At 40.3% G+C, this 144,179-nt stretch overlaps 5 protein-coding genes and 2 long non-coding RNA genes across 9 annotated transcripts in view; 3 read left to right on the top strand and 4 right to left on the bottom strand.

Moving 5' to 3' along the window:
* Window positions 1-31,554, top strand: part of LOC121905150 — a 142,813-nt gene extending 111,259 nt beyond the window's left edge. For both annotated transcript variants that reach the window (XR_006098363.1, XR_006098362.1), the window contains one exon: window positions 28,148-31,554. This is a non-coding gene — a long non-coding RNA (uncharacterized LOC121905150). The remainder of the gene's footprint in view (window positions 1-28,147) is intronic.
* A 21,064-nt stretch (window positions 31,555-52,618) lies between these two features.
* On the top strand, window positions 52,619-55,961 carry LOC121905151. Its single transcript, XR_006098367.1, has 3 exons — window positions 52,619-52,850; window positions 54,815-54,819; window positions 55,759-55,961. It is a non-coding gene; the product is annotated as an uncharacterized LOC121905151 (long non-coding RNA).
* Window positions 55,962-62,982: 7,021 nt separating this feature from the next.
* Window positions 62,983-67,852, bottom strand: ino80c (INO80 complex subunit C). Its single transcript, XM_042422679.1, has 5 exons — window positions 67,534-67,852; window positions 64,735-64,869; window positions 64,539-64,650; window positions 63,938-64,005; window positions 62,983-63,825 (listed from the first exon to the last, which is right to left on the bottom strand). Exons 1-5 carry the CDS (start codon window positions 67,705-67,707, stop codon window positions 63,694-63,696), a joined length of 621 nt encoding a protein of 206 aa, XP_042278613.1. The 5' UTR covers window positions 67,708-67,852; the 3' UTR covers window positions 62,983-63,693.
* A 2,133-nt stretch (window positions 67,853-69,985) lies between these two features.
* On the bottom strand, window positions 69,986-72,626 carry LOC121906055 (SUN domain-containing protein 1-like). The gene is made up of 9 exons (XM_042424726.1): window positions 72,396-72,626; window positions 71,817-71,907; window positions 71,528-71,703; window positions 71,270-71,358; window positions 70,963-71,098; window positions 70,764-70,879; window positions 70,463-70,636; window positions 70,280-70,369; window positions 69,986-70,105 (listed from the first exon to the last, which is right to left on the bottom strand). The coding sequence occupies exons 2-9, from the start codon at window positions 71,903-71,905 to the stop codon at window positions 69,995-69,997; spliced, it is 981 nt and encodes a 326-aa protein (XP_042280660.1). The 5' UTR covers window positions 71,906-71,907; window positions 72,396-72,626; the 3' UTR covers window positions 69,986-69,994.
* A 5,794-nt stretch (window positions 72,627-78,420) lies between these two features.
* On the top strand, window positions 78,421-123,081 carry galnt1 (UDP-N-acetyl-alpha-D-galactosamine:polypeptide N-acetylgalactosaminyltransferase 1). Of its 2 annotated transcripts, XM_042424435.1 has the most exons (15): window positions 79,458-79,525; window positions 80,046-80,135; window positions 96,959-97,071; window positions 106,820-106,959; window positions 107,050-107,218; window positions 112,531-112,697; window positions 113,354-113,481; window positions 113,593-113,672; window positions 114,084-114,254; window positions 116,713-116,830; window positions 117,843-118,023; window positions 120,718-120,857; window positions 121,080-121,178; window positions 121,432-121,566; window positions 122,356-123,081. In XM_042424435.1, exons 4-15 carry the CDS (start codon window positions 106,821-106,823, stop codon window positions 122,500-122,502), a joined length of 1,674 nt encoding a protein of 557 aa, XP_042280369.1. In that variant the 5' UTR covers window positions 79,458-79,525; window positions 80,046-80,135; window positions 96,959-97,071; window position 106,820; the 3' UTR covers window positions 122,503-123,081. The 2 variants fall into 2 exon arrangements, with proteins under 2 accessions (XP_042280368.1, XP_042280369.1); XM_042424434.1 differs by lacking the exons at window positions 79,458-79,525; window positions 80,046-80,135 and adding an exon at window positions 78,421-78,860.
* A 5,764-nt stretch (window positions 123,082-128,845) lies between these two features.
* tmem245 (transmembrane protein 245) lies at window positions 128,846-142,651 on the bottom strand. The gene is made up of 17 exons (XM_042424883.1): window positions 141,939-142,651; window positions 140,094-140,211; window positions 139,055-139,150; window positions 138,782-138,889; window positions 138,271-138,480; window positions 138,013-138,182; window positions 134,671-134,775; window positions 134,488-134,570; window positions 134,282-134,372; window positions 134,067-134,165; window positions 133,847-133,975; window positions 133,534-133,656; window positions 131,999-132,144; window positions 131,775-131,875; window positions 131,494-131,668; window positions 130,428-130,622; window positions 128,846-130,328 (listed from the first exon to the last, which is right to left on the bottom strand). The coding sequence occupies exons 1-17, from the start codon at window positions 142,536-142,538 to the stop codon at window positions 130,280-130,282; spliced, it is 2,598 nt and encodes an 865-aa protein (XP_042280817.1). The 5' UTR covers window positions 142,539-142,651; the 3' UTR covers window positions 128,846-130,279.
* Window positions 142,652-144,017: 1,366 nt separating this feature from the next.
* The window catches only part of LOC121905848 (DOMON domain-containing protein FRRS1L), a 5,255-nt gene continuing 5,093 nt past the window's right edge, over window positions 144,018-144,179 (bottom strand). Inside the window, exon 5 of the mRNA XM_042424395.1 lies at window positions 144,018-144,179. This exon is cut by the window's right edge and continues 600 nt beyond it. The gene's annotated coding sequence lies outside the window, so the exon portion shown is untranslated.

Here is a 144,179-nt window from a genome sequence, read left to right as displayed (position 1 = left end):
TGTGTGTGTGTGGTAGTTTCAGTGTGTGTGAGGCGAGGCGCCATGTTTTAGGGAGATAAGAATGGAAATTATTGTTATAGGTTTTTTTTTTTCTAGCACTCATCGATTTGATTCAGCAATCACAGCGTGTAACATGAATTTTAAATATTGTCCCATTCTAGTGCATATACTTTTTTTTTGGTTTCCTTCTTCTTTTATCACCTGCTAAGCTCTTCTATCTTTTTTGCTTTTTTTTCCTCCTGATGACATGGATTTTATGGAATATTAACTAGCATGCTGAGAGCCTCGTAATTATCATTAATGTGGCCCCGAAGGCAAATGGATGTAGACCAAATGGAGTGTTTTACAGTGACTGCCGCATTAATATGGGAGTGGAGTAATATCTGCTCCAGGGTCACACCGGGTTCACTGACAAGTTTTACTGCAAAATCGAGGATTGTCGCTGCTCTGTGTCTATTATGTAACAACGACAAAGATAATTTGAGAGATTAATGAATCATTTGTTGTGTACACGTTTGTCTTTTTAGCCTCAGTCTCCTTTTCTGTCCCAAAATATCAGTGAAATAATTTCAGATGAATGTAAACAAAGAGAAAAAATATGCTTCTGATGTATCTTTCTTTGCAACAAGGTTTATTGATTAGCACGTTTCAGTTTTAAAAGTCATCCAAAAGTGTCAAGTTTGATCTTTCATTTACATGATTTAGACCAAAAAGTTAAATGCTGGCAGTATTTAAGTGGTGCATAAGGTCAGTGACCACACACACACACACACACACACACACACACACACAGAATAACACTATATGAATATGTTTTCATTAGTCCCAGTGTGTAAAAGTACACATTACTGAGTTGGTGTCCCTACAGGTTAAAAGAAACTATGTTTTAATGAGGCAGGTAGGACTCACTGACTCAGATTTGTGGGCTGAGAAAAGTTGCTGAACATCTGTTAAAGGTTACAGAAAGCTCAGTGGGTGACTTTGATCTACAGAGAAACCACTTAAAGATCAAGTATTTGCAGTAATTTGAAGGTTTTCAGGACAAACTCTGGCATCAGAGTTTATTCTGGTCAAATCTGGTCTCACATCACCTCAGTGAGTTGTTGACTTGATACTTGAGACTTTGACTCAGGTAAACCTGTGACAAATTAGAAAATAAGGGGAAATTACAAAGGAAAAATTAAACATATTGATAATGAATTCAACAAATGCATGTATTTTTGAATATGTTGATGTAAATATACACATTTGTACTGTATATTTAGCATTTAATCCCCATTCATTTATCAACTCTATCCATCAAGGATAGAACAGTTCAAGTTTACAGTGTTGCAAAGAAATGTTATTACAAGATTGTCAGTGTCTGGTTGTGTGTTTGTATGTGTTTGTGAGTCAGTGATCATGACTTTTGCAACCCTGTGTAAAATTATTCAGAAATAGGTTAAGGATAAGTTCACAATTTTTCCAAGTCTGTCTTGCAATAGTCAGGTGCCCAAACAATAGTCAGGTGCCCAAATGAACACTTAAGCACGTTTTGCTTGTGGCTGAAGCTTCATATTATCTCCAAGAAAACATATACATATATTTTTACATGCAAGGACGGCTGTGGATTTCCTCGTCCTCACTTGAATTGAAAGTAGATCATCATCTTAATGGCCAGTATGAACAGGAGGAATGATTACGGCAGGGAAAACATGTGTCAGTGTTAATTTGGGCACCTGACTGTTGTTTTAGGACAGACTTTAAGAATTGTGAACCTATCCTTTAAAGTTTTAAAATATTTACTGTCATTGTCAAATATGACTCATTTTGCAATGTCAGTGCTAGTTCTGTTGTTTTTTTTAGTTTCGCTGGGTCTTCTTGGTTAAATGAATGAATTGAATGAATTTAGAATCTCCGTCAGTCAAACAGATTGAGAAGGACAGTGAAGATGTCATGTTAGAGAGGCAGCTTTATTAAGATTTGGAGAATGATTATGAGACAAGTGGTGCTTATGAAGAGGCATCTGGGTCATTTGAGCTCAATGAATGAGTATCTAGGAGAAAAAAAAGTCAGTATGTACAGTAATAAGTTTGTTGAAGTTCAAGTAAAGTTCATATGACTGATATGTTTCCACTCTATGTATTTAGTATTGATTACAGGCCACATGATTTGTACTGTGTGTGTGTGTGTGTGTGTGTGTGTGTGTGTGTCTGTGTGTGTCGTGTGTGTGTGTGTGAGTGTGTGTCTGTGTGCGTGTGTGTGTGTGTGTGTGTGTGTGTGTGTGTGTGTGTGTGTGTGTGTGTTGCTACCAGTCCATCTGTTGTCCTTAATCAGGGGAAGAGCAGATGAGTTCCATCACCTGGAGACTAGCTCAGGGAGGTCCAATTAAACACACACACACACAACTGGCCTAACACACACACACACTCACACACCATACAACCACCTCTACAACAACTGTTAGTCTTCTGAAATACCCTACAACATTAACAACACATTTCATCATCATTAGAGGCCATGTGGACACACACACACACACACATCGACAGCTTGACACATATGGACAGAAACAAACATTATACACACATAGACTTGACACATAACCAGCACATGCATACACATGTAGATATTCAGCTTGCCGTATCCATCAATGTGTTATTCACACAATATTTCATGTCTGATTTTGACTTAACAAGGTCATTAAAATGTTTTCTCATCACTGACATCTGGCATTTTCAAAATGAGATCCACTGTATATCCAACAATCAAAGACTAAGTGCCAAAATGACGGCGAGTCATTCATCGTGTCTGTTTCAGATTGTCGGGGATGTGAGAGTAATTTCTAAGGATGGAAGGGACAATATTTCACCGCAGCGCACATGAGTGTGAATTGCAGCCAAAAGTGGAAAGCTCTGGGTGTTCTGTGGTTGGTGTCATCCTCACACTTCTCTAACAGCACCTTGCTTTATTTTTGGGAGAAATGGGAGGGTTTTTTCATTTTGTCGGGAGGCCTCGTGAGCACACTGGTATTATTTAATTCAGTTGATATGTAGATGTTTGATTTGGATAATAAAGGTATCTTATTTAAATTTCTGATATAGTACATGTAAGTTACTGCAATTCTTGCACAAATAATAACTTCTTAAGTATTTTTTTATCATTGTAGTTCGTATATTAGAAACTGACTTGAAGCAAATGGAGTAGTGATATTGTGACTCCTACTTTTTCATAGTAAGAAATGTTTTTCAGTGTCTGAATTAGAAATTTAGACAAGAATTGATAAAATTTGTTTTTGTGTGTGTAATCCAAAGTCCATAATGTAAGATGTGTGTTTGTTTACAGTAATACCAAAAGACTTTTTAACAGCCTCAGTTAAGGATGTAAGATCCTCCTCTCAGGATGTTTTATTTTGCTTGAAATGAGTTTAACCATGACTCATTAGGCAAAAGACATCGCAGAACTTTTTAAAAAATGTTTTATTTAACTAAAGATAGGAGAAAGTGAGGGGAGAGAGCTCATATATTGTTAATGTAACATTACACTCATGATTAGGAAGAAGGATGTTTTAGTTCCTCCTTGTGTGTGTGTGTGTGTGTGTGTGTCAGATACTGCTCTGAGGTTAGCTGTGATAGATGTTCTCTTTGGTTTAATTGATGCTATGCCACGTCGAAGGCCGACACATGTTGTACACCAAACTCAGAGCCGCTGCCCAGCTGGTCTGTGTACACGTGTGTGCATGTGTGTGTAGGTGGATGTGGGTGTGTATTTGATGCACGGTGCGTGTGACAGGCAAGCAGCAGCTGCTGCAAGCCGTCTTGTCCAATACCCCGCTATAAACACATGCACATATACACAAATGTCTAATGATCCACTGGAATGACACACAATGCTTTTAGAGTCCCAGATTCATTTTCACACATCAACCCTGACCCTAACACACACACACATATTGTCTGCAGTATTTGAGCATTTTTAATGCAAAAAAGTCTGAATTAATATCTAATACAGATATGTAAGTATTGAAAATTGTTTTATTTGTTGTTTCTGGACAATTTAAGGTCACATTAAGGGTGTGCTCTTCTTTCTCATCTCTTTCTGTGTGAAGAAATGTATTTTTACTGACTGGCACTGAGTTTTCCCCTTTGAATAAAATGTTTCTATCAAGGAGCATGAAAAGTCAAAATATATTTCTGTCTCTGTCCCTCTCTCTGCCTCTCCTTTTTTTTTCTTTTTTTTTTTGTCTTTTCTGAAGGTGAGCCTCGTTCTGTTCTGTCCTAAAGCTGTTCTGTCGCAGTAACGCTAAATATTGCTGAGCAGCTCTTCTCATCAGGCACACACACCCACACAAAGACACATGCACACATACACTCACACACACACACACACACACACACACACACAGACATGCACACTTGCAGACACACGCAGAAGTGCTGGGCTAGGGGAGAAATGTGGCCTGTTTCTTTGCAGTTTTTGATGACTCCCGCTGTACTGGTGAAACAGAATGCAGCGTACATTAGCACAGGATAGAGTGTCCCAAAACAGAGGAGAGGAGAGGAGAGGAGAGGAGAGGAGAGGAGAGGAGAGGAGAGGAGAGGAGAAAACATACCAAATACATACTGCAGAAAAATATAATTTTGATATTGTGTGTCTAAAAAGTTTTTCTTACACACTTATTCACTTGTTATGGAGCTTTTGAGTATATTATACAGTGTTTATCTGTGATTTTTGAGTGGAGATTGCTTTTTCAGCTGCTATTTTTTGCATATTATTTCATTATCACGTTATTATTATTATTATGTTCATTTCCAGGTTTGTGTTTTTATTCTGGGGCTCTACTGGAATATCTTTGCTTGATTTACAGTTCAGAAAACTCTGTGTTTATCTTATACTGGCTTTTTATGCAGCCCCTCAGTTCAGCCTCTGTCTGAAACAGGTCGTTCTAGCTCCTGTCTCTTTAAGGCCCCCCTCCCCACTCTGTGATTGGTTAGCTCCATGAAGCTGCATCTCGGCCAACATACAGCAGTTACAGAGGCTACATAAACAAACAATAGTAGTCAGATTTTATTTTTCTTTGTTCTTTACTGGAAATGGAAACTTCTCAAACAATCCTTAGCAACAACCTTAGCAACAAAGACGATTAAAACGGATGGCTATTTGTGGGCATGTATGAACAATTTGATGTCATCACAAGATGAAGTAGAGGTAACTTTGCAAACACAGCAGGCTGAAGCCCTGGCTTTTCTCTTGCAAGGAGCATTTTTACATACGTAGACTTCAACTTTTGACCTTTGACCATTTGACATCATAACAGTATAAATATAACAAAAAATAAATATATCACAAAAAGCACAGTATGTCCACTTTAAAGGTAAAGAATGAACTGGCCACCTCAATCAGAAACCATGTTTATGTATGTTCATAAAAAAAATTAAAATAAAATTGAATGATAACTGTGAACAAATTTTACACCATCTTGTCTTATCGACCACTCAAAGTGCTTTATAATGCATGCCAACATTCACCCATTCACACACACATTCATACACTGATGACAGAGGCTGACATGCAGGGTGCCAACCTTCTCATCAGGAGTGATACAGCGCTTTCTATCCAATGTTTCTATGCTCACCCATTCACACACAAACTCACACAAGCAATTTGGGGTTCAGTATCTTGCCCAAGGACACTTCCACATGAGGACTGGAGGAGCTGAGGGTCGAACCACCGACCTTCTGATTAGTGGACGACCTGCTCTACTTTCTGAGCCACAGCTGCCCACGAACAGTTTTCAAACAAATTAATATGTCTGTCCTCCACATGGTGAAAATTGTAATTGCTGTTACTGGTTGACCGAGAGGACACGCTGCATTATTCACTCTGTGATATACACACGTGTTGTTGTTGTTGTTTTTTTCAGTCTTTGCAGCCTGATCTACAAAACCAATGTAATGCTTCATTAGCTAAATGAATCTGTAAGAAATATAAGATTAATGAGCTCTTTAGGAAGTGATTGGCTCCAGTTAAGAATGTATAATCTAAATGTATAATGTTCATAATGAATCCTAAACAGAAGATTTCACAGTCTGCAAAGTGCAGATTAATGGGTCTGACATTTATTTGTGTTGTACGAGACGTACAGTACAACACACATACTCATACAATCCAAACAAACAACCCTTATGCACATATAGAAACTGCCGGCCCCTTATGGGAAAGCACTGAAGTAGCCTTTCTCTCTTTTTCTCTGTGTATTTCCCTAAACTCTCTCTGACCCACAATGCTGTTGCTGGAGATATTTCTCTTCCTCTCTCTATCTTGGGGTAATTGTGTGAATCAGGAGAGATTGCATTTACCCAGACAGCTGAGTGGCGAGCTGGCAGGGTAATAAATGGCCTGATAACCAGCACTACTCTGATCCCTCTCAACGCAGAAATAAGAACAAAAAAATCATTACCTGCCTCAGACAGGCCTATCCTGTGATGTCACATGTGATAAAGAGAGACATATTTCGGAAACACAGAGAGGGGAAGGGGTTGGAAGGAAGGAAGGAAGGAAGGAAAGAAGGAAGGAAGGAAGGAAGGAAAGAAAAATGAAAGAAGGGATGAGAGAAGTAGAAGAGTTATAGAAACGTTCCAGGCAACATTTTTATTTGTTTTACAGATTGCTCCATTTATTCAAAGTTTTTGGAGCACAGAGCAAAGAGATGGGAGATAAAATCGGATAAAAGAATGAATTGGAGTACTATCAGTGAAGTAGGGGCTATGGCTCCATCCTCAATCTCCAACACTTCAACCATGATTTAGGAGCGCAAAAGGTTTAGACTGGTCAGAAACAATCGATTTTACTCGAATTTAATTCAAATTCTTTTTGTTTTCCATCTACTCTGACTCTGTATATACCTTTTAAATGGCAAGATCAAGCATATCAAGCAAATAATCAAATATTTGGAAGCAAATTATAGCAGCACACACACACACACACAAGTCTCAGCAGTGTGTGAAAGTGCCAGATTTGGCTTTGAAACTGACATTACTTATTTAGCTTGCATTCATGTACAAAGGCAGTCACTGCAGCAGCATCAGGTTGATGTTTCTAGGTTTCGTTTGTTCCAGGACTGTATCACATGACTATGAGGCATGAGTGAGTTTGTGCTGCAGCCAACAATTCATGTCAAATCAGGGGAGGAGATCTGCCATGTAGCTCAGGATTAATCAGGAATAAAAATAGGTTTCAAATGGAACACATGCTGCTTTAATTTTTTTATATTGATCATATGACTATTGTATGTGTAAGGGTTGCTTGTATTGATGAACCCATAGAGAATTATCACCCAACTCCTTAGCCAACCCTGTCTCCTAGAAACTACATTCATATAAAACTACATTTCCCCCCCTATTACACTGCTTTGGCAAATTTAATTGCTGCCTGGATTATGTTCACAGGCACTACATTCAAATATCAGGCTAATGTTGGCAGGAGGAGAACAGCATGGATGGAGCAGGCCTCTGGCACCAGAGACCAGGGTTCACATCCTGAGTCCCACATGTGGTTAGGATGTGTTATGCTTCAAGTCATTGTAGACTTTTTCCTGTTTTAAACCAAGACCATCTTCCCCTAACCTTAACCAAGTGGTGGAGAAAAAAAGAAGTATGTTGTCACTGAATATTCCACTCTCACTCCGTATCAACATTTTTGCTACTTATCAAATGCGCTAATTAACATTTTCTCATTATGTTGAAAGAAAGTGTACTTCAGCCAGCATTACGTTTCTGGCAAAGCCAAGCGGGCAGCTCCTGGTCTGAAAAGTGAAGCCAATGAGGAAGTGACTTAAACCTGCATTCTCTCTGATGGCCATCAGGGGGTGACTCCACTGGCTTCAAACAGGAGTCTATGAGAATTCTATGAGAAAATGACCCTACCCTTGATATATTATCTCAGTAAACAGTTTCTAATGAGTCTATGGTCTCAATTGCTAGTTTCAAGTCTTCTTCAATACAGCATGATGTTTATTTTGTAAATTATGGTCCCATTTAATTTAAATTTGATGATAAAACAGGGTATGCTTTAGGGCATGGCTACATTGCGATTGGCCAGTCGCTACTACAGCAACAACTCGGTTAGGTAATGTAACCATGGCGTAACCCCAGATTCACAGAGTATAGGCGTAGCCTTAGCCATTGTTATTTCAGTGTGTTTTCAGTTTATGAAAATTAAATGTAACATTTTGGTCGCCTAAAAAATCTTGTTTAGCGTTTGGTTGTACTAAAAGACCCTCTAAGGAGTCGGATGTTCAGTTTTTACGGTAAATACATTTTGTTTTAATGGTTTTAAGCCTAACATGAGCATTATCACAGTTAACCATCGACTGTAAATGCACTGTGCTAACCTAGCTAGCAGCTAGCAGCTAGCATTATGGTCAGCTCCACCCTCTTGTCCAAATATGGTCACTTTCTCATCACTTCTGGCTCCAAAAATCCAAGATGGTGTTGAAGAAAATCACTCAAGTCCTTGTTCAAAGTTTGCTGTGGTGGAAGTGGTTTAATAGCATTCTGGAAATGCGGTGAGCTTACTGACACAGAGCTGGTCTGATACAGTAGACTGACCTAGAGCAGAAGAAATGGAACGATTTTATACAGTAAGGATCAAAGCAGTGATCAACAAAAGGTGAACAGAAGATAGGAAGGAAGGGCATTTGCATACAAGATCAAGGCAAATTAAGGGGGCGAAAACAGGAGGGGTCAAATCAGCAGGGGTCAGGAGGCAGGAAAGAAGGTTGTCCCAGACGTCACTCAATTATCAAGTCTCTACCGAAATGTGTATTCTTCTTCAATGGCCACAGTCAAAATGGCAAACTTGAGGCTTCAAAACGGGAGTCCATAAACCAATGGGTGACATCACAGCGGCTATGTCCTTTTTTTTTTCTTTTTTTTTTACAGTCTATGGGTAAAACGTTTTTGTTCTTGCAATTTATTGTAGCTGTATATAAACATTACTTCTAGGAGACTGGTTTGGCAGCCCTATGGAGCATCTTTCAGCTCATTGTTTTGGTTTTTTGGCCCACACTGTTTACTGATTCAGTTCAGCTTCACCACTCTCAACGGTGTTGTTTCCAGACGCGGCAGGCAGTAGCAATAAAAACTCAATGTGCACTACCTGCTCAGCACTAGATGACAGACAGACATAGTAACATAGACATGATACAATATATAAGCAGCATCTGAGAAAACACCTTCACCTGTCCCTTGTCATGCACACACATACTTACAAATCCTACATCCAAAATGTCATAGACAACTAAACAAATAGACAACTGTTTGCTAACAAGGTGGAAGAATTGTGTCCCACAATCTGTTTAAATATTTTTAATGTCTTCATCTCAATGCTCTAAACATATTAAAGTCTTCACCACCCTCAGTGCTGTTACAAGATATGTTTTTCTCTTAACAATCGGCAAAAGAAGCCAGTATTTTACAGAGAACTCCTCAGTGCATACACAGGCTTCAGTGCTCTTCTTCCCCTCTCTCCTCCTCCTCCTCATCTCCGAGTGTTTCCAGTATTATCTGAGATTTCATTCTTTTATTCCATCCACACCACTATTGCTTCTTAGATTTTTTTTTTCATCTCACACACAAGCAATCTGTCTCTCAGACACACACAGTCACTCATACACACACATGAGCATGCTCACATGATTACAGATACACATAACCACCCAGCAGGGGCACACGCATTACACCAATTCATGTTCACTCACACATACACACACACATCGTATATGTATGTATCCCTGAGGCAGTGCTGTAGCATCAGTGGTGGCCTTATATTCCATCAGCAGGACAACACATTACTATTCTAACACTCGACTGTTGAAATGTTCTAATGTTTTGTCAATACTGCTAAATCAACTTTATTTGCCCCCGGAGGGAAAACAGTTTACAAACACACTTTTGTTATGAAGAAATGAAATGAACTTTGAATGAACCCATTATATGACCATATTTCTTTAAAAGAAGTGTTAGGCCTCTTCTCATTTTCAAAGATTCTTTTTATATTGTCTCTGCTGTATAGTACAGTAAAGTCAGACACTAGATCCCTCTGAGGCACCACAAGCCTCTGTTGTCGTTTTTATCTCGACTGTAGATTTGATGTGAAGTTTCACAACACAAAAACAAGATGTACAGTCATAAACTACACACAATCTCAGGAATGACGCGAAAATAATCTTTGACAGTGAGGAAATGTGTGAAGGAGAAAAAAAAAAATTACACAAATGAGGTGGGGAAAGCGTTTGAGAAGGTGAACTGTAAAGGTGAGTGTTGAGTGAGGACTTGACTGTTTCTAATTCTGGGACACAGGCGGCGAGGTTTGTCTCCAGGGTCCTCCCCCAGTGTTTGGAGAGTGTTATGTGAAAATGTCGCCGCTGTAGTACGTTTTGTGTGGCAGTGACCTTTTATAGATCACAAGGATGGAGGAGCCTCATGGCGCAAAGGAGCACCAGTCCTGCAAGTAAATTATGTTTAGGTTTATGCAGTGAAAAATACAAAGTATGCGGTGCAGGGTGTTTCACATTGTTCCTCAGGAGGTCAGCGGGAAAAATGATGTTTGTATCACTGAAAGGCATGTTGCCTCTATCCCAATGTCGGCTTTCATGCCATTCTCTAATGGTTTAAAGAAAAAAACAAATAAAACAAAACAAAAAATGTGGATTATGACTATTATGTAACAAGACTACTGCTACTAGAGTGATAAACTATCAGAATTTATATAGATGGCTCCTTAAAAGAGTTCAGTGTTGGTTTAGTAGCCAAAGTGTCTTTGAGACAACTTGATTCACTCGGGTACTATCATGACTGAAACAGAAGACTTTAATCTCTCTAAAAGGGATATTTATTGTGATGCTGATGGTAACATCTGGGAATATCTTGTTGGTAAAATGTAGTTTCTTACAGGGAATTTGATATAGTAGCTGTAGCTGTTACTCCCACATGTACTCTACGATGTATCATAAATGGCAGTTTGGTGTCCAGTGCATTGATTGTACATTCAGTACCACCATCTTTAGTTTTTCATGTTTATGTAAAACTGATATGTGCTCCATCTCCTCTACACTATCTATACTACTGCCTGAACTTCTTAACCTCAGACCTGGAGCAATTGCCATTTTTTCTTCAGTTTTCTTGTTACTCAGAATCAGAATCATCATTATTGTCCAAGTATGTTTACGTATACAAGGAATGAGACTGGAAGATATACATGGACATTTATATAAATATACTCTGACAAATGTTAAAATAACTAAGATGACATTATGTAATATGTTTTGATAATAAAAAGAATGAAGGATAAACTATACTCCAAACAACAGGGATCACAATTGGGTTCATATTGCAAAATCTATAACTCGTTGACATAAAATTTGTTAATTACATTTTATTGCCACGTAAACACACAACCAGCCCTCAGTCTCAGTGGTAATGGGATGAGCTTTTCTTGTTCAAACATTAACTCAACAGTAGTTGGTAATAAAATATTTGTTGCAGATACAGTAAAAGTGTTTTAGTAGATACAAGAGCTGAGGACAGTCACACAGTAATGCATTGAGCAGAAGTTACCAGGTGGGTTGGACTACATACTTTATGACAAATTAACCAATTAATACGGTGTCTGAAAACTCTGAGAATGATTAGTGAGTGATTAGAACCAGGTCCCGAGAGGAAACTGTCATTCATCTGTATTATTGTGTAAATTGAATCAATTCACTTTCTTTAAAAAAGTTTGAATTAACCACCGCTTTGCTCTTCTCTTGTTTTATGCAAGTCTGTGCTCTATTTTAAAATAGTGCTAATTATAAAATGAACATATGATCATCCATATGGCACATTCTAATTGCATCTCTTCTCATCAGTCATTACACACTGATAACAAGCCACAGCTCTCCCTGTGTGTTTTTATACCTGTTCTCTTTCAGTCCACTGTGTACTCTCAAACCTCTGAGTTAATGGAAGAATGTGAAAAACAAATAAAAATATCACCTGGACTTGTTCCATCATCCTTTCCCTGTCTCATTCCTTATCATACATTTGCCAACTTCTTTTCATTACCTATTTTTAGGCTTGTTTGTTTGTTTACTTCTTTCTCTCTTTCTGCTCCTTTTCTCTGAAGATGCAGTAGGTTGTCTGCTAAGACATCCGTGTCCTCCATAACATCACCGTGAATGGATGCCAGAAACCTGCAGAGATAAATTAAAGTGTTTTATTTACTTGTGGCCATCAGTGTCAGGGCTAACACTGCACTGCACAGTGTATTGTCTGAAATTATTTTGAAGAAACATTTTGGGAAACATGTTCACTTTCTTTCCAAGGGTTAGATGAGAGGATAGGAGCTAGTGCCAGGAAGTAATTAGCTTAGCTTAGCATAAAGACTGGAAGCACGGGTAACAGCTAGCCTGAGTCTGTCCAAAGTTCAGAAATATACCTACCAACACCTCTAAAGCTCATTAATTAACTTATTGTATCATGTTTAATCTGTATCTACACAGGAATGTTGAAAGAGTTTTGTACTGCAGCTATTTTTTTGGTAACAAACGCCAGGTGCAGTGACTTCCTGGAGTCTTGTCATCACTGTGAGGTTGCCAGGCAACCAGCAATGACGCAACATAAATAAACTGTTGTTCATCAAGAAATAGTTACAGCACATAACATGTGTATGGATTAAACAAAGAAAATACATTATGTGAGCTTTAATGGTGCTGGTAGGCAGATTATTGGCTTTTGGAGAGAACCAGCCTGGCTCTTTCCCCTTGCTTCCAGTTTTTATGTTAAACTAGTTTAAAGGGGATGTTTTATATTATATATTATGCACATTTCCATGTCTATATTTTTAATCTGGGATGCTTGTGCATGATTTACAGTTCAATCATTTATCTTATACTGACCCTTTACACAGCCCCTCAGTTCATTTTCTTTTTGAAACAGGCCGTTTTAGTTCCTGTCTCTTTAATGCCATGGACACACTACACAACTTTCAAAGTTGTCAGATCACTGTACTGTCCACACTACACAACTTTCTGTCTTGTAATTGGGAGTCTTGAAATCGTTGTGGTTTGCACACTGCATGACTTATCGGCGACAGGGGGTCACACATTACAAGATCTTTCACCAGGAGGAATCCCCCACGAGTCTGTCTGGTCTCCAAGCTACATTTTGTCATGAAAACACATGTCAACACAAGAAGTGTGCTGATTTGCGGCAAAAAATAGGGAAGAAAAAGAAAAGAATATGGGTGAGAGAATTGATTGGGATACGCGGGCAGCAAGGATTGTCTGATCTGCAGAGAGAGTTAGAGGTAAATAAATATTGCAGATGACAGCAGAGGAGTCTTGCCCAATGTCGTGTGCTCATTGGCTGTAGCCTGCTTGATATATTTTAGATGTCTGCAAAGCATCTGCAAGCTCTCAGATGGCAATCAAGTGCCGATCCAATGCCGATTTGCCTCCGATCTGGGGGCTTTTGTTGGTGATCTCCAAAACTCCTGATGAGCACACTCTGTTCTGATTGGTTAGCTTCCAGTACCTGCATTATGGCAGACTTCCGGCCACTCGGGAGGCTACATCAACAAACATGATGCAAACTAGTCAGATTTCACTACTTATTCTCATTCTTTACCCGAAATGCACATTTCTACATATGTTAACCTTAAGTTTTGGAACTTGCATGTTCATCAGAGATATCTGACATCATTAACAGGCTATAAATAACAGAAAACCAGGAAAAAAAACTTGATACGTCCTCTTTAAACTACTTCCTGGATAGAGTTTTGTACTTACTCCATACTGTACTACTCCTACACACAGACATGAAAGTGCCATCTATCCTCATCTAACTCTTGGCAAGAAAACTAAGCATATTTCTCAAAATGTCAAACTATGGCTTTAGATCACCAGCTCTTCAAGATAAAAGAAAAGTCAAGTGCATCAAGTGTATTTGAGTAGCTACCAACATCACCATTCATTACATCACTACTTACGTCCCTGGATTTTATCTGGCTCTTTGGCTCAAACTCCATACTGGTGAAGAGCAGAAGCACATAAAATGTCTTGTTCAGATCTTTGAAACATTTTAAAGAGAGCTAACCCTACATTTTTAGGAGCACTTTATTTTCAAGTCAAATCAATTTATATATATATACATATATATATATATATATATATATATACCATATACCACAGTACTGTGCAAAGGTTTTAGGCACCCTAGATGTTTAGATTCTTATCCATTATGCAATACCATCAGGGAGGTGACTGATCGGTCCCAAATTTATTCATGACATGACAATGACCCCAAGCATACAGCTAGAGTCATAAAGAACTATTTTCAGCAACAAGAAGAATGATGAGTCCTGCAACAGATGGTATGGTATGGCCCCCACAGAGCCCTGATCTCAACATCATGGAGTCAATCTGGGATTACATGAAGAAGCACCTGAGATGGCCTAAATAATAAGTCCACTGAAGAACATTCTTTCTCCAGGATGCTTACAACAACCTACCCACAAGTTACCATGAAAAACTGTGTTAAAGTGAACCGAGGAGAACTGCTGCTGTAAATATTGATTTAATTTAGGTTTTTGCTGTTTACTCAACTTTGTAAGAAGTTAATTGATAAATTTAAACAATTTATAGCAATATTTTTGTAAGCATTCTCACTTTACTTTTAGTGCCTAAAACTTTTGCACAGTACTGTTTATATATATAAGACCCGATATTTTGTGATATGTTATAAACAGGGAGTCCAGAGAAGCAACAATATTTTTTTGTTATATGGTCATCCTGCAAATTTGATATTATGTCAGTTATTTCAAAAGATGCCACATAAACTATACTTATGCTTAAAAATCTGCAAATGCAGTTTGTCACACTCACTTATTACATTATAATAATGATTATGAGGCACTCACAATGTGCTAATAATGTACACATTAGATTAGCTTTATGAGCACCACTTCAAATACAGCTGTGGCAGTCGAATAAAACAGGAGGAGTGCCGAATTAATGCCAGACAGAAGCTCGGTGGGCAGTTGGTTTAGCGCTACAACATTAGCATTAGCAGTAAAATAACTGCCTGGGAATAAAAAACACAACCTATTTATGTATTTATTTAGCTGCAGCCTCAGGCAACAGTAAACTGGTGCCGTGTCAGCTACATCAACCAGCGGAAAAGCCCTCTGCATGTGTATGTGTGCATGCATATGTCTGAATGTTTAAGACAGAAGCACAGCTAATGCAGAGCAGAGCAATGATAATTCTCCTCTACATACCTCTCTTTACACTCTAACTTTGTCCCTCTCTCTCTCTCTCTATCTCTGTCTCTGCTGCCTTTCCCCTCTCACTCTCACTCCCCATCTGTCGCCCTCTCTCTCCCTCTCTTCCCTCCTCTCTCTGCGCTCAGTCGGTGAAGATGGATCACTCTGTGTCTGTCAGCAGTAGTATCACAGAATGAGAATGTATTGTCTGCTGTCTCAGATAATAAATGCTGCTATCTACGCTACTGTTCCCGGTCATAATAGATGGCCCATATCTACACAGCTTCTGTTTATGAGATTATCACAGCCCTCTGCCGTCCCCCAAAGCCCCCCGACAGGAGAGATGGAGAAATTACTTTATCGCTAGGGGGCCCGAAAGTTATCATTTGTGAGGAATTTGTCGAGTGGGAGCTTTGTGAATTGGCAGTTACTGCCACTTCTACTGACTGCGGTGTCACACGCGCCGAGCATCTGAACACAGAAGCAGGAGAGGTTAAATTGTTCTGTGATTGCTCTTTTATGCTGCTTGAATCTGTGATGTGTTATTGAGAGAGAGGCCACCTGAAGGAGGGAGAAAAAGATTAGCATCACGCCGAACTCTCTCTCCCCCTCGTCCTCATGGTGCATCACCATTTATCATTTTTTATCTTGTTTTGATTTCTGTGAGCATGTACTTAGTTCATGCAAGTAATCACATCTCATACTGTGGGGTTTTATACGCTCACAAAGAGCCTACTGCTGAGCACAGTATTAAGATGTTCGGAGCTTGTTCCAGCCGGTGTACAGGCTTTTCTAGCCGCTCATTCAAATCAGCGCAGTTCATGTGATAAATAAGGTCTGGGCAGCGGAGAGAATCAGTCACAGTCACTGGTCACTGTTGGACAGGGTTGGCAGTCGTTAGAGGGGGTGTGTGTGTGTGTTCATGTGTGTGTGTGACATTTATTACTGCTGGTCACTGAGGGAGTCTGTTGACATTTGACCTCAGGCTTGACCACCCGACCTCGGCCTGACCTCTGTGTCTGGCTCAGACTGCAGAGCAGAGGGTCTTATTGGCTCAAGCTGCTGACTGATGGTTCTCCTCTCCTCTCTTGGCTAAAAGCCTTGACCTGTGCCTGTCCACAACAGGACCCAGCAGCCAGAGCCAACACAAGCAGCCCAACATACAGCATACAGCTCATTTGCTTGTTTCTATTTATGCCTATAGCGTTATAAAATTAAGTAATTTTGTTGGTAGTGTCCTACAGTGTTAGACAGTATAAATAAACAATACCATGACACAATAATAAATGTATTAGGGCTGCAACTGATAACTATTTTCATTTTTGTTTTGTCTACAAAATGTCGGAAAATAGTGAAAAACAGCCATTATCATTTCCATTATTCAATGGTGAGGTCGTCTAATGTCTTGTTTTGTCCAATAAACAGTCCAAAATCCAAAGAAATTCAGTTCACTATCATTTGTGACACAGAAAAGATTCGAATCCTCACATCTGAGAAGCTGCAAGCAGCAAATGTTTGGCATTTTTGCTTAACAAAATGAGTAAAACAATTATTCAATTATCAATACAATTGTAGATTAACTTTCTGTCAACTTACTAATTGATTAATCAACTAAATGTTGCAGCTCTAAAATATACTTGATTTAGTGGCACTGTAAAAAGCATGTTCTGAGTTGTGAGCAGGTGAACAGTGTTTTCAGCACTTAACGCAGTTGCAAAATTTAAGTGCAAGAATCATCTGTTTTTAGAGCAGAAGACAAAAAAATCATGCTGATTCACTGATATGAATAATAAACAAGAAGCAATGTTGAGTATTGTATTGGAAAACTGGAGTTTTTGGCTAAAAGCGCTGACCGATACTTCATACAGTCCTCTGACCAATGGCTCTAATTGGCCCAAGACCTGAACAAGGGCTTTAATTGGCTGTTGGCCTCATGCGTATGAGCAGAAGGGACAGTTGGCTCTAAGCCGTGCCGCCTGCTCTGCTGCACATGGCTAATATGAACTACTGCAGAGTTTTGCTTGAATTTCATCTTCACACAGAGCAAAAAGTCCAATTTTAAAAAAAGAATTTGCACATATTACTTCAGCAAACTTGGTGCAATACATATCTGATAACATGACTAATTTTACTCCAAAGCAAGAAGACAGCGGAGCCAAGACCTTTACTAATTATGTCATCATGGGAAAATGGCAACTGACTTTTGATTTTTGATGCCAATTATTGCCAAAAAGCTTAAAGTTTAACTCATAAAGGTCATCTGTGCTGCATCTGGCTTCCTGCCATGCGACTCTAAGAAGAAAGGGTTCTCATCTACAGTCGATAGCAGAGCCAGAGAGATGAAATTTAAAGGAAATAAAACTTTGAAAGTGTTATGTTTAATCTTTTAATCCCTATAAACATGATTTCATTTAATTGAGATGATTCATAGAATATAAACAAACAAAACTATTACTGAGACACTGTATTTTATAATATGTCCAACTAGAAATCTGCTGGATTTCTTAATGTCAAAAATGACATGAAGGCTGCTCTTACAGAGGTACTGTGAATTCAATATTTCATGCAATGCTTGACAGTGCAGGAATCACTGCTCCTCTCAGTAAAGTGAAAGTCTTTGTGGAAAGAAATATCCTCGTCTTAACTCAACAAGAGAGGCCTTGTGCTTGAGAAACGACTGCACGTACACAAGTGACAACATCAACTGACCTTGTACATGGATACATATAAAAATTCAGGAGGAGCAAATTTTTGTAGCAGCAGCGTATCGAGGTAAAGAAAAGCAAATTAGATGCATATACATCAAATCTACAAATTCTTTACAGTATTTCTATATAGGTGATATACAGTAAAAGAGTAGAGTCAAACAATATGTGATGTTACCACACACAGAGTGAGAAAATACAGTGAAATATTGTGATAGTTTTGACAATAATAGTTTTACAGAAGGGTACCCATTGAAACTGTCAAAGTAGGTAGACACACATTACAGAAAACTGCTGCATAAACATTGTCATGTGTATAGCAATTATAGGATGATTTGAATATCTGCATTACGAGCTGTCGCCCATATCACATTCTCCAGATGGAGACACCATATGTAGAAGGAATTATTTTTGGAGGAGAAGCTTATTCAGTAATTGTGATCTGTTGTCCAGTCAAAAGACTCAGTTTAGTGAAGTTAAGTTCCCCCATAAGATGCTTTGGATAAAATGCTCGTTTTCACTTGCACCCAATTTTCAGGCAAAACAAAGATAGTTTGCAGTGAAGAGATACTGTACTGTTTAGCTATTTGTTTACATTTGGTGGGTAGATATCAAACTTAAATGTGAAGGTCTCTCCATTTTTGCCTTTGAAGGAATCCTTTTCCTGCTTTTTACCCCCCCTTTTTTAAAGTTATCTTCACTTTTTTACAGCTCAAACAGTCCTGAAAGGTCAAAGTCTACAGTTATGAGGTTGAGTCAGGATTTCCAGAAGTTATTCAGCTCATGGTCTCAACAGGAGTCTGCTGATATGGCCCAAAAAATATAGTTCCCCATTTTCTCATCTCCTGCTCTCAGTAAAAAAAAAAAAAAAAGAAAAAGAAAAGCCTCATCCAGATCTTAATGATTTGCAGACCTTGAAGAATGTCAGCTCAGGTCAGGTCCAGAGCAGACAGTTCACCATGTACAGTACAGCAGAGGATTTGTACATGTTGTGACACACGGTCAGCTCTGTTCAGCCGTCGAATGTTTTGACTGCGTGTGTAGTAATCAGCTGCTGTTTGAGAGGAACATCCATCTAACTGTCACACTAGAGTCCATAGGGAGAGACAGGCTGGGACTACACACACACACACACACACACACACACACACACACACACACACACACATATCCACACACACCTTATCTTTGTCTGGCAGACCATTGGTTACTCATTAGATACAGAGGGTAAAGAGACACACTGGAGACAAAGAGCAGCTATGCTAATGCTCTTTGATTTTTGTCCTCCCTTTCCTCTCTCAGCATTTGTGAAATCTATTCTTCTCCTTTATCTGTATCACTTCCTAATTTTTACACTCTTTACATTTGATTTTATAGTATTGAAACTTAGTACAAAATGTATTTCATGTATCAGACTCATGTATTTCACTGTCTTTGTCTTAACAGAGAGAAAATCTGGTTCCACTTTATGTTAAGTTTATATTTTTACCCCCAAATAAGAACTTTACATGACACTTCTGCTGCCGAGTCATTCGATATGCCTTCAGCAAGTGTTGACATAATGCAAATATTGTGTGGATCATTGCATTGACACAGTTACCTGTTATTTAACAGAGAATGAAATAATAAATTACAGTTGCAGCTGACATTGTAGATGAGAAAATATGCTTTGGAGTCAAAACCTGTCACTTATATTGTTCTAAAGTATAATATTAGTAAGTATAGTAATAGGTGAATTAAGAAATATACGGAAATGTGTTGATCAGTCTGATCAGCCACCTGTAGCAGGCAACACGGTGCAAATTTGTTTCACTGATGTAAGACTTACTGTATAACACGCAGTAATTGGTTGACCTTTCTGGTGCACCTGCTTTTATTAAAGCACTAATTAAGAGTCCTATTAGCATATGGAAGCTTGCCTATTAATAAACCTGAAAAACAAAGAAATAATTCTATGTATCTGTATTATATTGAGACTGTGATAAAAGGTAAAGTAGTACTTCTTTGAAAAATCATAGGTTTATGGTGTAATTACTAAAAATGCGGAGACAACTTTGAGCCCTGGACACTAACACAGGTCAAGTCAACATTTATTTAAAATGCATTATTAAATGAGAGTCTCAACACTGAAAACAATGAAAAGAACAGCAGAACTCACAAACAATACGTTTGACAGATTATTAAGAAGCATAAATTGAAATAGATAGAAACAAAACATTGAGAACACCAACAGGCTGCCAAAAGGTTAAAAACAAACACAGGTGTTGAACAAACCAGATGTTACAGTAAGTTATAAACTGTAGGACAGAAAAAAACAGGTGAGTTTAAAGCCTGGTATATGTTGTCCTCCCCTCTTTGTCACTGCTCAAGGGGAAGACAAAGAGAAAAGGACGACACGTGATTTTTAACTAAAGATTTAATTAATAAAATATAAATTAACCAATGGCAATATAAAGTATGTCAGTAATCAGTAATATCAGTAGTTTGTTGAGTGTTCGAATGAGTGTACAGTGAAGTATAGTGAACAAAGAAAATAAACACAAGGAGCCTACACCAAACAACAAATCATACAGCCAGAGAGAGAGAGAGAGAGACTTCACTCCTAAAAGGGAAGGACAGCCCAAACAGGAAGTCAAGAGGGTTGTGAGAATGATAAAATCAAATCAGAGAACTTTATACATCAGGGTGAGGACTTTAAAATCAGCATTAGTGTGTATTGGCAGCCAGTGGAGGGAGATCACAATTGGACTGGTATGATCAAACACAAGGACTCCCATTATTATACATTTTATATCAATCAGTTAAACAGTTTTTTGTATGGAATAAAGCCTACATGATACATTAAACCTGGGAACTTTGGGATCACAGACAGTGTGATGTTAATTTTTGTGATCCAGTCAGTCATGATATGTGAATTCATACTCTGCTACACACAGACCTGTATTGAGTCAACTAGTCAAAAAAACAGGATCAAAAAGCATGGATCATTTTAATTTTATCTTTTCATATTGAGACTCACCTTCAGCCAAGAATACCAAAAAAAAAAGAGTCTTAAGTTCAACTAACAGTTCAACTAACCAGATATTTTTTCAGCAATTTTCCTTTTTTGAATGACAAAACAAAACATATATCTTACATGCTACATGCTAACAGTCATTAGATCAAATTTTTGACCAAAAGGCTGCTAAAATTGGATCAGCATAATCATGCATCTCCATCATCACGTCACCACATCTGATCTGAGTAAGACTTTGTTTTTCTTTGACCCTGATGTCTCCTCTTTTTTTCACTTGCTGCAGTGCACCCGTCTGCTTGCCTCATAAATCCTACAACATGTCACCACACTCTGTTTCCAGTTTATAATCTTAGCTAGCCTTGAGGCAGACAGGCTAAACTGACATAGTGGGCGTTGAGGCTGTCCTATTTAATGTTTCCTTTAGCGACAAGATTTCTAATCAAAATGATAAACAAAAAAAACACACATCTCGTGTTTGATGTAGCCGGTTTACTTCCTGTATCATTAAGCTGAACATATGCTACAGTTGTGTGTCTTCACCTCTGAATTCAGTGGTTGTTTTGCTGAGCTTTACTTGAGCTGGATTGGATAAGCACTGCCCACCTAGCATCCATGAGTGAGGGAGTTGAGGGCTTTCTGATACTGAAGCTCTTGTTGGCAGTCTGCAGCATTGTTGGAAAAAGATATAAAGGATGGAAGACATCTTTGTTGAAGCTTCATGGAGTGAGGATGAATTTTTATCCTGATTCTGTCAAACTCGGTTTGTTGAACAGACTGAATTTGCTAGTTACTGTTGTAAATCACCACCTTTATTTCCTGCTCAGTCTGGGGAATTTCTTGTGATAACTGGTGAGAAAGTCTAGACTGAACACATAACTGGCTGCAATGTTTTAAACTGCACAGTCACAAAATATAGTGTTAGCTCATATAATGCCATGACATAGCTATTTACACTGATTATCATTACATTTCCATCACTAGTCAGGTACCTCAGCACCATTATTTGTTTATCTATATTTAAGCTCTTGGAGCACTTTTTTTTAGTTTTTTCTTTGAAGCTTTTCTTAAGGCCAATATAAATCTTACTTGACTTTGTCACCAGATGCACTTGGTTGCCAGTAAGTATCTTTTGTACAACATGGCCTTTTTATTTTTATTTAACTTTGATCAGAAAGGTCATGAATTGAAATGCACCCAATACGTTCTCTTTTTCGATGCCTGCCTGTGAACCAGTACCAGTATGGCTGAATTTTTGTTTTCTGTCAACATGACAAAATGTTGTTAATGAACGTATCTGGCAAGTCACTAAAATGTTGACACTAAACATAAATTGAATGTTCAGTGACAACAGCATTATTAGATTATGTTTAGGTACTGGCAGCGCTTGGTTAAGATTATGGACAAATTAACACAGAAAAAAGTCTGCAGTGACTTGAATCCCCACGACTTCAGTGCGATACATAAATGTAGCGTGTCATTCATTCCTAAAAAGACATTGCCTAATCATGGGTTGCACCAGAATAGGGGTATGTTTTTTATCTTACACATGGCAGGAACACACTTTAAAATCGATTTTGGGATTTGAAGATTTTTGCTGAATCTACTCTCTTCTACTAATATTTCTGATAACTTCTATAAGGTGTGAAATTTCATGCCATTATAATCATCCATACTTGACTAAGTATTAAGTATTTAGATTAACCAAAGAGCCCATTTGCAAATGTTTAGAAAAGTCAAGCAATCCTTGTATTCATGCATATTCCTCAGCATTCATGCCAATATGAAAATGAAAACCAAACTACAGTATTTTGGCTAAAATATTCACATACTAAGCAGAAAATGCTGTAAGGCAGTGCTGACAGTGAAATTCTGTAAGGATCCACACTAAAGCTTCTCTTTACACCACTATAACTATTGTGAATGAAAAAATATAACTAGAGACTTTATAAAAGATAAAGATTTGTAATACATGTCACCTACATTGTCTGACTTTTTTTTCTGACTGAAAAAAGAAATGTCTATATATCTAAATTATTATTATTATTATTTCTTTCTGTCACTTTCATTGTATTTAAATGAATGGCTCGTCTTCAGCAGGGTCACTGATATAATTGACAAACTACAGGGGGTCAAACACAATGGTGAGACATACATAGACCGTCTGCTCTGAACTACACACACACAAACACACAATCACCCCATGTGGAGCTATAAGCAGGTTTGCTGAATGGAATTGGTGGGATTAACATGTAAACAATAGTGTGGAAAAGGACTCACACACACATGTAGTGACACATTCACACATGAGAGTATGTACACAAACACACAAAAACGCACTCACTGGCAGACACACTGAAACCAATCTGTGTGCTTGTGTCTGTTTTCTTTTTTTTCTTTTTTTCAGAGGGAACAATGTGGTGCCCCTCTCATTTTCATGTAGATGATGAAAGAAACCCCCCTCACACACACACACACACACACACACACACACACACACACACACACACACACACACACGTTTGCAGTCCATCAATGCACATCAAAGGTGGTGATTGTGGTGGTAATTAAGGTCAAGTTCAGCATGTTTAAGAACTGATTACTTATGTTTCTTATTCATCTACACCTGATAAAATGCTGTCAAGTCGTTAAATGTATGTGTGTTTATTTCATTATTCACTTAATTTCAACACAAATTTTGTGTTTCTTCTAAATCTGGACAGGCTTTTATCACAAGTCATGTCACCAGTCATCATCTTTACAACATGTACAGTGAGCACATGTCTGAATGACATCTATTTCCCAGTATGACACGACTCTGGTCTTGTGAGGTTACAGTAGTTCCTTTGCTGTATTGACTTGAAGCGAAAAACACTCCAGCTGTGGCTCTTTCTTTTAAAACTGCTCGTGAACAAGTCTCTGGATTATAGTAATAACATTACTGAGCGTGTTCTCAGAGAAAACTGTACACGGGAGCTCCTGCCTCTGGGCTGTGAGTGCTACATCCTCCTGTGTTTCTCTGTGCGTCCTGAACGATGTTCTTTCAAACATAAATCACACTTCCAAGCAGTGATGAATTCTGAAGGGTTCCCATGATCAAGGTTATTGTCCTCGAGTGTGCACGCTGCCTCAGACTGCATCCTTCTATAAGCTAAGCCCTCCTTTGCCTTGGGACTTCACTAAATTAAAGGCATGCTGGCATCTCTTTCAAGACCTCAGATCTCTGTGAGTACCGCTGAGCAAACTTTTAGTGTCTGCACAGCTCCTGTGAATGTTAATGTTTTTAGGCTCCTGCACACAAGGCCAGACAGCCACTAACTTTGCTCTGTGAAGATACTGTTGTCAGAGGGCTCTCAAGTGCCAGATGAATGGCACATATATGATTTGATTCACATAGGCTGATTGATTTATTTTACAGCTTTGCTACTTTTAAAAGTAGACCAGCCGTCATCAGCCTACACGACAACTCAACACAGAGTTAGGGAGGAAGGAGGAAGCAGGGGTAGATGGCTGGGTGTACAGAGTGTCTGACCTTTGGAGACACAGGAGGTCACAGTTTGAATCCTGTCGCCTGCCAATGGACATCATTGAGGGCGACATTTATGTAACATTAACCTCATAGTTTTAGTTGTCTAACCTTTATCAAACATTACGTGGTAGATCAGAAGTCAGGAAAAATGTGTTGTTTTGAAAGGCACTGACAAACTATGTTGTACTGTCAAACGTATCGTGGCCCAAAACAGACAAAGCACTAGGGATGGAAATTGATAATATTTTATTAATACCAATGCCGTTATCAATTTGGCTTATTGGTCCAATTCTTTATCGATTCCCTTATCGATTCCTGATCAGTACTCTATGTGGAAAAAAAGTAGGCCTACACAATTTTCAATGTTAAAGCAACTGTTTATTATCTCCACTGTTTATCAATGACCTTGCATGCAGATGAATATATGAAACATGACTAGTAGATAAGATAAATGGTCCACAGCCAAATGTTAACTGCATTAACTAATGAATTAATTAATTTGAAAGCATCTTACAGTGTCCTGCCTGTATGAGAATTACAAAATGAGGGGGAGGAGGATTGCTCCACTGTGTTTAATGTTAATGTTATATCTCCAGCAGTGGAGCAGCATCTCTGCTGTACCATTGCTGCACTGTTAGATCAGGGGAAAGCCATTGTTGTATAAAATGCTGAGCGGATGCAGGGCTTTTGAGGTGAAACAGACTGAGCACCAAGTTATTTTCTTCTTATTTTTTATTCTCTTCTCTTTTTCTCACCTCAGAGTTGGTTTAAGTTGTTTAATGCTGCAGTGTGTGTTGGTCAGCTGGTCTCATCTCATTTGTTACTGCTGGAGTTCACTGCTGCGCTCCGCGGTGACGGCGTAGAAAGTACACAATATATGTCACGTTCGTCTTGCAAAGGTTATTATTATACAGTCGTTAAATCAAAACATTGATGATGAAACACTGAAATATGATTTTCTAGATTCAAGGAACAATAATCACATTTTAGTAGGAGTTTAAAAATAAAGCCCCATATGTTTTGAGCCCAGCCCCTGTAGCAGAACGGAACTTTAGGTGAAGTTTCAGTTATTATTGGGGGGCGCAATAAAGCGCTGCACAAGCATGACACCTGTAGGATAAAGGTGCCAGGTTAGAAAGAGATTAGTTTTTTGCATGCAAGGCCTAGTCACTGGATGTAATGTGTGTGATTTATACTAACATCAGCTTAGTGGTGTATCTATAAAATAACCATATCATGAACAGGACATCACAACTATTGAACTCAAAGAATAACATTGGATCAAATCAGTACAAATACAGTACACTGACATAATTAAGCACTTCTGTGCTTAGTCGTGCCATACTATAATCTAGGCTATGCTAGGCCCAGTTGTTGCAGTCTTTGGAGGGAGAGAGATGCCTTGCTGTTTCTTTGTTGAGCTGGCGATGTGTCAGTGGTGGGTGAGCGTGGCTGGGAAGAGCTGTGGCTCTGAGGCTGAATGGTGTAGGTTTTGCTGGACAGTCGGTAATCCAGTCGTAGATCGGAGGGAAACTGGACGCTTCTGTGGTCTGTAGAGTTAGCAGCAAGCTTGGCGCTAACTCAGCTTTGTGGCTCCAGTTGCTTGTGGGGTCTGCTGGCAGACTTGTTTCGTAGTTACTGGCAATAAACTTAAATCAGGCAGGCTCTGTGTCACTGCCATTAAGAAGAGAGAGTTCTGTGTGTCGTCTGCCTTGAGCAGGCCACACTCAGAGCAGAGGGAGACTAACAGCTCTCAGCTGCACGACCCTGCAGTGAGGAGAGTGTGCATCTAAATCTACTTCTAATATTAAAAAAACTTTATGCAGGCTGTTGTATCAGCTCTAACTGAAGTATCATGAATAGAGAGATGATCATGCACTGGAATAAATTCACTTTCGTTAACTCTGTCTATTTTGACAAAACAAAATCAAACTTAGATGGTAAAGTTCAATCATTTAGAATAAAAACAACGAGGATCAATGATTGGTCATTCACAGCTCATTCACAACTCTGTCTGGCTGATGATTGGTCCACTGAACATGCTGCTGCTCTGTCCCACCCACTGAACAGTCAATCAAGAGAGCCACATTAGCGCTCAATCACTGAGAAATACTGACAACTCCCTTCAAGGAGAGGAGTTAAGGTCTGTCCCAAAAAGTCACTAGATATGTTGCTAACCGCTTTTTTGAAAAAAGTCACTAAAGGGGTCTGAAAAGTCGTTAAATCTAGCAACAATGTCACTAAGTTGGCAACACCAGCAGTGAGGAGAAAAAAAAGAGCAGAGGCAGAGCTCTGGTTTTATTGACCTGGAGACATCATGAGTCACTTTGGGGAGGGTACATAGGGTTGAGTTCAGGTCTAGGTGTGAAAACCTGAGTATTCTGGGAAATTTAGTTGATTTATGGGCAAAGTTCAGTTTAAATCACACAAATGAACAAATTCGTCTTTGGACTTCCAGTGGTACCTACACGACGTTGAGTTGTTTTCAGTGTTACACAATGTTACTCATACTTGTTAGTAATGGCGAGTCAAACACCTTGACTTGATTGCTAAACCTTACTGGCTTCGTCCTTGTTCTTGTCTTATTTCTTCTAGATTAGTATATACTGTATATATGTGTGTATATGCTTGATAATTAAACTGTTATGACATTGTTCTTTTTGGTGCCTCGCTTGCAAGGTGTTTAATCAATTACGTGCGGAACACTGAGCAGCAGAAATTAGTTCCACCTCTAGGACTTCTATATATTATAGATAGGAACCACGTAATAGTACAGTGCCAAACTATAAACTTAACTGACAATGTGAAGCAGTTACAATTATGATTATCCTTACTCATCCTCTTTCTGATGGACAGGCTGTTCACTATATCTTTCTCTCTATGCACATACCTCCCTGACATACTTGGAAGTTGAAACTATTAACATCATTTTCCCTCATAAAATGGCGTGGAGAGCATCATGATAGAAATTAGAAATTAAGATTATTGGCTTGAACCATGATAAAAACACGACTGTTGGACACAAATGTTTGAGTCTGTTGCAAACTGTAATGTTGTGGTGTTTCTGTCAGTTTTGGCTCTTGTTTGTCATATTCTCATTATGTGTGTTTGCCCTACAATCTGGCAAAAGGCTATAGCTCATTGGGCTATGCCCATGGTTGTCATTTTATGATAATCATCTGCTATTTGATTACAGTCACCAGGTGTTTGCCACAAAGATGTCTGTGATTGAATACTATTAGTTGCTTAGTAATTCAATTAGCCTTGAGATTAAAATGAGATTCTTGTTGACATTTGCAAAAACAATTAAATTATCACTATTGTTGATACCAAAACACTAACATCTGTTCATATCTGTACCATGGAAAGTAATTTTATATTTGCAATTAGGCAGGTCAACAGTATGTTGTACATAAACTACTCACTGGGTCAACCTACTCTAAAAACTTTTGAATTGTTATGTTAGAGATGGAAAAGTGGATCAATCCAAATTGTAAATCACTGTATTGTCAGGTTTATGTGCTTATTAGACACAAAATATCAGAATCATCTGGTGCTTGAGGAATAAGTTGTTAAAACATTGTATTGTCCTTTACCTTTATTTCTGTATTACAGGTCAGGGAGAGCAGAGGAGTTAAACAAGGAGGGCCATGAGGCAGATGACTTACAGTAGGGACTACAGAAACAGGACCAAAACAAATAAACTTCAACCAATATCCACTCACCAGCTTTGGACTACAAAGAAGGTCCTTTCAGCAGAACTGGTTTGAGTCTTTTGAATGGTTGGATCACTCTGTTTGCACAAATACCACATTTTGCTACGCTTGCAGGCTCTGTGGGAAGCATCCCTCGTGAATCAACAAAGATTCTCTGATTAATAAAGTAGGCTTTTCAAATTGGAATCAAGCTTTGGAAAGTTTCAGTGAGCATGAAACAAGTTCAGGACACAAGGCCTCAATGCTTGCTTTGAAGAATTACAGAGCCAGTTCAATACAAGGCAATGTTATTGAGCAAATGAATGTGGCACATGTTAGTGAAATAATTGAAAGACAAGAATATTTGCACCGTATTGTTGCTGGAAGGCAAGGCATTTCTTTCTGTGGTCATAGGGGTCATTAGGGGAACTTTTTAGAATTGATGAAGCTCCTGGAGCAATTCGACCCCTTCCTCCAAAACTACAAAGTTCCCCTCTAATACAACCTATCTGTCTCCTTCATCTCAAAATGAGATTATAGAGTGTTGCACAGATGAAGTGACCTCAAGTATAGTTGAAGAGCTGAAGTAATCAAAAATGTATGCAGTGCTGGCTGATCAGGTAAGGGATGGTCATGTCGAGCAGCTTGACGTTTATGTGCGTTATGTCACAACTAACAGCACAATCAAAGAGCGCTTCATTGAGCTGTCCAACCTCAACGGTTTTAAATCAGAGTCAATCACAGATGCTATCAAACACCAGAATCAAAGGGTTTCAATAATCTTCTGTGTGTGGCTCAAACTTTATGGTGCATCTGTGATGAGTGGTGGAGTTAGAGGAGTTCAAGCTCACTTCCGTGAGAAACACCCTGAAGCAGTTTATGTTCATTGCTATGCACATGAACTGAATTTGCTACTCTGCGACACTTGCAGGGCTGTGGCCAGAAGCCAATGGCTTTTTTGAAACTTCGGGTAATGTTTTTTCCTTTTCCATTGTTTCAGTTGTGAATCATCAAACATTCCTTGACACACACAAACACTTGGGCTTGGAGAAGAGTGAATTTGTCCAGCTATCTAACACTAGATGGGCATGCCAGCTGCATTCAGTGAAAGTTGCGCTTGAAAATCTCACTGCTCTCTCAAGGTGCCTAGAAAGAATTGCAACACCCACCAGAGTCGGACTTCTGTCAAAACTCTCCACATTTTTTACAATGTGTACGTGCTTGTGATGTTCAGGAGTATACTGTGCTGTCCACCACAGAGGGGCCCCATGAGTATCTTCAGAAGGAGTCTGCGGACTTGGCACAAGGGACACTCTACAAAGATGCAGTGCTTGAAACACTGACATCAATGCGGAGTGATGAAATGGCAGCAAAGTTCTACAAGGAGGCAAAAGGCATTTGTGAGTCCAACAATATCTCAGAGACCCTATCAGGTCACCGGCGCAAGCAGAGGCAGATGGATGACTAGACAAGGCCTCCTTGTGGTACTGAAGACCAGCTGAGACAGAAAATTTCTATCCATATCCTGATTGCATGATAAGTAAGCTGAACAACAGATTTTCTGGTTTGGGGGTAGAGCTAATAGAGGATTCAAGCTTGCAACCCAGCAGCGGATGGCTTCCTCACTGGAGATTCTCTAAGCCTTATTGCAACACATTACAACATCACACTTGATGAAGAGGAGATGTGTTGTAGAAAAAAACTTCTTGGCAAAGAAAAGGAAAGAGGGTGACATCTCTGACAAGTGCAGTGTGAACAAGCTCCTTGACCCTGACATGTTCCCCTCCCTGAGCTTAGTTTTTCAAGCAGCGCTAATAATACCCGTTAGCAGTTCCAGTTGTGAGTGCTTATTTAGTGCACTGCGTCGTCTCCACTCATGGCTAAGGCGAACAATGGGCCAGGACAGACTCAATCATTCAGCAGTTTTGTCAATAGAGGAAGAGATTCTCAGTGGCATAGATTCTAAAATGATCATTGATCGGTTCGCTAAAGTCAAGTCAAGGAGGTACTCCTTAATGATTCTCTCACCCTCTAAGAAGTAAAGCAATGGGACAGTAAATGAGCAGACAAAAAAAGACAAGAAAAGTATCAGAAACAGACACAAAAACAAGGAAGAAGAAACAATCAGAAACATTAATTGCAGACAGAAAGGAAGAGAGGCAGAAAAAAGATCAAAAGAAAAATCTGGACAAGACAAAATGGAACAGTAAAGGAGGATGGACTGATAGCAAGAAGAGAGAACATGAAAAAGATGAGACAACAAAGACAGACAGTAGTAGAGTAGAGGAGGAAAGACCAGAATGGAGACTGACAAGATACATTAGCACCAACTGTAGAAAATAGGGGTGTGACAATATATTGTAATATCGAAATATCTCAGTATGAAAATTTGACAAAATGTATTGTTGACACGAAAAAATGTGTTGTGACATCAGCTCATCTATTACTTCTTAATTTTACCTCTAATGATACCAGCAAAACTGCCTTGAGAATGTCACTCAGCAAAACTTTTTATTGTCATTTATGACAAGATTATAAGGCTATAACATGTTACCATAATACAACATTTTGTTCACAATTTCATAAGAAATGGAAATACAGTGAAAACGGCATTGTTATGCATCCTTTAAGCCTTTAAAATAATAGAAAATCTTTTTTCAATCATACATTTTCTTTATTCAAGTTTTGTTCCAGGTATAGTGAGAATATCGAATCTTATATCTTGTGTCTTGTATCTTGTATCGTATCAAATCGTGTATCAAGTATATCGTCACACCCCTAGCTAGTAGAGAAGGGAAGCCAAACAACCCCCAGCTGCCCACAGACACCCCTACAAGGTCTGAGGTAAGCCCCAGATGTATTGGGCCAAGCCCCAGATGTTTTCAAGTCCTAGAAATGTCCCTGGTCTGAGCCCATGTGGTTCTGATAAAAATCAAGAATCAAGAAAATAGGTAACATTTCTGCCAAAAAAAGCAGTGGACTAATGGTCACAGCATCCCTGGTTCGATTCTGGTTCAAGATCTTTGTTGCATGACATCCGCCTTGCTCTCTCTCCACATTTCCTATCAGTCTCTCAACAGTCAAATAAAGACCAAAACAAACATTTATCAGTTATCAGTAATTTATCACTTGTGTCTTACAAAAAAATACTAACATGAGAGTATTTGTGGGATTCCTTTCTCACTCCTCACAAACAAACACAGACTCCCACCTCCAAGCATATAACAGAGACAGGAACACAGGTGTGAGATGTAGGCAGTGATTATGGTTAATATTGAACACATATATTTGTGTGTGTGTGTGTGTGTGTGTGTGTGTGTGTGTGTGTGTGTGTGTGTAATATGCGTTGCAGCTTGCGGGGGATGTTAGAATGTGTGTGTGTGTGTGTGTTTTCGGAGGACCCCCTCTGTGTCACAACATGCTCTCACACACACTCCTATACTCCAGATGGTGTAGGTGACTCTCTCTCACACATACACACACATGTATACACACACGTTAAAACTGCTAGACAGACATATAGTAAACAGCGGAGATGTAAATGATTACAGATTGGTGACAGGATTTGATTAATTACTCTTGATGGAGGGTGAGTGATCCACATTATAGGCAAAGACACACACAGTTCTGCTGATATGAAAATATCAAGCACATGAACCTGTGTGCTTTGTGACACTGGCTCATTATGTCTCTAGAGCGATGACTGGAAAGAAAGAGAAAAACAGAAAAGATTAACTAAATGTAAAGACAAAGATACTGGGAGGAGATGAGCAAGAACCCTGAGGCAGAGAAAGTGAGGATGGGAGACAATTAAAAAGAATAAAGGGTTTCATTTAATAATTTCTGAGATACCTTGACATTTGACTCCTACTGTACTTCAATAAGGAGTGTATAACAATATTTGTTGAGGTTAGCAACAGAGAAAGAGTTATTATTACTTTTCCATCTCTAACATAACATTACAATTATTATATTATATTTTATTAAGCTTATAGGACCTTATGAAGTTAGGAGATATAAGAGGATCCTCTAGAGTCGAAACACTGGCGGTGGAGTAAAGCCAGCAGAAACTCTCAGTTGAATCTCCCTGGACATCCAAAAGGTCATGACGGTGATCCAGGGACTGACTGGCTCGAGGAACACGGGCAGGAAGCTCATTGGTCAGATAATGGTGACATCAAGTTTGTGAATGTTGGAACTTTGTGGGAAAACAGAAGTAACGGAGAAGATTAGAATGGGAAGAAATAGCAGAAATTCAGAGGAAATTTAGAGGAATAAAGGCAGAGCATGAGAGAAAAGATGAAATTACAGTTTATTACAACTCAGATTTTATTTCTGCAGCTTTGGCCATCGGCTCTATTGGTTTTAATAACTTGAAATGTGGCATCATCGCTACAAATAGGTCAGACGGGGTAAAAAACAATAAAGTTGTAAAAAAAACCTCAGGTTGGTCAAACATATTTGGGAGGGAAATTAAGGTGAATGATAAAATTATTACCAACACTGTCCATCACAGTTTACACACAGACTTCCTGGTTCAACTTTGACCTACCGTGCTTACCGTAGTTGTGCTCACTCTTGGTTTTCCTAATGAGGGATTAAAAGCAACATTTCGGGTGCAAGCGACAGTAAGTGGCTAAACTGTTGGTTGTACAATGGTAAACCTAAATGATCGCATAACAGCTAATGTTTGTCATCACTGAACTTATTTTTATCAATGAGGCTTTGTTCTAAGAGCAAATACTCCCTGTACAATGTTATATTACCAATGACTAGAGCTACAAAGATAAACACCCAAGTTATGAGAAATTTTTATTTTATCATTCACCAATCTCACTATGACTAAAGGTTTCTAAAAGTTTTAGGAAGGAAGGCAACTCGTTGAATTTTCATGATATTTTAGGCCCAAATTCATTGAAGGCTTTTTAGTCTTAACCCTCCACTTGACTGCCTGGAGTTGTATTTGTTTATGCCACACCCTACACATGGATGTAGGCATATTTTCCTCTTTAAAAGTAAAGAATATTAGCAATTGTTGATAATTGTTGCAAATTATTTTGGAGACGAATGAGCGACAAATGTAAAAACTTTTCCCTCAGTTTGCCCTGTGACTAAAAGTAACCAACTTTAACAAGGCAGAAGTGATGAAATCAAACACTTCCTGTTCAGCAGACCAGACATTTGGGGTTTCTGGGGATTATACGAAAGGTCTACTGTGCAAAGCGGGAACTCTAATCATGTCATTCCAAAAACTTCATGCCAGATACAATAGAACTATCCACAATGCATTTCAATGAAAATCCAACAAATGTGCACAAAGAAAGAATTTCTGTGCCCTCTATTTGTTGGAGTGAGTGAGTAAATGGGTCCCTTAAGGCCGAGCTATGTGACCATCGAGACAATGGGGTATTTTACAACTCCCTCCAGCCATTTAGACGGCTATTTCTAAAGCAGTGGCAGCCACTTTAGCCGGGGTCCCACGTGGTGCTGTGGGCAGATATAGATGGACAGGGCAATTACACTGGATTTTATACACACACACACACACACACACACACTTACATGCACTTCTAATCACACTGTGATTCCAAGCACCTTGGGAGGTGACCATGTGACATACACACTTACACAAACAACTGCCCTTTGTTTCATCTGTAAGCCTTCCCGTGTCATCTAACATGGTAATCTACGGCATCAATAACAGCAGTAATTAACATATGTCACACATGAACATCTGATACCAAAAATTAACCAGTCTGTCTCTGTCTTCTTGGCTCTGTTTTCTCTCCTTTAATCATTTAATATTATAAGACTTTAGCATCAACCCACCTTCTTAGCAGTTCAACACCTCCTCAGGAATATACAGTTTAATCAGCAACTTCATAAATCCTGATTCTACTTCCCTGGGTCATGGAAAGAAAATCTGAGATTGAGTGGTATGCCACTTAAAAATTGCTGCTAAAGATAGCACCGTTGCTGGCAGGACCTTTCTCGGTGTGTATCTGTGGGTGGTTTAGAAGCTCCCCTGAACCCCTGCTGTTATTCTGTAAAGAACCGAACAGCCTGCAGCCCGATAATGACTCTGTTCAATAGCTGCATGATTATACCTCTTTCTGTGGAATGTTTGTCTTTTTCCCCCCTTCTGCATTTTGTCTGCATCTCTCCTTTTTGTCTATCTCTTTCTTTCAGCTCCTATTCTAATTTTCCCTTTTTTCTCTTTTGTCGCTTGCTTCTTCCTCCTATTTGTCATTGTCTGTACTCCAATCCTTTCTCTCTCTTATTGATTGGACCAGAGTTCCTCACCCACAGACTTTACCAGCACTAACTAACTAACTAACTAACAAACTTACTCAGTCTGTCTCTATACAAAATCATGCTAAATACAGAGACTGTACTTACAATAAAAATAACAGCAAAATGCCTGATTTATTTATTTAACCCAAAGTAGTTTGTGTGTCTAAGTCTAACCAGATCTTAACCATAGCTTTATCAGATCACAAAAACGCCATATAAATAATTTTTGTATTTATCATATGTAATAGATTTGGAAGGCGCTGACTAATTATGTCATCCTGCCTTAGTTTGGAGGACTTGTTGTAAACGTACTCTGCTTCCTTTCTTCACTGTCTTCAAGTTTTTGGATTTTATTCTATTTTTTAAATTGACCTTCATGGCATATGAGTAAATGACATATCATCTGCGAGATGACCTTGTGTGTGTCTGTATGTGTACTATATGATCACTGCATCAGTGCCCGTCATAAGTAATGCATGCTGCAACACACACTGTTAAACCCCTCACCTGATACGGCCTCCATCTTTCCTCCTTCAGTGTCCTCAGTAACCTTCTATTGTCTCTGTGTACACCTTCTATCATCTGCTAAGGCATGATCCTACACACACATAGTCACAGACCTTGTGTGTATACTTCTTTGCACTCACACACACACACACACACACACACACACACACACACACACACAAACACATGCATCCAATCCTCTAACACTCACACATACACTCATAATGCATGCTATGGCATTATTATAACTTAATGCTAATCTTACAGCATCACATTATTAGCTTTTAATATATTCTGGGACACTATTAGCTGCTAACACTAATGCTGGGGCACTATTAATGCTTAATGCTAATGCAGTAACAGTGAGAGTCCTGAGCCAGCCCGCCCATCCAGGATTATGTGAAGCTTTATAATCCCTTGTTAGCTAGCAGCAGAGGCATACATCACACCTCCAAGCTAATCTGAGCACTGTGTGACAGCTACACCTCGACTTGTCCTCATCTACTCCTATAATCTACTCCTTCTGGGATAGTCGCTCTATCAGCTACTTTAGTGATGATATGTACACAGCAGGGCTGTTGTCAGGACAATCTTCCTTCAGTCTAAAGCAAGCTACAGTATAAAGTGTGAAATATATATACTGTATGTCAGCATTAGCCTTTTTTTTGCCAGAGGGGTACAGTCATTATGGGCCCAATATCCACTTGATGTTATGTTGTTGCATTTAGAGTTTGGTAGTGTTTACTGTAAATGCCTCTAAACAGTGTTACTATCAAGCAAATGTAGTCTCACTGGATGGCCGACGCTTGTATTTTGATTTCTTTTACTTTCAAATCTGTTCTCTGTTACTGTTGTCAAAGTCTCATCTTCTATGTGAAATAACTGCTTGAGTTACGCTACATGCTAATGATAACAAATGTCAGGATCATATTTTTTAAATTATATATTATATATATATATTATTTAGATATTTTTGAAGCAACATGCCTCCACCAGCACAGCCTGTTGCGTGTTTTTAAACACAGTGCTGTTTGGTTCATTATTATGTCTTTGCAGACATATTTTTGCACATTAGCCATGTGCTAACTCTATCATTTTACTCCAGACAATGAGTCTCATGCAAGAACCACTTCTGCAAACAGACAAGTGGTTTAAGAGAATTTGCGGTATTCATCAACATCAACTCATTCTCAGAATTTACTCTGAAGGACAAATAAAACTTATGATGGTCTTTCTGCAGGTCTTTGTCCAGTATCACCTTCTGTTGCACCTGACAGTGAAACATCACCTACTGTATTAAAATCTCAGTGACCGACTGATGAACAGATGGAATTCATCAGGCTGAAATGAGCGATTTACAACAAGTCCAAGAGACAAGAGTCTGACTTTGAGAGTTGAATCTGACTTTGAGAGTTTTAAGAGAACAATACAAAAATGTTCTTGCATGATGCCCATGATTTAGCAAGACCGCCAGCGAGCTTCACACACTTTAGAGTTTCACCTATTCTGATTTTTTGAATCTGAAATTCAACAACAAAGGTTTCTCTCCTCTTTGGAAAAACAATAGTGGGCTCTGTCACACATTTGTTCTGCGTTGGGGCAAATGCAGTCAGGAGATCCATCTATCCATCCATCCATTTTCTATACCCACTTTTCCTATTCAGGGTCATGAGGGTCTGCAACCTCTCCTTGCACTAGGAGGTAAACTCTGAACAAGTCCCATTCTATTATAGTCTACTGTATGAAATTCTTTTTAAAAATGTCTGGAAAAGGAAGTTAAGACAAACCAATGCCAAAATTAAGATAAATATTTCCTCTTTCCTGCCCTCTATTTCGTTAAACTGTTGTTTTTCATTTCTTCTAATCTTACTTGCTGTGCTGACCTTGCTGCATTGTGAGTGCTATAGGAGTTGCAGTCTAACTCAAAGACTGGCAGGTAAACAGATAGACAATGTATCTCAATAGCCAGACGTTCAGGTAGGCAACATACTTACTAATGCCCTTTTCTCTTCTGGTTATCTTGCCATGATAAGAAACCGGTGGATGGAAAGCTGAGAAGTGTGATAGGAGGGGGGGGGGGCTGATCAGGAGGAGGGGAGGAGAAGACAGTGGAGAGGAGGGTAAGGGGGGAGAAAAAGAGGCAGCGGAGGGGAGAGAAGAGAGGTGAAAGAGGGGCGATAGGGATGAGAGGAGGAGCAGGAGGCAAAAAGGGGGGGAAGGGGGCACAGGAGAGGAGAGGGGAGATAATGTACTGTAGGCTGATTAATGTCAAAGGCGCTGAGTCCTGAATACTTATGAAGCAGATGTCAATGGAGCTTTACCCCGCAAGGTTACACAGAGGGAGGGGTGTGATGGGAAGGGAGGAGGGGGTCAGAATCAGAGGTGGGAGAAGGAGATGAGGAAATGAAGGTGAGAATGAAACACAGGAAAAAGTTGAATGAGAAAGAAAAGAGAAACAAAGAAAGCCGGGATTGTGACGAGCAGGGAGGTGATGGAGGCCATGTCTGCAATTTGAAAACACCACTTTAAAGTTTTCCATCCACGCTTGCAGTTTTAGATATTTTTTCTCTTAAAGTCTGTTCTCTACAATGAAACTCCAGTCTCTTTTTCAAGCATGTGCAGGACTGTACACCATTTGAATGCAAGCAGCCTGGTGCAGTTTTTGAAGCTTTGTTTGTTGTTTACAGAGCGAGTGTGAGGAGCAGACTGTGCCAGCAAGTTATTTTGGATGTGTGGCTGGACCCTGGATCACATGATGATCAAGACACCTGAGATCAAACAATACTCATACCTCAGCATTTTTGAAAAGCTCTGTTTCTTCGTCCAAGTAAAAAGGCAAAACCCGAGCTCTCAGATGTATTCACTTTGAGCGAGCAGCATTTTTGAAAACAATAAACCTGTGGACTGAATCAGTCTGTATGCCTGAAAAAGCTCCCACAACTGAGTGAACTCCACAAGGTGAACATTCATCTTAAGTGATTGTATTCAACACCGAAAGGGCAACTCACAGTGCAGCTGTGGTGCATAATGTATTCAGTGTTTTAAAAAATGTCACATACAAACAAACCAAAGCCGAGATGCACTCCTGATCCCCTGATTCGCCCCTCTGGGAGCAGACCCCTCCATCTCTGCCTGTCACTACTTGTAGACAACAATAGACGTTACACCCTGTTTGTTATTGATGACAGAGCAGCAACCTTTCACCTCTGACCTCTAGGAGAAGCCTTGACCTCCAGTTTGACCTCTTGGGACAGTGGTAATGATACTGGGATACATCTAATGACCCCTGGGCAGCAGAGAGGTCATTGATGAAAGGTCAAGAGCAGATGTCCCACAGCCACAGTGACCTCAGGAAGGAACTGGATCTACTGATTAACTGACTGGACAGTCAATTGGGAGAAGAGAAAGAGCGCAGGAAGGAAAGGCTGGGGGGTCTGTTATCAAAGATTACAGGTTACAGGAGCCCCTTTGTTTGTAACACGAGTCAAGAATTAAAGCACAGAAAGAAGGAAACAAGAGACAAAAGATTGATACAGAGCAGCCTGGGTAGGATCTCCTCTATGGTCAGTCTATCACCAAGTACCAGTGATTAATACTATTATTTTCTTTTTCTGACAGGTTTGCCTTTGTTTGTTATCTCACAATAGAGACAGACTGGAAACACATGGAGAGTGTTAACAGTAGGGGTCAAATCCTGAGTATCAATACTGGCATCAACAGGATATCTACAAAACCATCTCACCTAAGATCACATTCCTGGCACATGAACACAAGAATGAGAAAAAGAAGGAAAATCTGACTACTACTGTTTGTTCATGTAGCCTAGGGGCAGTTTCCAGAAGCCAACCAATCAGAACAGAGTGGGCTCCATGGGAAGGGGGGCCTTAAAGAGACAGGAGCTAAAGCGGCCTGTTTCAGACAGAGGCTGCACTGAGGCGCTGCATAAAGGGCCTGTATAAGAGTTAAAGATTCGTTTTTTTTTTAACTGTAAAGCACACAAAGATATTCCAGTAGAGCCCCAGAATAAAAACAGAGACATGGAAATATGTATGATATGTCTCCTTTAATATTGGTGATTCTGGAAGTTCTATCACTTGGAATGAGATCGAATTAAATTTTGTGGCTTGGCCAACCCTCGGTGACATGCAACAAAGGCCTTACACAAGGCCGTAGAGATGCATCCTGAGTACCAGCGGTGCAGAGAAGAGAAAAAAAATCATTTGCTTTATTTTTCCTCTCTTTATTCATATTCCTTTATTTGTTTTTCTTTTAGTGTACATACCATTTGCTGTTGTTATTTTTCTTAAAAATATGAATAATTATACTTATACATTTGAATTTTAACTTCAAGAAAGAAAATCAAGAGAATGAAAGTAAAGCAGATACAGTGGGTGGGATGGTGCAATGGCAAACGTGCATATTTCAGGCAAATACTCCCCATGTAACCCGTTTTGATTTGGGTTAAGCCTGCAGTTTGTACACAACATTTTGCTTGAATAAAACTTTTATGAAGGCGGAAGAAAAAAACTGCAAATACAAGGATTATAGCAAACAAAAAAAATAAATGATTGCACCACAAAATAGCTCACTGATAAGGACAACCAGCCTGTTCTCATTCCCAACCAGATATAATTCAGCTTGTCAGATGTTTTTGAGCAAGATTTGAGGGAGAGGCACTCGGAACAAACACTGTTGCTGCAGAACATGGATAAAAGTAGAATAATCCATTACAGTCGAGTACAGTCACATATCTAACCTTCACAGAATATAAGATACTCTACTGTAAGTTTAACTTTGCTGCTACAGGTGTGACTCGGTGGCAGTTTCCTCCCATGTTTGGTCAAATTTGGAGGTAAAATGTGACTCTGCTGACATTACTATTCCTCTCTCATCTCCTTCTTCTTCTTCTCTTTCATATCTCTCCTCTACTGTCCTCTCCTCCACTCCTTTAATCTCTCTCTCTATTAGTAGTCTATTTACAGCGTATTCAGTCTGGAGTCTGCCAACACTTACTGCTCTCCAGAGCTTTATCAAGCCACTGATAAACGCCACGCACATTTACACATTTACATACAGACACACATGCATGCACGCGATTTCATGGAGAGATTTTTTATAGAGTGTGCATGTGTGCATGTGTGCATGTGTCTGCAGGACACTCACACTTGTGTAGAAATGTCTAAATTTGTACATGTATAAATGCATTTAACCTGCGTTTCTGTGTGTTGTTGTTATATATGTAAACCTGTGTATACGTGTGTTTATATGCATCCATTTTGCGTGTGTCCGTGCACATGTGTATATGTTATCAGCAGTGTCCCAGTGTGCTCGCCGAGGGCCAGTCTATTTAGTGTTCATAACAAAGCCTTTTACTGAGGCTCCAATCAGGATTAAACCCTTATCAGCACACACAGACCACAGGACACAGCCAGGGAGCGTGTGTGTGTGTGTGTGTTCGAGTGAGTGTGTGTTTGAGTGTGAGGGAGAGAGACACAGGGGTGAGGGGTAAAGGGGATTATTTTGCACATGTGTGTATTGTATATTGTTTATGTGTACATCCTGCGTGTATGTCTCTGTATTGTACATGCTGCATACGATGTCTGCTTGTGTATTTGTATGTGTGTATACAGGTATGATGTGTTGATGTGTATTTTTGTGTCTCATTGTGTATGTGCGTGTGCGCGCTTTGCATGTATATATGTGTGTGAGTCAGTGGACTTAAGTGTTGCAGTAAATCTGAAACTCTGAAACCATATTAAATCCAGATTCAAAGCTGGCAACCCCCTGCGGGCTAGATAATTATCATCACTGTGTGTGTGTGTGTGTGTGTATGTATGTGTGTGTGTGTGTGTGTGTGTGTGTGTGTGCATGTGTGCGTGTGTGTGTGTGTGTGTGTGCGCCATATCTTCCTCTAATTGAACCCATAACATCATGAGGTGGAGAGAGACAAAGAGAGGAGGATGAAATAAACTGTATACGATATTATAGTGAGGTAGATGGTACCAAGAAAGAAAGAGAGAAAGGAAGAAAAGAAGAAAAGAGTGGCAGGAAGAAGGAGAAAAGACAAGAAAAGGAAAGGAAAGAAACCCACAATGCAATACAGTGTTGTCTATTGCAAGACACTATAAAAATAAACATGCAACAATTTCTGAGTATTAAAAAAAAGCTTCACTCTTGCACAAACTCTCTGAATTTACCCCACAAAACTGCCCTTCTTACAACAGTTTTTCCTGTTACCTCAATGAAAAATGTATGTATTTTAAAACTGATATTTATACAGAAGAACTCAAAGACAACTTGTGTCGAAAAACAATACAAGTTTTTTTTTGCATGTTGTTGCCCCCCGCTGCAGATCCACAGAGGGATCTTGGCAGTCATCTTTGTTCTTTTCTAGGTCAAAGCTCAAAGATCTGATCTGAGGTCTAGGATCGTTTTAGAGATACAATATACAGTAGGTCTTTATTATTATGATAACGCTGCATCTGATTATGCAAATTCCCCCCCATTAATATTCATGAGCCACGCCGCCGCCAGGGAGGAGCCTGCAACAGACACAACAATGAGCCGGCAAAATTAGAGTAAACTGAATCTATGAATAAAAATCTGAGGCCGCGAAAGGATTATTTACACCCGTCTGTCTGCTCACCGTGCCTACTGTACAATGAAGGTACGTGGCCCAATATTTTTTAACAATCAAACAAACACAAATGCTAAATCTTTATCTCTTATATCAGATTTTGTGTCTTTTAATTGTCATTTAATTTATAGATAAATATGAGTCAAAGAAAATCATTTAATCAAGGTGTGACTTTTTTCTCTCTCTGTGGAATTTATTGTAAATCAAAGATATTTTCATCTTCAATTTTAAAATGTGATTATTGTGCTTTGCATATTTAAAGGTGCAGTTTGTGCCTCAGTGCCTCATCTTAACCTCTAATTAAAACTTTTGAGAAAATCCCTGAGGAAGACCATCACTCAATTTAAAACTCTCCCCAAGGAGTTTTGTTTTAAATTTGTTTTTAGTGAACTCACTTGGTTAAATAACTATTGAAATTCATAAATGTCTGAAAAAAAAATAGAAGCACTTATCTCTTGCTCTCTGCATCCACTCAGTGTTTTCAAAGATCTAATGACACAGAAGATTTGTTGAGTATTATTCTTTGTTCCAGTTATAATTATTGATAGATCACAATATATGAAGTTAAATAACTCACAAACAACATTGCATTCATCTTAGAACGATGCAAAAGTTACATACTTATAAATGTAAAACAAAAGAAAAATAGACACTCAAAATGTGTAAATGCCGCCTTATATAAAAATGGAACAAGCGTTATAATCCATCATGGTGAAAAACACAATTTTATTCAATAGATCTGTGATGAACTGAATCTATCAATATCTCAGTCTCCACAAATATCACCATGTTTTTCTGCACATACATACATTTGTACAATAAAGCCTTCATTGTAAAACGATGATGAAGATTTAATATGACACTTTCTGTCTGCGCACTGTGCCTGATATACAGTAAAGGCACATCAAAACTGAATGAAAATTGGGTGGGCCATCATGATGCATTTGGATATAGGAGAGGCTGAATTGAATCCATGAATAAATATGTGAGTCCTTAGAGGATCATTAACACCTGTCTGCCTGCTCGTAACCACTACTGTATGCTAATGCGCTGTACATTTATGACCTGCTGCTGGCTTTTAAATGCAGAATAATGAAACTCAGGTGTATTGTGAAGACGCGCAGACTGGATCAAAAGTCTTAAGAATATTTCAAGTCACACTCAGTCATAGCATGAGTGTCTAAAATCACTATCACATTAAGCATTGATGAGCTGAATCTATGAATAAATACGTCTGCCTCTGTGGAGAAAAATGTTCACTTCTGTCTCTATGTTCACGGTTTCTGCTGTGCAGTAAAGATCCTGTTTATACACATAGTTTGTATTCACAGTTAGGAACTAATGAAACACTTAGCTGGTGCTGATTCGCAAACAAATGTGTTGTTTGGGGGAAAATTGTGCAATCTGTCTGTTATAGTAAGATTTCTCGCTCACATTGTAGCTCTGACAGTGTTGCGCATGCAAACGGCAGCCAATCAACAGGCACAAAAACACTGCTGGTGTAGCATCTTAAACTACAGGGTCAGTTACAGAAAAGAAGAGGAGAGAAAAGGAGACAAGAGAAGAGAAGATTAAACTTTTATAATCTTCATCGAGAAACTGGGACATTGCAGCACCAATAGTGACAAAACATAGCACATTTGAAAAGGGGGAAAAAAAAAAAAAAAGAATATGAAAATAAATATATCTCGGGGGCTTGTTTAAATCACAATTGAATCACAGCGACGTCAACGCGAGATGTGTTGGTGGAACATGTGAATCAAAGAATGAATGACAGAATTAACGATGCAGCCGAAAAAACATGTCAGATTATAATCATTCTTCTGGGAGCCACAGTTGAGAGGTGTGGGTGTGAGAGTCAAGGAGAGTCAAAGAGGTTGGTTCTCCCCAACGCCCAGACTGATTATTGGTTGTAAATTTACGGTAATGAGTACGGTAGAACATTCGCAGATGAAAAACCTCTTCTACTTAACTGATTACTGACAATTCCCATGTCTAGGAGCAATTTCTTTTTTTTTTGAGATACCAAACCAGACACAGCAAAAGAGTTTCTCATCACAATATTTTGGGGAAGTTTCATAAATGTGTTAAATTCTACTTTTTTTCTTATCTGATCAGAATAATGAGATTTGTTCACTGGCCAGCATAAGCTCGTTGTAGCTTTATGTTATTTCTGGTTCTCCCACACATATGGTCACACACTCTACATCACACAGTATTAAAGAAGAGCAACGCATTCTTATTTTACCATTTTCTAGCTTTAGCGGAAAGCATAAATCCTTAATGAATCAGGGTTTTTAAATCTCATTGTGTGCTCAAAGTGGCACAGATGATGTTCCTCATCCTCTTCTGTACAGCTTCCACAGATCTAACACTCAAACACTCACTAGAAAGAAGGCTGAACTATTCAAGTGAGGAGAAACTTATCAAGTTATCAGCTGTGTGTGCGTGCGTGCATGCCAGTATGTGTGTGTGTGTGTGTGTGGGTGCTTGTTTGTTCTAATGAGCATCTGTCAGTACAGACCTGATAACCATGGTAACACCCGGGGTGATTTTCTGCCCATGCTCACAGCAGCTCTGAGGCTTTTCAGCGAGGTCAACATCTGGGCTTAAAGAACAACCCTCACACCCTGCAACACTTTTATCACCACTGTCATTAAGGTGTTATAGCAGAGGTGCACTGATGCTATCTGTAGCACCGGTACCAGCAACAGAATTTGAGTGTTTTGGATACCAGGACAGACACCCCTAATGACTGATGCACTTTGGGGAAAGAAACCAAATCATCATGTAAATCATAAATCAGTCATTGTAAGGTAGAAGTGTGCTTTACTATAAATGGAGATGTTGAGAAAACAATTGTGCACAAAGCTGTAGTTACAGCCCTCTACTTTTTATTATATATATAATTGTGTATATTCTTGTCAAGTCCTTCGGGGGTAAAGGCGCTGTGTCAGACTGTACACGATATCAATTTGAGGCATGTCAGATTGTGCACTGAAAGCATAGTGAATCTACAATGTAAATAGAGAAAAGTATATGAAAGCAGAGGCACATCATCAGCTCACCTCATATGTTTTGAAAATGTGGCAACGTCACACAAATTTCTCTTTTGTTTCACCTCACATGTATGCCATGGACATATAAAGGTGAACTATGTTTTAAAAAATTGCATTTATGAAATGTCACGCCAGCCAGTAGATTTTGCATCATATTCTGTTTAGTTTTTTAGATGTGGGTCATAGCTGCAGTCACGTTGTGAGAATTTGGTCTTAAAATTCTGACACCCAGAGTCTTTGGTCACCAAAGCTCCAAATTGGTCGTTTGTAGACGTGCTTCACAGTGCGATCTACAACCACTGTTTTGGATTGACAACCAACGATTTTACCACGTTTCTCTCACTACTGTGAACTTTTGTCTAAGACAGCCCAAAATCGCATAGTGTAAAGGGGCCTTAAGTCAAATCACAAGTCTTCATAAGCAAATTGCAAGTCTTTCATGTCCCAAGGCATTGGATGAGCATGAGAAAGCTGTCTTCTCCTATCCACAAAAAGCCATGAGACACAAAGCTTTCATTCTGAATTTACCTGCAGCATCATTACAGGATTTTTAATATGGTGAATTAAATGTTTATTGTTTATTTCTTCAGTTTGGATAGTTTCACAATAGTCAAACCTGCATCAAATCTGAAGTCTTAATTTTTGTGAATCTAAGTCTTGAGTCTCTGGTTTTTACTAAAATATATACTTTACTCATACTGTAACTACATACAGTATATATCACATTAAGAAGATTTATTGAAAATATGTAACATTATGCAATTGTTCCACTTTTCAGTCCTCCAGCAAGCGAACCCTGAATTTTCTCAATTTTGTGTGACAGTATGACTCTTTGTATGTACAGATGCTCAGACGGGATAAATTATTAAGCTGTGTAGTGAGTGATGCACAATTTTTTGCATTATACTAAAGTAAATAGTGTTGATCCATTGCACTTTTGTGTTAAGATGTGTGTGTATTGGTGTAAAGTTCATGTAAAACCAGTGAGAGTGTGTGTTTCCACCAGTGGAATGTGGTTGACTTTATTTGGACACCTGTGTGACCACCACCAGCGAAAGCCCCTGGAGATGGAAAGTGATACTTTGTTTTACTTGTCGAGCATTTAAGTGTGCGTGTGAGTGTGTGTGTTTGTGCGTGTGGTGCTAGGAAGGGTAATGTTTGGCCGTTTTGTATGTGTTCATGTGTGTAAATGTGGTAGTTTGTGTTTCCAGTGGTCCATTAAAGTGAACAACACAGGATGTCTGTCAGTTTGAAACATCGCAGGGGACAGTGTGTGTTATCCTGAAGCCCCCAAGGTATGTGTTTGTGCGTGTGTATATGTGTGTGTGTGTGCGTGTGTGCATGTGTGTGTGTGTGTGTGTGTGTGTGTGTGGTGCACTGAAGCGTGACTGTGCCAGAGGCAAAGGAAGGTCACCTCACGTGCACGCCTCAGTGGAACAGCGCCCGGCCACTGTGCACGAGAAGCCAAGCACCAGCAGTCTCCCAAGGACAACAAAGTGCTTATCCAGGAGGAAAAAAAGAAGAAGGCTGTAGGGCTGTGATCACACACACACACACACACACACAGTCTCAGTATTCGGTATATAAGCTCACATGCACAACCATAAAAAGAAAAACAAGTCTTTTAACTCATGCATTCATGCACTGTGTTTAAATGTCTTTCTTTTCTCAGAATGTCATTTTGCCTCCATCATTCACTCATGTACACTCACAGTAGTGTATCTACCTTCATCTCTTTATTTAGACAAGTAATCTCTCTGTGCTGCGTGTCTCCAATGTCAACAGCACACTTACTTAGTACATTTAATACAGTTAAAATGGTTCTGATGGAGATCCATTACAAACTTTTAAAGGGATATGTCACATGGGCTTTTTACACAGGAGTTATTTTGGCATGTCACAGTAGGAAAAGTTCAGGTGTAAATAATAAAATGGATGATGCTTTGCTTTCATGGTAGTGGTGTTTTGCATGCTGGCACAGTGTCACAACTTACTGGAATTACCAAATATAATAGAACAGGCACATTGTTAATGTTTTTAGTAACACCTGTGCTTTTCCTACTATGAGAAGTCTAAATGTATGCCATGTAAAATCCATGTTGACTCAAGGCTAAAATGTCTTTGGACACAGTGTTTACCCTTGCCACAAATCCCCCAGTCCTCCAGCTTTTTCCATTTGTATTTATTTTTACTTTTATTTATTTAAAAGTATCAAAAATTCAAAAATAACAGAAATACATGTATTTTCTTTTTACATTTTCAACTTGTTAACACCAATTAACCAGCTAACCCATGTACAAACCCATACCTCCACAAATAAATAAATACTACAAATAGTAATGATAAAATAAAAATTGACATATATTCATTTATTCAATTTGAAAAACTGTTTTAAATAAACATGTACATGTATTGACTGTGAGTTGTATCAGACAAGTACTGTTAGTATGAGGCTGTCCTTTCCCCCCCGCTGCTAATTGTTCAAAAACTAGTATTTAATAGTCAGATAATGTACAATGTTTATTAACAGTACATTAAATTGACCTGCATTAATATGACCTGAGCAGCACCATAGCAGTGATTTTATAAATACTGAGGCCATACAGTAACAATAAAGAAGTCTCTCAAGTGGTTTAATCATTTTTATTCTTCATATTTTATTCAGAATATTTATTTATATTCTGTGAATTTTCTTACTTTACATGATGACTTAAAATCTGTTTCAAGGCCTTCTCCACACTGCCAGGTATAAAAATCTTATGAGGACATAATACTTTATACTTTATTGAATACTTTATTTTTTATATTTTTTGTTTGTAAGTTGGCCACTGGAGTTTTCTTGTAAACAAAGTTAATTTTTACATTCAGTGTTTCACACCAAAACACATGGTGTGTATCCTTGTGACCAAACAAACATGTCCATTCTCATAAAACATTTGTAAAGCAGATTTTTTTTTGGCTGGCATTGTTTACAACCATGTTTACTTGCTAAAAGTCTTTTTTCTTGCCTTTGTGGGCCCATTGATGTGTTTCTTGGCATATTACCGCCACCTGTTCATCAGCGGAGTGAACCATTGGCAGGAATGTGTATCTCGTCACTTGTGCGCCTATGCATGCAAAAAATGGGGACTTCCTCATATAAACACTGCTCCATAGTGCTATTAGAGATCAAAAGCTCCTTTAAAAACTGAAAATTCTACATCTTCATTTTCAGCTCTTGATGGTATAACGTACTCAGGCTTGAGGTACCGAACTAGATCTTTCAGTCCCTCACCTTCTACAACACTGATTGGCAGCATATCGGTTTCAATCATTTGGCACACCAACAGGGTGATGGCCTAATACCAAAGTAATACCTACGTTGTTATTACAGATAGACCATAGTATTAGCATGCTAGACTAACAGTCTGTTCTGTCACCTGCCCAACACGGTGCTGTTAAACTAAAGACACTGCAGCTACACCTTATTATACACTTATACACACAGCACAGCATGGCTGATGCTAGCCATGCTAACTAGCTGCTAGCCACCATCCAGGTTGGTAAAATGCATCCGTCACGTCTCTTTGTATTCGCTAGTTGGTGCTCCTGTCAGTTTCGGAGCCTCCGTGTGAGGTGTGAGGTCAGCAAATGTGTGTTTTTAAAACTTATTTCGAGGCTACTGAAATTTGGGACCCATTGATCTAATGTGAATAATGTGAAGTAACAAGCTCAATACCCAACCCTAGTATGCCAATTAACCTATAGACCAACATACGTAACCGGTCAAAAATATTCTCAATGGTTAACCAATTAACGGTTAACCATTGACATCCCTAATTCATACCCATACATAGTGTTGAGCTCTTAGTCAGGGACACATTAAACATCTCTATCACTTATTTTCAGTAAGTATTGGTATCATATAACAACTTTCTATTTCAGTGCAGAACCTTGTTTTGTACAGTAAGTGGAGCTCTCCATTGCCTGCAACCCTCCTCACTCTCCTCTCTGCCATCGGTGGTTCAGCTGTTGTTTCTCATTATAAAAACCACCTTATTGTGTTTCTTATTATCCCAAGCTGCTCCAAGCAACCAGTATACTGTGTGTGTGTGTGTGTGTGTGTGTGTGTACAGTAGCTGCCAAATGGAGTCTTTATTTGCCTCCAACCTTCTCTCTCGTTCTCTATTCAGGTGTTTGTCTCTTCTGTCCCCTCATTATAAAAACCACCGTACCCCCTCTCTCCTTCCCATCTCTTTCTTTCTCCTCTCCCTCTCCTTCCCCTCTTCTCCCCTTCTCCCACCGTCTCTTTCTCTTCTCTACCTCCCTCCTTCCCCCTTTCTCTTTACCTTTCTCTCACTCATTATCCAACAGCTTGAAGCAACCAGTCAGCCATATGTGAGTGAAAACTGCCACCTCACACTGTTAGCTTGTATTATATTGAGTCGGCTCCTTGCCTTAAACTTTGCCCTAAACCTTTGGCTATTTTTGTTCTTTTTAACAGTCAAACTAATTAACCGAGCAGCTCACAGCCAACATCCAGCATCCAGCCATATGTGAATCTATCTCACAATTGTAGCTGGTTTGGAACTTGTGTTTGCCTTTTAAAAAAAAATTCTATTGTGGGGTTTTTTCTGTATTACTAATTAGCGAAGGAGCTCACCATCAACCATGTGTGAAGCTTGTTTGGTAGCCTTGTTTGTACTAAAACTCTGATGACCGTAAGCTATCTCTCTCCTGTCTTTCATTACGGATACCATTTGAAAATGTGCATTCTCACATTTAATATTTTTTTAATTTTTATTTTTCTTAAAGCTGCGATAATCAATATTTAATCTTTCTATTAACAATGGATGAAATTAGTATTTGTAATGTAAAAGAGATACTAGTGATGAACCCAAATAGAATTATCACCAGACTCTGCGGTTCCCCTCAGCTCTACAGAGCATTTTAGCAGAAAGCAGCAATTAAGCAGCAATTAATCAATATTTTTTAACAATGTATCAAATGACAGTGTGTAACGTCAGAGGCGTCGCATTGCCCTACAGAGAATTATCTCCCAATTCTGCTTTATAGTGAGTTTCAGTTCTTTGTTTAGCCGACCGGCTGGCAACTTTACTGTTTTGGTGCACTCCTCCTGCTCTCTTAGTGTAATTTTCAGCCACAGCAGGTGGCTGTTATCAGAGAAAAAGCTCTAAAAGCCCCACTGTACACTCCCTGCTCAGCACCAAATGGAAAACAGACACAGTTAGCAACTAGCTGGTAAATATAGTCAAGAATTTAACAGCTAAACAGCCAGATATCTCCCTCAGGAACTGAAACAGAAGCAGAGCTAACAGAGCTAAAACAGAGCTAAAGGACAGCATGTATTGGACTTACATTCATCAGGTGACCAGAAACACAACAGCAAATGAACAATGTTGCTGCATAACTGCTGGATGTTTAAATAAGCAACTGTTTGCTAACAAGTTAGCCATATCAACTTAAAAGGTAATCAATCTCTGGTCAGTGTCGTGTTCACAACATGTTTCTGCTGCCCCCATGTGGCCAAAAAATAAGTTACTGCAGGTTTAAGGAGTAAAGTGAAAGCAAAAGCATTCACGTCTCAAGTTTTGTACCAGTTAAAAATATATAAGACAGTGACAGAAAGCCTTTTCATGAACACACAATTTAAATATATCAGACCTATACATTGCAGGGCACTACGGTAATGTTTTTAGCAAGGAATACATGTGCTCCTAGATGAAAAAATTTAGGAGCACACAAAGAACAGTGAAAATATTAAAGTAACACAGAGTTTATTAACTCGGTAATGGGACGACTTCTCCGCAGTTTATCTTTCATACTAAGTCATTACTATGTCTTATTGTCTTCAGCCCATCGTCAGTTACTACCTGCTGCTGTTTCTGCTGTGCTGTGCTATGTGTGGGTATGCTCACATCTTTGTCAGTCTCAAATTTAAATACACTGAGGGCATCCTGATGCAAGATCTGTATTCTTAGAGAACACCATTTCTCCAAGAGGAGTATCAATGAGAAAACAGGAACTGAAAAAACATTCACCTTTTTGTGTCGGACCACAGTCAAGAAGTTAATACATTAATCAGGAACAGTCCTCATTGTGTGTTTTAAACTCAAGCTGCAAAAATTAGTCGATTAATTGATTAGACAATCAACAGAAACTGAATTGACTCAGCTATTTTGGCTCACCACTACCAGAGCGCCACTACCCTCTGCCTCCTTATGGAGGCGCTGAACAGACTGGTGACAGTTAGATGAACGGCCATAGACCATATTCACGAGGGGACCATTTTCCTCTGGGTGGGAAACTGTCAAGTAAAGCCTGTGTGATAATGGCGAGATGGTCATTTGAACTTCATTTTTAATATGTAAAATTGAACTGATAAGCGTTACACCGACCCTCAGTTGTAGTTTTACTTCTTTTTGGACTGGACACCACTGACACGCTTTTAACTTAGCCTGTTAGCACCTGCTACTACCAATGTTACTGAGGAAAAATATATAAAACAGCCTGCAAGCTAATTAAATCTGTATCTACAAAGCTGTGTGAAAGTTAATCAGGAATCCTTTCTAAGTAAATGAAAAAAAACAGCTGATGCATCATCGCAGACAGACTGGAAATAAAGCTGCTAATGTTAGCTAGCCCGATTCACTCACCCTAAGCGTGACGTCAGAGGAAAATGGCCACCATATGAATATGGTCCATTGTAGGTGACAACGAAGAAATGCATCAAAATAACTAGCCATGAGCAGCTGCTGTCAGACTCTCTGTGTCCACGCTGGAAACATGCTGTTGCTGTATGTGTAAAGAAGCAACTGCCTGCTAACATGTTCACCATAACATCGTTATCAGGTTATAATACATCATTAGGTTTACAGCTCTATGTGCTGTTATTATTGTGAAGGCCACTCTCCCCACATTGGAATGACAAATTTGTTAAATATCACTCCACTTTCACAGACGCCCAGAGCAACTGCTCCAGCCATCCATTGACTCCAATGTTAACCCACCCCAGCACTAAGACGCTTTGAGCATCAGTCCCATTGAAGAACCGAGGGTCTGAGGATCCACCATCTAGAAGTCTCCCCCCCCCACTGTCAAGGTTTTCTTTTGTCTCCTTGATAATTCAACAATACCATAGGTTAATGTTATGTCCATCCATTTTAATTATTTCTGTTAAATGGGACAGGGCAGGTGAACCCAAGTGCAGATACTCACAGCAAGGAGACAGGGATATGGTAGAAACAAAGTATTTATTGTAAAGGCTGGGGAAAAAGAATGCAATTCTGGGGAAGCTTAGGTTGGTAGCTGGGAAACTGGGGCTTGAGCAGGTAGCTGGGAACCAGGAGCTGAGGCTTGAGCTGGAAGCTGGGAACACGGGTTTAGGATTGGGCTGGAAGCTTCGGCTGAGGCTTGGGCTGGAACCAGGGAACCTGGGGCTGAGGATTGGGCTGGAAGCTGGGAACATGGGTTGATGATTGGGCTGGAAGCAGGGAACTTCGGCTGAGGATTGGGCCAGAAGCTGGGAACATGGGCTGAGGATTGGGCTGAAAGCTGAGAACCTCGGCTGAGGCTTGGGCTGGAAGCCAGGAAGAGCGGGGATTCAGGGCAGGGAAGCAGGGTTGACAAGAAGATACAAGGGGCTGGAGACAGGGGCTAGAACCAGAGCAGACGGGACTGCAGGGAAATAGGAGACAGGTTTAGGCAAGGGAAAAAAAACAGGCAACAACAAGAAAGCTGGTAATGCATGAAAAAATGGCTCAAAGCATAGACTGACTGGGGCAGAGGCGACAATCTTGCAGAGTGAAAGTGGCAGGGCTGAATATTTGTAGAGGTCTTGATTATTGAGCTGAGGTGCAGCTGGTGTGGCTCCACTCTGACTCCAGCACACCTGTCTCCACTCACACAATCAGACACACACACACGGGGAGAGAGGGGAAAGGAGCCACTCGATGAGTGGCAGCAGGTCAGGGAGATAAAGGATCATGACAATTTCTCCTTCAATTCTGAGAAATCAAGTTTTTTTTGTCAGTTTTGGATAGCAGAAGGCTATATTACCCATGATCCTCAGCCACTGTTGCTATGGAGACGGAGCCAGTCTGCTTTGCATTACCCATTACAAAACTGTAATTTATTTCAAACTGATTAAGATTTTGTGTGTGCTCATGGAGTCAACCCCTTCACACACACACACACACAACACTGTTTTTTGTTGAAGTGGGTTGACACTAAGCTAAGTGTGATCTTATGTACAACAAAGCTTCATTGTGACAGCAATTGTTTGGTAAGTGTAGAAGAAAACTTCTTCTTCTGTCATTGATTGTTCTTTCATTCAGATTAGACAGTTTGTCCTCTGACAGAATCACTCAAGCGAAACTATCATTCAGTCCACTACTACTCAGGTTAACAAGATGATTCTATTTCTTAAACAAGCAATTCAGCAGTCTTTGTAAAAGTCCTCTCTACAACCATGAATGTATGTCTACAACGATGACAACGCTATAATTTACTTCCTGTGTCCCAGAGGGTCAAGCGTGACTCGATCCAATCAGAAACCATGCCAATTAGACGCCTCAACTGGCACATAATTACCACTCTGAAGAGGCTGATGGGCCATTAATTAGCAGGTCATTAACGAGACTGATTGTTCATTAACAGCAGAGCATATTAGAGGAGATAAGACCCGATTGTAATGGACTCTGGTGGAGGAGAGAAAGGCTGAAGCTGTCTCCAATAGAATTAGGTGACCTGTTATGGCAGTCAAGACTGGGATAATAATGTTAACAGTGGCCATTAAAGGGGAATACCACTTACTTTTAATGTTGGAGTATGTCAGTCATATGGCTGAGAACTGTGTTAGTGCACCTTACCTCCCCCATAGATACATATCATCACCAAGCACTTGCAGGGTATGTAAGGTAGCTAATTACCTTAGCCATAAACACAACAGACTATAGAAAAACGTGTAGACCGGTGGATGGTATGAATGATGGATGGATTACATATCCTGTTTGACCTGAGAGGGTCTCGAGATTGCCCAGGAAGAGCTACTGTAAGGGAGAGAGGTGGAGAGAAGGACATCTGGGCCACTCTGCTTAATGAAAAAACCTTTTCTGTGCTCAAGGCTCTTAATGACTTGAATAAGTCATAGCAAACTGCTTCAGGTCCACACTCAAGAAAATGAAGACAAAGTTTGCTTAGTGTTCAGACCCACCCAAGCTGAGAAGAAAAATGAATGGGATTTAATCATGGTGGTTGCTATTTGATTAAGTCTGTGAAGATCTGTGTTTATGTTCATTGACCAACCCAGTGCACTATTACAACAACAGATAGTAACCTGGTTCCAGACCTCTGAATCGCTACCCACATCTCAATTCTTTCAGCAATTCAAAGAAATCTAGTGTCATTATCTTCTTTATCACAACTGTGGATTAGATCAGAGCAGCCCTACATGTCGTTGTAAGTTGATTTGCAGGGATAGGACCTCAACATATTTTTTCGATTGGACATGAAAAACATAAAATTTACTTTGGTTACTTTGTGTCAGTTTCAGTTTTTGTCAGTCTTTGGATGGCAATATTTTAAATATGAGGACGGACCACTCCATTTACTGATCTCTCCATTCATCAAACATTCTTCTCTTACTTTCCCCATGTGAAGTTTTTTGCCATACTTGTAAAAAGCCAATTAGAAACCTGGTTGCCCATAAACATGGCCAAGAAAGACAATTTCTTTCTCCAGGAGAAATTTCCCTGGTAAAATCAAGCTTCTCTACTCCTCTACCTCATCTACAAGGTTTCTCGTTTACATGACAGTTAAGAAATTAGCTCAGCTTTTTATACAAGAAAACTCCACATGGTAACTCCAAGAAACCACTACAGCAGCTTCCACTGAAATGAAAACGACATTGGTGGGACAGATGCATCTCTCACTAATGAAGTTAGTTAGGGAAAAATTGACATAAAGATAAAACAATTGTGTTATCAAGACTGTTATTCTCACCCACATAGTATATACAGTCAGGAAGGTTTAGGGTTTGGATGCGCCATGTTTTCACACCAGGGGGCATGCTGATGCAGTGAGCCTGAAGGTTTGGTTTTAGTTATCCTGATCTATCTTGGCCTGGTCTGTGTCAGTCCGCTGTAGAGGTTCCCTGGGGAAGGAGTGTTCTAACATCTTTGACTCTTCATTTCACGCTTCATTTGCCATCACACTCTCCCAAAACACTAACTGTGCATCTAAGTGTGTGTGTGTGTGTGTGTATGTGTGCTCGGGGTCGTTCTGTCTCTCCATACGTACTCTTTGTCTCACTTTTTCTCTTACACATACAAACACACACAGACACAAAGTACACACACATGTTTAAAAGGTAAATGATAGTGAACAGGAGACCAGCTTCCAGCTTATATCTGCTGGCATAAATAGGTACTGTATTGTTCTCCAAGGGCAAGCAGAGCATAATGCAGAGTGGACCGGAGTTCTTGCACTGTTATATGGATGGATGGAAGGTTTTAACACACACACACACACACACTAACTCTGTAACTATTGTTTTACTCCCAAAGTCAATGCAATTACCTCCCCCTCTCTCTGCATTGTATCCAATGTATGAATATGGCTAGAAGACATGCAGTAAATGTGAGTGTGTGTGTGTGTGTGTGTGTCTGTGTGAGAAGGGGGAGTAGTTATAGTAGTAGTTATAGGAGACACTGTAGCTCATAAAGCCTCTGCAGCATCTATACGAACGTTCTCTACGGCTACAGGGTGGTGGATTTCACTGCAAGGTGTTGCTTTTTATTTTCATTTTGCACAATGACTTATTTTTGCAATACATGAACAAAAAAAGTGAGTTTTGACACTCCTGTTTATTTATTAACATGTGAACCACACAAGGCCCTGCAAAGAATGGTTCCTTCATACAATAGGTGGTGCTCTACCCTGCCTAAAGGATATTTACACCAGGCGCTGCAAGAATAATGCTAGGAGAATCGTTAAGGATCCCAGCCACCTGGATAACGGCCTTTTCTCCCAAAGGTACCAGAAGGAACCAGATAAACCAGGCCAGCACTGAGAGGCTCAGGACGAGCTTCTAACCTCAGGCCAACAGGACCCCCTCCTAACACGTATTCTCTTTGAACTCTTTTTAACGCACAGATTAAAGGAACTGTCGGAATTACATTTCACTGTGATTGTGCTTTATATGATTACATGTGACAAATAAACTTGATTCATTCATTCATTCATTCATTCATTGAATTTACCTAAAATGTTATGTTTTAAAAGCCAGAATTACACACTCCCTGCAGGAAAAATAGGACATTCACAAGTTCATTCAAAGTCAGCCAAGATTATTTCCCCAGTCTGCGATTGAAATTCACACAACAGCCATCAGACAGTAAATTGGCTTTTGGAGCTGAGCTGGTGATAAAATATCAGGTCTGAGACACAGGTTTAAAGATACACACCTACACACACAAACACACACACATCTGAAAGCACATAAATCCAGTCCTGACATGTAATAGCTTTTAAGCACAGTGAGGCATTGAGTTGCATCACCAGCAGCAGCTATCATTACACACACACACACACTCAGTCACACACACACACAAATACACCACGGTAGGTAGGTATGAATAGATGGTGTGTCTCAGATTGGTGAGATTGGTTCCATCTGTCGTGGAGAGGGTTGCAGGGTCACATCCCTCCTATTACCTGTCCAATGACACTTGATTCACCTGAATGTAGGTGTGGAAGTGTGCGATGGATGGAGCAACATCTACGCAACAGGGAAAAAGGGGGGCAGGTAAGGATAGATAGATAGATAGATAGATAGATAGATAGATAGATAGATAGATAGATAGATAGATAGATATTCTCTTTTAGATTCACTTTTTTAAAGTTGATTTTTTTTCTTTTAAAGTCGCCCTCCACTGATTTGTTTTCCTTCTTGTTACTCCACTTGTTCACCTGTTGTTTGGCCTTCACTGTGCACAATAATGTATGTGCAGAGTTTGACACTAGGAAGGAGACATCTTGTGTCCAGTAGATAAACTTTTGAAATCAAAAATATTTGCATATTCACTGATTCAGGATTTTTCATTGAGGGAGAAGGAAGAGATGCCATTTTAAGGATTTTTAAGGCAGTTTATTTTTTTGTGGAAAAACCATATCAGACAAAAATTATTATCAGCAGAGTATTTTTATATGTCTTAACACATATACGGAGGGGATCATTAAATACATTTAATTTGCCTTGCCTAAAAGGACCTTTAGACAGTCTCCACATTAGCAGGTCTCAGCCAAGAGACCACAACCCGCTGCAGTCTTTCGAAACCAGTTTGGATCAGAGAGACACTGTGTGCAGCAGTAACTGTGTCATTATGATGCCGGTGTGCTATTGTAAAAACCATGAATTTGTATTATATCAAAAAATGTGTTACAGGCTTCCCCAATATGTCATACAATTAGTCCAGCCAAAGTACTGTACATCCCATTCTGTCTTATAGGGAGACAATTTCAGGCCAAACTTCATTCATAAACGTGATAGTTTAAAGGTGCCTTGCTACAGTAGATGGCAAGATTACTTTTCTGACCTTTTCTGAAATATGCAGCTGATAAAATTGTCCTTTTTTAATCCAATCAATAAAATAGCTTATAAAAGCCAGCCATTGAGTAACTGTACATATTTACAGTGCATGTAATCATCTGTTGCTAGACATAGGGGAAATTAAACTTATGGACCTCAAACAGGCTAGCTGAGTCGACAGATAAAGTAGTTGCTGTCTGTTATTTTGTACAGAAAACACAACACGTGATCTCTACACAGGTCTGAACAAGAACCTCTACTTCTGCAGAAACAGAGGATGCATGTGGAAAATTGAGAGGACATGGGATGATACAAACATACAAGAAGAGAGAGACAGATAGACAGAGAAAGATTGACTGATAGAAGTTTTATCAATCAAAGACCAAAGCAGAGTGCTAATCCTCCAGCCAACAGAGATAGGAGAAGAGCCAGGCGAGGAGAGAGAGAAAAGGAGACATGGAAGGAGAGAGGGAGGGGGCGATAGGAGGGAGACAGGACAGGAAAATGAAGAGAAGGAGAAGGACGGAGAAAAGAGCAGAGAGGAGATGGTGAATGTGGTCCGCTGAAGGACAATCATTGTCTATCAACACGAAGAATTACCTTTCTCTCTCTCCCTTATGACCACATGTGAGCACACATACACACAAAGAAGAACAAGTTGACCTGTGAGGGAACACTGATTGAATCTTCAGTGGGATTAACAGGGATTTAGCCCAGTGTAATGATATCTGAATGAGCTGATTAGCTATCTGATGACACTCTGCTGTTTGACCTCCACAGCCCAATAACAACTGGTAACTCATCACATTCACTCATGGCTGAATTCAAACAGGGAGAGAAAAATAAATAAATAATATGGAACTCCTTGAGACACCGATCAGTGTTTTGTCTTTGCTAAATGAACCAGGACTGTGTGGGCAGCCATGACATGATCAGTTTTGGATAAAAATCAGTGTTCGTGTGGTCAACAAGACAGTGACAAATCACACAAGCAGGGCCACAGTACTATTATGATGGTGGTGAAGGGCGAAGGCTTCCCAAGACGGTAAAAATACAACAACAAATATAGCTGCAAGCAGTGATTACAGATGGCCACACAAACATGTAGAATGTGGACAGGAAAAGAGGCAGGAGAGGAGTTTCAGAGGTAATAGCAGCCTAAGCACAACTAGTGCTTGGGCAGCTATACAGTGCAAGGAGGGGAAAACCTCTGCAGGAATAGTTTGACATTTTGGGAAATACACTCATTCGTTTTCTTATTAGATCAGAATTAGATCAGGAGATCAATACCACTCTGTAATATAAAGCTATAGAGCCAGCAGCCGGTTAATCCGTACAATAACCGAGGAGTAAATCATGACAAGGGTATGACAGGGTTATGTGCCAGACTATTTCTTGGGCTGGGTGCAGTAACTTCCTAAGGTCCCCACTGGTTGCCTGGCAACCCCACGGAGACTACAAGAAGTAAGCGTATTTTACAAATGGCAAACTATTTCTTTAAAGCAAGAAGGAAACTATTTATTCAAGCTAATAGTTGCCTAGACAATCATAAAACACCTGTGAGACCACAAAACTGTGAAAATGTCTATGTGTTGAATGCTATACATTTTGAGTAGATTGTAAACTTCAAGTTTAACTTTAACTTTTTTACCCCTAAGGAGAAATTTTCTCACAAGCTACACATAGACCTGCACATAAAATATGCAAAAACATAATAAGATACATAAAACATTGAAATGAGAAAAAAACATGCTGAAAGCTACCACATAAGTTACATAAAATACAAAGTTGACAGAATATCATAAGAGCTGAAGTACATTAAGCCACAATAAACCCCAATCATAGTCTTAAAGTCCAAACACACAACAGAAATTACAATAATGCATCAACAGGTAGTCCAATACATGTCATATTATCCTAGTGTGCTTTGAATATAAGCTGCATCTCTGAATCAAAATAAATAAATAAATAGAGTATATCTGTGCTGGCTGTTTTCCTCCCATCTCCCCTTCTTCCCTGAAAGAAGTATACTGTATCTCAATCACAACCGACACAGAGGTTATATCAGGTGAGGATTATGGAGACCAGAATTTGCAGAGCACTTTTTCACATCTACCTGCACATTACCAATATCTGCAGACAACTGGCCAAACAACACTTCAGTTGAAGAATTTTCTTTATTTTCTCTGAGAGCAAATCTGAGCCAAGAGATCAGAGTCTATGTGCTTGGTCCTTTGGTTATCAACAGGCATGGAGCAGATTATTGTCAAATATTGTTAAAATCTGATCACAGTGTTAACATGTGTTAGCTTAAGTCAGCTTTTGTCTTTTGCTAAATGTCAAGTTACTGCAAAACTGCTGTTGAAAGAAGTTCAAGGTCTATATATATTAAAGTGAATAAGATAGTGCATAAAATATAAACAATTCGATGTATCAGTGTTACTAGCAGTCGACATCCCAGTAGAATCCACCATAAACATTGTGCTTCAACTGCTGTAGCAAAATAATTCACATACTGAGATATCATCCAACAGATTCAGACTGTTATGTCATTGTTAACAGGGAGTAAAGAAGTTCCCTACACTACTCCTGCTGTTCCAATAGGTCAGAAACATAAATATGAAAGTTCCCCTGCTGGCTCAGCATGCACTGGAGTTGGTCTATCGATCAGCTTACCAGAGCTGCTAGTGCAGTCTGTTTCTTTGACCTGATATTTCAGGGTAGTTCTCATGAGTTTTTTTTTCACATATATTTTAAGAAGTAAGACATGTGAGCTCAGAAATGCAGCATGCGCTCAATCTCAGCCTATCAACAACCTGTCATGTGGCCCAGACTTGTTGTATGTAGGTCTAAGTATAGTTGTGACGTTTCTGTTAATGTCTTTATAAACCTAGGACAGGTTGTGACAGCTTCTTCCCGGGTGTGATTTCACACTGAGCTATGTTGGACAGTGAAGTCATGGATCTGACCTGCTCATTCAGCAAAACCACATGCACTTATTGCTACAGTATGTAGTTAATCCAATGACACCTGTGCAAATCAGTCTGAGGGGAAACTGCATGCACTGGGAAGTAAAAGAAAAGATGCCATTACTGTCTGTCGACATTATACAGCACAGACGCCATTTCTCCATCATCACTGAAATGTGAAAGTGACAAAAACCTGAAGGCAGGCAGGACCTAAATGAGCACTAAGATTGCCTCAGTTGATATTCTGTGTCTCCCAAGTGTCATAGAAACTTGCCTGCAGAAGTTCAGCAAAGTACACATCGGAAAAACAAAATCAACAGAGGAGCCACTCGTTGATTTCAGCTAACAAGTTGGTGTGTATGTGTGTGCTCTCTGAAAACACACTTCCTGCGCAGTACAGCAGGTGCCAAATCCTCCATCAAAGGAAGATGAGGCGTTTTATGCACACCACAATCAATTTCTTAATGATGGTTATTATATGATTGAGCTGTAGTCCTAAATTGCTTACATCCATTTCCGGGCCCACATTAAAATTAGTAATGATTGTCATCAGCCTGCTTAAATCAGTGTGCTTACATGCCCTCATGTTTTTATTATAATTTATTATGGAAACTATATGGACTATCAATATGCAGCCATTTTATGACAGTGTGTTCACCAACTTAACAGTAGCATTTATAATAATTATGATGTGAGTTATATTGATTGTTATCTAGCCTATTCTCTTGATTTATGAAGGTATTTTATTGGTCGGTATTTCGTTGGAAGGTGGTCAGAATTGTGATTGAATTTATACAAATTATTCTGCTTCAGTGCAAGTTGACTCAGAAATGGCCACACTTATCTGTCATGACTGGATGGCAGAATAAGCAGATCTCTGGCGCACCCAGGTGGTGATGGAGTGTGACTGCAAAGACAAGTGTCGCAGGATTTGTTGGGTACTGTCACATACTATATTTATATATTTATTTTGGAGTAGGTAGACTCAGTTAGGTAGATATATACCATATATATACAGTCATACAAGGTTGAAACCATACAAGGTTTATTTCACTTTTGAGGATTTAATGATTACATTTATTCCTTAAACCCTTAAAGCTTATTGTGATTTTAAACAAAGCCCAAAACTTAAACAGACAAATTAAAACTACTACTATGTACTTTCTCGGGTGGAAACACAGCACAGATGCCCCTAAAATGTGAAAGCACACACACAGACACACTCTATTGGGTCGTGTGCTTGGGTAGCAGAAAGCCCCTGCGCTGTTCATTAATCACTATGTTGAGGTTTTGATGCCACAGCAGGAATGGAAATGCTGGTCTAACACTCATAGATATACTATACTGCCTTCATCAGCTTCACTGAAAGTGTTGGAGTTGGTAGAAGTAATACTCAGGGCACAAGTAGCACTGGTCACACGCAGAAATACTACAAAACACTGGACCTGAAACCAGTTGCTGGTTTGTGCATAGTAAGGATTCATTTATTTCCCAAACACACAAGACAACAACCCAAAACATAAAGCCAAAGCTACAGGAAGAGCTTTAAAACAACATTTTTAATAGTTGGAGTTGCCAAATCAGAATCCATATGTCAGTCCAATCCAGAGATGGTGGCAAGATTTGTCAATTGTCAATTATTTTGCAAATACAAATAAGGAAGAATTACAGTGTCCAAATATTTAAAGCTGATACAAATCTATCCACATACTATAAATTAAAGGCTTTAATTGCTTTAGTTAAAAGTTAAATATACAAAATAATCACTTAGGGGGTAATGAATACTACTGCAATTAGCTTGCTCGTTCTGTGATTCATTTGCAGAGATTTGTTTTACATTATCATTCTTTTGTTTATCAATCTAAAAAATGAATTGCATCCACTGCAGTTACACTTCTGGCATATTAATATACTTCTGAAGTTGTGTGCTATACTTTTTGGGAGTAAAGACTACTGGGCAATGTTTATTCACAGAGCCTGTGTGAACTAAGCATCATGACTGGCTGAAGCTAAAGAAGTATTATTTAGATTTCGTGATCTAGCTCACCAGTTCAACAGGTCAGGACACACAGCTCAGTGGTTTGAGCAGTGGACTCAAATTCAATTGGGAGACTTTTCTCCTGAACCTCAGTGACTGTACCAGTGCCTTAATCCTTAGTATTTGCATAACAGAGATCTCCCATATGAGAAATACATTAGACCTCATTCATCAAGTTTGTGAAAACAGCGTAAAATATACCATGGAAATGATCCTGGATGCCTGCCATGTGTGATTAATGAGACATCCTCACTCTACCAATCAGAGTGCAAGTCATACATCAAATGCAGCCGTGGAATTAGAACCATGTGGAACCAATTCTACATTTACATATGACACACGTGAAATTAGGTCCGCTCACTGGCAGACTTGTCCAAGCTACATTTGCATAACTTAGATGCATGTAAGCTACTTGAGGTAACAGAGGATTCAGGACACAAGCTATGTTATCAAAGCAGGTGTTGATGTTTCGCTCATTATTAACAGTGTTTTATATGACGGTGTAATTGCAGGTTGTCATATAAGCAAAACTGAGGTTGAAACAAAGTGTAGCCAGTTGCATTTTCAACTGAGAAAACATATTTATACTACGAAGCATTTGACCCTTCTTTCTATTTTTGCCATGGCAAAGCCTTGTCAGGTGAGAAAGAAACACATTGAAATCAAACTTTAACACCAAATTGATGTTAGCTTTAATCAGGTTGTTGAAAAATAGAACCGACAGTCAATCTGAAATGAACAAATTCCTTCCAAAAGCTTGTGTGCAACCTTTCTCTACCCGAACTGATGGAATCGCCATTGATTCATGTGCTTTGTGTAGGACAAAAAAGGCACTTAAATCACTGGAAACAGAGCTACTCTATCACAAGGTAGAACATTCGGCATCCTAGAGAAAAAACTGAATGTACCCCCAGGAATTAAAAAGAGTGAATCATTAGCTGAGCTCCAAAACATGTCTTTGTGTTTGTAGGATTAGGAAAATACAGTCTAGAATGCTGAGAAATGTATTTTAACAAATGAGCAAGAGAGTATCCCATTCCTGACTTTTCAATGAACTCAGTGATAACACTTTCTGTCCCCTTGAGGAATTATGTAAATGTCATTCACAAAGTTTTTCTCTAAATTGAAAAGAGATAAATGTCACATTTAATTTGTCATACAGTCTCATTTGGACTCAGATCGCCCTCTTAAAAACAGCAGTGCAAATATCTCTCAGTGGCCAGTCTGTGAGCTCCAGCAGTCGTCCTTTCAGTGGTATTCACAACTTGAGCCTCTACTCTCACAGTCTCTTGGCTGCTCAGACAGTTTCCATCACTGCCATGAGTTCAGTTGTGGTTTCAACCCGTTTTAAGGTTTCAACCCTTGCTGAGCTGTCAGGGTACAATGCAAGTTGCCTTTCGAAGGGCCAGGTAGCCCGTAACAACGTCAGTGGGGAGGAGGCGGATGTAGGAGAACTCCTCAGAGGATGCAAAGCGTAGTTTCGTCTGAGGGTCGGTGTAGTTTGCCTGAGGAAGAATGAAAGAGATTATTCAGTGTGTGCTTTCTACTTCTACTAAGACTTGGCCAAAGTAATGCTGCTCATCGTTGAATGGCATTTTTGGCAAAGTGATTACTCACAGGGAGCCCAGAGATGTCAGAGTACTTTTTCGCTGGCTTCAAGGAGGGAGGAGCATCAATACTGTAGTCTGTGAACACAGAAAGGTTATTCAGTAAACTACTGATCAGATTAGATTAAATTAGAGACTTTATTATGATCATTCCTTCCATAAATGACACCAACGTATCACTACATGCAATGTATTATAATGAACAGCACAGAGAAAGACTTTCAAAGCTTCCATTTACCTAAAACATTGCATCACCTTAACCTAAAAATGTTTGTAATTATCAAAATTGCATTTAATTGCATTAGTTTCTTGATGCAACCTGGTATTAATAAGGTTCAGTTTTAAGTTGGACATCAGTAGAATTAAATCACTTTCATAGTTATATGTATTTTGCTTTCAAATGGAAAAAGCATCTACAAAAATGTTAATGTAAGGTTTGATGCACACCTTAAACATTATTCATATCATGTTTCTGTGTTTGAAGACAATAACATAATTTGTGTCTCTAGCATTATTTTTACAATAATCTTAAATGCAGAAATGGGGGCTAATTGTTTAGAGCTAACAAATGTTCAACATTGACGAGGTAAAAATAAGAGACACAAACTCACAGTTGGGGTCATTGAGCTTCCAGGGTAAAGTCCGTTCCAAAGCCAGAATCTGTTTGAGATTCTTCCAGGTCCTGTTCTTTTTACCTGCAGCTGCTCCACCAATCCCAGAATGCTGCCAAGATAGCAAGAGGCAGAAATTGAGGCAGAAGCAAACAGAGGCGTATAAACTTTAAGCCAGTTGAACACAGACACTCACCATAAACGCAGGGTCTTTGAACGGTGGAGGCTTTGCAGTGGACTCTGTGGTGGTGGTGGTGGTGGTGTTGGTGGTCGGAGCACTGTCTATTGATCCTGCTGTCTTCACCTCAGCCACATTGTCTACTGCTGTTATCTGATGATGCATGAAAGACAACACCGATTATCACATTTAAGCTAAGTTATATGTGTTTTAAAAGTAAAGAAAGTCTATTATGGCTACGCACAGTGTAACCTGAAACTAAAGATTTGGACTCTGTCTACATCAGTGGTTCCCAAACTTTTTTAGACAACGGCACCCCACCTCCCAACTGCCAATATAACTTGCATAGCCTATATTTAGACAGACTTATTGGTTTCAACAATTTCATATTAGGCCATAGATTATTATGAGGCTATATTATATCAATGGATACAATTAAATACATTAATATGTGAAATGTATTTCTATCAATTCTTCAATTAACATTAGCTCATATTTAAGAAGTAGCTTACAAGGAAAAACAAGCAAAACCCCAAAAAAGGTTTGGGGCATGTTAATGGGACGTGAGCGGCTGTTGAAGTGGAGAAAAAGAACAAGATCGGGTTGGTCTGATTCTGATGGGACGTGTCATGTCTTGTTTTTATGTTTACCAGAGATGAGGAAGTCGGATAACACAAACATGAATGTGAGAACATGTAACAACACCACAGTGAATGAACACAAACAATGATGGATATCAGTCGTCCAATCCGCTCAGATTCAATCAGCTGTGTTGAGATGTTTGAAAATGTCTTTGAGCTGTTTTTTGTGTCAAATCTTTTCATCACTGCTCTGATGTTCACTTTTTTCTGACTGCTGAGCTCCAGCAAAACTCAGAAGTTGGAAAACATGTTGTGTTACTATGACAACCCGCATGAGTGAGCTGTCATTTCAGATACGACTAGATGCATTTTAAACAGTTTTTAATATAGTGATTTTCATATTTATTGCTTACTTATTCTGTTTTGATATGTTCCAAAACGTAACATAAAGTGTAGTTCATGTAAATGTCGCCCATGTTTTTAATGTGGTGCAACGTTATTAAAAATGCATTAATCCCCCGATACCCATGGCTCGTCCTCACTGCACCCACTTTGGGAACCACTGGTCTACATAGCTCTTCATCAAATTTAGATGTTGAATTATATTTGAAACAGTTACTTCACTTCTCTTTAATTTAATGTCCACACACCCAGAGTTAGTGAATTTTACCATACCATGCCGTACCAAACTGTACCAACTGTTAACACCATTTCTTGAGTTGCCTGTCCTCTTCACTTTTTTTTGTTGATGTGGTCTGAGTTAATATTCAGTTTAAGTGCATTGCCTATATGTGTGCCAAGAAACTTCAACGAGTGGATGATGGTTATAGGTTCACCTAATGTATAGGAGATTCAGGTGAGGTTGTTGGTGTGGCACCAAGAGGCTCCTTGAGCTGCCTGCTTCCTTTAACTGTCATTGTTTTTGGATATGAGCAGAGGCCTTCAATGGTTGTATCATACTGAAGGATGGTTACTGAACTGTGGTGGGATGTGAAACTCTTTGTGTATAAGGACAAGAACCAGTGTGATAAGACAGCCCAGGGGGGCAGCAGTGCTGCAGGTTAAAGGCTGAGATTCATGGTAGTGAAGGTAAAGCTGAAAATAATGAAGAGAATGCAGTTGCAGGTGTTGCAGTACACTGTACGTGGTGAACAGCAAGGCTGACAGCATCCTCAGCAGATCTGTTGGTCTGGTAGGCAAACTGATGTGAATCCATCAGAGGGGCAGTACAGGCTTTCAAGAATGACAGAATGATGCAATAAAACTTTCTCTGGTTTCAGTTTCTCAAATGTGACAATGTGCCTCTTTTCCTTGACATATTTGACAGTAAACTGAATATCATTGGGTTTTTGATTGATGGCTGGATAAAAAAAGGAATTTGGGCTCTGTGAAATTGTAGTGGGTATTTTTCATTATTTTCTGACATTTTCAAATATGTCAGTCTACTGTCTCAGACCCACTCTGTATCAGTAAGCTTCCAGAATACTAATAAACCACCATCACTACAGCAAACTTTGAACAAGGACTTGAGTGATTTTATTCAACAGGTGGCAGTGCATAAACCCCTCATTACAAAGATGAATGTACATTTGAGAGTTCAGTGGTGAAAAAACCATAGGCACTGGTCTACAGACATGTGGAAAAAAAGTGATATGATCAGATGAACAAAACAGTACAGGTCTGAATGCTTGACTCCTACAGTGAGGGGATCTGGTGGCTCTGTTATGCTGTGAGGGGCATTTTGCTGGCATGGTTTGGGTCCACTTGTCCCCTTAAAGGGAAGGTTCGCTGAAAGTCAATATAACGTTGTTGAGTCATCACCTTTATCCTATGGTGAAATATTTTTATCCTGATGGGAGTGGTCTCTTCCAGGATGACAATGCCCCCATCCATAGGGCACGAGGGGTCACTGAATGGTTTGATGAGTATGAAAATGATGTGAATCATATGCTATGACCTTCACAGTCACCAGATCTCAACCCAATTGAACACCTATGGGACATTTTGGACTGACGTGTTAGACAGCGCTCTCCACCACCATCATCAAAACATCAAACGAGGGAATATCTTCAGGAAGAATGGTGTTCGTCCCTCCAGTAGAGTTCAGAGACTTGTAGAATCAATGTCAATGCGTATTGAAGCTATTCTGGCGGCACGTGACGGTCCAACACGTTACTAAGAAACTTTGTTTTGTTTTTTACTTTCATTTGTCCTCCGCCTGTATATATATACGTACCTGGGTCTGTGTGGCCGGTGTCGCTGCCGGCTGTCCTTTCTTCTTCTTGTTGCTGCCGCCGGTCTGCTGAGCGGCAGCCACCGCCGGACTCCCGGGACGTTTCTTCCCTCTTAGAGCCGCAGAGCTGCCGGCTGCCGCCTGGCTCTTCACGGTTATGGGGATCTGAGACGCCATCGGTGGTGATTTCGCAGCAAAGTGGTTGCAGGATACGATGTAAATGCAGCTTTCTCACTGGACAGTTGACGTTAGCTGTCCTCCATCTATGGATGTTTCCGCCCGGACTGTAAACATAGCTTCACCCGGATGTACAATTGTTTCACTTCCGGTGACAGTAAGAACTCGCCGAAAATATTTAATATTCTTCTTCTTCTTCTTCTTCTTCTTCCTCTTCTTCTTCTTCTTCTTCTTCTTCTTCTTCTTCTTCTTCTTATTATTATTATTATTATTATTGTTATTATTATTATTGTTATTATTATTATTATACCACCCCTCAATATATATATATATGAGTTTATTTATTTTGTTTGTGTTATTTATAGGCTATCTGTACATATTATCAAACCATACATACATATCACAGTACCATGTTATGAGACTATAAGAGATAAAATATTGCTGGGATTAAAAAGTAGTCAGCTGCAGAAATAAGGCATTTAAACATGTCAAATAGAAAAACTAAACTATAAAAGGCAAAATCTCATAAGGAACATTTTCTAAAAACAACAAAAAACAAACCTATTGTCTAAAATTGGAACCAGAACTACCTTGAAACCACAGAAAATGAAAATGATTTAACTATTCTTGTTTCATCAACAGAGCAGAGAGGAATGGAGAAGATCCTACAGTAATTTTCTGCAGTGTCAGCCTCATTTTCAGCATTGAATGAATGAATGAATGAAACCTTTATTGCCTCTAGTGGAATTTGCTTTGTACAAAAAGCTCAAAATAACATCAAAAAACATACATCAACAACCATAATAAATAGCATCATTTTGGGAAATCAAGTGGCCTCATTATCAAGCAGCTGCAACTGTCCAAGGTTTTTGCAGTTTGGTATTTCAAATAGTTCAGCCTCTTCTCTTGAATGAAATGTTTTTTCCAAAAACGTTGATATATCTGTTTCTTTCTGATATGTATGAAAAATATTGGACCATGTGGTTTTCTTCATCAAAGTAAAAGAAACTATATCCAAAACCGTGATAAAATCCCACCATATTTGTGAATGAAGTCACAGTGTATCTTGTAGTTTGATATGTAGAACACTGGACTTATTATTGCTGAATTGAAGGTTGAAAGACATGAGTGACCAGGGAATTTTCTATGAAAAACGCAAGCTCTGAATTCAAAGTGTATGCATGATTTACAGTAAGTCTAACTTGTGTATGAATTTATGATTTATTTGTTGTTGAATGATCAACAATGGTCTCTTTTGTAAGATAGAAGAAAGATAATGTACCCACCACTGGACTGGTTACCTTGAAATATGAACAATCAATTCAATAATAAATAATAATTGAAACTGTTAATTGCACTTATTTATTTATTTATTTGCTTGTTTATTAATTTATTTATTTATAAATATATTTATTTATTTATTAATATATTTATCTATATAAAAATATATTTATTTATTTATTAATATATTTATTTATTTAAAAATATATTTATTTATTTATATAAATAATAACACAAGCATAGACAAATAAAAATAGTACAGAAGCTCTATAGTTACATAATTACATTTACTACCCTATGGGCAATTTAGAGTGGCCAGTTAACCTAACCTGCAGGTCTTTGGAGTGTGGGAGGAAACCGGAGTACCCGGAGTAAACCCACGCAGACACAGAGAGAACATGCAAACTCTACACACGGAGAGAACCGGAGCTGGAGAGGTGAACACCAGTCCTTCCCGGTGTGCGGCCACAGCACTAACCACTGCGCCACCGTGCTGCCCGAAGAGTGAAGGTGAATCAGACTAAAATTTGTGTTACAGAATTTTGAGCGACCAAAAAATAAATAAATAAAGAACAGCACATGACCAATTTCCCTATCCTATCTTTGGAGTCTGATTAACCTTCACAGATACTTACCTCTCCCCATATACTTACCCCTCCACCATCCCCCCACCCCCCCACCCACCAACCCCCCCACTCCACCCCCCACCCCCCAACCCCCCCAACCCACCCCAATCCCCTTCCCCCTCCCCCCCCCACCCCACCCACCAACCCCCCACTCCACCCCCCACCCCCCAACCCCGCCCAACCCACCCCAACCCCCTTCCCCCTCCCCCCCAACCCCCCCCAACCCTCCCCAACCCCCTTCCCCCTCCCCCCCCACCCCACCCACCAACCCCGCCACTCCACCCTCCACCCCCCAAACCCTCCCCCCAACCCACCCCAACCCCCTTCCCCCTCCCCCCCCTCCACCCCACCCCACAACCCCCCCCCCCCCGTTTCCGTCTTCAGTCTGCCACCATCCCATGGACCCTAAAGCTGTACAGACAGGAGTATTCCGGATGGCCCCAGTTGCTCTGGACTTCCAGCCTCACGAACTTGTAGACACCATTATGATCCTGATGAGAGATAAGTGAGGGAAATGAGCAGAGAGAGTTAGTTAGGTGCTCAAAAGAGAGTAACAGCAAAAAAATCAGAGATGTAATGAATACAATAGGGACAGAAACTGTAACTCTTTAGGTTTTGCATGTATTAGCTTGTGAGTGAATAAAAAATGCTTGTGTAATACTTACCAGCAGTTTGAAGGTCTGTAGTTGGTCCCCATCCTCATCATAAAGAAAGGTTCCTAGGTGCGTTCCTTCGTCATCTAAGGTCTCCATTCCCTGAAAGAGAGAAAGAGTGAGATATACTGTTGAACATCTTGTTATTAATCTGATAAGATTATGAGATGTTACAGTGTTAAATTTGTGACTTACATGGACAGAAAACTCCTTTGGGGCACTGAAAATGGAGCCAGTTGGGGACATGCTCTTGCTAATGTGACCCAGTGACACATGGCTGATGGTCACTGGGTGGGATAGGGCGATGAATAAATGTCCCCGCCCACCTGCAAAGGCCCAGCATCTACCTGGAACCAGATGCGAGTGTCCCTGAGGAGAGAAAGAGTGAGGAACAAAAAAGAGTTTAGATGTTTAGCTGTATAATTAATACATTTCAAGTGCGTGTGTGTGTGTGTGTGTGTGTGTGTGTGTGTGTGTGTGTGTGTGTAGTTTCTACCTGGATGACAGTCCTTGGGCTTACAGGTGGACGCCAGATAGGTATCCCAAAAAATGTCAGATGTGGTTTCTCTATCGAGTATGTTTTTGAAGACAGATGATATACAACACTGGCTCCTGAACACACACACCAAAAAAACACAAGTCAACAACAAAGTCAGCAGGCGTGAATTAAAATCTGAAAAATTTCGATGACTCACCTTGTGACTCCAGGGCGAAGTTGGGCCAAGCATCTGCTGATAGGGTTAAGAAGTTCATCTTCCTCTGTAACTTCAGCAGCCTGTTCTCTAGCTCTGTTAGGTGCCTTGATATCTCTTCATAATCTACATATGAATCCTGTGAGTGAGAAGAAATTCATTTAACATAACATTACTGCATGCACATGAACAGGAGATGGATCTGTATTTAGCATGTTAGTAAGAACATCTTTGGACTTGGGTGCGCAGGAAGACCAAAGAAAGATAAAAAAAAATTTTAAAAAGTCAAGTTGCTTCTCATTGGTCATACCGTGTCCACGATGAGAGGTGAGTAAGGTGATTCTGACCGCCCTGAATCCAGAAAGGTGCGGCCCAGAGTAGGAATCAAGCATGCAAATCCTGACAGATGGAAGGAAACAAAGTATGGGACATAAAACAGGTCAGGGGTGTTTTATTCATAAGACAGGTACAGTATGCTACAAAACTGACAGTCCTGACAGGCCAAGATGCTTTAACAAAGTTGGTATACTAGAGGTGATAGTGGAAGAGGAGATCAGGAGTCACTTACCAAAACACAGGAATAGCATCAAGAAGAAATAGCCAATGATGCAGACCCTGCTGCTGCAGTTGCTCTCGCTGATGATGTTGCTGTTGCTGATGTTCTTGCTGATGCCGTCGCCGAAGATGATGGTCTTTCTCCCAACCAGACGAATCCCACGTCGAAACCTCCGCCGCGGGAAAACCCTGGATGTAATGAAAAAGAGTAAAGAGTTAAAGACAACTGCATAAAACAGATACAAACCATGTGTATACATGCCGAATGACTGCAGCTGACACATACAAACACTCCAGCTTACCTGTAGAGGGTCTCCTTATAGGAAATTGTCCGTTCTCCCTCGCTGTTGTAATGTCCCATGGATATCAATCGAGAGCTTCTTCGTGGCATGACTGTCAGCCAAAGGAGAGAGATAGAGGGGGGGTCAGTGACTCTCTGACACAAAGGCATGTCATACACTTTTACATGTTCACTTATATTATGACTACTAGTAGAGGCAACTCTGCAGTCAGTCAGTGTACTGTATGTCAATAGTATGCAGTGTTTCAGCTACTGATGGTGTTACCTAAAAAAAACTGAAAAAAACTGACACTCACACTCACATTACACTCTAAAAAAAAGAAACCCCCGTGCACTCTCAGGTTAAAATACATTACCATTATGTTTTTCCATTATATTGCAAATTCGTATGGTTGTTATGAAAATATTATTATGAATTGTTGCAATTATTATTGGAAACTTTACTGTTTTGCAGGAAATGTACAAACAGGAGTTCATGGCCATGACTGCATTGCATTTTTTTCAAATGTACTTCTAATATTTCATCAAGTCCCATTTACATACATCAGACATACACGTTAGAAACGGTTTCTCTACTTACTCGGTGTGTTTTCTGCAGATCTGTGATAGAAACAATAAGTTATCTTCACTGTGTGAGGAAAATAGCGTCGTTTTTCTTCACTTGTACTGAGTTATATTCACTGAGTGATCAGGGAATAAAATGAGAACTGAAATGGAGACCCAGTATTCCAAACTTCTACCAACTGTTGCGTTCGAGCGCCTTGATGCGTCATAATGACCGTAGAATGCGCGTGCGTGTACATACACACACAGAGGCGCACACGCACGCGCGAACACACATACACACACACACACACACACAATCATACACACGTACATGCCTGAGTTCAACGTAACCTGGTTTGTGGTACTGCGTCATTTAGTTTGATTGGTCAGCTGTTTTTTTTTAATTAACGCCTCTTTTTCATAACATCTATCGCAATAAGGAAAAAAAACTATTATGGTGCAAAAAGGAAAAAATAAAATAATAACAGTTAGTATGACTAAACAAATAATACTAATGTTGATATTAAATCAGCAGCAGTATGGACACACTCCTGTCAGTGGACTGTTGCTGCCACCATGTGTTTTATTGGAGGTCCTGCACAGATATAGCTGGAGGCAATCTGAGAAAACAGACTGATTGATTGAAGTGTGAGGATCGGATAATGGAAAACGATTTACTGTACAGATAGTCACTCCTTTTTCTACTCAACAAACCCAAACGATAAACCTGTTAACTCTCTTATAATGGCTCTCCGTATGTGGTGCTCTGAGTGCATTTTACTGTCTGATATCTGATGTATATCATCCTCTTATATTTTAAAAAACACTTATAATTAACCACAATCATACACATGAAAGTCAAGTACACTCTCAGAAATATACTTTTCCCCCCTGAAAGACCCTGTAGTGCTGCTTGTATGATAAACTTTATTTACAAAAGACTTTAGTTCAGAAGGTTTAACTCTACTTCCAAAAATAAATAAAAACATGTAATCTGGATTACGGTGGTCTATCCACCAATATGTTCTCCTTGCTGTTGAAGTCACAAGAGAAAAATAATATGAATTCAACATAAAAACAAATAAAACTGCAAATAGCTCTAAAACAAACATTACACAAAAGTACAATGATCTACTCTTCTCTACTATTATTTTGATTGATCCAGTGATGCATCCCACTTCCTGTTTGTTTCTTTACTGCCAACTTATCTCAGTCAGATTGACAAACACATTATGAAGGTTCAAACTGTTCACGTATTACTATAAGAAACTGTGCAGTCCATTCAGATTACTTGCATTACGACTCGGTACAGGTGATATTGTAAATAATTCATGCGTGCTGGCTCCGTTTAGAGTAGAGTAAAAATGTCGTGAATGGTTTGTAACTTGTCCTGTGTTGCTATTTACTCTCACTACCAGTCGTGTGTGCTGTTTTGGTGGTCTGCAAGCTTTTTGACCGGTGACCCTTTCAATGAAGCAGGGTCTGCTTGTGACCTCTTGTCACATGTTGAATGTGCATGTGTTGTGAGCAGTTTAACCAAAGAGGGATTTTCTCCTCTAAATCTTGTAGATTATTTTGTCCAGAGAGATCTAAAGAGTAACAACTATCCAGTATTTCACAAGAAAAAGGAAAACAAAAAAGAAAAATATGAGAAAAAATCATGTAATTTGAGTAGCATAACATTATTTTCTTCTCTTCTGTCTCATTATTAATTTCACAACCCCTCACATTTATCTTGCAACCCCTTGCAGGAGTCCTGGCCCTCGCTTTGGGAACCACTGTGGTAAAACACTACTTGGCCTATGTGTAAGCATGTCCCAATAGTTCTGAATTATGTATATCTTTTTCAACAGCTTTTATAGCTTTGATCTGACCTCTGAAAGAGTGGGAGTGAGACAAACTTTCTCTTACAGCAATCTACAAAGTATTTCCCCTTAGTGTTTACATGACTGGATGTTCAGGTAAAATTAAACAAGCTTACCCGTCACTCTGTAGGCTCAGGTGGCCTCCAGCAACCTGCTGGTTTATTAGAGTAGGATGCCATGCCTTGAGAGGTACATGATTATTCTCTTGTTGTTCAATCACAGTGTTACATACAAACAGCTTTGAGGGGAAAGTGCCTCTAGCATAACCATCAGACTGCACTGGTCCACCAGGGAAGGACCTGTCAGCATCCACACAACAAAGATCTACCACATCCAGTGCCCTCTGAGCTACTACGGAGCCCTTGATGAACTGAGGGATGCTGGTGTGAATTGTGTTGAGGTGTATTTGTGTGTGTATGTGTGGAAGAGAGAACTTCTACTTTGCTGTCCTTGTCCTGTCTTAACGGTGACTAGAGGACCGCACTCGCGGGGGAAATGCTGATTCAGAGGAAGGTCTCTTCAAACGTCTCATTCATTTTTCAGCACTGGCACACTGCTGCTGCCAGCCACATGAATAAAGTATATCTAGAGCCTCAGATCGAGCTCAATTGCAAACAGATATGAATGTTTTATGGGTGAAGTTAAACTATAAGCTGTGACTGTGGGGCATTGGACCTACACAGCCCTTTCCTGATGAACACATCACTTTCTGTGTCAGGCAGACAGCAGGCTGGAACAGCATGCTGGAACCAGTAATATCGAAATCTACAGTCTAAACACACTCGGGTGCCACACAGATCTTTTCTGTCAAACTAGGAAAGCTGTTTTGTGTGGTTCCCAACCGTCTGCAACGCCCGTGAAACTGTCCTGTCGCTACAGAAAGCCATAGCGAAAAGCATTTTCACCATGAAGTTGATTTTCAATTTGACACACACATGCACAGACGCTGCTAGGGGTGTAATTTAAAAGCAGATTATGTAAGCTGGTTGGTGGAGTTTTCCGCACCAGTGACTCTGGGTAGTATGTGAGCCAAACATGTAAGCCGCAGCCTGGAGCACAACTTATTGATCTGTGTCAGCGGGGCATTGACTGGTGCTGGATATGTGTCAATGTTTGTAATGTGTATGTGTAGCTCACACGTGCGTACATGCATGCATGGGGGGAGGAGGCATAAGTGAATGTGCTCTCAATATTTCAGTTGTACAAAGCCTCATAAACTAAAATATTAGCAATATTCAAAGCGTGTGCAAACTGTATATTGTCACATTTTACATGGTTATTAATAAGACTGGTGTTTTTCAGTTCAGCCTTTCCTCACAGTTGAATGAATATGTATGTTTCCAATAAAATAATGAGGTGTTTAGTGACTCGTTCAAGGGTCTTTTCTTCATTTCTCCTTCCTGGTTTATGTTTAAAACAAGAATTTTGCTTCTTTAACCTGTGCATATGCTGTACAAAGGATATGGACAATATTTAACTGAACTGCTTTATCAAATTATAGCCTTTGCAGCTTTAAAGTGGATATTGCACATCCAAAAAGCAGTGGACAGAAGGTTTTCCCTTCCAAATGAAAGATATAATTATAGACAACAAAAGCCCCAAGGTTGTGAAATGCCTTCTCCAGATTTATAATGACTAATACAAGACAGCAAGCTTGTCAGGGGAGAATGCAAATAGGCTGTGTGTATCACATATTTAATCATTCACTGTGCTGAATCTCGCTTCCTTAATACATTCTGCACGACCTGACCTAGAAGTGCAGCTGTATTGCTATTTACATCTCATCAAGTCGAGGCAGTGTCTTCTCTGTCTGCGCAGGTAGAACGATGAGTCATAAAAATCAGACATGGCTCCCCGCCGACTTCATTATGTTCAACAAGAGTTTGGCAGTGATGCTCACACAAACCAATTTGCATGTGTGACTCTGAGAAAGTGGACTGTCACCATATCTCGCACATCATACGCTATAATGGCCAAGGTGAATCTTTCTCTGAATTACACCTGGGAATGTATCGCCAATCAGAAGCGAGATTTACCTTCCGTGTGAATTAGAGGTCAATAAATTGGTATCAACTGAAGAAAATGAACTCACTGAGTCAGACTGGTAGCCCTGCTTGGCACCTGCAACAATCTGAGCTCTCTCATGTCTTTCTCCTTTTCTGGTAATAAATTATGACATAAAAAAGGTTATGCCTGCAGTCAAGACGTTTAAACACTCCCTTGATGGAACCAGTAATAGTGAGCAATACTGTTGACATCTTATTTATAGCTGCTTGTAACTGAAAGTATCCTATTTGCTATTAACAGTCACTTTCCTTGTGGTGGAAAAGAGGAACCAATTTTCTTCTCTGCTCTTTTTTTCCCTTACTTTTTCTTCATCTTCAGTCCATTTTTTATTCTCAGTATATGACAAGCCCTTAGCTGCTTCTGAGTTCTTATTGGATTGATGGCACGTTTTTAAGTAGTGACTCATAAAAACAGGCTGAAGTTATGGCCCTCTGTCGTACTGACCTGTGAGAGCTTCCCACCAATTCCACTTTGTAGTTTATGTGTACATATTTCAACACAGAGATATATTTCACAGATCTGACATAAAAAGGTTGGAAACTAGGACCACGCTTGCATCTTGCTGTTGGACAGATAACAGGATTTTTTTTTTTCCAATCAGTGTTGAGGTTTCCCAATTAACTCAGATCTGAAACATTCCTGCACTATCAAGATTCTAATCTGACGACGTGATAAGAATTTAGTAACAGGAAATCAGATTTGATGAATACACACTGATTAGTTCAGGAGATACATGGATGGTTTAGAAAGAAGAGAAAAAAATATGGCACGGGTGCACAGTAGGGCACAGGAGCCACGTTTCATATCCTGTGTTTATGCAGGCAGCGAAATATTCCAAAAAATTCTAAAAAAAAAAAAAAAAAAGGAAAGAAGATAGGAGAGCTTCAGGTGGGTTGCTTTGTTTGTTTCAAGTGTTTGCTTTGAGTGTGTTTTTTTTTTCAGGGAAAAGGGAGGAGTTGCAATACCCTTAAGTACTGAAAAAAGCCTTTATTTAGTTCTCTGTTATCTGGTTCAAAAACAAATATCAAATACATACCTCGGCACATCAAGAAGAAGTGTTTGTTACTCCACACTTTGGTGTGCTCCTGCTTGATGAAGGCCACCACAAGGTTAGAAGGCATGTCTTGAAGGTGTTGAGCCTCAATATATTTATATTTTCTTTTTCCTGTTACATAACAAAGTTATCACTTTGGAATGTGAAAGCGAAAACCCTTTTTTGTGCATGAAAACCAGCAGCTGCCTGGAGGCACAACATGCTAGAGTTTTTATTTGCTTTAAACAGGATCAACTGTGAGTTTTGAGCCATGCGATGTTATAGAAGACTTTATAAATACTGTCTGACTTGTAAAAAAAACCAACATAGATTTTTCATTTTTCATGAAGGTATGACTCACTCGGTTATGTATCTTACAGGCTACCCATGTGGTTCAGTTTACTCTTTAACAAAGCTACATATATTTTTATTTTGTAGGCTATGTATTCTGTCAAGATTTCCTTTCATTGTCCACATGCAGGACAATCAACTTTAGTAGGCTTTGCCTGAATGTGCCAGTTGGAATTCCTGTCTTTTTCCAAATGTGTTGCAGCAGCTTCCTGCGGTTGCAGTTTATGAGGTTCTTTCTCTGCTTCAAACGGGATTAACTGCAAGGTTTATCCACTAGTGATTTGTCATATGTGATTCATAGGTCTAATTATAATACAAATACTGTCTGACTCATGTAGAAAGATGGACGGCTTTATTTTTTTTCTTTTTGTTTTGACTTCATCACTGGTATGATTTTTGTTAAATCCTTCTCATCCTTGTTGCTCCTATGCCAAGTTTATTTTTTATGAATTATAGAAAGCATAAATTCATGTTTGTTACTGTGGCTCCAAGATTATCTTTTAACCATAATGTTTCCATTTCTGGCCATGTCGACCTAGCCCATAACACACTGATGCATGGCTCTAGACACATTTGGATGAAGTTATAATATTTTGGGGGGGGGGGGAATATTTAACAGAGGATGGATCAGTTATAGTATTTCTTCCGGGTTGAGGAAGTGAAGGGAGGGATGAGCAGTGATGCTGCCTCTGTTTGCTCCGCACATCAGCAGCTCTAGCTCCTCTCTCTCACACACAGAGAGAGAGAGAGAGAGAGAGAGAGAGAGACCGACCCAGGCAGAAGCGGCACGTCCGCCCGCAGAGCCCGATCACACCGCATAGCGTTACTGCTGCCGGCTGCACCGACACTCATATCCACGCTCTTTTCTCAAATGGATGTCTCCTCTAATATCGCCCTTTGACACCGGACGGTGCGCTTGTAGAGGCGTTCAACGCTCAACACCTCATACCCGGCTTGGTTTTGAGGTAACTGGTTTGTCTCGGCGACAGAGAGAAAGAGAGAGGGTGAGGGAGAGAGAGGACCACACTCCCCCCCCCCTCATCGTTAGCTCGCTAAGCTAACGTACCTAGCCCGCTAACTTAGCTGTGATACTTTGTACCGTGTCGGCGTCAGTTTTCTCCCTCGTAGCCAGCCTGCTGTCTCTCTCCATACAGCGGTGGATTGAGGTGCCCTGCCACTCTAGGTAAGTGAACAATACAAGGAAAATATTGTGTTATTGTCGTTTTATTCCAGCCACAGTGTCAACTAAGGACCACCAGCGTTATCTGTAGCAGCAGCAGCAGCAGCAGCAGACTGGCGCTATGGCAGAGGGGGCTCTTGTTGACAGAAGCAGCCAAGCAACCGGGATGTGATGCGACTCACCGACCGTTAAACACACATATTGTCACTTTACTTCCCAATTAATTAGCCCGGCCACAACCAGTCTGAATTGTGCTTAACGAAATTGCTGTTTTGTCGATAATGATGCTCACAAGTACTTTTTTTATTTAAAAAAAGTCATCTAATGCTAGCATTTACTCAGCCCTGTCGACTTGTCGTGAATGGGCCACTGCCAGGTTAACAGTATCTCACACTTGCCGCATTTGACCGCAGCGAGTTTTCCAAACCGTCTCTTCAAATAAGCTGTGAGACAGTTATGAGAGAAAACTGCCTGTCTGTAAGCAGTCCGTGTTTTACAGTTGACCATATTAAGGGACTGTAGAGGTGGTTATCTTAGTGAACGTTTCCTCATTTGTTTCTGACCGTTTCTGACTTCCAGTGTTGCATCACAATCTGAAGAGATGAGCTGTACAACCGGAATTTAACCCCTGCTTGGGGCTTGGTTGTGTCTCCTGTGTCCTGATAGAGGTCAGATGGTTTAACTCAGTTTGCTGCAAATAGGGGGGAAATGACTAGTGGCCAGATTGAACCCTTTTCGCTCCTTGAGCTATAGTCTTTGACAGCCCTCTCTCTTAGTTGAACAGAGTTTAATTACATTTCATGTAACTCAATCACTAAGAGACCTTTTATAGGGTTTGGAAGAAGCTTGTGGGGCCTTACCTGTGTATATGATGTGATAAAGAGTGAATGAGAGACTCACTGAGTGAATGAGAGAAGAGAGAATACGCGTGCATGATTAAGTACCTATTAACAATGCTGTAATTATCTCCAGAGATAAGAAAATGCATTCACTATCAATCCTGCAAGAGTCGGCAGTTGCGGAGCAGAGCAGATGAAGATGTGGGAGTGACAGGGAACCAGTTAAATTAATCTGTCATGTTTCTTAAAGGGAGGGAGAAGAGGAGCATGTATTATTTATCTCCAGTGTGTGTGTGTGTGTGTGTGTGTGTGTGTGTGTGTGTGTTGCGTTGTGTTGCGTTGTCTGTAGGTGTGCAGTAGGAGAATATGCTGCGTTTCTGGAGGGGCGTTGCTGTGTCTTTTTGTGCGACCTGTAGCACGAGTCCTGTGGTGCCAGAACGTGAGTTCGTAGCTTTTGATCATGTTTTAAACAGGAATATCTTTGTGTGTTACAGCTAATCTACACAAAAGAAGCAACACTGACTCGATCATTAAGATCAATATTCTAAAATGTGACGGTTGTTGCCTTGAAATAAATACAGATCATATGACTTACTAGCTCTCAGCACTTGAGTCTTTCCTGACCTGGGTTGTATGTGTGTCATATTCAGGACCTTGCCTCACAGCTGTATATCTGAACTCAGCCCTGTGTTAAGGCATGACTGTCCAGCATTGGAAGGAAATGAATCATGTTCCTCAATTCAAGGCTGTGGAGTCGGCATGATGTGTTTCCTGTGCTGTGTGTGTGTGTGTGTGTGTGTGTGTGTGTTGACTGTGTGTTCAGGCCTCAGCAGATGTGCCTGCCCGTGTGCGTGTATGTGTGTCTCTCTGCTTACATATTTGTGAGGGCTGATTTGGGATTTTTGGCAAAGTGGGTGAATTTTTGGACAGTCTTTGGGACATGGATTTTGTTATGAAATGAGTATCTGGATTAGGATTAAATTGGGTTCTGCGTCAAGAAGTTAGTGACACCAGTATGTACGTCATGGTGGTTTAAGCTCATATAGAGGCAATGTGTAAGTAATAGGCTGTGTGTGTTTCCGCTGTGTAATAGTAATACAGGTGGTAATAATCATAATAATAGCATGTCTTGGAATGTAATTAGTCTAATCTTTACACAATTCCCAATTATAAAGAACCTGCACATGTGCAAACAAGATGTTTCACCCTTCCGGTGTTTTTAATAATTTTCAGAAATTAGCAGAATTTTTTTCCCTTCATTTTAGTGGTCGGTAGATGAAATCGAAAGCGAGGTATCCACTTTGTTTGTGTGTGTATGTGCTCATAGAGGGTGGCTTTGGTGCATTTATTGCTCTGAGCTGGTCTGGAACAATAGCTCTATTCTGGCTCATGTCTCCGGAGGGAGGCAGCAGCATTCGGCGTTCCCGGCACTCTGTGTGCCAACAAGGCCTGGTTTAGGATTGGGTTTCCACAGCCACCTGGAGCTCAGAGCACAGGAATGCCATTGTTCCTCCTTCCAGACTATGGCCGGATCAGACACACATGCAAATACACACATGCGCATAAACAAGACACATGTACACACACTTAGTTCATGGTATTCAAGATGAGCTCATACAAACCTGCTTGTCCCCCGAAACTCAGGTCACCCTTTGTTATGCTGTCATTGCTGGTATAAATAGAAAGTGAAACATCAGGCCTGCGCATCCACTGAGACCTGATATTAGCAGCGGAGCAATATGTTTGTCTGAGTGGCTGGTTAGTAATTTCACCTGCAAAACACAGTAAATAACCGAGAGCTGAACTCATTATAGTTCTACTCGTTCTGTAGTTTAAACTCTTCCTGCTTTTTATCTGCAACCCGCTAAAGGCTTGAGGCAGGGTTGTGAAGAGAGTAAGACGTGGTTGAAAATGAAACAACTGGTCAGTTAATCAATTCAGTTGATTGACAGAAAATTAATCAACAAAGAAGCAGTAGTCATTTATCAAAACATGCCAAAGATCATCTGGTTCCATTTTCTCCAATTTAAAGATTTTCAGCCTTTTGGTTGTGTATTATTTTAGTTTTTTTGTGTTGTTGATCAGACAAAACAAACTATTTTAATAGAAGAAATTGTAATGGGCAGTTTCCGCTATTTTGAGACATTTCCTAGACCACGCAATAATCTATCAGTCATGAAAATAATAGACAGATTCTTTGATAATGAAGATAATAGTTAGTTTCAGATCAAAATGCCGCCAAACTTCAAAAAGTGTCATCTTGAAATTGAATTGGAGCTCATTGATATGACCACATGTTGTTATAGAGAGTCTAGAGCAAGCTCAGCAAAAACGTATCTGTTCTAGCTGACAAAATTGCTCAGCTATATTGTAAATGAGGTGTCTACGTCAATATATTTCAGAGTCTAAATAAAGGTTGAATGACTAAAAATGTCAGTTTGACTTTGTTTACTTCAAAGTTGTCTTTTTAATCATATTTTCCTCTCACAAGAAAACAACGGAAACATCAGCTTTCAGTCAGACATCTGATTACTGACTTCTTTCTAGCCAGCTACTTCTCTGAGGCGGGTTTTGTTTTTAATAATGTTGTCTGATCACCCACACATCTGACAGATTTATTTCCGCACTTTGCATCAATTGGTTTTAGCTGTGTGGCAGCACAGAGGGAAACTGATATGCGTCTCACAGAACAACCTATTGCAAAATTCTCTCTCCACCGTGATGTAAAAACCTCGTGTAACAATTAACGTGAATATGATTTTATTTGTTTGTGTAGAATAAGTATCTGTGTGAGTATTTTCTAGGCATTTCTTTAGCCTTTCTTTTTTTTTTTGACAAGAGACAGTAGAGAGAGAAGATGACGTTGCGATTACATGGTCAGCCTGGGCCATCAGGGTGCCCCCTTTGTCATCTTGTAATTGATAAAGTGAAGTTTGATATGCATATTCTTTATCCTGCCTTTGTTATTATTAGATTGACTCTTTAACTGTAATCTTGTAACCTAGATTTAGTGTAGTCCTCACAGAAACTCCAGATGTTAATAGCAAGTTTAGCTAGATCAGATAGCGGAGACCTAAATGGTTGATCTTAAAGTGAGAGAAACAGAAAACGGATGAGAAGCAAAGAGAGAGAGAGAGAGATAGCCATCAGCAGCATTTAGCAGGTTTTTTTTTTTTTTTTTGCCTCTGAGTTTGAAGTCAGTCAATTGCAGTTGTGTGTGTGCGTGTGCGTGTGTGTTTGCCTATGCGTGTGTGTCCTCTGGCTCTCCAGCGGGTCACATTAGGGATAGAGTTGCATAGAAGTGGGTCAGCCAGTGCCACCAGGGAGTCTTGCCAGCTCCCTGCTCACGCTCAGCCTGCAACCAACTAAAGGCCAACACAAACATAAAGCCCCAGTTTTCATTTGTGGTCAGTAAATGAGAAATGTTTGTGAGTATTAACTGTGTGTATCCTCAGATCTATAGGAAGAGACTGATCTTATCATTGATTAACTAAAAATACCTTGGTTTGTTCACTGTACTTTGACTCCTCATAAACAGCTTTGCTGGAAAGGGAAAAGCCGTGAAGGCAAAGAGAGCAGCAAGCCTAAGCTATGGCACAGTATGTTTAGACTGCATATAGGGTCTCTGCAATTGATTCAGAGCCTTTCACAGTCAGTGTGTCTCATCTGGATGGACACAGTGTTTTTGCTAGCTCAATGATAAAGAAATAGGATTTAGTCTAGTATTCAGCAGAGGTTTATTTCATCTCCTAGTTACTGTCTCTTGTTTTCTGCATTGGTTCTCCTCTGACAAGGAAATAATGGTCTGTTTCTGTCTCAGTTTGCTTGCCTGGGTCCCCGCATTGTTGAATTGAGATGACATCATGAGGTAATAAGTAGACGGTAATGTAAGCACAGTTTATGGCTCAATACAATAGAAATAAAAGCTGCTGCTTCAAATCATATACACCTCCGGTTGTTGGATAGTGTTGGAAAGCTTCTTCCTGACAGTGAGACTGGGGGAGGTCTGCATCCATCCAGATATTTCTGTAACTTTCCAAACCATCCAAACATTTCTGGCACTGGTGACGGTCTGTACCGACTTTTGTCAGGTGTGCTCTAGTGTGAAAATAGGTGGGGTGTCAAATGGTCAGCAGCAAGTAATGTTCTGTTTATCATTTAGAGTCTCTTCCTCCACGGTGTTGACTGCTGAACCACTCGCAGTAAAAAGCTTCAGCAGGGTTTCCGCCAGAAAAGTTATTAGGCCCGGCGGGGGTGGTTGGGGGGTGTGGAGCAAAAGTCAGAGGAGCAGCTGAGATTTTCACTAAAATGAGAATAGCTGGGTCACCTTAAAGGAGTCTACCTTAAGTGAGTCTGTGCATTTTAGTTTAGAAAACATCTTAATACTTTTAAAAATTCCCTAATGCTGGCCCAGCAGGGGGTCAACTTAGGCCCAGCAGTCCACCGGGCTTGCAATAAACTGGTGGAAACCCTGACTTCCGGACAAACTTTCTATAATATATAAATATTTTGAATTAGTGAGCCTCAAATTGTAGGTGGTCAGCATTCCAGCACATGAATGATGAGTTATTCACAAGATTAACATGTTTCTTGTTGTCATGTTGTCATTGAGAACAGGGTACAAACAAAAATTAAGAATGAGTAACTGACATGAATCAGAGTGGTGGCATTTGCAGAGTCTGTTATAAAGGAGCCTTTTTTGAAAATAAAACCAAATATGTGATGAGTTTTGGATTGTAATTTCCGATCTTGATGTCATTATTTGGTGGTAAAGTGTAAATGCCTGAGTGGAGCATGTCTGTTATGTCCGGTTCTTTGTCTGAGTATTAGAGCATCCCTAAAATTAAAGTTAAGATCTCGGCTTCAACCACGACGCACACAGACATTGAAGTTTAAAAAGAAGTATTAAAAATGAGTCTCAGTTTTGGGGACATGAATATTATTAGAGTTAGGGGAAATGAACATCAAAAGAAGTCAGATTCCAATGTGTATACAGCAGACGCGTGTAAGTTTTCAACCTTATTTGAATTTGTCTCGTATCAGGATAATAATCAAATCCTATTTTCCTCATTCCGTGTACACCTTGACATGTCAATGCAACTTTGTTTGCTTGAACGAAATCCAATTGCATCAGCAGTTGCAATTGACTTGTTGTTGCACATCCATCTAGCTTTATACTGAGTACTTCAAGTCATTCAGTGACACAGTTGACTTCATAGAGGATACTGTGCATTGGATAGTATGAGGCTTTGGCACTTTGAACATCTGAATAGAGTGAAATAATATGGATGTGAACAGCTCAGTCGGGTAGCGTTAAGTAACCCTACACACCGTGTTCAGCTTAGCTCCAACAATTCCCTCCTTTGTAAGAGTGTGCTGTTCATGTGTGTCCGTATGTTGCTCACAGCATCTGTTTCAGCCTGAGATATGACCTGACAGGAAAAGACATAGTTTCCATGGCGACAGCCCCTGCTCCTTGCCCATCCCCCCCTACACCCGCCATAGGAGGAAGTGGAATATGTCCAATTTCTGCTGAGTCATGGAGAAACAATGGTGTGACACCGATTCACACACAGATGTCTCTCTTGACTCTTGACTAAGTGTGTTTTTTCACGTGTTTCACTCTGTTTGACTTTTTAGACTGTGTGTTTGTTTGTGATACTGTTTTGGCTTCTCCAGCTGGCTTGTAGGCCTGTTTGTTTTGTAACACTTGAATGTCATGAGGATTTTCAAACACTGCAGAGCGCGGGGATTAACTCCATTTCTGAAAACAGCGCCTTGGTCAAGGGCAATAGCAGGAGTACTACGTACTGTAGCTTGCCTGTCAAACTCAGGACCTGCTTGCTGTGAGGTGACACTACTAAACATTTAGCGACTGTGCCGCCGTATCCACAGAGCTGCTAAGTCAAGAAAAACCCAGAGAGGATTTATAGAGATTTACGACTCAATTCTCAGTTCTTTCATCCAAAAAGAGAACTCTGCTTCTACCTGGATGACAGCTCTTAATCGGTCTTTGTTCACAGTGCTTTCACACTTGCATGGATAAAAATTGTTGTGGAAAGTCAGTTTTCTTCCATGATGCTGATTAGTAGTGTCCCTGATTGAGATTTTTTAAGACAAACTCTTGGTCATGGACTGATGGACAAAGCAAAATATTATTTATCACACACTCAGTCTGGGTTAGGGAAGAGGTACAACAAAACGTCTTATGCATAACAGATGCCCCACAGTGATTGTATGACAGGTGGATAACCAGTGAGTGCAAGCAAAAGTAGAATTGTGTGTAACGAAGCACTTTGATTTATATTTCATTTGCTGGATTAGCCAAAAACGTGTGATTATTTTATCAAGCCAATCAAACAGCTTCTCAATTAATCTTCAAAAAAAGATGTTTATCAATATCACAGTATAGATTTACATGTATTGTTATAGAGGATTTAATGCATATTGCTCTCCTCTAGGCTTCACCTTTAATTATCTTCACACCTGTAACAAGATTTTTAGATGTTATTGTTAGAACAGTAGCAGGTAACAGGTATATAATGAATAGAGTAGCCCCAAATTATGTTAAAGGGTTGATGAAATGACCATACACACAGTAACATGGGCCAGCCCAGTAATGGATTGAATAACTTTTATATTTTTGTCACCTCACTCATAACTTATAAATTAATTACTTTTTCTGTTGCTTAGTTTCTATTATGGAAAAACAACGTATTGACAGAAGGAAAAAGACGTTCAGAAATCTGACCACCCATGTACATAAAAGCTTTGCTCAACTCAGTTGGCTTGGTTTGAATGAGTTTCAAATCAAAGAGTCAACATGTTTTTGCTATTTATTTCTACTAAGAATGAAGCCTTGTGGTTTGAGTCATCCCGGCATCACAGCTGCTCGTCAGTGATACGGCTCTCTTGGTGCTTTTGTTTTCAGCTATATTTAACTAGGAGTGGGGTGCAAAGTCATGTTCATGTTCAGCTTTTTCTTCAAGTGAAGGTAAATTGTGCCAAAAGCAAAGTCATCATGTTAAAGCTAAAGTTGGTATCCAAATAGACAAACATGGAGTACGTTCACATTGCTTTTGTTTACTTATCAGAGGTTGCTTCTAATTAGGCACCCAAACAAACCCAAGAAACAAATTCAATTGTGTAAAATCTTACACAAAGGAAACTAATGAGGATTGTGGCTACATTCTCAAAAGTGAAGCTGCACTTTCAAGGTTGTTTAGATCATCAAATGTAGCAAACAAGGTCGCAGGCAAAATTTGAATCCTAAATAGCTTACATGCACTCAAACTTTGAAAAGTCTGCAATGTGCAAGTTTTAGGGCCTCTCACACCTACCTTGTTTGGTCCAGACTTTCGGACTTTTCAGTTTGATCTGAACCAAAATTACAGGTGTGAAACTTCCAGACCGCGTCCGGACCAAACAGCCAAAGCTTGATCCAACAAAAAAAGGTGATCTCGGTCCAGATAAACTGAACCGTGGTTCAGTTCGATTCTAGTGTAAAAACATTTTTTGGATGGTTCGAAATTGTCAGGTTGTTAGGCACCATGCCTGATTTCAGGCATAGAGCAGTTTGAAATTCATATAATACTTAATTCATTACATTGTACACATTTACTCCTGGACAACTTTCAGGCTCACATATCTCTTCTTGCTTTAATCCCTGCTTTCACACCAATTACAGGAAGTTCCAGCAGGCTATCGTCAGAACCGGAAAAAGGAAAATGAGCCATGGTAGCACATGGGGAGAGGAAGAGACCAAGTTTTAATTGAAATATGGTCTGACGACATTATAAAAAGTCAACTGGAAAAAACTCATAAAAATGCCGACACTTTCTAGGTATTTTCGGAGAGCATGAGAGAGAGAGAGGATATGAGAAAATGAGAGAGCAATGCCACCTGAAGATAAAATAATGCCATAATAATATTATTATAGTGACAATGGAATGAATCTGTTCACCTGCCAAATTGATATCATTGACGCACACCCATGTACAAAGCAATTAATGTCAAGTACAGGGAGACGCAGCTCATGTAGGTGATGATGACAGGACGAAGGTTTGTCACATTAAGTTCTTTAATGCCCTCCCATAATTGCAATGTGAAACCAAAACTTACCAGTCAAATCGATACAGCATAACAAAAACATGAACCTTGGTTCAGGCTTGAAAAGGGCCCTTAGATAGAAAGGAAGACAAGAACTAGAGAACAGGAGGGCACAGAGGACTCCTGCTGTGGCAGCTCTGTGCTCTGTCTTGTGTGACGGAGCGAGCTATCTGCCCCGGGCTCGCCCCAACCAAGGTACAGCACACCCCTCTGGGCCCACATACACACACCCATCCATCTCTAGTTCTTATCTGCTAGTAGTTGCTTCTCTGAGTTTCTGTCTGTGTGTGTCTGTGTGTGTGTGTGTGTGTGTGTGTGTGTGTGTGTGTGGGTTGGTGGGTGGGTGTGGGTGTGTGTGTGTGTGTGTGGGTGGGTAGGTGGGTCTGTGTGTTTGTGTGTCTAAGGACTCTTTGAGTGGAGTTGTTCTAGCCTGGTCACACTGATAGTCATATCAACAGTTACTCCTGGCTGATGGACCACAGAACAACAGACCCATTGTTTTTCTGAGCTTGTGTGCGTGGGTGTATATAAGCCATCAGAAATTGCAGTTCTACAAGCCACAAATGTCAGACGTGCTGCGCTCATGTATCCAGGGAATGTGAGTGTGTGTGTCATATGTGCTACAGTGTAAATCTGCCAGAGGCTTGGATGTGTGTCACTTTGGCTGCAGTGGAGGATACTGCCTCTTTAATTTCTGTGGGGGGGCGAAGGGGGGGGGGGGGGGGGGGTTGCCTGGCTGAAAAAATGTTTCATGAAGTCAAACAGAGACCTCCACTTTTTGTTTTGACCGTTTTTTTATTGACCAGCTGTGCAGAACACAATGCTTTGACCATTTTATTCATTCTTGCTTAAAGTGCAGAAAACTGTGTGTAGAGCTAGCCATATTATAATAGGGCCCATTGATGCATAGTAACAGGAAATAGAGATGTAAATCTGTGTGACTTCTTAATAAGGCTAGATTGGAAAGAGGATGGCCAGATTAGTCATGCCTCGGCCTCATACTGGATTTCACCTGCAGTCATTAAGTCAAAGTTATTGCAGAGCATTTGGAACTCACAATGAAGGCTTATTGGAGGTTATGTAGTGTGACTAGGAGTGTGTGAGTGTGTGTGTGTGTGTATGTGTGTGTGTGTGTGTGTGTGTGTGTGTATTGGGGCTATTGACCTCATGACGGAGCTGCTTAAATGAAGTATTGATAGAGCTTGGTTAGAAAACGTGTGTGTGTGTGCATGCGTGCGTGCGTGTGCGTGTGTGTGTGTGCGTATGGAGTTGTATGCGTATATATTTAGATCCTCGACCAGTGATTGATTGTGCATTTTGCAGCAACCAATAGGCTATTGAATGTCCGTTTTTTTGAAATATGGTCTCACAGATCAAACCACTTGAACTGTCCTAGTAGTGTTAAATGGCAGGATTAATGTGGGCCGAGCATGCAAACAGACAGGTAGGTTACATGCTGCTGCTGACTGCCAGTGATGGACAGAAGCTAATGGAAGGACATCTTTAGTTGTTGATGAATGGCTTTTAATGGCATTGTTTGAACAGTGAGATGAAACATGTCATTCTCACCTGTAAAAGAACAGATTTGCTTTTTGTTGGAGGTTGAGGCAGATATTATACACACTTGCAGTGACTCAGCACACTCAACTAACCAGTTATATTATAGGGGGTCTCCAGATGTCTGCTGCATGTATTATGTCATCCTAACTCTGAGTTTACTGAAGTTGTGTTACACTAAAGGGGACACGTTATCCTTTTTCTGTTTTTCTGTTATTCATATATTGTTATGATGTTGGATATGTATGTTAAACATGGTCAAAATTCCAAAACTTGAGGTTAAAATATGTAGAAATGCTCCCTGCAAGTATAAAGCCAGAGCATTTTTTTTTTTTTCCACATTCCCAATGAGCGCTCATCACGCATGCCTATGAATGGCCGACCCTTCCGTTGCCTTGGTTGCTAAGGTTGTTGCTAAGGTTTTTCCATGTGTTGTTTGCATTGTCCACTCTCATATTTTGGATCGGATTCCAGCTCGAACATGTACGTATGTATTTGAGAGGTTGACATTTTGAGTAAAGAACGAGAAAAAGTAGTGAAATCCTACAACTATAGTTTATTTCATGGTTTGTTGACGTAGCCTCCTGAGTCACTGGAAGTCCACTGTGATGCAGCTCCCGAGAAGCTAACCAATCAGACTAGAGTGGGCTCATCGGGAGGGGGGCCTTTAAGAGACAGGAGCTAAAACAGCCTGTTTTATACAGAGGCTGAACTGAGGGGCTGCATAAAGGGTCATTATAAGATAAATAAGATGTTTTTTTTTAACTGTAAGTCATGCAAAAATATTCTAGTAGAACCCCAGAATATAAATATAGACCTGGAAATGTGCATAATATGTCCCCTTTAACAGTACTCTTTAATTTTCTATTGCATCACTGACCAGTTGTGTATATTTGTTGCTGACCACCAACTTAATGATGACTTTCCTACTAGTACTTGAAAATAGGCAAGTATCAAATATATTAAGCTCGTGTGTTGTGCCAGTATATGGCTGCTGTAAGAAAGAGATTTCTTGCATGCAAGTTTTGTTAGATGTCTCAAACATACATTTAAATTAAAATCACAATATTCAATATTGTGTTTACAACCAAATCAATCTTTAGCAACTTCCTTGTAGTTATACTACTTCCTCTGGAACTAATTCTGTTAAAGTTATATTCTTCGCAATTTCTTCTTTTAATTCAAAAATTAAAACAAAAAAATATGCTATTCGTATCATAGTATCTTAGAAAAGCTACTGCATTTTCATTAAATTCTAACCACAGTTTTCAAAGAAAAACAATGTACAGTCCTGTTTTAACTGATGAAGGAGCATATAAGGTTTAAATGTTTTTCAACAGATGAACATACTTTGAATTCTCTTCTAACAGTTTTATTTATTTATTGAAGAAAAAATAAAAACTAGCAGTGTTATTGCTTGCGGTATAGCCACAAATTGACTTGAGGCTTTTAAAAAAAATGCAGTGAGAGCAACTTGTTTTTCTTGGGTGTGGGCGATGTCTGTCATACCAGCCATATGTCACAGAAAATATTTTGGATAGGTTTTCTTGCAAAGAGTGGAAACAACCATAATCCTCTGTGTGCAGTGGACTTAATTTTATGTAACTGTTTTAATTTCACCCCTTCAAGATGCCTGTTATATTTATGTGCATTTCTTTTTTAAATGACTTCTGAAGACGTTTTCTAGAATTTATCTCTGTCCTATATATGTTACTATCCTTTTTTCTGTGGAAGTTTTAAAGCCTTTTAGATACTCTGCTCTTAGAGAAACACTAGATGGAAAACTTAGTTTTGGATCATTAATGTTATTGCAGTGTATACTGCTAAAAACAGCCTCTGTTGTACAGAAAATGTGTTGAATTCACACTATGCTACAAAAGGAGGAGATTGCATGCTGCACTGAATTGCTAGGAAGTCTGTCCTGGATTGGGAATGTTGCCGGGAACGTCTGAGCACACAGCTGGGGGCATCCACGCACTTAAGCTTGATCCTGTTAACATGGCTTCAGACCAGAGCAGGGACAGCAGGGAGATATAGAACCAAGAACAAATCACAAGTCTCCAGATGTCACAAAGACACATAGAGATACTATAGATAGGAATTTGGGCTAAATCTGTTTCTTTGTAAGCAGAAGTACAGGACACAGAGAAGGGAAGGTAGTGTAGTGTGTGTGTATTGTCATCACTGTCATGCCAGTAAGTGGTCTAGTGGCCTGCTGCTCTGTTTCCTGTGCTCTCTACTCCCGGTAAACAGGAAGCAGATATGTCTCTTTCTCTCTGTAACTCTCTCCTTTCATCTGTCCTTTTCTGTCTGTCCCTTTGTCCCTTTGTTCTTCCTCTTCTTACCCAGCCTCCCTCTGTGAGTACATGCAGTATATCTAGAAAGTGACAGGCCCCTAGCTCCCAGTGCTCGTCCTTATTATGGAAAGCAAAACAGGCTGTTGTGTGAGCCGTTTCATCTAGACCAAGTGTAACATAGTGGCGTGTCCAGGGAAGTTGGACAGCTGCTTCTTACCTATTTTCTCCTTGCTCTATTCCTGGCATTCCTGTTTTTCCTCCCTGGGCTTCCCCTGGAAAGCTGTCAGAAAAAGTGAGCTACAGCTACAGTCGCCTGTGATACTGTTGTTGTCATCTTTTGTTGCCTTTCCTCTGTACCCTATTTAGCATGCATGGATTTGGTGTTTGTGCACGAGGTGCCGTAGGCCCCTCAGGGTCTTCCTTTCCCACACCACTGGAGACGAGGTGTTTGACAGAAAAGGAGGTTGAAGGGACAGGCTGGAAGGAGGTGGAGGGGAGGTGCAGTTGGCGCAGGATTGGCACTGTTTGTTGTTGCTAAGACCAAAGATGTCATCATCAGACTCCCTCTGTTACAGCATACGCTACAAACAGAGTCACATAACACATAGAAACCCTGGCTGGGAACCAAGCACACACACACACACATACACACAAACAATTCATGCTGATAGAAAGCTATCACACGGTCTTAAGAAAAGAGACCTTTCTCCCTGTCTTACCCAGTCTCTTCTCTGTATCTTTCTCTGTCTTTTGAGAGAAAGCGGAACAGTTAGGTTTAATGCTTGGCCATGGCTGGTTGGTCACAGTGTGCTCACGCTGAGCTTGGGGAATTATGAAGGACTGATTTGACTGTCTGTTAGTTTTAGCTCAGCCTCAACTACCCTCCAAATTGTCCAGAACAAAGGTTGTTTTAGAGCTCCTCAACCTTGTTTGGCTCAAGTCCCATTTTGAGCACTCACGCATTAGCATGCCAACCTGACTTTGCAAGGTGCTATGTGGGTTCGGACATGCATAAACCACATGATGTGTGTTAAGTGATTTCTGCTTGCCGAAAGAAGACTTATGCTGGCAAGGAGAGATTTCTTCATTTATCCACCCATGACTCATCCTCACCTCTGCATTTGTTAGCCTGCCTCAGTCACTGGTTTTTTGGATTTCAGACAAGAATTACGTCGACCCAGGCTGAATGGAAAGAGGCCTGTGTAGGAGAAGAGTCAGACTTTGCAGATTAATAACAGGGAGTGTACTGAAGGGACGGAGAGATAGAGGCAGCAGTAGGGTGGGATGGTGAGGACAGCCTTTTGGCTGCAGAGCTGCATTTTCTGTGTTGGTTCTCAGCTGGGCACATCTGGAACAAAGAGAAGTAAGGAGGTCGAAAAACAAGAGGGATGGTAAAGACTGTAAAAAGAGAAATAGGGATGCAACAATCCAGCTTTTTCTTTACCAGTATTTAAGTTAAGATTTAACTGTCACACAAGTGTAGATGTTGTAGGCTAACACTTTTCTTTTTTGTGCATATTTTTATTTTATCTATTGTTGTAGACAGTTTGTGAGATTTTATTGCTATAAAGCAACAATATTGGTGCAGTATTTATGATGTCCCAACTTGAAGGTTTATAAAGTGTATTTAATATGTGTCACCACTTCTGGCTGATACCTACAGCAGCGTATTGCTGCCACCATGACAAAAAAATATTTACTCAGTTTCTTGTAATAATGAGAAACTTTTCTCGTTTTAACACATTCCTTTTCATGTTATTACGAGATCCTTTTTCACACTATAACAAGATAGTTTCATGTTATGACATACTTTCCTGTTATTAGATACTAAATTATGCAATTTTAACAAGAAACCTTTCTTACTACATCTTTTTATATTGCAAAATGTTTTCATTATTTCACAAAATGAATGCATCTCATTACAACAAACTTTTCTTGTCATAACATGAAACTGTTTTATATGGTTTGGTATTCTTGTGTCAGTGCAGCATTGGCCTAGATAATGTCATGTTGCACTGGCACAGCTCACTGTTTGCACAGGTCCATCTCTGCTCTTTTGCTCTGCATTACACAAGTTTCCATCTGTTAATCTAACCAGTGAGGCATCACATCTTGATGTATGAGGTGTACTAGGTAGGGCTGTAGTCAACCAAAGAAAATCTTGGTCGACTAAAATCGTACATAATCTTCAACTAATCGATTAGTCGCGGGGGGCGTTTCCCAGGCAACGACACAGAGGTTGACTCACGTACCGGAACAGCACTGCACCTAGACTCCCAAATGCTATATCCATTCATTCGGATATCAAATATTTAAAAAAAAATTTTTTTTGGCCTTGTGGGGGTTCTCGTTGTGTCATTATGGAGAAACACAGATTCAGTAAACGTTCAGTATGGTCAATAAACGTTGAGAACAGTTAGACCCAGCAGTCTCCATTAGGTTGGGAGAGTTCAAAGTTCACAGGTAATTTGTTAGTCTGTCCCTCCTGCCGCAGGAAATAATGGATTACTCCTGGAAAGCTATTGATGTAGCACTTTTCTCCTTATGAAAATAACACGGAGATTATTCGACCAATGAGAATCTAGTCGGACGAGAGCATATCGACCAACTAATCGACCAGTCGACCAGACTACAGCCCTAGTACTAGGTGTGTGCTTCTTTGCGTTAAAATTAGGGATGTCAACGGTTAATTAACGGAGAATATTTTTGATCGGTTACACGTCAGTCCATAGGTTAATTTACATACACACTCTGCTAACAGCTAGACAATTATATGTTTACAACATCAGATATTCTTTTTGAATGGATAAAGTACTGGTGTAAAACTGACTCCTACACAGAGTGTTGCATTATGGGTTGTTTGTAGCATTAATGTTGCTAGGCAAGCAAGTGTCTTAAAGTGTGTATAGTGTGTTAGAGTCAGTCAGCACTAAAAGTGTTTTGTTAGTCCAGTTTAACCTGCAGGAGTTTCTGAAGGCTCCTGTAACATGTTTTTCTGCCATGGAGGAATTGAATTTATGATGAGTGAAAACGAGTCCAAAGCATCTTCCAACGTCTGTACTGCAGAAATGGAATATGTCAAGCTGCCAAATACTACTGTCACAGATCGCAGGAGCTCAAAAAGACAAACAGGCAGTCTTATAAATGTTAACTGCCGGAGAAGAAAATTTTTGACCGCTTCCAAGAGCCTGGTAGGAGAGTGTGTGAGTATGTGGGGTATTCGTACCTCAAGCCCAAGTCTGTTATGCCATCGAGAGCTTCTGTGACTAAATGCACTGAAAAACACTTTGAGGAGAAGAAGGATGAGCTAAAAGTCAAGCTAACCAGGGCAGACAAGCTAGCTCTGACCACCGACTGCTGGACAGCTCACAAATGAAAGCTGATGTTGCATCACAACTTTTCTTAAAATTAACCAGTTAGTTATCGGTTAATGGGTGTCAGTCAGTCGAAAGCAAAATTAACTGCAACTGACATCCCTAGTTGAGATCCAGCATATTTTGTGAATGTGTAAAATCAGGTCTGTCTTGCAGCTGCTTATTACAACTCCCTTTTAAAGGGTATGGTCAAGGTTTACATTTAATAAGAGAACAATTAATAACCGGGTTGAGGAAAAGCTGAGATAGCTATATAAGTTGGAAGACCTCCCAACTTTACTGCACTGCTTGAGAGGAGCCCAGTGAACCGCACGGACATGGTGTCTCGCTCTCATTCAAATGTTCAAATTCAAATTTGGTTCATTAGCATGAAGATGATTTAGGTCATTGTTGCCAAATCACGTTTCACAGTGTTGACTTTCTCATTGTCTATGTCTCTGACATAGTCTTTTATTGTCTGTCTCTCTTCCTCTTCGTGGTTGATGGGTGTTTACCTCCTGAACATACAGCACTCATACAAAGACTAAATCAGAAAGAGTAGAGGAAGAGGTTTGCTCTGCAGACAGTGACCGAGATGTGCGGCTATTTGCACTGCAGTGTTTGTGTGTGTGTGTGTGTGTGTGTGTGTGTGTGTGTGTGTGCGCGCAGGCATGTGCGACTCTGTAGGTTTATTTTGTGATTGTCAGGGGAATCTGATGACTATTTATAGAAGCTTTTGCTTGTCCTGCTTCCAATTTGCAGATGGATTACATTTCACACAAACTTTGTGGCAGTGTTTGTGTAAGATAAAGGGAGAGAAAGGAGATAGGGAGACAATTTGCGACAGATGTGTGTGAGAAAAAGAGAGAAAGGTAGGGTGGAGATGATGACTCACCTAGGAGGAGACAAGCACAGACACCTTTGGTGGCCAGGACCCTTCTCATACTGAAGCAAACCTGCACTGCAGTACAGCCCCCTCACACTCACTAACGCAGGAGTGTGTGGGCTGGTAGGGAGAGATTTATGGTATGGCTCTTCTTGTAATACAAACTCTAATACGCACACATACACAGACAGGCAGTATAAAATCCCAGCAGACCAGAGTGATGACTTGGCTTAAAAGTAGGCCAAGGACCAGATTGAAGGACATACATACACACACACACACACACATACACACATATATACCCACACTGAGTCATATTCACTCTCATCTTCATTCTCTCTGCGGATTTTTCAAAAATAGCAGATTAATCCACTGAAATGAGCAGTTCTGAGAGTTCGTCAGTTGTCCATCCCTATATCCCTCTACCGCTTCATCCCTCTGTCTCCTCCCTCCCGCTCCTTTTATCCCGCTCCAAGGCTGGCAGAGAGAGTCTTTGGTAATGTTTGACCTTTGAGTGGGTGTGGAAGGAGGGAGGATGATGGATTTATAACACAATATAGAAAGATACAGAGCTACACTGACCATTTGTAAGTCTTTGACAACTCTAAACTTTCCAAAGTCCCCTCTTCAGACATGTTTCACTGAATGATGATGCATTTCCACAAATGCCAGGAAGTGTTGGTGTGACTGGAAACATGCCTAGTGACATTGTGCCTCTGACTGTGTGATTATGTGAGAGAGATGAGTGTTATTATTGTACAAGCACAGCAAGGAAGTGTGTTTTAGGCTGTTGACTGACAGCTTCACTTTCTTCCTGTGGTTGCTTTGTGGCTTTGCGTCCCCGAGGTGCGAATCTAACGCTCTATGTCTCTTTTCCAGGCCTTTCGGAAAAAAACACAGTCCCCACATAGTGCGACTGGAATGTTTAAGAGAGAAAAGGACAGGGAGACACAGAGTTTTTCCTGACTTAACTTCTCTGTGCAACTGCTTAACATGCATGCTGCTCTGTCCTGTAGCCAAACAATGTTTAATCTGTTTGTTTCTCTCTTGTCCCTTCAAGGAGCATGTTTGAGTGACGGACAAAGGAGGAAGTGGGATCTCTGACGCTCCGCCCTCTCTGCTGGTGGAGCACCCTGCACATCTGACCAGAGACCCCTTTAGTCACTTGGACAGGTATGAGTATGGGAATAATGAGCATCATGTCAATAGAGGCACAACACTGTAGTCGTGGTTGCATCAGTTCATCAGCTATCGGTTGTCTGCCTCATGCTTCAGCATCAGTGGCTCATTGATTGATTTTACTAATGTTCATATATGTGGCCAGCTATCTCTGATGTATGCTATGGTGATCCATGTGTTTATAATGCTGGGACATTACAAATGCTCCCAAAAGAGAGAGAGAGAGCTTTTTTCTAAATGATCCATTTGGTTTTGGGGTCTGGCTGAATTCTGGGTTGTTTTTACTGTATACCTAAATAACAGGTATTGTGTGCTTTACATGTTAAGTGCATGGGACATACACTTGATGTAGTTATTGGTAATGGCTTTATTTTTAATGATAAAGATGTGATATACAAACCGACACCTCTGGACCTATTTAGGGATTTCATTTCTTTCTTTGGGTGTCTGACTCATGTCAGATGCTTGCTGACACAGTGGTCCGAACCTTATCCTCCCAGTTGAAAACATTGTTCCCACTATGCTGCGTTGCTACAACAGTGGAATTAAACTGTCTATTCAAACAATTACTGAGATCTCAAGCTTGTGCTAGCTTGTCTGTGTGCAATACAGGGTTAAAGATTAGCACAGTTAAAAAAACAAAAAAACAACTGTTGTGTAATGTTCTTGTAGTTTTTCTTACTTCTTACAGTAGGTAGTGACATGGTTTATGTATGGGGATACATGGAGATGAATGTTCTCTATACGTATACAACAATCAGACAATGCGGTCTTAGATACTGTTCAGAAGGCGAAGATGAGGAGATGACAAGTTCAAGAGGAAGAGATTTTGTGTGGTTCATCAGTAGGAATAGACACAACAATGCCAGGGTTAGGCTTTTGATTTCCAAAGAACCATTGATGCAAAACATGTTTCCAGATTCCATAGTGCTGTTTACACCTGTATATTTGCATTGAGACCATGGTTTTCCCTTCCTATCTGACTCAAAGCCTTTGTATTCATGGCTACCGCCTTTGTTGAAAATTCCGACGTAATGTTGATGGAATGAAAAAAGCGGAACTCAGCTGCGACGGCAGTGCAGCTCTTTAAAGTTATCTCTTGTAGTTCATCTTCAAACATGGCAGCGGTTGCAAGCGTTTTTTGAATTAATGAGTTAATAATTACCTTTGCGAGATGAATGTGAAGTATTGTATTTTCTACACCGTCACTCAGAGACTAATGTTAGCGGAGCAGCGAACTCCAGCAGTAACAAATGAGACCGGCTGACCAACACACACTGCAGCATTAAACAACTTAGACCAACTCTGAGGTGAAGAAAATAACTTGGTGCTCAATCTGTTTCACCTCAACAACCCTGCGCCCCCTCAGTGTGTTGGACAGCGATGTCTTTCCCCGGAGCTTACGGTGCAGCAATGAGGCTGCTCTCCACTACTGGAGACATGATGTTAATAGCAACACAGAGGAGCACGCCTCCTCCCCTTCAGTTTGTTATTCTTATACAGGCAGGAGACTGTAAGATGCTTTCAAATTAATTTATTCATGAATTAATGCAGTTAACTTTTTAAAATGAAAAGGCTGTGGACCATTTATCTTATCGCCAGTTCTGTTCCATATTGTATTTCAGTGGAGTAAGGACACCAGTGAATGGTTTGGCACACAGTATACTGGAGCAAGAGACTGAAATAGAGTCCCCTTTTCTATTCATTCAGTGGAGAATCAGTTTTGAGTTGAGAATCGACTCAGCACCCTAAGTGTCGTAACAGTATCAAATCAGGAGATAAGCATATCGTCCCAGGCTTACAAAATAAACACCATCATTTGTCACAGTCTTTATTTTTCATCTTCTTGTTCCATCTTGGTATAAAATTTAAATCTCTATGGACATTTTTGTCTGTCAAATCATGATTTTTTCACTTAAGTGTACAACACTAAGGTGTGCACACAAACTGTGTGCACCGCACCACACATGCTCCCCAGCCTTTTGTCTCAAAAAAATCCAGGGAAAACTTTGTGAGACTGATGTAGATTCGATCTGACATGGGTGTGTGTGGGTGGAATATCAATATATCAACTCATTGTTCTATTATAAATTATTGTAGTAAAATGAAGCAGATTAACAACAGTAACAGTACTTGACTGCTGCCTTTTTAAGAGCCTGTCAACACCACATTAACCTTTTAACAATGTCCATGTTTGTTTATTGTGTGTCTTCAATGATTCGGGTGTTTAAGTTTCATGTATTACTATGACAAAAACTAGCATGATATATTTACTGTAAAGGATTAACAAACTCAAGCAAGTTTTTTCACACTCTGTGGAGATGAATGTTGACCAATAGCTGCCTGGGAGGTGAAAGAAAAAAAACATTGCAAATATCTGCTTTTAAGAAAAGCAAAACAAGCTTTTCACATTATTTGTGATTTGACAGATTCCGATTTCTTATGTGGGAACATCAATAATATTTGCTCAGGGTAAGAAAAATTGTATATTAACAGCCACAAAACCATATGGTTACACAGGTGCTAATTTCTGTCTAGAGAGTAAAAGTAAAATCTGGGTACACCGTGAAAGTGGTTAGTAGGCAGGGATACCCCGCTGTAATGCCAGAGCCTTGTAAATCCTGCCTGGTTGGCATGAGTAGTAGGAGCAGCAGCGCTGGGAGCAGCTGACTTACAGCAGAGGCCAGACACACTGACACGAACCTGCTGTAACGGCTTAGTCTGTTACTATTGTTATTTGATCGGGGGAGGTTGGGGGTGAGTATTTACACCAATTAACACTCTTGGATATTGTGTTTATTGGGTTAATTGTTGTAATGCGCTTTTTTTTTTCTTCTACTGTGTCAAACGTGGGATTACGAGTTGTTAAAAGAGCTATTACAGTACACAGGCGTCACACAGACTAAGAGGCATGATGTTGTGGCTTGTGTGTTCATAAGTCTGTTGTAATTTATGTATGTCCATGCATGTGCTGTGGGCCTATGTGTGCGTCTGTGGTTTACGGGTGTAGCCAGGCAGCTGTGCTCTCTCCATCCGTCAAGGGACCACCCTCAGTGACAGTAATATGTATTGATTTTGGCCGAAAATGCCCGAGTGATTGGAGATTGAAGTGTTTAATTCCACTTAGCGCCTGTGCCAAGCTTTAAATTGGTAATCAATTTCAGCTGGGACTTTTACGCTGCTGTGGGCACTTCTCTCTCTTTTACTTTGTGTTTTTTTACATTGTTTCTTTAAACTTTCTTTTCTCTCTCTCTTTCTGTCTCTCTCTCTCTTTCTAACAAAGAATTGTATTAGCTATTGTAGCAATAGGGTTGGGTAACGGTTCCGATACATTGGTACCTACTGGACTGAATCGCAATGCAGATTTCAGTGCTTCATTTTGGTGCCACTTAAATGCCTGAGCTGTCAATTGAACTATTCGCCCTTTGGTGCTCCGAAACTGACCTTACAGGCAACAGACGCATCACCACATGTGCCTTCGCTAGCTAACATTACACTTGTTCTGATGGCAGCAGGTAGCCTACGGTTAGCTAGTAGCTACCTTAAAAACCTAAATGCCTAAAGCTAAGCGGTCTAAAGTGTGGCTGTATTTCTCTCGAAAGGAGTCTTACTCTGGGATGTGCAACAAACGTTTAAAAACAATTGTGTGTAAATGGGGTAACACGCAATACACTTGAAAGCAGATGGATGCACCGTGTTTGACTGCTTGTGTGACCTGATACCAGACACATAAGCCAGCAGTGTGGGTGTCCCCAGTCCCTTCATTAGGGAGACAATCATTGATCCGAACTCAAAATTTATTTTACATTATTAGCACTGTAACTATTATTTAGTGTTAAATTCTTGTAGTTGGATTAGGTTTTATTTATTATGTGAATTTGTTAGATAAATTTGTTTTGTATTTATTTATATTTAAGTATACTTTAAACTTTTAAGGAGTTAATATATTGTTCAATTACAAGTTCAAATTTCCTTTTTCTATTAAAAAAATGTTCTTTAATGTTGTTGAGGGGTAGGGTTATAGTTGCAACTGTGGTTATTTATCTCTTGTTTCAACAACTTTTTGCAGGACAACCTCAAGCTCTTTGCGTCGGCCCTCCCCACATTCAAATGAAAGAGAAGGCTGCATTTTTTCACGCGACTAATATTGGCCTGAAATTCAGAGCCAAAGTCTGTAGGATTCATCCTCTGGGAACCATGAATCTTTTTCATTTCATGTTGTCTGATAGTTGTATAGATATTTCAGTCTGGATCAAAGTGGTGGACCGATGACATACAGACATTTCCATCCCTAGAGCCATGCTTTTAGTATGGCTAAAAATAACATGACTGTCTGTGAGAAACAGAAAGATCTATAAAGCAGCACTGTTGAATGATGTCAGTACACAATATTGCAGTATCTTTTTTTAACATTTATTGGCAAAAGGCCTTTTGAGGGAAAGGGGGTAGAGGCTAAAGAGAAAAGTTAAAATATCTGTCAAAATATCTGTAATACCTTCCTGCTCTGTTAAATAGTGCCTCTGCTCTTTTTTACTTAAGGTCTTTTTTTTTATTTCATTAAATTGTGTACATTTTTATGATGTTATTAGCTGAGTCTTTGTTTTAGGTGAAGTGATCCACCTTTGCTAAAAGAATATACTCACATATTGTAGATATACAGCACACAATGCATCTATGAATACATCCACAGACGCATATACTGTCTTTCTCCCTTTCTCTGTCAGAGCTAATGGTAGCGCTATCTCTCTCTCCTCCTCTCCCTGTCCTGGTCCTGATCTCGCTCTCCTTCCTCTATGGGACTACTCTGTGTTCTGCAGTCAAGGTTATGACCTGGAAATGAAGTGACCCCAGCCTTTTTTGCCATGAGTGTCTGTGTACTTTGGATGCTCCACAGAGAGCAGTGGACTCAGGGCTTCAGGCCACCCTGTTCTGTTTCACTTCCCTAATATTAGCCTGTGCCTTGTTCTGCTCCAGTTCAAGCATTACGACTGTTCAATCACCGCTCACATCAGTGTTGTCTTGGAAACTTGTTGAGTGTATCTAGCCCACATGATCCAAGAGCTGCTCGCAGACTTGAATAACACCATCTCTGGTTTTCTCATTGAAGACACTTCAAAGAGCAACACGCATTTTTACACACTTGTTTATGACGGAGCGTGTTGTTAGAAAAAAAAGACATAAACCAGGCTGTACAGAGAGCAAACAAATAAACTGTGCCAGCAGTTTATTATATGAATTAGCAGCACAAACTTTGTGTAGATTAGTAACACACATTGACACAGTCTCTCATTGTCAGTCTCACACTCACTCATCTAAATACTATCTCCCTCCCTCCCTCTTAATTTCCTTATACACTTAAAAACATAAAATCCCCAGAAGGGAGGCTCATCTATCCCAGTCATAAATTGCAAGGCGAGTGAAGTCCCAGATCCTCTTGCTCAAGATTTTTTCCAAGTGGCTGTGAGAAACACTAGTTGTGCAATCTCTAAAGGGGGATTAAGCCTGTGGAGAAGAGAAGGGGATATGAAGAGAGACACAGAGAAGGATGTGAAGGGGGAAATTGTGTTCTTGTAGGGAAGTAGTGATGGCAACCGCTCTTGAAAGGAGACGACATCACTAAGAGACTAACGGGGGGGGGAGTGGGGGCGGGGTGGCTGAGAGAGCAACAGGGAGAGAAAGAGCAAGATGCCCTGGATGGAGATATAAAAGAAAGATGGAAGGAACGTGATGTTAATGGATTAGGGAGAGAGAGAGAGATAGAGCAGGGATGGATGGATGGAGAATTGTGTGTCTGTTTAATGTCATAGGGAGCCAGGCTGTTTAAAAGAGACTTCAAAGAGACTAGCGCCCAATATAAACTAAACTGACACACTCTCACACATGCAACACACACTCACACACACACACGCATACAGAGAAGCAGGGCCCGGGGCTGCTGTGAGCGCAGAGGAGACCTGAGGTGTCCTCTGCCATGCCTGATTAGAAATACAGTGAGTGGGGAGGCATGGCTGAGAGACAGCGCTGGGAAAGTGTGTGTGTGTGTGTGCGTGCATGTTTTTAGTCAATGTACATGCATATAAATCTTCTCTGCTGATGCTCAGAGCGCTGCTGTCTATTTGTCTTACATTCGCTGTGATCAAATGGTATTTAGCAAAACCACTTGACAGCATTTTGACACAACTATGTGAGCAAGAATATGTGTGTGTCTTTATGACTGAGCGTCTCCGCTGTCTGTCTCCGCCTGAGTGCACTGTTATGTGTCTGGTGTTGTTTGTGCGCCAGGAAAGGTAAAAAAAAAAAAGAGAGAGAGAGAGAGATATTTCTGTTTCTACAGCATTATCAGGTTGTGTCATGTTACTGTGTGGAGGTTAATCGAGGTCTGCACAATCCAGCAGCAGTCAGAGAAACAGAGAGGAGCGGTCAGAGAGACTAGAGAGTGAGGAATGAATCTCAGGCTTCCCACTGGTGCAGGAATTTGTGGAATTTTCAGAGGAGTAATCTAAACAGCGAGACAAGCAATTTGATCAATTCTTTGAGGATATCCGGGAGGATCTGGGAATTTTCCAAACAGTTACTTGACAGGAATATACCAGAAAGGGTTTTAAAAACTTCTGTCATATGATTATTGTGGTTATTTTCCCCACAACAAGTCCTGACCGTAGTGTGAATCCAAACGGTGTTTGAGTTGTATCAGGGATGTGGTGGGTTCCCTGAAAAATAGAGCAAACCATGGTGCTTTACTGTGGTATACAGAAAAATCCAGAGGTAATATATCAAAGAAAGTAGGTAGAAAAAAACTAGATGTATAGAACAGTCAGGGTGAGAGCTATAAAGAGATTCAGTAGCATACCATATATCATGCAGTTTGTTATAGCACTCAGCTGTCACCCATGTGCTCTCTTCATACTCACTGCACTAAGAGTAACACCTGTGCGTATGTGTGTGTGTGAAACATAACTACAGTCAGTGGTGTCAACATCCTGCAATGACACTGCAGAAACTAGCAAGCCTTTTTCCTCTCCTCCACGCACACGTTCCCTAACTTTAACCCTAAACTTAACCATCACAACAAAACATCTAACCCGAGCCCTAACCCTAACCTGAACCTAAACTCAATTCCAAACCTTCAAACCTTTGAATGTTTGAATGAAACTTTAATTGGTCCTCACAAAGACATTCAAATCTACTGTAAATAGTAAAGTCTACTATAGATAGTGAAGTCTACTGTACATAGTATAGATAGATAGACATACACACACACACACACACACACACACAGCATGCCAAGTGACAAAATCATCAGCAGCTGGATATGAGGTTCTTCAATGAATATGCGTATTAGATGTTGAGGACTGCACCCTACATTATTGGGTATTATTTTACTGCAGATATATCGTTTGACATAATTTGGAACGAGTGTCTTAATTACATAGTTTGTATCAAGATTGTAGTTTATGTTACATGTTTATGTTTTTAAAAAAAATACTATCGGCCAATATAAATTGTAAAACCAGATATTGATATCAGTATCAGTATCAGTAAACAGTGTAGTGTGTACAGACCGTAACTCCCAAATTATTTCATTTTAAATTACTCTGGTATTATTTTCTAGATTAATTATTTTAATTAATTGTTTGGCCTATAGAATGTTTTCACATAGTGAAAATTGCACATCACAATTTTCTGAACCTGAAGATAATGTTCAAATTACTTGTTCTGTCCAACAGTCCAAAACCCAAAGATATTCAGTTTAATAAAGAGAAAAGCAGCAAATCTTCACAAGTGAACAATCTCGTGTTTCAGTGTGACTGAGATGGTGTAGGAGGTAGTTAAAGAGGTCAGGGGAAGAAGAGCTAAATGCTTATATATTTAAATAAAGGTCGGTGTCGAATTATCTGAAATAATTGGTTCTGCATGTAGATGCCAGGCTATTAAAATACTTGTAAACCAAGTTTTGAATTTAAATTTGTAGCTGACAGAGTGCCAGTGTAAGGACTTTGATGTAACTGCTGTAACATAGTGGACTTCATTAACCTTGTCAAAAGCCTGCTGTTGCAGGGGTTTGTTTTTTTTACTTCTCCGTGGAATAGAAAACAGAGCATTACATTGATCTACTGGTGGTTGCTCTGCACCAGTTTCTCTTCATTCAACCTGAGTGATGAAACCTTGCAAGGTTACAAAACAGATAGGTTACAAAACTCCTTTGAATCATATGACAAGAGCTATGAAGTCTCCAATCAGGGCCAGTCTTGCACTTGAGAACAGTAATTTGGCTGTTTATCAAACTGCGCTGCATTATAGCAATCATTAATATTGATTATTTATTGCAGCCCCACCTCTCATCACCGGTAGTCTTTCTAGAAGGCCCCAAACATTGTTATGTTTTGTAAGATTATGTTTCTGAACCGCTAATCTTTTTTTATATATTTCTGACATTTCTGCCCTGTGTGAACACATATCATAGTGTGTATTTAATACTCTGTTGTGGAGTACATTAATGTAGATACATACATGATACATTCAGCACATAGCTTTAACCCTGTAAACTGGTAGTACTGCAGGCACTTCGTTGTCAGAACATTAGAACTCTTTTGCTCCACAGGCAAGAAACTTTGAGAGAACAGACAGATCCTCACTCTTGTTTTCTGCTGTACACGGCACTTTGTGACACTTTGAATCCTATCAGGTGGAATTTAGAAATGCTGCTCTGCAGTTCCCCATCCTCCATGGCTACTAAGCAAAGCTAAACTAAGCCAAGCTAAGCTAACTATGCACAAACACCTTTTTTTTCTCCCAGGGGCACGAGAGAAATCACCGTGGCCAAATTAATTTTCTCCCTTCTGCTTGTACTGCTGCAACCTGAGGGATCATTGAGGCAGAGAATCAGCCAAAGAGGGAGAGGTGGTGCTGGAGGAGAGAAGGAAAGGAGAGCAGAAGAATTTTAATGTGGCTGTGTCTGTCTCTCGCTGCCTGCCAAAGAAAAGCAATTACTATCACAGCTCCTCTCTCTCTGCTCTGTGTGTGTGTGTTTGTGCTTATCAGTGGGTGTGTGCGTGTCTGACTGCACTTAAGCACACAGGGATTTGGTATGTTTCATGTACAAAGGGTAGATTGACTTGTACACTGCAGGGTATTTAGGAACTCTGATACAGTAGATGTCTGCTTCCGAGTAACTTTGCCTGACACTTGAAAGCAGCTAAAGTATTGCTTAGGTACCATAAAACATTCACTTCATGACACAAATGTCAGTGTTCAGTGTGCTAATAACAGTACCAAACGCTAACCAAACCATTAACATTTACGAAAGTCATCTTAGATTTTCATTTTTTTCTTCTGCAGTGACGTAAGACAGAAAGGCAACAATGCACAGTGCTCATTTTGAGGCTCTTATTGAGTGTAGAGGTGACCATTTGGAAAGGCGCTGATAACCAGCCAGCTGATAAGAGCCGAGAGTCAGACAGACAGACAGACGAGCGGAAGGACAGATGGAGGTGCTGAGAAGATACTCGGGCGTAGAACTGCAGGGGGGGGGGATGGGTGGGTGGAGGTTGAGAGGAGTGAAGAGAAAGGCAGGGAGATATGAGAAGAAATAGAGAGTGATCACCTCTGCAGCGCTTTGAAAAAGCCTGTGATTTTGTTTGCGGCTCAGGGCTCACCCTCATTCCTCACCTCAGCCAGAGCTTTAATATTCCTCTCTTTCTCTTCTGTCTCTGTTTCTCTCTGTCTCATGTCACATTCCCAGGATGCGGAGGTTCGCCTACTGTAAGGTGGTTTTGGCCACCTCTCTGGTCTGGGTGATGCTAGACATGTTCATTCTGCTCTACTTCAGCGAGTGTAACAAGTGTGACGACAAGAAGGAGAGAGGACTGCCTGGTAGAGACGGTGAGTGTATATTTAAGCACACACACACACGCACACATGATCAAAGAGACTCACCTGCTTAACGTCTTTATATGTGCGTATCTACTGCAGACACCCTATCCAGGCCGCGGGACGGGCCCGGTGAGGGGGGGAAGCCTGTGGTGATCCCTAAGGAGAACCAGGAGAAGATGAAGGAGATGTTTAAGATCAACCAGTTCAACCTCATGGCCTCTGAGATGATTGCTCTCAATCGTTCACTGCCTGACGTCCGGCTGGAAGGGTGAGCATCGTCCCTGCAGCTTAAAATGGCTGTCAGTGACATCCATTGTTGGGATAGTCTGCACTGTAGATCTAATATAAACCAGAAGCCAGATGTCTGGCCTTAAAACTGCACATTCAGTCACACAGTAAATGTCAGTTTATTGTCATTGTCATGTCATGTTTATAGATGTTCCAAACAGCTATACTTGAAGGTGCAGTGAAAAGCTGGTCATTATAGAGAGAGGGCAGACATGATATTGTTTAAATACAGAGATAGCGGGGCATATTTTTAGGCATTCTCCCCTGTAAAGGCATTCATAGTGTTGAACTCACTTGTACACATGAAAAGTGACAGAAATAGTTGTGTCAAGAATGGAAAAAAAGAGCAAGAGAGAGAAGCCCAAACACTGGCTCCCTTCTCAGCTCTGCACAGCTGGCTAATCACGGTGTGAAGTGTCAATGACGGATCGTCTGTTTCAAAAAGTTACAGTAATGGCCCTGCACTGCGCCCTCTAATCCGACATCAGAAAGGTGTGGGGGGAGGGGGTCTCCGAAACTATGCAACCATCTGACACACACTTCTGGCAGAGTTTACTGGCCCCTTACGTCACTGTTGGTCACCAAAGGTTACTTAGTAATAACTGCATGGAAGGATACAGATGTATGCATACATAAAGTAAATCAAGTCAATCATCATTTTTTAGAATATACATATATTAATCTGTAAGTGTTCAACTAAAGAACATACTGTAATATAATGTATAGAATTGGGAAATATTCAAACAGAGATTAAGGACTAATGGCAGTAGAAATAACATGTTTTCAGTCCAACAGACTAAATGTAAGATAAATGTACATACAAGAATGCTTTAAGAAGTGATTAAAACAGTGATACTCAATTAGCCAGTGAACAAGACAGAGTCTAAAGGCCCGAACGAACCCGTGAAAAGGACATTTGAACCCCCTGGTCAGTGTATTCCATACTACATACTGATTATACACACTATGTACTAAATACTAATACACACAAACACCTGAAACTATTTTATATTAACAGGAAATTATACAATGTATGCTAACCAAACTGCGACCTCGGAATACCACTGCAAATTAAACTTCATCTAATAGACAGCAAAATGTTTCCCAGTGATTTAATAGTTATTTTTAGTTTTCTGGGGTGTTCACAATGCTGTCACAAACATTCCTTTGTGCAATGCATCATGGGGCAGGAACAGCACACCTAAAAAATCAAGTTTATTAGTAGTTTTATTAGTTTCTTAGTTTATTTTGTCATGTTTCCAATGTGAACAGACTGCAGCAGACTCAAAACCTGCATAGACTTAGTATGGAACTGGGGAAGTTCAGTGGCGACCTTATGATGCACTCGTGGATGTGACTAAAAGGTGCAACCAATAAAGCCTGTCAAGCTAAATCAAACTGCCTTTCTCTCCATAGCTAATAGCCCATTGGTTCACCCTTAAGACTGATCCCCCACTGTCCTCTTACAACAGGAAGTGCATCGCATTAAGGAAATAATGACACACTTTTGTGAGACCTTGAGGATAAAACACCAAGCCATGAGCTCATTGCCTTGCGATTTTTTACTTCCTCATTTTTATTTTGCTTTAATAATACTAGGATATATTTGCAAATCACAAGTCCTTCCTCTTCATAATGAGGAATTTAGTGTTCTTTAAGTGTGTGTCAGGGCCAGATTTTGCAGTCAGTTGAGCAGACTGGCGTGCAGCCGCCCAGCAGCTTGGAAGACATGTCAAGGTTAGTTCAAGCAGGTGGAAACCATCGCTTCAGTAGGGGAACATGCATGGATCAGTAATGAAGGTTTTCAGAGAGACAAACAGAAAGACTGACTGACAGACACAAGACTGACAGGCAGGGGCACATGCACACTAGACAGGCAGGAAAGAAAAAGGACATTGATCCGTGAAATGGGTTTTAGTCTTTGAGCGAGAGTTGATTACTAGGTGTGTTTTCACTCAGCCTTCTCACCGTCTATCTGCTTTTCCAATTAGGAGATAAGACAGAGTCAATATCGAGCAAGGGAATGTGTGCCTGTGTGCCTGTGTGTGTGTGTGTGTGTGTGTAGGCATGCTTACATTTGTGTTTATTTTTGTGTGTGTGTGTGTGTGTGTGTGGATCGGCGGGTTTAGGGAAACTGTGAATGAATTCATCACAGCCAAGCAGGTCACCATTAGCTGAAACTGTGGAGCGGAAACTCACTGATAGTTTATTTTCATTACTGTCAGCAGTGCAGTCTCTGGGTGTGAAAAAAACAGGGGTGGACAGGTCATTCTGACGTTACAGTCAAGACTGTGTGTGTTTTGTATGCGGTGCACATGTGATTGGGTGGATCTGCACTATATAAAAACAGTTTCCATGACCACACCTTTCAGAAAACTTGACATTTACTCCTTTTTTTTAGATTCCAACTGCAACGGTTTTATGAGAATGCATATATGGATGTGTGTGTGGGGTGTGTGTGTGTGTGGGGTGTGTGTGTGTATGGTGTGTGTGTGTGTGTGTGTGTAATGTTGCAAGAGTGACGCTGTTTAATCAGAACCAGTCTGCCCGCCCATCCCGACTATCCCAACAATTCACTGTCTGGAGAAACAGCCTGTAACTCATTACACTGCTTTACTGTTGCCAAATGTTGCTCCACTACCCCGACAGTTTGAGTTCATAATACCCAAAACCAGTTTTTAAAATCCACACCATGTGACACACTGTCATGTGTGTGTGTGTGTGTGTGTCAACACATGTTGGTTTGGTGGAGACACAGAGGTCTTGTTTTCCATCAGTTACATAGCAAACATCATCCCTGGAGAGAGGAAAGTCTTAGTTGTTCGGTTTATGTTGGGTGTGTGAAACGCGAGAGTGAAATAATGAACTGATGCGTAAAACATCTAAAAGACTCCGAGGGTGTCTCTGTTTTTACAGTGAATCATCTTGCATGCTCATCATCCTTCGTTCCTTGCAGAAAGTATGTTCAGACACACTTGGACACCATAGACTGAAAATCACTGTGTGTGTTATTTAACATGCTTAAGAGGCTGCTGTAGGATGGAGTATATTTTTGACCTTCTCTCCTCCGTTACTGTTACATTCCTTCTGTCAGAAGCAGCTGAAGAGTTGAGGAGTGAGGAAGCATTCCAGTGCTCTGGCTGATCGGGAGGAGGGAGGGATTTAGGACGAGATGAGGAAGAGAGATCATATTCCATTTGGCTTTCATGAGAGTTCAATCTTTCAGAGGAAGGAAGTCAGGCTGGTTTCAGTATTTTTCATCAATAGATACAGGTGCTTCTTACTGAGGTTTCTCTGAGATAACACTTGTGAAAGTGACTGTCAAAGAGTTTAAAGGATAAATATGGTGATATTCTATATTTTTATTAAAGACTGTAGAGGCTGTGTAGCCAAAACCTGACATTACTTATTCCTCTGTGCTATAGACCTCCTTTGTTGTTCAAAAGACAGCTATTTTAGGAAGTATGAAGGCTTTCTTTTAATGAAACTATAAATCCACATTTTTTTTAAAAGATTTACATCTTCAATAGGAATAAACGGCTTGGGACTGAGAGCCACAGAGGAAGTCAGAAAGTATTGAGTCGAGCTAACGCACTGTTGGTGTTTGGGGGATTTGTTGACAATAACAAAAACATAGAAAATTGGCAGACTTATCCTTTAATATCAGAGAGCGTGCATGCAGGCTTTACTTGGGTTCTTGACCTAGATATGAGCCACATGTGCTCCTACCCCCTTTCTGTCTCTGTGATTCTAACTTGTGTTGTCCAGTGAAAATGATGTGTGCCTAAATGTTTCTTTTTTTCTGTTTATTGGAGAGTAACATTTAACACGAGTGTGGAATTGGATGAGCCCATATTTTCTGCCATCTGTTGTGCAAATCAATCCATCTGTAATTTGTGTTTTATTCCCAATGATTAGAGCGTGCTTATGAAGCAGCTCTCTAGTAAAATAATTGTTCATTTTGGTTGGTGAGATGATTAGAAAAGATAGATATGATGTGACCAGCTTAATCTGTATAGCAAAACAGCAATGTACTGTTTGTGAGACTTTTGATTTGATTTTGGTTTTACATAAATATATATATATTTTTTTATGAATGTGTGCTTTTCTTCATAGCTTCTACTGTAGGTTACGTAACACTGAAATAAAAATGTCATCAGTCCTTTTGCAGGGACCACAGATGGAAATATTGTCTCCAAAACCATAGTAATAAAAGTGTTTACAAGCTGCAAACCACAGTATATGATTTATCATGAAAGCAATGTATATTATAAGATATATATTATAAAATACAGAACCATTTATAGATAATAGAAACAGATGGGAATGTCAGTTGACAACCAGGGCATGCCTGGAAGTCGGAAAACACCAAGAGAACCTATGAACTTTGTACTTAGTACCATAAAATATTCAAACCCACCAGTGCGGTATGATGTCATTTAAACAGACAGTACTTCTCAGAGAATACTTTGCAGAACTACTTTAATAAGTCGGTGACCCAGTCGCCACTGCACTAATATCCATCTTCTCTTGTCTCCGCTCATATCCGCTCTCCTCTGTCAGACTTTTACATCCATCTCTGTCTCTCAACAAGGGAGTTTGATGCATGTGATCCACACTGCTATGATAATGACTCACTCTCTAATTAGCATCACTAATCAACTGTCATCATACTGGCCCACAATTTCCATGTGTGTCTGTCTCTCTTTGTCTAAATTTGGGGATTTACGGTTGGTTGCTCGCTCATTATTTACACTCAGTTTTCTTTGTTTAGGAGAGTCTTTGAACTCGATCAAAATACAATTTTTCATGAGGCCATAAATGATGATCTGATTAATGCAGTGATTCCATAACTGACTGATGCAGTTTAGTTGATGTTTGAGTCCCTTCAGTTCCCTCTTGTCCTTGCTCTCTCTCTTGTGTAGACTCACTTTAGCTGCAGCTCTATCTGTAACAGTCTCTTACAATCAGACAGAGGCTGGATTGTGATGTCTCTACCAGAGTGTTATTCTCTTTTCTCGCTCTGTCTCTGTCAGCTCAGTTTTGTCTGTGTGCAAAGCCTACAACTATACATGGTGTTTGATGCCATTCACACACCTCAGCTTGTTGTACCGTGTGATGTTTCATTGTTTTGACACTGACGGTGTGTTGTCTGTTCATTGTTGGAATGATTTAATATTTGCTTTGCCTCCTTATGTGTAGTTGCATTGAGTATCTTTCTATGATGCCACATCGAAAGTCAGTTTGTGCAATTGAATATAATTTTCTGATTGTTTTGTGTTCTCTCTGTAGGTGCAAGAACAAGTTATATCCTGATAACCTTCCTCGTACCAGTGTGGTGATTGTATTTCACAATGAGGCGTGGAGCACGCTGCTGCGAACCGTCCACTCCGTAATCGACCGCTCTCCACACACACTGCTGGAGGAGATTGTCCTGGTGGACGATGCTAGCGAGAGAGGTATATACACACACACACACACACACACATGCACACACACAAATACCAACACACACAGATAATTCCTTCAATGCTTGTCCCTCTTGTTTGAGGCTTAGCCTATTTTTTAAGAGCTACTGTATGATTTTACTGGGTTATGTGTGTGTAGCTGCGTTTGTGCATGGGTGTGTGCATCTGCGCTGTTGCCCAACAGCCAGTCAGCATATATGCGCTGTGTGTGTCACTCCACCCTGTGCAATGCTGTTAATCCCTGTTTGGGGGAGATTAGGTCTTTAATTCGCCAGCCGCAGGGATTACACTCTGTTATTACCCTCAATCCCCCCCAGTCACCACCACACATCACCATTTCACCCTACAGGACCTCAGGTTAGATGGCGCAAGTCAGAGGGTGTGTGTGTGTGTGTGTGTGTGTGTGTGTGAGAGTGAAGGGAGGGGTGCTCTCCGCAGGTATGAGTGATGTCAGCAGGCATGCTAAGGCACATGCACATAAGCACACATTTAACTTTTGATCTCTGTTGCTAAAGAAGCAAGGAGAAATAACCTGTAATACAGCCTCTGTTGTGTGTGTGTGTGTGTCTCTGTCTGTCTTTGTGTGGGTTTATTTGTACATATTGGATTTTTTTTAATGCATATATGTGTTTCTTTGCGTGTGTTAGATTTTCTAAAGCGGCCGTTGGAGCAGTATGTCAGAAGGCTGGAAGTCCCTGTGAAAGTGGTGAGGATGGAGCAGAGGTCCGGTCTCATCCGAGCCCGCCTCAAGGGAGCATCTTTCTCCACCGGCCAGGTGTGTGTGCGCACATATGCACGCACGTGACATCCACCACCCGCTGACCTGCACTGCATATGGTGTATGTAATGTGGGGTTTGTCTTAACGTTTTCTCTCCGTGTTTCTAGGTCATAACCTTTCTGGATGCTCATTGCGAATGCACAACAGGGTGGCTGGAGCCTCTGCTTGCCCGCATCAAGCAAGACAAGTAAGACATGCACACTCACACAAAGGCACACACACCATTGGTAAGCACAAAAAAAAAAAATCAATAAACTATTGTTGAGCCTGCAGGGGGCTTGCCCTTTGTTTATTTGATGCTTAATTACTCATTCTCTGTTTACTGCTTCCTGCAAACAGGTACCCGCATACACACACAAACATACACACAAAGGGTTTACAAAGGTGTAATGAGTAATGAGTGATGGCTGATGGGAAGTCGCAGCATGGTCCATTGTTAAAATGCAGTTAATTCAGGAGGTGCCACACCTTGCAGATGAGCACTTACTTGTGATTGATGACCGCCCAAGGTTACGAAAAGCAGGCTGATGCATGTGTGAGAGGTGCTGTGTGTGTTTGTATATGCGTTGATTTGTGTTTGTCTGTGCGTTTGCTTAAGGAGAACAGTGGTATGTCCCATCATCGACGTGATCAGTGATGATACATTCGAGTACATGGCAGGATCTGACATGACTTACGGAGGCTTCAACTGGAAGCTCAACTTCCGCTGGTACCCTGTGCCCCAGAGAGAGATGGACCGCCGCAAAGGAGACCGCACACTGCCCGTCAGGTTGGTGGTACAACTTCAACTGGATGATCCGCGTTTGACTCACCTCGTTTAAGTGTCATTCAGCATGTTGTTCAATCTTATCAGCTCCAGAGCTGCTGTTGTGCAGCTGACCCTGACCTTTGTCCTCCCCAATAGGGAGGACCTTTGTCCCTCCTACTGCTACCTGGCACACATGATCATACACAGTACACTCTGTCAGTCAGCTGGTTAAAATAACTTATATCCTGTGAGCTTCAGTGTAGCTGATAGGCATTCACAATTGATGTGCGTAGAGTAATCATATTTCACCATTTAATTTGCCACAGTCAATAATCATAAAATGTCATCAAGGCGAGAATCCTGAAAGAATACAGCAAAGACTCCTCTGTAGTTGAAGTCAAGATGTTTATGTAAGACTCTGTAATTTTGTCCTGTTTCATTTCTCACGGGACAGGCCTTGGAACTAAATTCAAGAGCTTTCTGTATTTTCTGCCTGTCCATCATCTCTTCTTCCTGCTCTTGTTTCTAAGCAGGCTTGACGCTGTTATTCAAGGTCACACACACATATAATATCTTATGTAACACACTGTGCCCCTGTTTTCAGTTGTTTTTTCACAGTTCTACATGACAAACTTTTCCTAAGGGTGTCTTGTAAGTGCCCTAAAAAACAAAAAAAAATAGGTTGTAGTGTCAGGTCAGAAAATTAAGAAGTACTTCACACTAATGACACGATTTACATAAGCCCTGTTCTACTGAAGCAGTTCTACATTATTCAGAACACTTAAAAGCTACTGCACATAAACAACAGTCTTCAGAATGAAGTGTGTGTGTCGGCTCTCAGTTGAGCACAAGTTCACATTGTAGAAACTTTGCCAGTGTGAGTCAGTAGATGCATCAGTAGAGGTGTGATTCATAATATATTATATAAATGTGACTTTAACATCCCACATGTGTATTTGGTGTTAAATCCCTGCTTATAGATTGCTTTGGGTGCTGACTTTTCATCAGCCATAGCAAGCTACAGGCCTTTTAGCTTTTTAGCCTGCAGACATGTTGCTGTTACACTCTGAGGAGCCTCACAGAGTGACAGTACAGCAGGAAACCTCAACAGCTAAACTGGTTGTTATGAGCACATCTACCTTGTAATTTACAGAACTGTGCAAAACGTCTTAGGTCACTTAGAAGGCGTCTCTGTATAGCTGTAAGCATTTAAAGTCTAGAGAAGACTTTCGGGAGATCTGAATATATTAAAAGCCCTTTTCAATTAGATGCTGTAAATCCTCGACAGTCTCCCACAGAGAAACACTTCACTTTTACAGTCTCAGTACAGACACTGAACTGTATTTATAGTTTTTGTTCCTTTTTTTAACATTTATTTATTTAGGGAAGTCTAACTTAGAGGAAGCCTCTCTTTTGCAGGAACGCCCTGATCACATTTACAGTTACACACATTCACACCTGGAAGCTGCCCAGTTCAACCACAGTCTGATCTGCCGGCCACTGAGCAGTTCCACTAGAGCAGTTGAGGTTAAGGGCCTTGCTCAAGGATACCTCAGTGGTGCTAATGAGGGAGAAGCAAACGCTGCTTTTTCACTTTCCCCACCCAGATTTATCCTGCCGAACTGAACCAACCAGCCAGTCACAAGCTCACTTGTCTAACCTTTAGGCCACCACTGCTTTGGATTGTAACGTTGTTTGTTTCTTTAAATGTCGCAGTAGGTTTCAGGCAATAAATAGTGATAAACAGTGATAAACATTCACTGCTTAGATAAATGGCTTTCTTCAAGGATTTACCACAATTAGAAGGTTTTATTTGTTTTGCTGTGATGTTTGAGTCTTGTAAAAAGTAGTTATTTCATTGTTAGCTAGAGACTTTAGAGAGTGTTCATATGTTTACAGTAAAAAGAGAAGCTCAAGAACATCTATTATTAATGTTTCCATAATAATTCACCACTCTGTTTAAGTCCTGTAGTTGTTATCTGTGATTGTTAGACGCCTGCATGCTTAACAGGCGAGTATTTGTTTTTCTGTACTTCTGCGTTTCTTATTATTTCCCACTTTTCAGCCAAATGCTGCACTCTGCAAACAAACCATTACCCCCCATGTTCTCAGGATATGTTTCATCCGTGTTTGTCCATTTGTATATAAGGTATTGTGTTTTCGTAAGCGAGCTAAGAAGTTAAACGAAAGCAAAAACAGGCAGTAAGGAAAATAAGCCTGATCTACAAAGGAGGAAACCGCTCTGAGAGGGGAAAATAGGGGAGCCTTTACACGACCACCACAGCAACAGAGAAGTGAGCTGAAAAACAGAGAATGAAAAAAAAACAAAACAGGAAAACGGCAAAGAACAGGGCAAGTGCAGTGAAATATAAAACTCTGATGGAATCTGTAGATACTGTGTGACCTTTAGAAACAGGGACTTCAGTGAACTGAGTGGCACCTCACTCTTCATTTACCCTGCTGTACTGTCTCTTCCCAGGACTCCCACCATGGCAGGCGGCTTGTTCTCCATAGACAGAGATTATTTCCAGGAGATCGGCACGTATGACGCCGGCATGGACATCTGGGGTGGAGAGAACCTGGAAATCTCTTTCAGAGTGAGTGAACACACCCGCAGCCAATTCACATGACGAGGGGTGGAACAGATCACAAAACTCACGGTTCGGATCATATCAAGATTTTGAGTCACAGATCAGATCATTTTTCAGATCAGCAAAAAAAAAAAAGGGTGGGGGGGAGAGAGACATATAAATAACTTTGCTTTCCATTTATTCTGCTGCTAAATTGTTAAATTAAAGTGCATTATGAGGCCTGATACCTTCTTCCTTTAAACATGATAGTGAATGAAGCAATGTCCTGTGTCCACATCATCAAAACTCGATGATAACTTACAAACATGAACACACATCTTGTCCTGTAGTTTAGCTTGTTGAACGAGCCGCCAAACAGTCACCAGGGAAAAGTGCACCGCTGACGTCAATTAGCAGCTATGTAGCTAATTAGCTGTTCAGCTGCAGCACATTAAATAGCGAGTAAACATATTTGAAGATGTCACTTCGGACCTTTTAGATGCTGCTTTGTTGTTGCTCTTCAAAATCCCTGTTAGCAACACGCTGTCCATTCATGACTTGTTGCTACAGCAGTTTGTTTACTTTGTCTCCAATGAGACATTAAATTTTGCAGTTAATCTGCAGTTCACATGCATGCCAAACTGTAGGGGGGGGGGGGCGATCCATTCAGATCACAGATCAACTATGTTCCATTACACCACCAGACATGACTGTATTCTTCCATGCACTGGCAGGCATTCAGGGGTGTCTGCTCAGGTTCAGAAACACACACAAACACACACACACACACACACACACACACACACACACACACATATTTCACTTGTGAGTTTGACTAAATTGTTGACTAATATTTTGTCAAAGCATCATCCTCTCTCAAAGCTCTCAATCAAACTTCAGACTGTCACAACACAGACAGGACCAGTCTGCGTCATCCATCCCCTAGCAGAGTTCACTGGTCAGCCTTTGCTCATATAGCGATCCCACCTTACAGTCTACTGTACTGTGCCTGTGTGCTAATGAGGTTTGTTCTCCACAGATCTGGCAGTGCGGGGGAACTCTAGAGATCGTCACATGCTCTCACGTGGGTCACGTGTTCAGAAAGGCGACGCCCTACACGTTTCCCGGAGGAACGGGACAGATCATCAACAAAAACAACCGGCGCCTGGCAGAAGTCTGGATGGATGAATTTAAAAATTTCTTCTATATCATCTCTCCTGGTGAGTTGAGATGTGTGTGTGTATGTGTGTGTTTGTGCTCATGGAATTATGCATGTTGTGCTCATGTGTGGAGGTTAATCTCTGTGGCAGGTGTGATCTATCCATTAACCCTGTGACAGTGCGATATTGCAGTGGTGACCCAACAGTGCGGGACAGGGGGCGGCGAGTAATTTCACGCTACGAAGCATCTATTAACTCACACAAACACACATACAAATACAGACACACACACACACACACTCGTACAAGCTGGCAGAGGAGAGACGACCAACAGTAAAGCAAAATTTGCTAAATAAAGAATATTTTTAGATGTGAAGCTCCTCATGGAACTGGTGAACTTTGGTTTAGCAGGCTGCAGGTCGTTTTATTGACAGCTGCTGAGCTGCTTTGTGATTGTCAGCCTGTTTCCCACATGCTGAACCCGAGCCACTTACGGGAAAGGAAAGTAACAGCAGCAACAGATTAGACCTGCAGATGTAGACACGTCGATGTCGTCACCTACATCATCAGTAACCAAAGGAATCGCTGCTGTGATTTTAACATGCAGCCACCTGCATGCACCGTTACAGCATGTAGCTTGATACTCAGGCTCAATTTTCATTCAGTCATTATTCAGTCTAAACTTGTGTTCATGTTAAGGCATCAGTATGCTCTAACCAAAGAGCTTATTGAATTGACTAACACTCCCCCCTACACTTATTGGATGTTGGAACTGGGTGGACTGGGTTCAACAATTACTGTAACTTTTCAAAACTAGCAATGCAACTAGCATACCCACTTCACACAGAGATTGGCCAGGTGTGTGGAGGCAAGAGAGTCAGCAGGGTTTGAACTACTCTCTCAGGCTTTTCTTTACACAACTGCTTCCATCACTGTGATGGAGGAATGCTGGTCAATGGTCAACTCATCAGTGAAGAAAGTGTCCAGGAGCCCTTTGATGTCTTATGCTGAGAGTATTTATTGAACATTTGGCCAAGCAGAGGACAGGAACAATAAACATCAATGTGTTCTGCACTTAGATGTTGTCTCTTGCTGTTCTGAACATGAAGATCTGACTTTTTGCCTTTAACCCCAACAGATCATCTCACAGTATGAAAAATGAGTGTATTGGTTCATTAGTTTTCTAAACAAGGAACTGCACTTTACCCATGTTAGGTCAGGTCATGTTGCATGGAGCTTCAGGTCACCGTCAGCACAGTCTGGTTTATGCCAATGGAATCTACGCAATCACCTATCTGTGGTGTCTAGAGAGTCTCGGGCCATCTCCCTGACATTGGTTACCAGGACAACGCCGGTTCACTCTTTATCAGAGCAGCTCCTGCTTTCCCCAAACATCCAGACAGCTGTGCACCTGAGAGGAGGCAGTGTCTCTCTCTTTAAGATTTGATGTTGCTTACTGTGACCTCAAGGCCCATGCTTGACCCAGTGTAGCCCAGTTTGTAAACCCTTAAGTTAGAATTTTCCATAACAATCACTTTTTGAGTGTACAAAGAAGTGCTGCACTATGAACTCCTTGCAGGAGAGACTGTCTGAATGTGTGTGTGTCTTTATGCCCATATTTAAAGTATCATCGTGTCTCACTCCTCTCTATGACAGCAGGGTTTTCACTACTCTTTTGAATGTGGCTGACAACGTACAAAAATAGTTTATTTCGAACATACCAGTGGGGCGGTTGTTGCTCAACCAGTCAGACTGACATGTACAGTATGTCCCATCTACATAACACAGAAGTGGTCAGTGGAAGAAGTGGAAGTGGTTCATAGCAGCAGTTAATGTTGTTGATGGAGGAAATGTGCTTGTTGTTATTCTTGTAAATCGACTCACAACAGCCTGTAAAATTGTAGCAATCTCACCCACATTTGTCACAGTTTGTCTGGCTCTGGCACAGGAAGATGATGTCTCCGATCTTAATCCTCCTTGCTAAGATCTGATTGGTTCAAGTTGTTTTTCCGGCTGAGGAAATAGCCACTAGTGAGCACAACACCAGACATATTTAAACTGTGGAAGAAACAGTAGATAAGAGCAGTAATTCAAAAGTCTAAAACCAGGATACATGACTTGTTATCTTGCTCTTCAATTATAAATGTTCTGTCATAGTTCACACAATAGTCTGACCCTACGCTTTGTTTTAAAAAAAATGGAGCAAGGGATTCATCATGCTAATCAGCGAGGGAGCAGCTCAGTGGAGCACCAGTAGCTAATACTCAAGAGTGGAAAAACCAACACAGGCACTCGCTGCAGAGAAGTTGACGTTCCTACAGGACTGGTTTGAAACATTTTTTATGGACTTTTCTTGCTGAAACTGGGTCTTAATTGGAATCTTCTGTAACTGTCACGAATTCAAGCCAGCCGCTGCCCTCTGTGGAGGAGCAAGCTCCACATTTTTAAACCCACCTGGTCTAAAGAGGTTTTCTTTTTTTTTTTTTTGGAGTAGTTTTTAAACATAGGCTTTTTCAGGTACTTCACCATCAGACAAGTGAGCTCTGCAGTTCAACAATATGGGGTCTGCTTTGCATCAATGACACTGTTTACCCTCATCCTACTTTACCAATGACACCCTTTAAATAACCCGTATATGGAAAAATGCATTAAACAGCCATTCAGGAAACTGTATGACTGACTGTATGAATGCAGTTTGGTGCCAAAGTTACTGACCTTCATGTTGTATGTGTGTGTGTGTCTGTGTGCGTCCAGGTGTGACCAAAGTGGACTATGGTGACATCACGTCTCGCTCGGCTCTGAGACAAAAGCTTCAATGTAAACCCTTCAGCTGGTACTTGGAGAATGTCTACCCTGACTCCCAGATCCCCAGGCACTATTACTCGCTGGGAGAGGTACGCTTATTCTACACACACAATCAGAAAAACCACTATCTGGCTAACTGAAACAGTCGTTTACTGTAAGATCAACAGACACGCATGCGTCTATGATTCACCGTCTTTAGGCTTAAATCCAAGCCGACGCAAATTAACATGAATCTGTCTGGATCGAAGGGTGTGGTTTTATGGTTAGGTAACATCGTTGCTCACAGTGACGTCTGTGTGTATTCCGCTCAGATCCGTAATGTGGAGACCAACCAGTGCCTGGACAACATGGCCCGCAAAGAGAACGAGAAGGTCGGCATTTTCAACTGCCACGGCATGGGAGGCAACCAGGTAACACAAGACCAACACTGACAAAAAAATAAATCAAAGAAACCAATACTGAAACAAAATAACACATAAACAAAGTGGTTGACCTCAGTTCTCCTTTATATTTTTCTCTCTCTGTACTTAATCATTTAGCTGATATTGTGACATTCCAGTTGTGCAATAATCATGAAAGAGGGAAGTTCTACTAAGAAGGTGCAAGAGGAAAAGAAAAAAAGATTTGTTTTCAAATTTGCAAATTTGTTTGCGTGACTTACAGGTTTTCTCCTACACGGCCAATAAGGAGATCAGGACGGACGACTTGTGTCTAGACGTGTCCAAGCTAAACGGACCGGTTATGATGCTCAAGTGCCATCACCTCAAAGGCAACCAGCTCTGGGAGTACGACCCTGTGGTGAGTGTGCAGTTGCACATGATGAGAATGTTCATGTGAGAAAACGATAAAAACAGATTTACACAATTACCCATCAATCTACATTTTTGTAGTAGCATACAAAAAAGGATCCTTCACAGGTCTGGGTACAAATACGAATACAAAATTGGCTTGTTACACCAGAAAAGTGTGGGATGTTTTTTTTTTTCCATTTTAAACTTGTATAAACCAACAAACAGATGAAAGCAATCATGCAGACAGAAGTGCAAAAAACTGTTTCAATTTGCAGATTGGTTTAAACCAATTTTCACCTGGATCCATCCAAAAGTTGTTTTTGAGCACAGAAATACATCTCTTAATAGAAAATGAAGAAAAAATGTAGAAAAAAATGAAAAGCTGATTCTGCAGCAGACTCCCTTTAAGTAAGTAAAGAAAATACAAATGTTTAAACTTAAGTGTTTGAGCTGCTTTTCAGGCTGATCTCAGTAATGTATGTAAATAGTTTTCCTTAGATACACATATTTCAGACCAGCTCTCTTTTGAGTTAGTAAGATGTTTGTTGTCTTCAGTTTTAAGGTGGTAAAGTTTTGTTGATGCAACGTAACAGCAGCAAACCTCACCTTGAAATTAAAGTCTAAAAAAATGTGAAAGTTTTGAAACTGAAACTAAAAAGAACCCAATTCACTGACGTACTACTTCAGTAGAGATTTATCTACACGCTCTTTTGAATTCAAATGAATCAGTAAAACACCTGGTTTGCATCCTCTCACACACACACACACATGCTCTCTGTGTCTCCCTGCCGTGCAGAAGCTGACCCTGATCCACGTCAACAGTAACCAGTGTCTGGACAAGGCCAGCGAGGAGGACAGCCAGGTGCCCAGCGTCAGAGACTGCACACACACACGCTCCCAACAGTGGCTGCTCCGTAACGTCACACTACCAGAGGTCTTCTGACCACACTCCGCACACTCACAAACACACACACTTACACACACAGCGGCCCAGAGTAAGCAATCAGGGGAACGGACGTGTTTGTTAAAATTGGGCACTGGGAACGGAAAGACTTCCCACGAGGGGACTCGGGAAGAGAGGAGGACGGACCGGACGGTACTACCTCTGCCAGAGATCAGAGGGAGGAGTGTGTTTGACCCTCCTCGGAGCGAGAAGAGAGGAAAGACTCCCTCTAGGAGACGACTGTTGGCTGTTGTTTTACATTGTTTTTTGTTTTGTTTTTTTTTTAAAAAAAAAAAGAGATTTTAACTGCGGAGAGAGTGACTCGCTCCTCGTGCGCGTGAATATGAGACTGGAGGAGGCGAGGTTCTGCACTCACAGCTTCCCTGGACAAAGCAGTCCACCCCTCAACTCATCATTTAACGTTTACTGTCTGCCTCTTATGAGAGAGAGTGTGCACTTATTTGTATGTGAATGGATGGAGACGAATGTATGCTTTGAGAAGGGGGCTGAATTCCTTGTTTATTTCTTTCTTTCTTTCTTCTTTTTTTATTTAATTTTGTAATGGATTTTAAAAATGAACTCTGGTGAACTCCTATGAAGAAGGGTGCATGTGTAAGTGAGCGTGCGTGTGTGTGTGTGTGTGTGTGCCTATGTGTGTGAGTGTGTGTGTGAGAGAGAGAGAGAGACTGTCCCGTGTGCCTGTGTCAGAGCCCCTCCTACAGTCTTGCAGCAGTGTATGTCTCCCTCTGGTGTTACTCCTCTGCATTTTCATCCTACAGACTGAAGCCTCCTTGCCGAGGAACTCCAAGGGACACGTTTAAAAAAAAAAAAAAAAAAAAAGTGAGAGGACCGAACACGACGTCTGCCATCAGCAGAGATCTAGAGATAGAGAAATATGATGTTTGTGATATCTTGAGATTTCTATGTCCAGTTTTTACATGGCTTTGTGTGTTTCTACAGTCCTGTGAGAGTGCCACAGAGCAGTAGTCTGTCCGTCTATGTTGTCTTTAAAGATGTTTAACATAGAGCTAACACACACACACACACACACACAGTGAGAGAGAGAGAGAGCACTCTAATTAATGTAGTGTTAAACCATAGAGAGCTCTCCTATAAGACACAACATAGTCACACACACACACACATCCTGTATACATATAGGAAAAAGGCTGCAGCAGCCTGATAATTTAATCCATTTTGTCATATCTTCTTCTCAACGACCTCTTAAAAAATACACTCCAAGGGCTTCTTTCCTCCAGCGGAGTGTGTGGGTGTGCGTCAGTGTGGATGTGGATGTGAGCATGTGTCTTCAGTACTAATCCCAGTCCCATCAGCTCCCCGTGTACTTTTAGAACAAACAGCTCTCAGATCCCTCGCTGTTGGACAGCCAGAGCCCGTAGCGTAGACTTGATGGCAGATCAGCGTATCCCTGCTTCCGTTGTACAAAAGAGCTAAAAAAAAAAAATTAAAAAAAAGCTGCTTTTATTCTCTAATAAGAGCCGAGTCTCTGCACTCTCCTGAGGACACGTATACAGCAGGAAAGAGACTGCAGTTGTTAGAATAAGCAAATGTTGCTGAGGTGCGTTTGGAGACTTAATCAGGGACAGAATAAGGAGTGAAAAGGGTCGAACTGTGGATTACAAAGAGCACAGCAAGCAGCAGCAGACATATCTTAATCCATGACTACATATCTCACTTTTGTAAGCTCACCTGCAGTATTTCACAATGGTTTCTATCATATCTGAACGAGCCAGACAGCTCGACAGTAACATCAATGCGTCATTCTCATTTCAACCATCACGCTCTCTTTTTCTTTTTCCTTTTTTTTTTTTTTTTTTTTTTTTAATGTATCACTCCTGCCGCTGCGAGTCAGGGCGGGAGAGGTGATTTCATTAAAGCTTTGAACCATTTAGGCTTCCTCCAGTGGAGGAAGGGTTTACACATAAGGACGCGTCATCTATTCATCTTTGTTGTGGACACGGTAGCGAGAGGAGGCCATCAGCTGATTTCATGTCTGAGCGAATGACTGTGTGGTGAAGATGTGAGCGTTTCGACTGTGACATAGAGGGAGTGTATCGATTGTTCTGATTTTTTGGGGGGGGGTGGGCAGAGGCGAGGGTGGGGGAGGAGGGGGGGGGTTGAAGTTAATTGACATGTCCAGGGTTCCACACTGAGCTGATCCAAATGTAGACAAATAAAGGTGAAAAAGTTTACAGAACACGACAAGGAGAATGTTGATTTCTGCATCCTTTTGTCTGCACATACACACTAATAACACACACTTTACCTTTCTGTCTTCCCAAACAGTAACAGGACGTCACTGACATCAACTCTAATGAAGGAAGATGAGTCATCTGCACAAAAATGGCAGTTAAAAGTGTGAATGAGTCTTTTCTTCACCTGGTGATTAATTAAATCGACTGATTCTTTTTTTAGAGGCTGATACAGATATGAATATTAAGAGTCTGAAAAATCTGATGATTTATCTGCTGATATCCTTTTTTTTTTAATAAAGAAGGATTGAGTTTGAGCTTCACAGTTCATTCTTCAATCTGCACTCAAGGTCTGCTTACTTGCTTGTCCTGGAGGTTTCAACCATATTTCACTGTCTTCATCAACAAATTTTTGTTGTCATGGGACCAGAGATGTTGAAGCTATTTATTTTTATTTTTTTTTTATTCTGAGCACTTTTAGAACTTCTCATCTGTGTGTGCTTAAAAGTGGAGGTCTACAGAGCTGCAATGATTATTCGATTAGTTGATTGTCAGAAAATTAATCTGCAACAATTTTAAAAAAACTTTTAGCTTTCAACTTTTCAGCTTCTCAAATGTGAGTATTTTCTTTTTTCCTTAGTCATATATGATAGTAAAATTTAGTGTATTATTGATCAGACAAAACGACGTCTGAGCACGTCACTATGGGCTCTCAGAACTTGTGATGGGCATTTTATGGACCAAACGATTAACCAATTAATCCAGAAATTGGTTGGTAGATTGGTCAATAATGGAAATACTCACTAGTTCATTCTTGACTGTGGAAACAACACTGCAGTCTGTACTCAACATCCACTTTGTTTCATGTGATATGGTCAAAGTGGAGATTGTTTGGTTGATTGTAAAATCTGCTTTTCAAAAAACATTTTAACCCAACATGTACTGAGAGGGACATTTTACAGTTTGTTTCTTTTTACCCAACGAAGATCCAACTTGGACTAAAACATCTATTTGAATACATTTTGTGCCGGAGTATAATCACTCCTCTTCACATTTTACAGTTTGTCAGTTCTCTCTGAAGGACAGACGACATAATGGAAACAGTTTTTTTAAATACCTCAAACATATATTTGCTATTTCTTTCCTGCAACTTCTTGCTACTCACCATCTGACATATATGCTGATGATCTAATGATTTAGTAATATGTCATTTTTAACTGTTAACACAGTTGCCTGCTTGAAAGAAACAATTCAGCTTTTAGCAGAAAGAGGAAGAGCAGCACAGAGTGTAAACCACACAGGCATGGGGTTGTGTGAATTGTGACGACCTCTGCATGAGCCACCCATGAGTGCTAAAAGATTATAATCTGTTATCTCCCCACAGTGAGAGAAGTACAGTGCTGCAGGAGAAGTTGGTCTAGACTGTTCTCTGTTCCTCCTAATAAACACGCCAGTGCAGTGTGAAGGTAATGGAGTCGGGCAGCAGACTCAGTGCTTGATTTGTGGAGAGTGGATTATTCAGACTCCTTGACTTGATCTGCTGAATTATTCATTTGTCAGGATTAGACCCACCAAGAGCAACCAGGAAGACGTATTGTTTAGACAGCAGTGTTTCACACACACACCTTTAATATTACGTGTTGATTCTCTGCGTTTTTTTTGTTCTCAATGCATCTTCTGTATAGTAAAATCTAATCTAGTTTGATATTTTCATACTACAACAGCTTCTCATCACAGATTACCAATCATTCCAGGTAAAACTTTGTCTCCAGCAGGGCCAAAACTGATGCATCAGACTCAAGTTTCACGGTTTTAACATTTTATAAAAGCAAGAAAAGCCGAGAACCTCAGATGTGAAAGTAAATCTGCAAAACCTGAACCTGTTCCTCTGCTTCCTTCTGGTCCTGGGTGAAAATTAATCTGCCATGTACATCCAAGAGAAGTCCTCTTCAAGGAGACCCCGTCTCTGTGTTCCTCTGTGTTACTGAAATGAAAGACTCTGCCGTTAAGGAGATTTAGAGATGGGGTGAGCTAAGGAAGACTCTGGTTTTAATGTGCTGATTCACAAGAACTGTGTGGAGTCTTTGATCTGGAGAAATGGATCAGAGACAAATCAGACCGCAGCCCGGAGGGGAAACTCCAAGAAAAGACAGAATATTGAAGCATTTTCAGAAGAACAGAGTGAATTTATGAACTCCATCTAATTAATTTGTTTTGAGCGTTTTATTGATCCTTGTTTGTGAAATCAGCTTTATATTTTATTATTAAGACACTAAATCTCATTAATTTAGACTCCACACCAATTGTCACCTGACAAACTCTTTTATTTGATTATTTCTTGTTATTATTGTTATTACAGTCAGCAGTTGTTGTTACCTCAAGTGTTTATTACATTATCTTGGAATTTATTGCTTTGACTGAATTCATTGCACTTTTTTATAACGTATAGAGAGATTTTGTCATGTTTGACAGGCTGTTGCATTTAACCACCAGATATTAAACTACCAGCTTTTATAAGCCACAGTGCTCATTCCAAAAAAAAAAAAAAAAGTCTAATATCATTCATGTGGCGCTTCAACTGAGGTTAATAAAATGTGTTATTTTCTGGTCCATTTCCTCCTCACTCTCCATGGATTGAATAGTCTCTTATGTCACTGTGAGGTCTTTCTTACAGTAAGATTTCTGTTGCTTTTTTACAGACTGTCAGAGTGTGAAGTCACCTGGAAGTTCATGGTTTTGTTTCGGCTATCAGCTGGGAAGATTACTGTGATTTGCAGGCTTTCAGAACTCACAGCACAACACAAAGACTTCATGATGTGATATTTATTCTTTATCTGACTGTGACCATCATCAATAAATCACAGATAATCTTCCTCTGTTCCCAAAACACCTAAAACTCCAGTCTCATCAGGCCAACACATTAAATCAGTCAAACATTAAATACATTTTACATTTTGTGGTATCTCACATTCAGTGCTAACACATAGATCAAGAGTACCTAAATACTTCAATGTTAGTTTACTGAGAACTTCCTCCTCCATTTATTATAACAAAGTTTATAAAAGTCAGATTTTTAGTTACTCAACAACAGTCATTTGAATTTAGTCTCAGTAGTGGAATTTCACTCTGTGGTCACTGTTTGTGTATTAGACTTGAGACTTAAATCACCAGCAGCCACACTGCAGCTTTCCAAGGATTTGATATTTATTCTGTCCATCTGTCGAGAGCCTCGCTGACACATTGACAATCTGTAAAGTCTTCACAGACCAGATGACACAGTCTGACTCAATTCACACAAACACAGAGGGAAGTTTTCACTTTTTTATCCATGGAAAGTTAGATGTTGGGTGTTTTTTTCCATTTGTGACCTGCTTTATATTTGTACAATTCAACAAAATCCATCCTGGGAACCACAGTCTCAGTCCTCTAACGCAGGCCACATGTGGAAGGGTTGTATTAGGCCTTAAGGGCCCATTTTGAACTATAAAATCTGTCCCTTTCCTGTCTTTTATGCTTTGTTGTTGCTGTGATTACAGACAAAGTTCACAAACTGGTTCCTCTGCGTCATTCAAACCTCTCTATGCTAATTTTCTCTGATGATGATCTAACTGCAAGTTTAATAAGTGTATGTTTGCAAGTATATTAGTTGTTTAGCCGCAGGTTTTCTTGTTATGTGCTCTCTTAGCTATTTTATATTTATATATTTTATTTAATTTCCATATTATTGAGCAAACACATTGTTCATTCTCACAGTCAGTCCATGCAAACACTGAGGTTGGTTTGGAAATTTGCACAAAGTAAATATTTGACAGAAAATGAATCGACTAAAATTGTTTGATTTTTTTTAAAACACTTTTTCTAAATTTTTGATTTTGCCTTTTAAATGAGACAAAAAAATCAAAACCTTAGCTTAAAAAATGTAAATGATTAATTGATTTTAGTTGACTGTCAAATATTATATATGAGAAATGTGATATGCATTTTCACTATTTCCTGATATTTTATAGCCCAAATGATTAATAAAAAAAAAAGAATCAACAATGATTATCAACAATAAGATAAATAAGCAATGAAAATAATGATTAGCTGCAGCTATACCTCCACCAAAAAGCAGACCAACAAAGCCAGTGTTGTTTAAATGGTAATGTTTATTGGGTCAGTGCATATCCAGTACTTTAAAAAAACAAACATGGCAACAGTATCAAATAAAAACTACAATCATTTAGTTAAACAGTGAAACCAAACGCTTGTTCTAACCCGACCCAGAACACATACAACCCTCCCACCCTCAGGCAGCTAACACAGTAGCCATGTATGATAAATGTGTCGCTTTACAAATACAACTCATCTGTACCGCTTCTTCATTAAAGCTTCCAGCGACATAAACTACTTTGTACTCTGCTTTCAGAAAAGTGCTCTCTGTAGTTTAAAGTATGGAGTGGGGAAAGTGCAAGAACAGATGAGGTGAGTAGAAAAAATAAAGACATTTCTAATGTATTTGATATTGAAACTACAGATTAGTCATGATGGAGACAGTGTCACAGTTATGAAACTTGAGCATACTCAGAAAAATACTCAGCCGACCTCGTCGATATCGAGATATTCTGAGTGTAAACATGCATCAATACTGACAGATGTGCTAAGCATGTAAAAAAAATAAAAAGGTGTAGTTGTTTGTATTTGCACTCACAGTGTGTTAAAGAATAAACTTAAGCTTGAGATAAATTAAATGTAAAGACAGAATCCCTCGATAATCCTCCGGTCTTGGACCAATCTGATCCATTAAAGTCATTCTCATCAATCTAAACCTGCCATGTCAGAAGCATGTATCCATTAAAAGTAAGCAGTGACGTTTGCTATGATTCAACCATGTGGATTCTTTAAAAAAAAAAAGTAAAACAGTGGTAGAGATTTCCTGGATGAAAGTCTGGTCCAGGAGAGCGAGGGAACTAAAAACAGTGATTAACTCCTTCTCTTGAGCCAGACAGTGAGAACGTTTATGGCAAGAAGTGTTCAGTACGTCTTTATCGTCACTACAGACTCTACGTGAGCCTCCGTGAGGAGAGAGGTAGGGAGTACAAATACTGCATGACCAAATACTGTAGTTTTAAAACAGCCAGGGTGTGCAGAGTGGAAATCAGGGGCTTTATAGATAAAATATATCATCTCACAATTCGCCACAAATTACACAATAATTTTTAGGCATTTGTCAACATTATAAAATAAATTGAGGCACTGAGTTCTGAGAGATGATGTGATTAGTATCAATGTCTCCCCTGTTCATAATCATTAAGCCCAATGTCATGTCATTGGTCCAAGTTTAGGTTTAGGATCTACGCTCGCATTTGTGATTTTAGGTTGAATGAGAGCAGCAAGTGCCATATCGCTCAGCTCTGGTGAGCAGACGGCATTGTGGGTAGCCAGTCATTACGCCGCCATCTCTTCTTGGTCAGGGGGGGCCGACCCTACGGAGCAGGGGCAGGATAGGGAGGGGAGCCTTTTCCCCTGAGGAATCAGCCAATAGGAAGCCAGATGATGTTCCACAAGGACACACCCTCTTGCTTTCACTCACTGGTCTTCTGCAGGACAGAGGGGGTGGACTCTGAGAAGCTCCTGAGGGTGACAAACAAGAGGATAATGATGGAGTTTGTTAGCATTTTACTGGTGATTTTTCCAGCTGCCTGCATTGTTTTTCTCGGATGTTGTGTTAACCTGAGGGGGTGCAGAGGCCGGCTGCTCTGCACCGGTGTAGGCACTGCAGAGCTGGGGCTCATCAGCATGGCGCTGTAGATGTTGGCCGCCACCACCAGGATGCAGAGGAGGATGGGACCGATGATGGCTCCCTCCAGACCCAGATAGTATGCTCCTCCAGCCACCGCCAGACCTGTCAGATAGGGGTGTCCACCCCTGAGAAACACAGAGACAGACCACACCGTTTTTTTTTACATGTATTACCTCGTTAACTACAAATCATATTTTCTAAAAAGTACATCAGGTGTTTTTAGACTATCAGTTAATAGTTTAAAGACTTGTCAGAGTTACATTATTGTTTCATGATGATGCATCGTTTTGATAGCTTTCCATGTTTGTGCGTTCAGCATCTGAGATCTGTCTTCCGGATTTTACTTTTTGACAACGTAGATCATCAGTGCAGTGCATTTTGGCGAACAACTACACTGACTGCAGCTCCAGTACCATGAGATGACCAAAACTTTGATTAAATATGACTCTCTAATGTAATTTTCACTGAAATGACTGAACTCAAGCCATAAAATGTAAAGTATGCTTTTGAAAATAGTTTGGCAATAATGTAAAGTATATGAGGTTGAATTTTCGGGGCTGAAACATTTTTACACAATGTGTGTATTTAATTATGAACAGTGCACCGCCTCCACTATAAAGCTGATGTTGTGTCCCAAGTCTGCATCTCCAATGATGTGTTTTTCCCTACTGTAAGCCTAACCATCATTCCTGCGACACCTAACAGTCAACAGACTTCGACAGCTGAGATGGAGCATTATCCTGCCTGCTGTCTGGTGTTGTTGTCATCAGCTGACAGTTTATGAAACTGGCCGAGGCAAATGGACACACTGTTTATAGACTTGATAGACAGCTTGGTTTCCTTTCAAAGCCATATTAGGCTACCAACCAGGCTCGTCCGCATTACATACTCGGTCACGGGTGCTGCGTTGAAATTTGTTAGTCAAGTGTTGAAGCCCTAAAACTGGACAATAAAATAATGCAAAACAAACTGGTGACAACAGCCAAACATACATACCCAGAGATGTCAGAGTAGATGGCTGTGTCTACAAAGTATGTTGGAAGTAGATGGAATATGAGGAGCAGCACGGCCTTGACGCCTTCGCCCTGCGCCAGCCACAGGTCGCACACAGCTGGCACCGCTGCCCAGTAGGTCCCCAGGAACGGCACCGCGCCCAGGATGGCAGCCAGAGCTTCAGTGCCAGGAGAGAAGGATTCAAAGAGTGAGAAAATACCAACAGCGGCTTGGCAGGCGCAGGTATAATGACAGCATGATCTGCTGTGAACACGCGGACTCACCAGAAGGAATGAAGACGATGTTGATGCCAAAGATGGTGTGAGTGAGCCAAGTGTAGAGGCCGTAGAAACCGGCCATTTTCAGAGAGGCATCAAACACTCCTCTAGGGGTAAACAAACACACACAAAGTCGAAAATAATAACCTTGAGATGTATTTTTAGACTCTTTAGCTATCGCCTATGCAGACGGGATGATTTTTTGTGTGTGTGTGTGTGTGTGTGACTACCTGATAGCCTCCTCTACAGACTGGCCTATGATATTAGAGGAGGGTCCTGGCTGGGAGAGGGGTGTCAGGCTGATCACCCATTTGACAGGTTTGTAGTATTCTCCACTGGAGCTCAGCAGGTAGAAGAGTGTAGTCAGGAAAATTACCTGCATGCAAACACATATATGATGAATAAATGTATGATAGAAAGTTTCTGTGACAGCTGCAATCTCATGTCAATTTGAGCTAGATGGTTTTTAAGTTTGAATTCATTTATTTGCCCCCTTCCATGGACCATGCCCCCCATGGTCCTGCTTGACACCCACACCTGCTATTACTATGAGTCATATTTCTATTATTATCGTTGTTAATGTTGTTATTGTGCTTCTCTGTGTCTCTCTCTCCTCTCTCCCTCTCCCTCCCTCTTTCTCTCTCAACCGGTCAAAGCAGATGGCCGCCCACCTAGAGCCCGGTTCTGCTTGCGGTTTCTTCCTGTTAAAGGGGAGTTTTTCCTTGCCGCTGTCGCCAAGTGCTTTCTCATGGGGGAATGCTGGGTCTCTGTAAATAATGAGTACAGTCTGGACCTGCTTTATGTGAAAAATGCCCTGAGATAACCTCTGTTGTGATTTGGCACTTTATAAATAAAATTGACTTGAACTGAATTAAAAAAAAATTGAACCTGACGTGCCAGATGGTTTGTTACACAGAACCATCTGAGAAGTTGTACTTGGAGACTGTTTGGAAAAGAGCAGGCACTTATATATTTGGCAGGTGATTAGATGAACCATCTGTCTATCGCCGTCTTACCTTGTGAGGCAGCTGGATTCACAAGATCATGTGAGAATCCTCATAAGACGCTAACTGGTCTGAACCACTGTGGTTCTGACACAAGCGCATAAATTGAGCCTGACAAGATCTCGTGATGTCGTGATGTGATATCGCAAATCAAGCCGCCACGCAAGGTAAACTAGACTAATCTTATTAATTACCTCTATCTAATAATATACATATGTACATATAAAAGAAAAACAAAATCACACTGTTAAAAAAAAACAAAAAACATGTGATTATAAAACCAAAATTAAAGCCCTTTTTAAAATATGCTTTTAAGGGCTTAAATGATGAAGAATTTTCCACCCAATGAGAATAGTACTTCTGTAAATTTGGACCCTTGTATCTGATTGAAAATCTGGCCGTCAGGTGTTTGGGAAGATGAAGATTAGATGATTGTCTGGTTGAGTAAGAGAATCTGACTTGGATTGTGAAATGTGTTGGAATATTTACCTACTTGAATTGTATCTTATATATAAAAGTACACATTTGTAAAATTTTAATATCATTAATTGTGAGAAACTGACTTTCTTGAAATAAAAGATTTGAGTGAGTTGCAATTCTGACAAAGAGTTTTTGTAAAAGAAAGATTCTGTGAGGAGTTGTGGGAAATGTACTTGCCCAGATTATATACTGCACTATGAACAATATCTTAATTTCCTAATTATACCAATAGATCTGGTTATTTCTTTTTACAGACATAATCAACAGGTCATGTTTCATACCAGGCTGAGGGCAAAGTTGAGCAGAGCCGTGCCGCTGTGGAACAAGACGGTGAAGAGAGTGGTTGCTGTGGAGAAGAGGAGGCCAACGTTCCTACTCATCACCACCCAAAGAGACTCCAGGATCTACGAAACAACAAGACCACAGTAAACATTTTCTGAAATATCACTCGACAAATGATGTAGTGCGCTGTTTAGTCAAAGTTTTTTTCAAGTGAAGTGAAGTGAAGTGTGTGATGACAGATACATAAAAGCAAAACACATGCAAATTCTCTTCCTCACAGAGCAGATAGTGTTGAAACACACCCATACTCACAGACAGCAGAGTCTCAATATTTTCCTGCAGAAAGGCAGCAATGTCCTTCCAGTCCAGGATGTCCACTAACCAGCTGTTGTGTCTAATCAGCGACTTATGACCACGATGGCGTCCGGAGTGGGTCACGTTCTGGACAGATGTAGATAGTATTTCATGTAAAACTGAATGCTGCTGAGTATAAGAGTTCAGGAGATTGTAAATGTCACCCCTCACATGCTACCTTCACAAACCAGGAGTGGTAGAGTCTGTCCCAAAGCTCCAAAACCTGCTTTTCAATCACAGCTGTGTGGTTCGCCTTGTCTCCTAACATCTTATGGAGCTGCACACAAAGAAAAAGAACAAAGATTCACTGAATAACAGGCTGCCGAAGTGTAAACCTCCATATTCAAATTCACATGAATCAATGAGTAACATAAAGGCCATTATTATTCTTACCCGGTGTGTTATCCATTCTCTCCCATGCTGATAGACATTAGTAGCAGCTGAATTCAGAGCCTTCTGGACCACACAAGCCTCTGGAAGCCAACTAGAGGAGAGCGGCATAAGAAAAAAAAAAGAGAGGAGGACACTCAGGTGGTTAGGAGAAGAGAGACAATAACTCCAAATGCAAAAGAGAAAAACAAAAAGAGAGTAAAAAGTACTTTGCCCATTCTGGGTGGTTGGAGACAGTCTCGTTGATGAGGTTACTGGTTACATTAATAATGTGAACACTTTCATGATGAACCTAGAAAGATAAATTATTTTAATTTCTTATCCAGGTGACCGTCAGTATTTCCATAATGCTGTGAAGTAATTAAAAGGAAGAAAAAAAAAAAAAAAAGTACCATTGCGGTGAGCAGCAGAGCCATGAGCAGTGTCCCTGTGACCAGGAGGATGATGATGAAGATGCTGATGATTTTATCCAGAGATCGCTCCAACCACACAATCATCTGCACAGAGAGGAGGAAGATACAGACGAGAAGGAGTAGAGGAAAAGGGAAGGACCGGAAGGGGGGGGGGGTGAGAAGCAGACAGGAAGTCAGTGCTGTTGTGAAGCAGTTAAAAACATACAGTGATCAGACACATGGAGAAACCTGCGTCCTTCCCTTGTCAAGAAGCTGCCACCTCAGGCCCTAATGACAATAAAGTAGTTACTTAATGAACCAACAGCGAGGACGTCTGCACACATACACACACACACACGTATCCTTGCACTTCAGCATGGCAACATGCAAGTGGCAAGATGTAGGCTGTGTGATGCTGTATGGGCGACTTATTCCAAGCTTAAATGTGTCGTAACGTTGTCCATCAGTCTTTCAAAGTATCTACTCTGTTGTAAACTGGTGCAATTTCTTAACTCAGGTTTCTCAATGCTCCAAAACTGCATCAACAACAAACTTATAACAGCTTTAGTCTACATTTGTATATGTTTGTGTGTGCCCACGTTGTTAATGTCACAGATGCTACATGTTAAAAATTAAGTTAATTGGAGTCGATGTTATGTTACTGGAAGAGTGGGCGCCTCTTTCCCATGAAGCCATGTCCCGATGGTTTGTCAATATATTAATGGTGACATGATACTGCAGAAAATAATCTGTGTGATCTTCTAGGTGAATGTCTTTTCCGAATTCAGTTTCTTACTGTCTATAAGAATGTAGTCTTACCTTAAAGGAAGAAGAATTATAAATTGTAAACTAAACCCAGTACAGCAAAAACACTGGTAAACAAAAAAATGGAAACACCACATCAGAAAAAGAATTCAAATTTTGAATGAAGCAATTCAGGCAATTATACTGGAAACTTAGTATGCTGGGTACCAATTAGCGGCAAATATCGGCTTAAGAGGTCAACCACCACCACTTAGTGCAACATGAAACCACTAATGAAGTTTTATATAGCATACACAGTCAGTGCATTAGTTACAAACTCTGCATTTTCTTAATACGGCACAGGGAAAATATTCAAAATCATGAATACATAATTAACATTACACACAGAGAACTCTATGCTTCATAAACTGGCATTCAGGTCTCCAAAGCCAGTGCATGAGAGCAAATAAACTAGAGTAAGGAGCACAAGTCCTCGAAAAAAACTCTCACTGTGTTCACCACTTTTCTTGCGCTCAGATCAGTTTATACTTTAAGGAAGCAAAGCCAGACGACACTTTCAACACAGGCCTGCGGCTGTCTGTTTAAACACTGTGGTGAATTTGTACCAGCATGAGCATCTTGTGCAAGTGATTATGTCTAAATGGTTCACCATGACCATCCAACAGTTCAAGATCTCAGTTGAATATTTAAGCAAAGCTGGTGTCTAAATCTCATCATTTGACCCCCAAAAAAAAGTGTCAAAAAGTGTCACTGTTTCCATTGTTTTGTCCATGTCCAGCCCCATCCCCACCCATAGAAGCTCCTGAAGCGTAACCGCATCTCTCCGAGGGCTCTTTCTTGGAGATCATGGGCAGTGTTTCTCCAGAATCTTCATTAAAAAACTTAATAAGCTTATTTGTCAGGAATTTCCGGAAACACTGCCCTTCTCCTCCCACTCTGCACTGCTCTGTCTACATCAACCATCTCTCCATGCACCTCACACACTCTCAAGCCAAACCTGCCGGGTACATCACAGTGGGGAAGATACAGACGGGGCTGAGGGACCGATGAGTCCCCCCCTTCCCCTCCCCGACTGTAGCTTCCTGTATGAATAAAAGCAGGAAGCCGGGAAACAGCAGCGAGAGGACAAACATTTAGACAGCATGAGAAGGTGATGACATGGATGGGTAAAGCGCCAGTCCAAGCTACTGCAAGGTGTGCTCACGCCTTCACAGGTTATTTCCTTTTTCTTCCTCTCTCTTTTTCTCTCTCTCTCACACACACACACATACACACACACACTTTCTGTCAATCTCTCGTTCTCTCAGCATTCTGTTCCCCCAGATCATTACCTGCTTGTTAAGCCAATGCCAGAGCTTGGGGAGGAGACAAAGAGACATTGGGAAGATTATTATTGGAAAGATCTGTGCAGCAGTCATCACAGATACCCGTGTGACAAGAACACAACCTGTGTTTGGGTGCAGGCAGTAAAGGGAGGATCGGGAAGGGGAGCGTTGCAGGCAGGTTTTAACGACAGGGAGTGTGGACTGGCTATACAGTGCAGTGGGGTGCAAATCATTGTGATTACACACACACAACGTAACTACATCTCAAAATCTACAAGACAAAGACATCTTTTCATGTAGAAAGTGTCAGCGATGAGGCCGTTAGTGTCATTACAACTGGAAAAATATGAAACATTATGGAGGATTCATCAGCTAAATGACCTGAAACTGAGAAATGTCATTTATGTGGCACCAGATTCATCACTCTAAGATCCACCTCAGTTTCTTCTAGACTCAGGAGTTTATGCTGAATAATGACAACGTCAAATCAGGTGTGAAAGAGGGTTTTAATAAGTGCAAACACAACAAAAACACAACTGTGTAGCTGTTTTTGTGACTATTCTACATTCAGACTGAGGTAACTTGCTCCTATGTTTGTAAATGCTATTTATTTCTTTTTTTTAATTGTGATTTTGACCAATTTTGAATTGAAAACATATGCATAAGACTTGGCACGGCTTATGTTTTATGTCCATCATAGTGCAAAAAAATTCTACAAAACCTTGCTGGTTTTGATCTTAAAACGCATGAAAAGTACAAACAGTAGCTTTCAAAATCTGTATTAAAACATGAACACAAATATATTTTTTACATGAAAACCATACAAGATGTCTGATAGAGAAAGGATCCTGCACAGTATCTGAAAGTGATCCTACGAGTGACATCTGTTTGTCAGTCTCTCAATAAAGTGTTCCAGCTGTGAACAGTCCTAGTATAATCCTCGTCATATTTTATTCAAAGCTAATATATTTCATACCCCTTAAAACAGGACTGTTTGTATTAAAGTCAAGGAATATTTATTGCTGAATTATTTTAGTACTTTTCCAGAATCCTTCATGACCAGAGGAAATCAAACAGACAGGCCCTAATAGTCACTGAGAGCCTTTAATGGGGACAGTGAACACCGTGAACACTAAAAAGATACATCAGTGAAAGAGAAAATATGTGTGTGTGTGTTGATTAGATGTTTAAAATCAAAGATAGAGGGGTATAAGGACAGTAGCTGCACCAGGAGATCGGTCAGAGGTGTTACCTTAGTGTCAGTACGCAGCAGGAACTGAGCCAGGCCTTTGATTGGTCCAGGCAGCAGGGCCTCCTCTCGCTCACGTCCAAACTTCTCCAGCACCGCCCACCACGCGGTGAGAGTCCGCTTAATAAAGCTCTTCATGCCAAAGTGGACCACCAGCTTCTTCAGCATCCACACTACAGTATCAATGCAACGTTGGAGTGAGTGCAGCACATCTAAGGAGAAGCATGTGACAGGGGAAGTGTGCATTCATGTGTGTATTACCGGCCACTGGGATAGGAAGCAGTTGTAGGATCCAGAGGTTGAGCCAGATCTGAACCAGGACTATGGCCCAGACCAGCAGAATAAAGTAGATATCACTGGCTCTCTGGGAGCTCTTCTCTTTCTGGAAGAGGCCGCCCGGTAATGAACGAGAGCCCCGAGGGAAGCCAGGCGTGGCAGGGATGGGGCCGGGACCCACAGAGTCCACGCCATCTTGGAGGAGACGAGGAAGACAAACATATTAGAAAGAGGAAGAAAGCATGAAGCAAAGAGAACAGACCTGGATTAGCTGTACCAAATGAAAACCACCATGGCCAAATAGTGAAACCAAAGCAAAAGAGTCTTGAGCTGCAAGTCCTTTAAAAAGAAAAACTCAACTTATACTAAATAAAAGTTACACAATTCAAACTTCTCTATTAAAATACAAAGTATTTTTTTCTTCTTTTAGTATCTGGTTTTCTCGTCTTTTCTTCCCATGTAACCTGTAATAAATCTCCTGAATAAGCGACCTCACCTGCACCAGAGTTTTCACCGGGCTCAGTTTTGGACTGAAGGTTGCTACAGGAGATCGCCATGTAAAAAGTGTTAGCAGCAAATGACAACACCTGCCCTGACAGCTCTCCTGAGGAGACAAAGAGAGAAAGAAAGAAAATTACAGCAACAAACAGAGAACAACAGTGTTACAGAGCAAAAGCAACACACTTCTGTGTGGTCTTGATGACCAGGGAAGACAAATTACAGTAGTGGATATTATAAAAAGTGAGTATGTGTGTGTGTTAATGCCCACCTCTGGCAGGGTCAGGTGGCTTCTGTTGAGAGCCCACGATGAGAAGTATAACCACAACCACAAATATGGGCACTCTCCATGAGCCAGTCAGAGACACTAAAGAAGGAAGAAATGGAAGTGAAGAAGTGTTGCAAAATATCCAAATGTACAAACTTCTAAATTAATCTAGTTTGTTGTTTTAACTGACCGAACAAAACCGATCCGGGCCCCGGGTGCAGACCCAGGAATTATCTGAATACTGTGAGAGTGCAGTTTTAAACTTTTTCTCTATTCCTGTGGAGAAATGTTCATTTAACACTTTGCAAACTGAAACTTGTCTGGAATACTTTGCTGTCCTATATAATAACAGAGCATGTGCTGACCTGCAAACACTGTACAGCAGAACTTGGAAAGCAAGAAAGAAAATTAAAATGTCAAGTTGACTATATCAAGCGTTCTGTCCGCGGGTATCTAAGTGGAGGCTGTTGACAATCTATAAAGCAACTAAAGACTATTTTCACTTATTAGTTATTTACTTGTTTTGACAAACACCAAAACATTTATTTTTGACTGAACAGTGTCATTTTGGGAATAAGTCTAGTTTATAACAAAATAAATAGGGATTTATATAATATTATATGTTGTGATCATGCCAAACATTTGCTCAGATTTGCCCACAGCCTCCTCCTGGCGCTTCTTAATAGCTCCCATCACCTTTAACATTTCACGCTTGAAGGTCAATACCTCTCCTCATCACGCTGTAAGTGTGCTAAAAATACTGGACACTTCCTCATCTTACAATGCAGCACTGCATGTGATCTGTCTAATGGACTTGTGAGCCTGTGGAGGCAGTTCTTAACTTAACTAGAAAACCATTTTACACCCTTTCCTTGTGTTTGGCTTCATTCTCTGAACCTGTTGAACTCAGGTGGGAAAAATGTGAAGAAATCTTCCCGAGGGAAAAAAAAAAAAAAAAAAAAAAAGTGAGTTTGCATAAAAGTATGAATTAGCATCAGTCGTGTCTCTGCAGGCTCCCCGGGCTTCCCCTCCACCCACTCACCGATGTAGAAGAGCAGGACAGCCCAGACAGGAAGAGCCAGAGCCCTCAGGTAGTGTTCGGTGTGAGGACTCCACTTGAAACAAACCGCCAACATGTAGCCCACAACCACAGTGCACACCTGAGAGGAAACAAGAAAAACCAAAGAGATAAAATCATAAAAAGATAAAAAGACACAATGAGACTTCTGATTCGTCAAAACTTCTTCCACAAATGCTAAATTATTTTAAAATCCCCTGAACTTTCTGGCTCATTTTAAAGACTTTAGTTAGTGTTTACAGTGTGAGGCTGAGCGATAATTTCAATATTATTGTTATTGACCATTAGTGGTGTCGTATCATGACAATGTGATCATTTTACAAAATTATATTGTCCAAATTAATTATTTTAAGCAGAGTTTGACTAAAAACTAAGACATTTGGTTTTGTCTGTTGTAACAACATGGTATCAATGTGTATTAAACATCAATTTCACTACTTCACATGACTTTTCATTACTGTTAATATCTTGATATGTCTCTATATTAACATATAAGCCAGTCGCCCTATGAGGGTGACTGGACAGACCACATTCTTCAAATTCATTGTTCATAGCTCAACAATTAATATCAGATTTCTGTCTCTGTTTGTCACGACAGAGCAACATATCTCTGATCTTCTTCCTGGAACTGTTGCACATTTTAACAGATCAAACTGATTTGTCACATTGTACTTTTTCCGACCTCTAAAAAAAACAAAAAACAGGCTGCAGCAAACAATCTGTTGCTTGTTGTTTGTTAGTAAAAGTGTGTAATACAATGCTCCGGCCTGCAATTAACTGGTCATCACAAAGGTCTTCGCTGGTGTCACCGGACACAAAGAAATCTTTCAATGTAATTTAATACAGTGTCCTCCGACCTATTTATAGACAAGGAGCCTGTGTCAGTCAACCGTTCGGAGAAAGGACAGACTGTCTGAGGAGGAACATTTAATCAAATTAGTCTCTAGTAAAAGCGCAACTGGGTTCAGGCCCCCAGAGCTGCTTTGGAATAATAAGGTATTGATCAATCAGACACTGGAACTGCAGCAAATTAGATCAGATGACATACAAGTTTAGGCATATATTCCAAGAAAAATACTCTCTCATCGCTGAGGTTAATGGGATAAACGTTATTAGGAAAGAACAAATCAAAGACATACAATTTGCAGCTGTAAGTCAGCTTGTTATTCAGTATTAGCGTTTATTTACTATTGATGACCATTTGTGTAATTGTATCATTATATGTTATTGTGTCAGTCATTAACAAAGTTCAATTTCACACATTAATGATTCTGCAACTAACCACTCTTTTCATATTCAACTAATCTTCAGATTATTTACTTTAATTAATACATAAATCAGTTGGTTTATAAAATGTCAGAAATTGATGACAAATGTCTGTCACAAGTTCCCCCTTTTTTTAAACCAAAATATGTTTAATTCACTTTCATATTAGACTTAATAAAGCCAGCGTATATTCACATTTGAGAAGCTGGAATTTGAGTTTGGGGCATTTTTGCTTTTAAAAAAAGCCAAAAGAATTTAATTTGTTAATTTAATTTCTGTCTATTGACTAATCTATTTATTGGTTTATTGTTTTGTTTGATCTTTTAAATACAGTATGTGACGATTATAGATAGCAGTGAAACATTTGCCATAAAAATACTAATAATTATAAATATTGTGATTCAACCTGAGCTGCAGACTGTTAGTGACCCCTTTGACAGAGCTGACCTCGCCCATCCAGACTGGCACAGGGAGTCTTTTGTTATTGTTACTGGGAGGGTTGGGAGGGGGGGATGTACCCAGTTGTCACGTCCATTCACTCACCCACACAGTGTGGAAACAGTCCAGCGCGGCCCCGATGATCTCACAGACGTGTCCGAGCATCACCTGCATGCCGATGACCCTCCAGAACAGGTACAGGAAGTAGACCAGCGGAGCGCCGGCCCCGATCACCAGCAGCACCGTGAGCCTCTCCAGCACCAGCCTGCCCATCGCCTCCACCCCGTAGTTCACACACCACACCGGGACCAGCAGGGTCCCCACCACGATGGGCGTCCCGGTGTCCTGCAGGCCGCTCAACCACGAGCGGCCGAGCCGAGCCAGCGAGTACTTGAAGGGGTGGAGGAAGGTGCCGCAGAGCACTGCCCAGAGCAGCGGGCGGAGGAAGGCCTCCAGGATGAAGTACACCAGGACAGCAGCCCCGCAGCAGATAGCCACGAAGATCATCGCCCCGGTGTTATAGAAGGCCTGTTTGATGTTTTTGTCAAACTTGAGGGACGACGGTTGGGTTAACAGTTGGCTCACCATCCCGACGGCTGGCTGGACGCTCTCGGAGAAAGACACAAAGTGAGGCCGCCCAATGCGAGGGCTCTCCGGGGGAGAGGCAGCGGCAGGCTCCGGCGCCGAGTCCTCCTCGTCTGCCATCTTCCCCGATTCAGCTTCGGAAGTCTACGGACGATCCTACCGCGTGAGGAGGAAAACATATGACGTAACGCTGACGAATACCCAAGACCCTCATGGGTAATGTAGTGTAAATGGGTAAAACAAATTCTTCCTGTGTTTTGTTTTTTAATCTCATATTTATTTATTATATATATAATATATAGTTTCTTTTAATTGAATTTTGTTGTATTGTTTGTCGTAATATTGTTCATTCATTTATTTATTTACTATATTACTATTTACTATGGATTTTATTATTTTGAAACATTTCATCTAAATAAACAAATACTGTTTTTCTTTTTAGGCCTCACATTACATAATGTATTAAGTTAAACTATTTAAAGTTGCAGTGCAGGACCTTTGTCTCCCCCTTCTGGAATTGTGAGTAATTACAAAAAAACCCCATCTACCCCGTCCCGGTATTTTTTAAACCGCCCATCTATGTTTAAACTATTTTGTTATTACAATCACATAAACCAAATGTTATTTGGAAATTAGGTGCCTTTTTGTAGAATGTCTGTCCATTGTTTAAGTAACATTTGTTGTACTTTAGCCATGCCCTGTGCTATTTTATTATTATTACTATTATTATATTGTACGTTCTGTTTGTGCTCCATACCATGTGATCATGGTCTTGAGTCAAATGAAATACAGAGGTCAAGAGTCCTGCATATCACTTTAATGTATAAGAAGTGTTAATGTCTGGTTTGGTTAGGATAGTGACTTACTAGTAGGGTCACGGTTATAGCTACTAGCTATACTAAAGCACAGCCTTAACACGCATTATAAAGTTATATTTTTTATGTTAGTGCATGTAATCAAAGGAAGCAGGTCCCTTAAAACAAAGTTGTTGGTGAAGTATAATACACTGTATATTATAATGTATGTAATAATGACACACAAAGGTCCCTGAAGGATGCAAACCAGTAATGTAACAGTTCATGTTAAATGGCCTTATAGTCTTTGACTGACAGAGCTATCTGTTCATGCAGCACAAGGTCTGTATTTTCTTGTAAATATTGTATATTCTTAAATGGTTTATTGATCATATACGCAGGCATGGTAGACTGTTTGAACATACCCAGCCATTTTTAATACAGATCAAAAGGCTACAATTACAACCTGGGGAAAAATAGTCCATGTTCAAGCAAAATGTCCTTAAATCCACAGTTTGCTCCTGTTTCAATATGTTATTGCTTTCGTAGGCAATAGTAACTCATGTCGCAGTCTCTCTCTGTGAAACACACAGTTGTAGTGTCACAGTACTGATAAACAAACCCAACAGCCAGTGTGGTTGAGAAAGGGGGGAAAAAACTCCTGAAAGGAAATTGTGGATAAGTGAGATGAGTTCAGCATTTATATGTGCCAAACATGAACATTACAAAAACTTAATGAAATCTTTCTCTTAGTAAATGCACACAGTTCCTAAAACCTTGCAGATGTAAAAGAAAAGTTAATCCGTCTTTTTCCTCTGTTTATTAGCAAAGGGGGGATTTACATAAACATGACAGAGTGAAGGGACAGGATGAGTGTGTGCAAAAGCCTGTAGGCTGTTTGGTTTCTTTTTGTCCTCAGAAAACCTTTGTGTCTCAGCCAAGTTCAACATGAGGCCCTGTCTTCTCA

This window comes from Thunnus maccoyii, chromosome 10 (assembly GCF_910596095.1).
Source record: "Thunnus maccoyii chromosome 10, fThuMac1.1, whole genome shotgun sequence".
Taxonomy (NCBI): domain Eukaryota; kingdom Metazoa; phylum Chordata; class Actinopteri; order Scombriformes; family Scombridae; genus Thunnus; species Thunnus maccoyii.
Note: the sequence above shows the minus strand (reverse complement) of the source record. Positions and strands in the feature narration are given on the sequence as shown.

Coding starts and splice junctions, on each gene's coding strand:
- ino80c (XM_042422679.1), bottom strand. CDS start 67,707: ATGGCGTCTCAGATCCCCATAACCGTGAAGAGCCAGGCGGCAGCCGGC. Junction 64,870..67,533: donor CACCGGCCACACAGACCCAG/GTACGTATATAT, acceptor ATGCATCATCAG/ATAACAGCAGTAGACAATGT. Junction 63,826..63,937: donor CTGACATCTCTGGGCTCCCT/GTGAGTAATCAC, acceptor ATTCTTCCTCAG/GCAAACTACACCGACCCTCA.
- LOC121906055 (XM_042424726.1), bottom strand. CDS start 71,905: ATGCCACGAAGAAGCTCTCGATTGATATCCATGGGACATTACAACAGC. Junction 71,359..71,527: donor GATGCTATTCCTGTGTTTTG/GTAAGTGACTCC, acceptor TCCATCTGTCAG/GATTTGCATGCTTGATTCCT. Junction 70,370..70,462: donor CAAAGGAGTTTTCTGTCCAT/GTAAGTCACAAA, acceptor TCTCTCTTTCAG/GGAATGGAGACCTTAGATGA.
- galnt1 (XM_042424434.1), top strand. CDS start 106,821: ATGCGGAGGTTCGCCTACTGTAAGGTGGTTTTGGCCACCTCTCTGGTC. Junction 114,255..116,712: donor GACCGCACACTGCCCGTCAG/GTTGGTGGTACA, acceptor GTCTCTTCCCAG/GACTCCCACCATGGCAGGCG. Junction 120,858..121,079: donor ACTATTACTCGCTGGGAGAG/GTACGCTTATTC, acceptor TATTCCGCTCAG/ATCCGTAATGTGGAGACCAA.
- tmem245 (XM_042424883.1), bottom strand. CDS start 142,538: ATGGCAGACGAGGAGGACTCGGCGCCGGAGCCTGCCGCTGCCTCTCCC. Junction 133,657..133,846: donor ATATTGAGACTCTGCTGTCT/GTGAGTATGGGT, acceptor GTTGTTTCGTAG/ATCCTGGAGTCTCTTTGGGT. Junction 132,145..133,533: donor TCAACTTTGCCCTCAGCCTG/GTATGAAACATG, acceptor GTTTGCATGCAG/GTAATTTTCCTGACTACACT.